The 104,730-nt window shown below is 43.7% G+C and overlaps 2 protein-coding genes across 3 annotated transcripts; one reads left to right on the top strand and one right to left on the bottom strand.

Annotated features, from left to right (window-relative positions):
* The first annotated feature begins 7,462 nt into the window (after positions 1 to 7,462).
* Positions 7,463 to 8,498, top strand: RNF225 (ring finger protein 225). Its single transcript, XM_075836716.1, has one exon. It carries the CDS (start codon positions 7,463 to 7,465, stop codon positions 8,081 to 8,083), a length of 621 nt encoding a protein of 206 aa, XP_075692831.1. The 3' UTR covers positions 8,084 to 8,498.
* Positions 8,499 to 21,292: 12,794 nt separating this feature from the next.
* GABBR1 (gamma-aminobutyric acid type B receptor subunit 1) lies at positions 21,293 to 102,451 on the bottom strand. Of its 2 annotated transcripts, none has more exons than XM_075836556.1 (24): positions 102,182 to 102,451; positions 98,887 to 98,988; positions 88,971 to 89,046; positions 84,782 to 84,985; positions 73,215 to 73,403; positions 69,630 to 69,650; positions 54,754 to 54,914; positions 53,662 to 53,796; positions 52,040 to 52,210; positions 50,902 to 51,003; positions 50,544 to 50,609; positions 50,076 to 50,267; positions 49,746 to 49,988; positions 48,293 to 48,356; positions 47,032 to 47,109; positions 46,190 to 46,340; positions 45,119 to 45,251; positions 44,564 to 44,680; positions 28,035 to 28,151; positions 27,131 to 27,224; positions 26,600 to 26,727; positions 25,561 to 25,689; positions 22,763 to 22,906; positions 21,293 to 21,980 (listed from the first exon to the last, which is right to left on the bottom strand). In XM_075836556.1, exons 2-24 carry the CDS (start codon positions 98,974 to 98,976, stop codon positions 21,753 to 21,755), a joined length of 3,033 nt encoding a protein of 1,010 aa, XP_075692671.1. In that variant the 5' UTR covers positions 98,977 to 98,988; positions 102,182 to 102,451; the 3' UTR covers positions 21,293 to 21,752. The 2 variants fall into 2 exon arrangements, with proteins under 2 accessions (XP_075692671.1, XP_075692670.1); XM_075836555.1 differs by having other exon boundaries at positions 102,208 to 102,451.
* Between the last annotated feature and the right edge of the window lie 2,279 nt (positions 102,452 to 104,730).

Below are 104,730 nucleotides of genomic sequence, written 5' to 3'. Positions count from 1 at the left end.
GAGCCAATACCAAAGAGAAGTTCCCGCTTTTTCGACTTGTCCCTGAAAAATACTACATGGCGACTGCAGATGAAACGTGCACAGAATTCTCTATCGTAAGCCGTGGTAAGGCCGTATTCTCCTCATAGAAGTCAATGAATGGGACCGTATAATGGATCCATATATCACGCCCACTTATATTTCTATATGGTCATGAGATAAGGCATCTTGTTGTTCCCTTGTTGAGGCATTTCCTATTCAGTGACTACAAAGTAATCTTCATTACGATCTATAAGTACCGACCCCATCGTCTTATCTACATACTAGAAAGCTGAAGATGTGGCACGTCCTAATGACGCTTTTCTTGTCTCTGGATCTTACGCCTTTGGGCAGCAAATGACTAGATGTATATACAGATGTCAGACAGACTACCGGTAATTCAGGAAGAGTCAGTCAGTCAGTCAGGGAACAAAGACCTCATTTAAAATCTTCAATTAAGAGACGACTCGGTTTGCATATATTTACATACCCGGGTGCTGAGATTGGCCAACACACCTCATGTCCTGCTTACAACATGTACAACCGGCTTCCTGCTAAATGTCGCTGTGCGGGCGGCCGGCGTTCTCGCGACTACTTCTCTGCTGTGTGTTTCATCCAGGGGAAAAAACAACCGTTCAGGCATCATGGCAGTGCCCCAGGGATCAGTCAGATGGTGGGTGCCCACAGATTCTTAGTCCGTTACAACACTTCTGAAAGGGGTATACCGATAATAGACATTTCTGATGTATCTCCTGGACCCCCACATATCGGAGAATAGGGGTCCCGCGTCCCTCGTTGTGGCTTTAAGCCCTGCAAAACTCAGTTGCAAAGGATAGGAGACACTTGACATTATAATGCAGGTTATTAACCCAAACCAAGTGTATCATGGCTCTAGTGGTTGGAAAGGGACTTTTATTGCATCGCGCCTGGCCAATGGGCCAGCGTAAGGAGCCAGCCGAGGAGCCGATGTGCCAGCGTAAGGAGCCAGCCGAGGAGCCGATGTGCCAGCGTAAGGAGCCAGCCGAGGAGCCGGTGTGCCAGCGTAAGGAGCCAGCCCAGGAGCCGATGTGCCAGCGTAAGGAGCCAGCCGAGGAGCCGATGTGCCAGCGTAAGGAGCCAGCCGAGGAGCCGATGTGCCAGCGTAAGGAGCCAGCCGGGGAGTCAGTGTGCCAGCGTGAGGAGCCAGCCAAAGAGCCAGTGTGCCAGCGTGAGGAGCCAGCCAAGGAGCCGGTGTGCCAGCATAAGGAGCCAGCAGGCGTGCTAGTGTAAGGAGTCAGCCGAGGAGTAGAAGTGCCGGTGTAAGGAGCCAGCCAAGGAGCCGATATGCCAGCATAAGGAGCCAGCCAAGGAGCCGATGTGCCAGCATAAGGACCCGATGTGCCAGCGTAAGGAGCCAGCCGAGGACCCGATGTGCCAGCGTAAGGAGCCAGCCGAGGAGCCGATGTGCCACTGTAAACAATGAAGAGGACTTGGAGCTTACATCTTCTTCATTGTGCTGATTAGCGGAGGTCCTGGGGGGGACCTAAGGATAAGCCATTAATATTTGTTCTGGAGACCCCCTTTAATTTCCCTAAGTTCTCTCCCTCCAATATTAACTTAAAATGGGGATGCCATCCTAACCAAGCCAAACCAAGAATCCCCACTAAGATCTCCATAAGGGCAAATCTTTGAAGTATTAGAATACGGTGCCGATGCCGCAGTGCACCTCCAGTTTTATACGGAGGCGCAGAGAGGTTTTTTTCTTATCTGAAATCCATGAGAAAATCTCATGCAATATTACGAAGGTATTCTCCCCTAGGAGTATCGCCATATGAAAATTAGTCACATTGTCCCATAAGTTTAGTACTTCTTTCCGCTTTGATGATGCGCCGACACAGGTACACGTGATCGAGACCCACGTATCTCCTCTGTGTCGACGCATCATCAAAGCCTGTGACCGCAAGGGGCTGCCAGCGCAATGATGTTGGGAACGTTAGCCAGCCCCCTTCCCCCACTGTGCTGTTTTGTTTCCCTGCGCATTCGCATTGTTCACACTGCGTCGGGAAAATGACAGCTGCAGAAGTGCACATGCGCAGAGTGGCGGGTGGGCGTGTCTTCAGAGCTCAAGGAAAACTGCAAGTCCCGCCCAAAACACGGAAGGTTCAGAGCAGCAACATCGTTACACCGGAGTGCGGAGAGATATGAAAAATTATAATTTCTTGCAAGCAGAGTGAATGTAGCAATTTGCATATTCCTGATTACACATATTTGTGTTGTTTTTTTGTTTTGTTTTATGGTCCCCAGATAATCGCTTTCCATTGTGCATTACAGTGATATATCTTTACAAATGCATAGTTGCCAACAGTCCCGAATTTACAGAGACAGTACCTGCAAATTACTGTCCCGGACGCGTCCTCAGAACGCAAATACAATTGAATATTATTCCTCTCCTGGAGGAGCCCCTGATGTCACTGCCCATATATGAACAGTGATGTCAGGGGCTACCTCTAGGAGCGGAATCCCCGGCCAGAGCATTGGCAGCGCTCTGGCTGTAGATTCCACTCCTAGAGGGAGCCCCAATGGAGCGATCTACAGGGAGTAGGGGTGTAGCGCTATCTACAGGGGTGTGTGTTTTGTGGCACTATTTACAGGAGGGGTGTGGCAGTAGACAGGGGGGGGTGTGTAATTATCTGCAGGGGGCACTGTGGCATTATCTACAAGGAGCAGTATGGCACTATCTAGAGGGAGCAGTGTGTGGCATTATCTACTGGGGCAGTGTGGAGCACCATCTACAAGGGGCACTGAGTGTGGCACTATCTACGCTGGTTTTTACACTACCAGTAGTGGTCAGCACATATCGCCTAGCCCTAGTGATAAAGTGAGACATCACCTGCCTGTATATAACCAGAGAGACATATCGGCCACCATAGTAGTTGTCATCCAAACTAGTGCAAAAATTTTTGTTCATTTATTTGTATGCAGAAATTCTGTGAAGAAAGCCACGCCCCATGAGCCACACCCACCATATAAGCCATGTCCCCCATAAGCCACACCCACCCAAGAAGCCACACCCTAAGTGTTCCTGGAAATATTTTCAAATGTTGCCAACTATGCAAATGTTATACTGTGTAGGATCAGAGTAAGGCTAGATGAAGACGGGCGTTGCACATCTCTGACGTGAAAAATTTCCCTTTTTCACATCCTTGGTGCATCCGTGCTCTGCGGGACGCGATATCACGCATCCACCATAGACATACAGTCTATGGAGGGATGCGTGGAAAAAAATAGGACATGTCCTATTTTCTCACGGACCCTTCACACGCTCCGTTTAAACAACAGTCGTGTGAACGGCCCCATGAATTATATAGGTCTGTGTGACGGCCGTTGTTTCAATGGACGTTTAACACGCTCGTCTGAATAAGGCCTTATACTGCGCCGGATCAGAGTTCTATTGTGCAGGATGAAAGTTAGGCCTGATTCACACGAGCTTATTTTACGTCCGTGTGATGGCCGTTAAAACAATGGCCGTCACACAGACCTATGTAATTCAATAGGGCCGTTCACGGGGCCGTTGTGTCAATGGACCGTGTGAAGGATCTGTTGAAAAATAGAACCGGTTCTATTATGTTCCGTTTTCACGGATCCCTCCATAGACTCAAGTCTATTAGGATCCATGAAAACGGAACCTGCACGGGGGCAACGCGGACGTGAAATACGTCACGTTTTTAACATCCGAGTTTCCCCACGCTCGTGTGAATTTAGTCTTATACGGTGCAGGATGACGGTGCATATACTGATCAGTCGCTCCTGCTGTGTAAACTGGAACATGAAATAGCGGTTTAACGTCACATTTTACTTTCTCTGGTGCTGGAAATATTTATTGTTTTGTCGCTTGGTGACGACCGTGCTAAAAATGGAAAGTTTGAGAGTTCATAGACTATAATAAAGGGGTTGGGATCCCAATGTCACCTCTGTATACAGCCCTGTGTGAGGGCCCATAGCAAAAATCTAAATGGCGCCCCCTTCACGATGAAAGGATAATGTCACCTCTGTATACAGCCCTGTGTGGGGACCCATAGCAAAAATCTAAATGGCGCCCCCTTCAGGATGATGTAACCCTTAGCCACTTAAAGTGTAGCTAAACGTTCGACAAACTTCTGACATGTCATAGTGACATGTCAGAAGTTTGGATTGATGGGGGTTCGAGCACGGAGACCCCCACCAATCGCTAAAACGAAGCGGCAGAATTGCTCGTGTGAGCGCTCAGCTGCTTCGTGTCTGTTTGGCTTTTTCCGGAAATAAATGTATTTGGTGTACGGACTCAATAGAAAGTCTATGAGCCCGCACTCCGATACATCGGCCTTCTGTAAAAAGCCGAACAGAAACGAAGCGGCCCAGCGCTCACACGAGCAATTCTGCCGCTTCGTTCTAGCGATTGGTGGGGGTCTCCGTGCTCGGACCCCCACAATCCAAACTTCTGACATGTCACTATGACATGTCAGAAGTTTGTCGAACGTTTAGCTACACTTTCATATCTTTTCTTTACAAACTTTATAATATACTTTGTATTTCAATTCCTCCCGATTTTCAAGATCACTGCTTACCGTGAGTGGCTGAAACACCCTCCTGAACTAATACTTCTCAGAGCTGACGATTTGCTACAGTTTCCAGTCTAATTAATTCTCTACTGTCACCTAAACATCTCAGCAGCACAAATCTGTCTCCTGTCCTGAGTTTGTTACAATGTATCAGTTCAGGTAAAATGTGTCAGCCTGGAGTACAGACGTTTAGCTCACAGAGGATTGTCTAGACTGGCTACAAGTGTAACAAACCCTCAGCTGTGAGAAGTGTTATGTCAGTACGGGTTTTCTTCATTTGAAAATGGTGAGGAATTGAAACACAAAGAAAGATGAGAAAGTTACACAACTTTTCATTCTAAAATATAAAACGTATGAATGAGATACCCCTTGTGCGTTCACCCTAATAGTTGTGGTACTACAATTACTAGCATGTCCTAGCAGAGTTGGTAGTTTACAGGTGGCATGGTGTCTTATAATACCATATACTAATATAATATTACACTAGCTTATGGACTGGCGTGGTAGGACGGGACTTGAATGAGTCGTAAATATGAAACCGTGCCTTTAAGACATCCTGGGACTTTTAGTTCCCCCCCACTGCTGACCCACAATTTTCCCTAGTTCTGCGATATAGAATATAAAATAAGTGTTATGACGCGCTGCGTTGTTTCCTCTTCCCTTATTTGCGAGGACCAGATTTGTAGACTCTGTCACCCCTCCGGGGGAGGTCTCATGCTGGGACACTTGCGTGCGTCACCGGGACAATTGCTATAGGTGACAAGTCCCTTATCAATGCACCTGCCGAGAGAGGGAGTGAACAAGGAAGAAGAGGGATCCTGCACTAGGTGAGACTTCCAGACAGACAGGTTGAGCGAGATTCCCCGAGCTGCACTGGGCCAGATTAGACAGCCTGACAAACTGTCCGTAAACTAACAGGCGATCACAAGACGGGGACGCTGTGCGAAACCAGGAGACGAGAGCAGCCAAAAGTACTCCGAAATATAATGTAACCTCCGTCTCCAGTCATACCCAAAGGTAAGAGATTTCTATACAACATTACAGCCCAGATAGGAGAAGCTGCTGGAAAGAGGGAAGGAAAGTGAAACTGGCAGATAAAAGAGAGTACAGCGGCCGGTACCAGCCGCACCGTGCAATGTACACGCTGGTAAGGAGGGCACATGTGTGGTAGACAGCTGGCACATCCAGGGCAGACAACCACCCCCTTCATATATGAATGGCTCAGACCTGCCGCCATCACACAGAGGGTTCAGTGATATAATTTTTAATTTATTTTTTTATTATTTTTATGTCTTTTTTAAATTATTATTTTATATGTGATTATAAGTATTACTTTATAACTTTTTTTTTTATATCACCGTATTCGATGCACCCACATTCTCAGCAGCGTTAGCAATGGACGCTAAAACGATTATAATTTGAAATATTATATAGATAAACAAATGCATAATACAAACATACACACATAGCAGAGCTGAGTTTGTCATTGGCACAGCTCATGGTGAGATTACAATGGGATCTCTGTGGTTTTACATAGGGAAATTTACTAAAATACCTCAACTGTACTGTCCTAAAGTTCAAAGTGACAATGTCAGCTCTGCTACATAAGCATGTATATCAAATCTATTTATATAGCAGCATACCCCATAACTTTTTACAATCAGGGAAGGCAGGAAGCGAGAATTTTACTTATTAGTCCTGTAAATGCCAACATTTCATCAGAGGCGCAGCTATAGGTGGCGCAGAGGGAACAGTCGCTGCCTGGAAGATGCCAACAGTATTATGAATAGTCCATGGTACCAGTGCAAGCCCCAGCAGATTGGAGTGTAAGCTCTTAAAACTAGAGACCTGGTGTTTGTCAGCTGGATCGGTCAGTGGTCATAGTCATTGCTCGTTTTTTGGGGTCTTTAGAGGTAAAAACTGTGCAGACCACTTTATTACCCATAATGCTGTTTTAGTGCAGATACGTTTTTAAAGGGCTTGTCCAGGATTACAAAAAAGGTTCTTTACTGTTCCAGAAACAGCACAAATATTGTCCACCGGCTGTGTCTGGTATTTAAGTGATTGGAGAGGAGCTGCAATACCAGACACAGCCTACAGACAAGAGTGGCGCTGTTTCTGGGGGGGGGGGGCAAAAGCAGAGCCTTTTATCCAAACCTAGATAAACCCTTTAAATTCAGACTCCTGGACCCCTTCAAATGTTGTTCATTGAATTAACGGGTAACTGTAATCTGGCTACCAAAGGAGGAGAGTCCACACTTCCACGGACCGCACCACTAGATATTACACGTCATCTTGAAATTTAGAGGTCTCCAACCTCCGGTTGCTGCAGAACTACAACTCCCAGCATGACTTGAAAGTCTGCAACTAAAGAGCCGCAGGTTGGAGGCCTTTGTTGTAATATGTTCAAATAATGAACTAAATCCTTCCCTTTTCCACTCAGTGGACCGAAGGTTGGCAGATCCCTTAGTGTACAGTTTAGTGTAAACAGGAATGTTTCCATTTACTGACGGCAAGCAAAGATCTTAAAAAGGCAAGAAATGGAAAATATATGTTAAAAAGTTTCAGAACTATTGACCCTTCATTTTTTTTTTATTGCATGACACTGGACAAAATCTTTAAATTAGGAACAGACATGAATTATTAGTTCTGACTTCACTGACCGCAAGCAGAGTTCTTGAAAATGGTGAGGAAATTAGGATCCTGCACAGTCAACTCCTTTAGATGTACATTTTACCTCTATGATATAGATAGTTCTTCCACTTCGAACATCTAGAATAATATGAATATTTGTATTTCTTGGTCAATTATGATTAGTAACGTCTGGACTTGATGTCTCTACAGATCTCTAATGACCACACTTTACCATGGAGGACGAACCCCCAACCGACCTTGAGGGTGATGGGGTCTCGGAGTGTGTGATCTGCTTCACGTCGTATGACACGCTCTTCCATCTTCCCAAGGTCCTCTCCTGTGGTCATGTCTTCTGCCTGGAATGTCTGTCTAGAATCACAGTGGGGTCAACAGAACCACAATCTCTTCCTTGCCCGGTATGTCGGGTGCCAACCCCAGTTCCTCCAAAGAAGGGACCTCCTGCTCTGTCTACCGACAAAGACTTACTGAGAAGTCTTAACAGATCACTAACTTGCCCAGCTCCGTCTTTGAGATTCAGCCGAAAAAAAGGCAGATTGTATGTACCACAAAACAACGCCCTCAACCTTAGCTCTGTCAGTCTCAGTGTTGACCTTGGGCGTCCACCACCGGAACCTCATTCTCCTCGAAGACTGTGTCTGCTCATGAGGTCAGGAGGCTGCGTCTTCTATGGCTCAATTATTTTAATTGTGGCCCTTACGGTGGCCCTGATCCTGGCCGGAGTCTATATTTTCTACCTAATTCCTTGGCGTTACAGTAGTTCTTCTGGATCAGGTGGCTACAATGAAACCTACACTCCAAATATCACCACTACCACCACAAGTGCGACACCTTGATCTATCTGTAGCCTCAAGTGAATACATTTCGTGATGATCAGAAATATGATTTCCCTCCATGGACGAACACAACGTGAGCTCAATCAATGGTCTCACAATTTGGATGGACGTCAAACTTTTTGGAGGGAGGATTATTGGGCATCTCCAAGAATCATGATTTTCTGAAGTCTTCTCCACGCCTCAGGTCTATTGATATATATGGCCAGAGATAATCTCTCCGTTCTCGCACTGTTGACTGTAATTCCAGAATCCTATAATTAGTAAGCGCTGATGTGCCACTTTTCAGACATTCCTGTGTTCGGTTGAACGATGTCTTACCTGGACGTTACTGTAACGAGGCACGGTGCCATGGATGAGCCGGAATCTGCCGAGAGCTGAGAAAGCCGCTCATTATTAACCTCCTGCTTTGTAATTATGAATCAATGCTCTAAATCTGTATATAAATTATAGACTTTGGATCCTCCATGTGGAGCGTGAAGAACGGTTTTCTTCATAGCGTTTGAAGACAGGTGGCTCTTGGCGACAGCTATTTGTGGTCATATAATGGGTGGATGACATGCTGCTTTGACCATCTTGATCTAGAATTGGGGCAGGCGGGAAAGAGAGAGAGGAAAGAAGCCCCCATTTTAGTGCTGGTTCATATCTCCACGCCTCTGATCATGGGTCACATAGGAACATCGCTTGCTATTCCCGTACTTGTGTTTTTGTTGAACCGGACAATATGACCCTTAGTCAGGTTCCTCCCTCTGGGGTCTGTGGAGGGGGTGAGTCCTGGACATATTGGCGTAACCTGCAGAGATTGATAAGAGAATGAATCTGAGCAGATCCTTTGAACCTATAGGGGGTGCCTCTTTGGTCCAAGGATTAGGGAACTGGGATTGGATCTTTTTCTAGGGTAACCTAGAGCAGGTGAGTTGTAGATTTTGGGCGATCACCTCCTCTGATCTCTATGATCCAGCTCCAGAACTTGCATTGCTGACCTCTATTTCTTATTAACAGGGGGGGGGGGGGTAAGTTTGCAATCCTCAGAAGACTCCATAATGTTACTAGCGCCAAATAGGCAGAACAGGCCAAGAGTGAGAAGATCCTATGGAGTGTAGAGGTGCTGTATATAGAAACCTTTCTGGGTATTATAGCAACAGCGATCCTACAACAAACCCTACAGAGAGAAGCGCATTTAGCGGGTAAGACATTTGCAATTTCAAAAGCAACTCACTACCTCATTGTGTAAGGTTCCGTAATTCTTTATCTCTGTTAGACTCTCGCCACATGGTAGAAATGGTATAAAATGACTGTGAAAGTACTTAGATGGCGGAGTCCGGGGCAAGTGGGTATTCTGGGGGAGAAACGGAAAGAGGAGAATTGTAGAGAACCCCAAAGGTCAGGTTGAGAGGGTCAGCTGGTTAGGTGTCAATGGCATATTTGGTACACATGCAAACTCATTACTGGTCCCAGCGAAGAACCAGACCAGCTCTTGGGGAAGTCGTAGTTACTCCCTACTATACTACAAGATGGTATTAAAGGGGTTGTCTAGAATGAGGAAGACATGGCTTCTTTCTCCCAGAAACACTTGTCCATGGGTAGTGCCTGGGATTGCATCTCAGCTCCAAGTGAATGGAGCGGAGCTGCAATACCAGACACAGCCTGTCAACTGGTGTGGCGCTGTTTTTGTAAGTAAGTAGGTATGTTTTTTTAATCCCTGCCAACCTCTTTTAATGCTAATACTAGCATTTATGCATCCTGTAAGCTCCTGTACTATGGCGCCCCTTCATGCACCCATACAGTGCCCACATATCACCATGGCCATATGAGAAGGTGCCGGTTCAATAATTTGAAAGCACCTGTCTTTCTCTAAACCAGGCCAATGAGGATGGCACCATGTGCCCCACACAGGGCAGTCCAGCCCTGTGAAAAACTTTGCAAATCAGTAATGGTTAGGGTCAGTATTTATAGTTGCTGGTACTATGGGCACGGAATATATGCTATAACTGATCATGCCACAAATATGCCAATGTCACTGTACCAACATATCCTGCTCCGTTGTTTTATATGTATAAAAGAAAAGTAGAAAAAAAAAAGAAAATAATAGAGGAAGACTATAAGAATAAAATAAATACAATTCATAATTAAATTCCCAATGTCGACCCCCTTTCCGACCCCTTTAACTACTACCCTTGGTGTGTGCCACGTTTATAGATACTGTGAATAAAGCCCTGGTACTTGGGCGAGGGGTGGGAATGGATCTACGTTTGGTCTTTGCCTCAAATTGTTGCTTTCAATAATAGATCTTGAGCTGTGATCAATCCGTGATGATATAACACGACCAGAACATCGACATCTTGTCATTGGGGTCACTCGCCCTGATCGGGACAACACCCGTATTTCCCCCGCATCTACTGAACTATCAAATACATGCTGGACTATGACATGGAATGTAAGCTCTGCAGGCGAGGCTTGTTGGTCTGTATCATAGAATGGAGATTCACGTATAGAAAATAATTCCATTGTAGAACCCAAGAAGAAATAAACTCGACTTCAGGGGATCGGTCAGTCACATGTCTCGGTCTAGGTTTTCATACTTAATAAACCGGGAGATTGTGCAATATCTCTGCTGTGTCCTCAATTTACTTTTGTGGGGTGGTAAATTTTAAAACTTTTTTTAAACAGAAAATGTTTAATAAAAGAAAGGCCACAAATGATGGAAGTAGTTGTTCTGGTTATTATTTACATATGCCATTACGGAGCTGCATTATCAATTCTGCAGGCTTCAGAGCTGAAATCTCCCAGCATTCTCTGCCTGTTTAATGTCTGCACAGATTTTTATCTGGTTATTTACATTCTTTTATGTTTCTGCTTTACACCAGGCACTGTACAGTAATCTAATGTAGGAAAAATTAACTGCCCCCCTGCATTATAGAAGTTCAGCTAAGCTGGAAGGTTGAAGACTGTTTCTAATGATGAATCTTGTGAATGCAGCTCTGGAGTGTAATACAGGCTGTAGCTCAGGATCAGTACAGGATATTTAATGTATGTACACAGTGACTCCACCAGCAGAACAGTGAGTGCAGCTCTGGAGTATAATACAGGATATAACTCAGGATCAGTACAGGATAAGTAATGTAATATATGTACACAGTGACTCCACCAGCAGAACAGTGAGTGCAGCTCTGGAGTATAATACGGGATGTAACTCAGGATCAGTACATGATAAGTAATGTAATGTATGTACACAGTGACTCCACCAGCAGAATAGTGAGTGCAGCTCTGGAGTATAATACAGGATATAACTAAGTATCAGTACAGGAGAAGTAATGTCATGTATGTACACAGTGACTCCACCAGCAGAATAGTGAGTGCAGCTCTGGAGTATAATACAGGATGTAACTCAGGATCAGTACAGGATAAGTAATGTAATGTATGTACACTGTGACTCCACCAGCAGAATAGTGAGTGCAGCTCTGGAGTATAATACAGGATGTAACTCAGGATCAGTACATGATAAGTAATGTAATGTATGTACACAGTGACTCCACCAGCAGAATAGTGAGTGCAGCTCTGGAGTATAATACAGGATATAACTAAGTATCAGTACAGGAGAAGTAATGTCATGTATGTACACCGGTATACTCCTGTATGTAGATTATTTCTATATATAAAGTGTAAAATTGTGTTTAAAGTTGGCCTTACCCTTGAAGTTTTTTCTACGTATGCCATTCTTCCCAAACCACAGAAAAAGCCAAATAGAAGATGATGGTGGAACTGCGCACACATTATCCTTTCTTCAGCCAATGATCGGCCTCCTACTCCCTGATAAGTGTCTGGAGGAACTCAAGTTTGTTTGCTATTTAGTATCCCATATCCCTCCTGGACACCAGCAATTTCTGCTGCTAATTCAATAGAGCGCAGGGTCATAGCTGGGAGGGGGTCTCGTTAGGGGTATGTGCACCAGGTGCTAGGTCTCAGGGGAGGAAACAAGCCACTGGCCCCACGGCAACCGTGTAAGGCTATGTTTACAAAAAATGTCTCAAAATACGGAGCTGTTTTCAAGGAAAAACAGCTCCTGATTTTCAGACGTTTTTTTAAGCAAACTCACGGTTTTCACGGCCCAAAAAACGGCCTTAAATAAGCCGTGTGAACATACCCTGAGGCTGGGTTCACACTACCTATTTTCAGGCTTAAACGAGGCATATTCTGCCTCGTTTTACGCCTGAAAAAACGGCTACAATACGTTGGCAAACATCTGCCCATTCATTTGAATGGGTTTGCCGACGTACTGTGCAGACGACCTGTAATTTACGCGTCGTCGTTTGACAGCTGTCAAACGACGACGCGTAAATTGACTGCCTCGGCAAAGAAGTGCAGGGCACTTTTTGCAACGTAATTTGAGCCATTCTTCATTGAACTCAATGAAGAGCAGATTAAGATTTACGAGCGTCACAGATGCCTCGCATAATACGAGGAGGAGCATTTACGTGTGAAACGAGGCAGATGTTTTCTCTTGAAAACAGTCTGTCTTTTCACACGTAAATGCCTGCTATCGTGTGCACATACCCTGAGGCCTCTTGCTCACGACCCTAAGGGTATGTGCACACGATAGCAGGCATTTACGTGTGAAAAGACAGACTGTTTTCAAGAGAAAACATCTGCATCGTTTCACACGTAAATGCTGCTCCTCGTATTATGCGAGGCATCTTTGACGTTTGTAATCTTGAGCTGCTCTTCATTGACTTCAATGAAGAACGGCTCAAATTACGTTGCAAAGAAGTGTCCTGCATATAATGTATATAAGTGTCCTGCATATAATGTATATAAGTGTCCTGCATATAATGTATATAAGTGTCCCGCATATAATGTATATAAGTGTCCTGCATATAATGTATATAAGTGTCCCGCATATAATGTATATAAGTGTCCGGCATATAATGTATAGAAGTGTCCCGCATATAATGTATATAAGTGTCCTGCATATAATGTATATAAGTGTCCGGCATATAATGTATAGAAGTGTCCCGCATATAATGTATAGAAGTGTCCCGCATATCATATAATGTATATAAGTGTCCTGCATATAATGTATATAAGTGTCCTGCATATAATGTATATAAGTGTCCTGCATATAATGTATATAAGTGTCCCGCATATAATGTATATAAGTGTCCCGCATATAATGTATATAAGTGTCCTGCATATAATGTATATAAGTGTCCGGCATATAATGTATAGAAGTGTCCCGCATATAATGTATAGAAGTGTCCCGCATATAATGTATATAAGTGTCCCGCATATAATGTATATAAGTGTCCTGCATATAATGTATATAAGTGTCCGGCTTATAACGTATAGAAGTGTCCCGCATATAATGTATAGAAGTGTCCTGCATATAATGTATATAAGTGTCCTGCACTTCTTTGCCGAGGCAGTCAATTTACGCGTCGTCGTTTGACAGCTGTCAAACGACGACGCGTAAATGACAGGTCGTCTGCACAGTACGTCAGCAAACCCATTCAAATGAATGGGCAGATGTTTGCCGGCATATTGTAGCCCTATTTTCAAACGTAAAACGAGGCATAATACGCCTGTGGCTGGGTTTACACGACCATGTTACGTCCGTAATGGACAGAACGTATTTCGGCCGCTAATCCCTGACCGAACTCAGTGCAGGGAGCCGGGCTCCTAGCATCATACTTATGTACGACGCTAGGAGTCCCTGCCTCGCTGAAGGACAACTGTTCCATACTGTAATCATGTTTTCAGTACAGGACAGTTGTCCGGCAGCGAGGCAGGGACTCCTAGCGTCGTACATAACTATGATGCTAGGAGCCCCGCTCCCTGCACTGTGTTCGGTCCGGGACTTGCGGCCGAGATACGTTCTGTCCATTACGGACGTAACATGGTCGTGTGAATCCAGCCTAATAGTTTTTACTGTCTGCAAATACGGATCTGACAGCTACGGATGCACATCTATAGCCGTCCACAATCGCGGAAGCATTCATAGACTACTATGGGTGAGCCTGTGCCGTAATAGGCCAAAAATAGGACTTATTTTTGCGGATTATATATTTTGCGGATCATTTTTACGGCCCAGCCACACATGCGTAACTATACGGAAAGGTGTCCGTGACCAATAGAAATGAATGGGTGCGCAATTTCATCCATAATTACAGATTCTGTAATTCCAGATGAAAATTAAGGTCGTGTGAATGGGGCCATGGGGTTATGTTTTATACGTTTTTGCCTCAGGTGAAGGGGGGCTGACCTACGTCTCTGCTGTGGTGGATCCCTAATGACCAACTGCAATGTGGACCATATTGTTGGCAGTCAATTTGATATCAATCTAATGTCTAGCGTGGGCTAACTTTACATTCTGGGGCCCGTCTGATTTCAGGGGACCCGCAACATCAAGAACCCCACTATTTGCTTGTCTTTTGCGGGTGCACATTCTGAATGGAGTTGCTGGGGACACACAGGCCATTACTTCTCTCCGGTCCAACAATCAGTCTTCTATCTGGGCCGAGTACGGAGCAGATAAGGAGCGTTTGTTATAATGACTCATTTTTTTTTTTGCCCAGAAGAGATTTACAACATACGAGTAATTTATTTAAAAATGATCCTTCCCTTTTCCCATCGAAAGGGGAACAATCAGCACCTGACAGCAACTAGGCGGCACGCTGCCAGAAGTTGGCCGCTTATCTCTGTTGAGGTGTCTGTCCAAATGACACATCTGCAGGACAAGAGAACGCTCCGATACACTGTGACGAGCTGTACCCCAGTGTTACCTGGAATTTTTAAGAAAGTTATTAGCCTCTTCAGTCAAACCATAATGTTTCCATTCACTGACTGCCAGCAGCAAGCCCATTCTGACCTAGTCCTCCTAACAATTCAGATGTATACAATCATATTAAGTCCTCTGTTAGCTCTGTTCACATCTGCATCTTCCTTTTATAACAGAAACCACGACACTGTGCCGAATCTGTCGTGCAATAGATACAACCGGTGCTCCCAACAGACCCTTATTGACCTTGTAACGGGGTCCATTGGGTTCCGTCTTTGTGTCGCCAACTTGATATGAAGAAGAGCAGTGCATGCAGCATTATTTTTCTATCATATCTGACAGAATTTGTTACGGAGCCTCCAATGCAAATGCCTTAGGTATCCCATCATTTCTATCTGCAATTACGGATCCGTAATTATTGCGGATAAAATACTGACCCATTAATTTCTCCCGGCCAAGGACAACTTCCCATATATTTACGGGTGCGTGTCCAGGCTGTTGAAATGAGCCGCAAAAAATAGGACATGTCCTATTTTTTGCATTTACGGACCGTGCGCCTATGGATTTTAATGTGAGCACGGTCCTCAAATGCGCAAATGCAGGTGACACTCCGCGGCCGGTCATGCAGTATTCACTGACCGTAAATACTGCACAGTCATGCATGAGGCCTTAGCTAAATAGTCTGAACTCGAGACTGATACATTTTAGCTGCACTGATACATTGTAACAAACTATCAAGAGAAGAGCGAAATCATTCACAGAGGATTGTCCACACTGGATACAATTGTATCAAACCCTCAGCTGTGAGAAGTATTAGGTCTGTACAGCAGAAGTGTAATTTAAAGCTCCTGGGCCCCAATGCAAAATCTGACACAGGACCCCCCAACTACAATGTGCTATGATAGAGTCATTGGGCCCTAAGTGCGACTACTACCTGTGAAACTCCTAATGCTATGCTCCCTACTGTACAGGTTTCAGACTTGGGATGAAAAAAAAAAATGCCTGCATTCACTGATGGCAAGCAGAAGTTTTGAAAGCGAGAAAGTGAAGATTCCAAACACAAAGTATAATAGAAAATTGCAGAACTTTTTATTAAATATTAATAACATAAAACCAGAGACCTCCCCCTTTGAGTTCACAAAGTAATAAAATCATGAAGACCGCAAAAAATTGCGCGTAATGTAACGCGTGTAATCCTTCACGTCGTGTTGAGTTTTCTCTCGCCTGCCCCGGTGATTGTACTTGGTGTCAGCAAATTTCTGGTTCTCCATGACTAATGTACAACCTATTCCTGCCTGACGGTGCAGATACCATAGATCCTTCCCCGAGATCCACAAATGACATCTGATCCGTTCACAACCATTGAATGTCATTACTCAAAATGTAATGACACAAATTAACTCCAATTACCAGAAGGCTTATCCTCTTCTAACCAGGAAAACAGCAGCAATCGAAGCTCTGAGCAGACGGGGCTCAACCATTAACAATCCGCACCCATTAGTCAGTGACTACTAGATAAAGTTCAGAGTATTAGCGCAGTGACCCGGCTGTATGTTTAATACATGAGCTACATATCATTTGTCTATAGGCAAGTGTAAACAAGCAGTGATGTCATACCTTAGAATAGTGATGACATCACCTGCTTTACATATAATCTTATAAACACTAATACAGTATACACCCCTATCCTGTATACACCTGCAGTGTACACCCCTATCCTGTATACACCTGCAGTGTACACCCCTATCCTGTATACACCTGCAGTGTACACACCTATCCTGTATACACCTGCAGTATACACACCTATCCTGTATACACCTGCAGTGTACACACCTATCCTGTATACACCTGCATGGTAAACACCTATCCTGTATACACCTGCAGTATACACACCTATCCTGTATACACCTGCAGTATACACACCTATCCTGTATACACCTGCAGTGTACACACCTATCCTGTATACACCTGCAGTATACACACCTATCCTGTATACACCTGCAGTGTACACCCCTATCCTGTATACACCTGCAGTGTACACACCTATCCTGTATACACCTGCAGTATACACACCTATCCTGTATACACCTGCAGTATACACACCTATCCTGTATACACCTGCAGTATACACACCTATCCTGTATATATACTAGTCCTCAATTAATTAGAATATCATCAAAAAGTTCATTTATTTTAGTAATTCAATTCAAAGAGTGGCTCTCATATATTCTATAGATTCATCACACACACAGTGATCTATTTCCAGCATTTTTTTCTTTTAATGTTGATGATTATGGTAACAGTTAATGAAAACCCAAATTTAGTCTCTCAGAAAATTAGAATATTATATAAGCCCAATTTCAAAAATGATTTTTAATACCGAAATGTTGTCCTACTGAAAAATCTGTCCAGTATCTGCCCTGAATATGTGGCCGGGGCTCCGACTCTGCATGAATTATTGCATCAATGCGGCGTGGCATGGAGGCGATCAGCCTGTGGCACTGCTGAGGTGTTATCAATGCGGCGTGGCATGGAGATCAGCCTGTGGCACTGCTTAGGTATTATCAATGCGGCGTGGCATGGAGGTGATCAGCCTGTGGCACTGCTGAGGTGATATCAATGCGGCGTGGCATGGAGGTGATCAGCCTGTGGCACTGCTGAGGTGTTATCAATGCGGCGTGGCATGGAGGTGATCAGCCTGTGGCACTGCTGAGGTGTTATCAATGCGGCGTGGCATGGAGGGGATCAGCCTGTGGCACTGCTGAGGTGTTATCAATGCGGCGTGGCATGGAGGCGATCAGCCTGTGTCACTGCTGAGGGGTTATCAATGCGGCATGGCATGGAGGCGATCAGCTTGTGGCACTGCTTACGTATTATCAATGCGGTGTGGCATGGAGGTGATCAGCCTGTGGCACTGCTGAGGTGTTATCAATGCGGCGTGGCATGGAGGTGATCAGCCTGTGGCACTGCTGAGGTGTTATCAATGCGGCGTGGCATGGAGGTGATCAGCCTGTGGCACTGCTGAGGTGTTATCAATGCGGCGTGGCATGGAGGTGATCAGCCTGTGGCACTGCTGAGGTGTTATCAATGAGGCGTGGCATGGAGGTGATCAGCCTGTGGCACTGCTGAGGTGTTATCAATGCGGCGTGGCATGGCGGCGATCAGCCTGTGGCACTGCTGAGGTGTTATCAATGCGGCGTGGCATGGAGGCGATCAGCCTGTGGCACTGCTGAGGTGTTATCAATGCGGCGTGGCATGGAGGCGATCAGCCTGTGGCACTGCTGAGGTGTTATCAATGCGGCGTTGCATGGAGGTGATCAGCCTGTGGCACTGCTGAGGTGTTATCAATGCGGCGTGGCATGGAGGTGATCAGCCTGTGGCACTGCTGAGGTGTTATCAATGCGGCGTGGCATGGCGGCGATCAGCCTGTGGCACTGCTGAGGTGTTATCAATGCGGCGTTGCATGGAGGTGATCAGCCTGTGGCACTGCTGAGGTGTTATCAATGCGGCGTGGCATGGAGGTGATCAGCCTGCGGCACTGCTGAGGTGTTAGCAATGTGGTGTGGCATGGAGGCGATCAGCCTGTGGCACTGCTGAGGTGTTATCAATGCGGCGTGGCATGGAGGTGATCAGCCTGTGGCACTGCTGAGGTGTTATCAATGTGGCGTGGCATGGAGGCGATCAGTCTGTGGCACTGCTGAGGTGTTATCAATGCGGCGTTGCATGGAGGTGATCAGCCTGTGGCACTGCTGAGGTGTTATCAATGCGGCGTGGCATGGAGGTGATCAGCCTGTGGCACTGCTGAGGTGTTATCAATGCGGCGTGGCATGGCGGCGATCAGCCTGTGGCACTGCTGAGGTGTTATCAATGCGGCGTTGCATGGAGGTGATCAGCCTGTGGCACTGCTGAGGTGTTATCAATGCGGCGTGGCATGGAGGTGATCAGCCTGCGGCACTGCTGAGGTGTTAGCAATGTGGTGTGGCATGGAGGCGATCAGCCTGTGGCATTGCTGAGGTGTTATCAATGTGGCGTGGCATGGAGGCGATCAGTCTGTGGCACTGCTGAGGTGTTATGGAAGCCCAGGTTGCTTTGATAGCGGCCTTCAGCTCGTCTGCATTGTTAGGTCTGGTGTCTCATCTTCCCCTTGACAATACCCTATAGATTGTCTTTGGGGTTTAGATCGGGTGAGTTTGCCGGCCAATCAGGCGCAGTGATACTGAGGTTATTACACCAGGTATTGGTACTTTTGGCAGTGTGGGCAGGTGCAAATTCCTGCTGGAAAATGAAATCATCATCTCCATAAAGCTGTCAGCAGAGGGAAGCATGAAGTGCTGGGAATGTCCTGGTCGACGCTGCGCTGACTCTGGACTTGATATAACACAGTGACCAACACCAGCAGATGACACGGCCCCCAAACCATCACTGACTGCGGACACTTCACACTGGAGCGCATGACACTTGGATTGAAGCCTCTCCACTCTCCCTCCAGACTCCAGGACCAAGATTTCCAAATGAAATGCAAAATTTACTTTCATATGAAAACAGGACTGTGGGCACTGAGCAGCAGACCCGTCCTTGTAAAGCCTTAGGAAACCTTTGCAGGTGTTTTGTGTTGATTCGCTGATTAGAGTGTCACACCAGGAGGCTAATCTCCAACTTTTAAATTTGGGGTTTTCCTTAAGGGTATGTGCACACGACAGCGCAAAATACGTCTGAAATTACGGAGCTGTTTTCAGGAGAAAACAGCTCCTGAATTTCAGAGGTTTGTACAAGTGCAGGTGTTCTTCGTGGTGTCTTTTACTGACGTAATTGGAGCTGGTTTTCATTGGAGTCAATGAAAAACGGCTCCAATTACGTCCCAAGAAGTGTCTGTACTTCTTTGTCGCGGGCGTCTTTTTACGCGCTGTCTTTTGACAGCGATGCATAAAATGACAGCTCGTCTGCACAGAACATCGTAAGACCCATTGCAAGCAATGGGCAGATGTTTGCCGACATATTGGAGGCATCATTTTGGGCGTAATTCAAGGCGTAAAACGCCTCCATTACGTCTGAAAAGAGGTCGTGTGCACATACCCTCAATGTTCCCATAATCATCAACATTAAAAGGAACAAATGCTGGAAATAGATCCCTCTGTGTGTAATGAATCTATAGAATATAAGAGTTTCACTTTTTTAATTGAATTACTGAAATAAATTAACTTTTTGATGATATTCTAATTCATTAAGAAGGACTAGTATACCTGCAGTATACACACCTGTACTATAAACACCTGCCGTGTACACACCTGTCCTGTGTATATACCTGCAGTATACACACCTGTCCTGTATACACCTGCAGTGTACACACCTGTCCTGTATATACCTGCAGTATACACACCTGTCCTGTATACACCTGCAGTATACACACACCTGTCCTGTATACACCTGCAGTATACACACCTGTCCTGTATATACCTGCAGTGTAAATACCTGTCCTGTATATACCTGCAGTGTACACACCTGTCCTGTATATACCTGCAGTGTACATACCTGTAGTGTACATACTTGTCCTGTATATACCTGCAGTATACACACCTGTCCTGTACACATCTGCAGTGTACACACGTCCTGTATATACCTACAGTATACACAACTGTCCTGTAAATAACTGCAGTGTACAAATCTGTCCTGCATATCCCTGCAATGTAAACACCTGCCCTGTATATACCTACAGCATACACATCTATTCTGTATATACCAGCAGTGTACACAACAGTACTGTACACTCCTGTCCTGTATATACTTGCAGTATACACACCTGTCTTGTATACACCTGCAGTGTACACACCTGTTCTGTATATACCTGCTGTATACACACCTGTCATGTATACACCTGCAGTATACAACTGTGCTTTATACACCTACAGTATACACACCTGTCCTGTATACAGCTGAAGTGTGCACATTTGTCCTGTATACACCTGCAGTATACACACTTGTCCTGTAAATACCTGTAGTGTATACACCTGTCCGATATATACTGTACTTGCAGTGTACACACCAGTCCTGTATACACCTGCAGTGTACACACTTGTCCTGTATACACCTGCAGTATACACACCTGTCCTGTATACACCTGCAGTATACACACCTGAAGTGTACACACCTGTCCTGTATATACCTGCAGTGTACACACCTGTCCTGTATACGCCTGCAGTGTACGCACCTGTCCTGTATACGCCTGCAGTGTACGCACCTGTCCTGTATACACCTGCAGTATACGCACCTGTCCTGTATATGCCTGCTGTATACACCTCTGTCCTCTATACACCTCTGTCCTGTATACACCTGCAGTATACACACACACCTGTGCTGTATACACCTCTGTCCTGTATACACCTGCAGTGTCTATTGTGCTGTGATGGACATTAATTAAAAAACAGTGGGGAAAAAAAATATATTTTCTCATTTATTTATTGCAATCGCCAATCACAGTTTAGAAAACAAGTTGTAAGTGCAGTGGGTGCAGGTGACTCCAGGTGACGCTAGATAATGGATGTTCCCTGAGGGGGAAGGACTGGGGCTCTTGTTTTAGGGGCTTCACAGGTGTGGCTTCCGGAGGACAGGAATCTGTGTATAGCACAAGGGCTCTAGTGGCCGTTATGAAGTATAAGGTGCCTAATACATGAGACATCCAGAGACATAGAAAGAGAGTGCTGAGAGAGACGCGAGAGGGAGGATAGAAAACCCAGAATGGAAACCTCATAGAGAGACATACAGAGACAGATAGGAATGAGACAGACAGGGAAGACATTCTAGAAGAGGTGTAAGAAAAGAGGCCACACCGTGCATTGACAGCTATGTAGATGAGAGAGCGCCTGCCTGTCCGGTGGCTGACCATATTATGGCATGACATCTCTACTTGTATAAGAGGTGGACACGACTTCCATCACAGCTGTTCCTGCCCAGTTTGTCACCCCCCTCGGCCACTAGGCATCTGGCAAGAGGGAGTCCAGGCTGGTAGAGCGAGGAGACTGCCCCAGAGGAATTAGGATAGTGATTGTCGGAGCAGTTTTCCCGTGGCGTCACAGATTGTTTCCTGCGAGAGCGCAACTGCTGACGTAACTCCATAACCCGTTCTTCTTTCTATATGAGAGGGAAAGAGCAACAGTGAGACAAACCTGAAAATGGCGGACAAACAAAGCTTTAATGATAACTCCACCCAAAATACATAATTATCATAAATTATTATACTGGAAGTTGTCACAGCCCCGCCCCTTCACTGACATGACTGAATAGTAATATTACACCATGACCTATATGTAAAAAGAATAGCATTTCTCTAACACGAATCCTAACCCTACCCGATCATATCGTTTTCATAAGAATAGAGCATTAGGAAAGCAGAAAAAGCAACTTTGTATTAAAATGTTTCACTATGGTTAAGATCTCTGCTTGCTGTCAGTGAACGGATAAAATCTTTGCATTAAAGGTTTTTTTTTAAATTATAATTTTGATGGCCTATCCTTAGATCGGTGCGGGTCCGACTCCTGGCACCCCTGTTGAACAGCTGACTGAAGGTGCCATGGAGCTCCAGCGGAGCACCGATCCCCTTCATTGTTTACAAGGCACAGTACACTACAAGTGAATGGGACTGAGCTGCAATACCAGGAGCAGCCACTACTACATGTACAGCCAACCTAGCCTAGCTCACGCAGCTGAGGGTTTGTTACAATATATCGCTCTAGAAAGTCCTGGCTCTTATTTACACTGAAACATTGCAGCAAACGCTAAGCTTGTGTGATAATACGAAGTTGACTGGTTTCCAGACACTGAATGTGAACAGGAAGCGGTTACTGACAGCAAGCAGAAATATTAAAAAGGTGAGGGATTAAAAAAAGATGACCATATAAAATCTAGAACTTCACCTCAGCAATGATCCTGCCCAGCTCCTGGTTCTCCCTGTCCAGTAGTCGGGATTTCTCCTCCTCATTATTATTGGTGGACGATCCTGTCTTCAGGGTGTCCTGCTGCTCCGACTGCCATTCCCCTCTAGTAATGAGACGTCTCATCTGTAGAGAACAAGGACATCAAGACTGAAGGAACATCTCAAGACGACCATCAAAAACATTGGGATGGGAACCAGTGACCATAGCGAACATCAACATGAGCTGGCCTGAGATTTTACGTCCCTCGCCCCTCAGTGTACTTAGGGGGGTGTTTGGACTTGTGGACTTGAATGAACATCTTAAGCCAGCACGGCCGCTATACACTGGTCAGAGCCTTCTGCCAGAATAGCTGATCGGTGAAGGGTCCCGATGTCGGACCCCCACCGATCATATACTTATGACCTATCCTGTGGCTAGGACATTAGTATGAAAAACAACCCCCAACCTGAAGAACCTCTTTAACGCTTATCTGGCCGTCATCTAGTCCTCGTGACTCCCTTATACACAAGCACTCTCAGCTTGGCCGAGCATGCATGTACGTTCAATGGGGAGAGGGGTTTATAAAAGCCGCTTTTCTCCTGCGGAAATTGGAGGGGGTGTCTGATGACAAGAATGTCGACTGTTTCCAATAACAATCAGCAGAATTGTGAATGCAGCTCTGGAGTAAAATACAAGATGTTACACAAGTTTAGTAAAAGTAATAATTTGAGGTGACATGTTTCGGATATCACCTCATCTCAAGCAGACATTATATTATGGAAATTCTTTATTTTCCAGCTATTCCTTGAGGTTCCCAGAATTTAGTCCTGGCCTTTTCAGTACATGTCAAGTCAACCACAAAAACCTCCGCACATCATCCAGTGACCAATTTCTGCTTCATATTTCAGCCGCTCCATGTGTTGTCCGTATTTATCTCTCTCCTTCACGGGATACTTGGGGATTTCTTAGATTTGTGGACATCAAGATTTATATGACGGCAATAAGCCAAGGGTTAAATGTGGCTGACCGGAGATCAAATGATACAGACAGGAACATGATGCGGACTCACTGCCTCTGTACAATTGATCTACAGCTTATACCAATTCTCCGGTGGTTTCCTGGCATCACGTTCCAAACCACTTGTCTGGCTGAGCGATAAGTGAGGTGTAACGATAGATCTGTACTGCGGGCACAAGACCTAATCATTACCATTGTTACTGCAGCACAGCGTTTATCTCCTTATACCAACATGAGAGTTAAGGAGCAAAAATAAGAAAAGTGTCTGTAAATATTAGTCCCTCATTATGTTGTGGGAAATGTTAATATTTCATTCATAGCGATTATTATAATCTCCTACATGATTGGTGACAGCAGCTTATATAAGCCCCTAAATAATTTGTTGCCTAAATCTTCTACATCTATACCTGTGTGTCAGTCTTTACTGTAGCTCTGGAATTCTATTCACGAATCAGAACGTTCAGGGGGAACAGAGCTGCAGTCATTCACAGCTAGAAGAGTATGTTATACTGTGCTGCTGCAGTACACTGAATTGTGGGAGGACAGATCAATTGCAGCCTGTATTATACTCCAGAGCTGCACTCACTATTCTGTTGGTCGTGTCACTGTGTTCATTACTTATCCTGCACTGATCCTGAGTTACATCCTGTATTATACTCCAGAGCTGCACTCACTATTCTGTTGGTGGAGTCACTGTGTACTTACATTACTTATCCTGTACTGATTCTGAGTTACATCCTGTATTATACTCCAGAACTGAGCTCACTATTCTGCTGGTGGAGTCACTGTGTACATACATTACATTACTTATCCTGTACTGATCCTGAGTTACATCCTGTATTATACTCCAGAGCTGCACTCACTATTCTGCTGGTGGAGTCACTGTGTACATACATTACATTACTTATCCTGTACTGATCCTGAGTTACATCCTGTATTATACTCCAGAGCTGCACTCACTATTCTGCTGGTAGAGTGACTGTGTGTACAAACATTACATTACTTATCCTGTACTGATCCTGAGTTACAGCCTGTATTATACTCCAGAGCTGTACTTACTATTCTGCTGGTGGAGTCACTGTGTACATACATTACATTACTTATCCTGTACTGATCCTGAGTTACAGCCTGTATTATACTCCAGAGCTGCACTCACTATTCTGCTGGTGGAGTCACTGTGTACATACATTACATTACTTATCCTGTACTGATCCTGAGTTATGTCCTGTATTATACTCCAGAGCTGTACTCAGTATTCTGCTGGTGGAGTCACAGTGTACATACATTACATTACTTATCCTGTACTGATCCTGAGTTACATCCGGTATTATACTCCAGAGCTGCACTCACTATTCTACTGGTGGAGTCACAGTGTACATACATTACATTACTTATCCTGTACTGATCCTGAGTTACATCCGGTATTATACTCCAGAGCTGCACTCAGTATTCTGCTGCTGGAGTGTACTTACATTACATTATTTATCCTGTACAGAGCTGCATTCACAATTTTGCAGGCTTCAGAGCTGAAAGCTCCTAGCTTTTCCTGCTTGCTCAATGTCTGCATAGAGCTTTCTTTGCTAATTTGCATTATAGGAGCTCAGCTACACAGTTAGGGAGTTATGTGTCTGACAACAAACTTGTTGACTGATTTGAATAAGGTTTAGAATACCAGAATTGTGAATGCAGCTCTAGAGTATAATACAGGATGTAACTAAAGAACGGCCATTTTTGGAGGAAACATGTTTATGATATCACCCACATCTTAACAGGTTCCTCACCTTAGGAACAAATAATACGACCAGCGTGATGTAGGCTGAGAAGACGATGGCCAGGGAAGAGAATGCAAAGGAGGCGTCTTGTTGACTGCTGAGGATCATGGTTACTGGTGCCGTGATCAGACACAAGACCTGCAGAATAAGATGGTAACCTGGTATAAGACTGGCTTCTATGAAGGCTTCAATTATGCCAAGCATGTTGCTCTACCATTCAGTTTACTATCAATAAATCTCCTAATAAGATGTGTTGGGTCACATCTGATCACACATGGCCCAGTATTGGTCCATGAAGGGTAAAATAAAAAGTTCTCATGAGGATTGGAAACACTCAATCTTCAAACATACGCCTTCCCTTCATTGTTCTGGAAGTCCAAGACCAAGCAGATATCTAACGTACCATGGTGTAGACGAGACATCTGCCAAACCTATGAAGCCACAGACCTCATCTTCAGAAGCTACCACCTAATATAATGCATTTGTAGATTTACACTCTAAACTAAAATGAGCAAAAATGACAATTCGACATGACAACAAGTTTCAACACAAGAGATTTGGGAACTAAATTAGACAACAAGTTGAGTAAAGTAGCGACTAATCTGAGAGGCTGGAAAATAAGCGGATTAAGAAACCGAAGAGCGATACACAAGGAAGTATTTTACAGTACAATGGGTGATATTTTTGCGATTTTCTCAGGTGCCATGACATAGACATTAAAGATTGTACGTCCTCTATTCTTGGATACGCACAGTAGACCGTCCACTACACAACAAGAAGCATAACATCCTCAAAAATCGATCTAGGTAAAAATTACCCACATTCTTCCCTCCTTACAAAGCATCTAATATTGAATTTTTGGGTGGATTGATTTCTTAACGATTTCTCGGTTATTTTACCGCCTTTTCTCTGCTATCCAATAACTTGAGAATAGATTCCGTTACGTTGCTTCAGTTCATCCATTTTTAATCCCATTCTCTCACATGACAATAAACAGAATTCCCCTTGATTCTTAAGATTTCCTCATCTTCTTGTTCACAATACTCACAGCAACGTTGTATATAGCCATCCCCACCGCACGATGGTCATTGATTTTCTCAGTAGAGACGCTCTTTGTCTCGTAAGCTAGAAAAATACCGAGCAAGAGGAGGAGACCCTTGGAGCCATACACAATACCTAAAACCAGGAGAAAAGAAATGAAGACGTGAAAGACGAGCAAAGGAGAACCCGAGACATCGAGGAGGAGAAGAGCAAAGAAGAACGGAGCAAGACTTCTGCTATTATGATTGGCTGAAGACCAAAGGCCTTCATTCATGAGATGTCTACAAGATGGCATGCGATGTCAAATCCTAGCTACCCTGCAGTCCATCATGGCCGATAGCATTAAAGTTGCGTCACATCTGATCCCAATGTGGCAGCATCATCTTCAATGGATGGTGGAGAACGCTTGCTTTGGTTGGCCTGCAGGTGACTGATGTTTTTATTTCTTTATTTTTTAATTAGTCTTTATAAGTATTTTTATTACATGTTGCCAGTGATAATCTATGTCAAACTTTCCGCTCAGGAAGTAGACACCCACCGAGCCATGTGTTCATCTTTACGGAGCTGCAGTGCTCCAGTTGAGGCAAGATGAGGACATCAAGGTCTCCACGGGGTTCTTCTTTAGTGAACTCCTAGTATGGGCCATAAGATAAGAAAAAATTACTAAAATGTTCACAAACTTCTTAAAACATGGGAATTTTGCTTTGAATTGCTCTACATCTATGGTTGGCCAGCTTCTGATAAGGAAAAGTAGAAGAGCATTGGAGCATTGGGCGGAGGGATTAAATATTTACATTTAACCTGAAAGGACAAGTGACAGAATTGGACGTGTTGCGGTGGTTTTTATCCAGAATGGAGAATTACTTGAAATGAAGCAAACTAGTGATCAGGTCAATGTATCCCAACCGGGCTTGTGGGGAACCCTGGGGGTTAGGTGTTCGCTGGAAAACAGCAACACCAAGAGCTGTAACCTATAAGATAGTTGTAATGTTTCCCTGGGTGTAGAATTTTTTCTCAAGGGTTCACCCGTGTATAGAAGATTGGTGAATACTAGTGCTCAGGCTGAGAACACACATCATTAGAGGAGTTCTCTCGTGGAGACAATCCCTTTCCGTAAGCCCTATTAGGGCATTGAACGTCCTTTTTAGATTGAAGCCGGCCTGGCAATCAGCTGATCGTGTTGGGTTGTGTTTTTGAATCCTTGATTGATCAGCTTTTTCCAGGTGCGCTGCTAAGGGCCTCACATTTTTCCTCCAGCACCCTCTGCAGGTGGAGTGTAGTATTGCATGGTGCCTATTCAATTGAGTCAATCTTTGTTAGCTGATCTCCACTCTGGCTAGCAGAGTGAGATCCCGAGCTGGCCTCTATGACAACCATGTTTCCGACCAGGGCGTATGGATAGGGTTTGTCCTATGAAGGCTGCTTTCCATAGTCAATAGTACCTCAATAGTACGCTGCAGGGGATCCACTATCTGCCAGATAACGAATGTTATTACATCCAGGCCCAAGAGTAGTCCAACTGTACTGTACAGCTTCCAGGGCTCCACGGTCTGTGACTGCTGTAAGTCAAAATGTAAACATTACAAGATATAATGTTATATGGAAAACATGAAATAAAATCTGCATGACATATACATGACATATACAGCAAGCACACACGTCACGTCAGGTCATATAATGTACCGCAATCCTGATTGTCCTATCATGTACTTTATTTTCGTAACCCAACACACACTGGATTTTCTGGGGAAATTAACTTCTAGCAGAGCCCTTGGTTATTATTTCAGAGGGTTCTAAGGCGGAGTTCACAGCAGCGTTGGGTTCCATTGATGGATTCCGTTAGACCTTTCCGTCAGAGGAACAGATGAACAGGAACCATAACTTCCGTTTTCATTACCATTGATTTCAATGGTACTGCTTCCGTTGCAGTTGGTTTCCGTTCTGTAAGGTTTCGGTTTTCATCGTAGAAACAATAGCATAGTCGACTAATCAATGGTAATGCAAATGGAAGCTCTGGTTTCCGTTTGGCTTTCCGTTCATCAGTTCCTCCGATGGAAAGGTTTGACGGAACCCATGAACGGAAGCCTGACGGTGACGCTGATGTGAACAGGCCCTTAGATATTATCTCAGAGCTCTGATTGATTATCTCAATGCCTTTAGATATTGTTTCCGGACTTTGGCTTATGTCAGAGCCATGAGTGATTATTTCATACTGCTGACTTATTATCTCAGAGAGCTCAAAAATTAACTCAGGCCTTCAGATATTGTCTCAGAACCCTTCAATGTTAAGTCAGAGCCCTGACCTTGTTGCAGAGTTTGACTGAGTTCACACGGGGCAGATACACTGCGTAATAGCACGCAGCGTATCCGCCCTGTGCGCTGCAGGGAATTCCGGGCGAAAAGGCGCACCAAACTGTGGTGCAGTTTTTCGCTCGGAATGTCCGCTGCGAAAAACTGCAGCACTGCTAGCAGGTCGGCCTCATCCCAGGACACCGCTGTAGCCTGTGATTGGCTGCAGCGGCGGTCACATGGGAAGAAGCGTCATCCCAGGAGGATGAAACACAGATTCCTAGGTAAGTATAAAATATTTTTTCTTTTCTGGGGCAGGATCGCAGCGAACCCGCCGCAAAAAACACAACTGCTATTTGTTGCTATTTTTTTGATATTTTCATAGGCAACTGATTTATTATCTCCGAGGTTATCATCTCAGTGTTCTGACGTAACATCTCAAGCTCTGAATTATTCTTTTAGAACCCAGAGAGTCTTATTTTATTTTCATTGGTCTCTGGGCTCCGTCATACACTTCCTAATGCCACGACTATCAACATGGTGGCATTAAAGCTGCGGCCTTTAATCGCATTGTAATGAGCGAACCACAGGACAAAATGTGTCGCCCCCTAGTGTCTGTTCCAGTAGTTTCCGGAATTGATCATGATTACACGCCAGTAAGATAAAGGGAACATGTCTGGTCTGTCGATGACCCTTGAAGCCGGGATCTCCGATGGCTTTTGTTCTTTTCTCAGTAATCACTAGAATCCATTAAGGGAATTACTATGAGGGCTAAGAGATTATTTTCCGTCATTTCATTTTTTTTATTGGAGTGGAATGGTTTTTATTCTAAAGTTCTCGGTTTTTTTTTAATGATTATTTCGCCCTTGATCAGACCTGAGATGGCATTACTGCCGATTACTTCTGGGGCACAGCAGCAGCCGGCGTATGAATACATATTAATGCAACGATCATCTTGCCGTCCTCTGTGCTGCTGACAGCGGCTGTGATATCCCACCGTTTCGCCTACGTGAGGTGTGCTGACAGAATCGGGTTAAGAACTCTACTGTGCGATCAAGCACGACAGTTTCGCTCTGCTACGTCTAGATCTCTGCAGACAGACCTGGCCTTGGGCTTCCTACTAGACATACAGAAGTGTCAAGGACCGGAGCATCGATTCCAGGTGCGCTGTCACATTCGGGCAGTCTGGTTACACCGCTAATGGGAAATCACAACACTGGCAGAGAAGGAAATCACTCTCCCATCTAAATTGTGGGGAATGGGATTTTTAAAAACCACGCAGTTAGTCACTTTCTGTCGCAATTTTGCCGCATTTCTTGCCATTGACTCCAGAAAACTGTGCTACGGTGCCTTATTTGGGCTGGTTCCTGACATATGACACCCTGGGGGTCGCCCCTGTACAATGACACAACATGCTTCATCTTTTTAGGATAGACAGAAGAACAGATGCTAGGTTGACAACTATTAATAGCTGTCAGTCTTCACTGTGATTTTGGCATTCTATTCATGAGCCAAGCGTAGGATGAATCATGGTAGAAACTGTATGCGAGGAATTGTGGGATTATTATCAATAAGCAACGCTCTAGGGAGGTCTCCTGGAATAGGGTTGCATAAAACCTCAAGAACATGACGCATCTTAAACTTATTTTGCACTTAACACTTTAATTGCAATTGTATTAGATATTAAAGAGTGATCTTTGGGTTTTTCAGTCTTCTATAAATAAAGCTTGATCCTTAGAAAGTTGTATAACGTTTCATTATATAATATATTTTGTGTTCAAAATCCTGACCATTTTCAATATCTCTTCTTGCTGTTAGTGAATGAGAACATTCTTTTTTTTTTTACATGCAGAATATGAAAACCTGTACTGATCATGTGCAAATGACACAGATGCAGGACTTGCTCAAAGCAAAGGCCCCATGCACACGACCGTAAAAACGCCCGTAATTACGGCCCGAAATTACGGGCCCATAGACTTCTATTGGCCACGGGTACCTTCCCGTTTGCTTACGGGAAGGTGCCCGGGCTGTTGAAAAATATAGAACATGTCCTATTTCAGGCCGTAATTACGGCACGGGCAGGCCCATAGAAGTCTATGGGGCTCCCGTAATTATGGGTGGCTACGTGTGTGCACCCGTAATTACGGGAGCGTTGCTAGGCGATGTCAGGGGATTCCCCTGTCTGATTGAAATTTTTGAATAAAGAGAAGCAGAGAAAACGGGTCCGTAAATACGGGTTAAATACGGGTTAAAAACGTGTGACAAAGGACCCGTATTTACGCCAGTATTTACAGGAGGGAAAAAATACTGTCGTGTGCATGGGGCCTAAGCAAACTGATTCACTGTAATAAACCCTACAACTCTGTGAGCAGGACATGATCACACCTAGCTTGCCAACCTCTTGGTGTAAATGCTAAAAGTTTCCATCCAGACATCTAGCAGAGATCTTGAAAATGGTGAACAATTAAAACGCAGTAGGAATAATTATCAACATTAGAATCCTTAATTGCTGGACATTTGTAAACTTAACCCCATTCTGCTCAATAATACCCAAATCTTGACAGAAACACTACTTTGATGTCAATTTGCACCCCCTCTTCCTTTGTGCTATGGTTCGATGGGCGGTCCCTCAAACAGGACTGTTAGGAAGTATAAGGCCCCATGCACACGACCGTATTTTTTATCCATCCGTAAATACGGTCTGTAAATACAGATCCGTAGTCATCTATAGTCATCTGTAAATCATTTGCATTTACGGGAGCGTAAATACGGTCCATATTGCATCCATAATGCATCCGTATTTACGGATCCACTAAAAAACAGGGTGGAATCTAGGGTAATGCCCTGGTGTTTCATAGCAACGCTTGCGTAATTACGGACCGCTACGAATGCACATATGTAATACGGTCATGTGCATGGGGTCTAACAGGGAGGCAGAGTGGAGCAGTTGCCCAGCCGCCATTGAAAACTTTCTTTGAAAAATCTGAATAAATCTGTGCAACTTTTCCATTTTATAGATGGAAGAAGAGCCCTCAAAATCATGTCCTCTGGTGGGCCCAAAGAACACCAGTTTGACACTGTCTAGCCTTGTTGCCCACAGCAACCAATCAGAGCGCAGCTTTCATTTTATAAACTGCTCTGGAAAAATTAAAGCTGCACTGTGATAGGTTGCTATGGGTAACAAGGCCAGTTTCTTTGTTTTAATAAATGAGGCCTACTAAAAACTACTAGCCCTACTGTAAAGTATATTAGAAATTTGTAAAGCTATTCATTATATACACATACCTAACAACTAACAATGTCACCCGGAAATAGGAGAGATCTCCCAGACTCCTGGGACAGCAGGCAAACCTCATGAGTGTCGCGTCTACTTAAAAATATATAGAAATATTTGCCTGCCGGCTACTTAAAAATATAGTCGCCTCTCCGTATTCCTGCAACCCCCGCTACTATCCGGCGCCGCTGCAGCAGTACGAAAATAACTACGTGAAGTATCACGTATCTGTACGTGTGGTTTGGGGTCTGTATTATGGGGGGGGTCTGGTATGAGGTGTATATTAAAGAGGTTTTGGGGTCTATATTTCTATGGGGTCTGGTCTGGGGTCTGTTTTTCTTTAGGGGGTCTGGTGTGGGGTCTGTATTTTCGGGCCTATTTTATTAAGGTGCTTGTCTGGGGTCTGTATTTGTTTAGGGGGTCTGGTCTAGAGTCTGTATTAGTAAAGGGGGTCTGATCTGGGGTCTGTATTCATTTTAGGGTGTGATGAAGGGCCTCATATGCACTATTTGGGATTCAATCATTTGGAGGTGTGTCCTAAGCAAATGGGCGGGGCACAAGGCTAAATTCTTTCGTGCGGTCGCAGAATGCCGCTTTGTACGTTTTCGGTACGTTCCTGGTCTTTCTCAAAACTTGCCAAGTATGTATTTTATTGGGGTTGATCTTTATTTAGAATAAACAGGAAAAACCCTTTAATGAAGCAAAGTCTTTCGAAACCCTAATACCCCGCTCTGAATACTGGACCCAGAAACTAATAAATATAAATCTGGAACCTATAGCCTGTAACGTATTTTCATTATAGTAAGAAGTTCTGCAGATACAATATCCCGACCTCAGGCCCCGGAGACACAAGTTATAGTTTATTAGAAGTATCGCTGCGGATTACGTACTGCTGATTGTATTCCTCAGAGATTTATCAAACGGCCCAAAACATTATCTTATAGGTGACAACTACAGTGTAATGAAAGTAGGTAAAATCTGAGATTTATGACCCTATAACAGCGTGGCCCGGCACAGGATGAAATGCAACAAACTGTCACCAAACTGGGAGCCGCTTCCTGAAATACATTAATAATAGGCGAAGACAAAGTGGCCGTCGCAGGGGAAATGAGGACATTAGTGAGATAAGCCATTATAAATCACCGGTATCCTAATAACCTAGAATCTTGCGCTCCAGCCTGAAGACATGGTGGCGGCGATAAGGATTTGAAGATTAAGCAGGTTATATACACTGCTCCAGGGCGTCGTATAGAACATGTAATATTACCATCATATGGAGGTATAGTTGTCCATTTACCCGTCTCGCTATTGTATGGTATTATCTTTATTACTAAATTTACACTCGAAACTGCCTCGGCCTATGGACTAGTAGACCCTAAATTAGCATTGATACTTGCGATAAGCAAATAGATTCTACACAAATTGAATTCGGTCTGAATTTTACAAAAGTTTTGGATTCGGCGAAATCCGAAACTTTTAGGGTTTGCGGCTCACAAATCGCAAATCTTGCACCTGCGCATTAAAAAACCATGTGCCACCTGCTGGACTTCACCAAGCTACTCCTTTATCACTGTTTATCTTTATGGTTATAATGTAAGTCATGGCCACTCATCGGTCGCTGCTACCGAGTGCCAATGCATGCAGCTCATAGCCGGGCGGTACAGGTGTCGGCAGTCCCGCTCTACTCCCTCTCCGCCCACCGAACCATTCATTACTCTGACATTATGAATTATTATCTCCCGATACAGCACGCTCTCCCCCACCACAACATTTTATATCTCTACCTTCAGCACAGAGCTGGATCACGCGCAGTAAGTGTTTGCAGCCAGGTTGAAGTACACCTTTCCATTGCACATTCGCAAGATTTCGATGAGCACATCCTGGAGGCGGCGGTGTCAATCAACTCAAAGGCTAGATTCACACGAGCGTGGGGAAACTCGGACGTGAATAACCGTGAGGTTATCACGGATCCCCATAAACTTAAGCTTATGGAGGTATCCGTGAAAACGGAAGATAATAGGACAGGTTCTGTTTTTCAACGGACCCTTCACACGGTACGTTGAAACAACGGCCGTGTGAACGGCCCCATTGAAAAAACAATAAAGACAAGAGTTTTCAGGGCAATCTGGGCACTTGTGATTTGCAACAAATTTCATCGGACTGAATCAAGTCGGACGGCTGATTAGATCAAACTGGACCGGAAACAAGTTTCGGGAAATTCGCTCATCTCTATTGATGACCCTAATACGCCTATATTGCCATTAATCAGGCCTGATTGTAGGGAAGGATGAAAGGACACATACCCTGGGGCCTCCACCACCTTTGAGGACCTAAAAATTTCGGCCACCCTCAAAACCGTATTGAGAAAAACGCTTGCCCGGCGGATAGAAGAGAGTCTTTGGTTACCTGCCTCAGTATTGACCCTGTGAGTCGCAGATTGCTTATGACCCAGCATTTTCTAGCTATGCTCCTGGTACGCTATTTATATTGGTAGTGTATATACTGCATACCTCTAAGACCCCCACCACTCGGGAAAACAGAGATCCTGTGATAGTCTATTGACATCCTATTCAGCCAAAATAGGGGTATGTGCACATGTAGTTATTTCAGGCGTGTTTTGGGCGTTTACGCCTCGAAAAACGCCTGAAAAAGTGGAAGCAGAATGCCTACAAACATCTGCCCATTGATTTCCATGGAAAATACGGCGTTCTGTTCCGACGGGCGTTTTTTTACGCCTCGTTTTCCAAAAACGGCACGTAAAAAGACGCCCACGAGAAAGAAGTGCATGTCACTTCTTGGGACATTTTTGGAGCCGTTTTTCATTGACTCTATAGAAAAACAGCTCCAAAAATGGCCGCAAAAAAAACGCCACAATAATTGCAAGTGGCTTAAAAAACGTCTGAAAATCAGCAGCGCTTTTCCCTTGAAAACAGCTCCGTATTTTCAGAAGTTTTTGATTTTGTGTGTGCACATACCCTAAAGGATTAACTGCATCGAATGTGTCTGTAACTTCCATAGACCTCAGTGGACAGGGTCATGCACATGTGAAACACCTATTCTATATGTGGCTGAAATACAGTTTAGGTGGGCTCCGGGGCCCAGAGGCTGGAGGCCCCTAACAAGTTTTTGGCTCAGGGTCTGCACCGACATTAATCCAGCATTGGCTATTACTCAACACCCTTCCTAAAATACCATAGCTGCCAGCCTTATACAGAATGTTACACGTTCTGGGCAGATATCGACCTGAACCCGCAGCATAAGATTGTGGTACCCAGAACACACGGCACCATCTCCTTACTGTTTATATCCTGATTCCAGACCTCTACCTTCCCTACTACAAGCAAGTGCTGACTGGCAGAGAGCCCAGTAACATAGCAAACTGCATTCAACATCAACAAAAATAAGTGCTGCAATATATCTGCTATCAAAACTTCAGAGGTTCAATTAAAGAGGACATCAGGTTTACATATTAACTTCAGTCAGAAATTAATGTTTTCCTAATCATTCAAGTCCATATTCTTGTATATAGGAGCAGTATTATAGTAGTTATATTCTTGTATATAGGAGCCGTATTACAGTAGTTATATTCTTGTATATAGGGGGCAGTATTATAGTAGTTATATTCTTGTATATAGGAGCAGAATTATAGTAGTGATATTCTTGTATATAGGGGGCAGTATTATAGTAGTTATATTCTTGTATATAGGAGCAGTATTATAGTAGTTATATTCTTGTATATAGGAGCCGTATTACAGTAGTTATATTCTTGTATATAGGGGGCAGTATTATAGTAGTTATATTCTTGTATATAGGGGCAGTATTATAGTAGTTATATTCTTGTATATAGGGTTAGTATTATAGTAGTTATATTCTTGTATATAAGAGCAGTATTATAGTAGTTATATTCTTGTATATAGGAGCAGTATTATAGTAGTTATATTCTTGTATATAGGAGCAGTATTATAGTAGTTATATTCTTGTATATAGGGGCAGTAATACAGTAGTTATATTCTTGTATATAGGAGCCGTATTATAGTAGTTATATTCTTGTATATAGGGGCAGTATTATAGTAGTTATATTCTTGTATATAGGGGCAGTATTATAGTAGTTATATTCTTGTATATAGGGTCAGTATTATAGTAGTTATATTCTTGTATATAGGAGCAGTATTATAGTAGTTATATTCTTGTATATAGGAGCAGTATTATAGTAGTTATATTCTTGTATATAGGGGCAGTATTATAGTAGTTATATTCTTGTATATAGGGTCAGTATTATAGTAGTTATATTCTTGTATATAGGAGCAGTATTATAGTAGTTATATTCTTGTATATAGGGGGCAGTATTATAGTAGTTATAGTCTTGTATATAGGAGCAGTATTATAGTAGTTATATTCTTGTATATAGGGGGCAGTATTATAGTAGTTATATTCTTGTATATAGGGGGCAGTATTATAGTAGTTATATTCTTGTACATAGGGAGCAGTATTATAGTAGTTATATTCTTGTATATAGGAGGCAGTATTATAGCAGTTATATTCTTGTACATAGGAGGCAGTATTATAGTAGTTATATTCTTGTATATAGGGGCAGTATTATAGTAGTTATATTCTTGTATATAGGGGGCAGTATTATAGTAGTTATATTCTTGTATATAGGGGGCAGTATTATAGTAGTTATATTCTTGTATATAGGGGCAGTATTATAGTAGTTATATTCTTGTATATAGGGTCAGTATTATAGTAGTTATATTCTTGTATATAGGGTCAGTATTATAGTAGTTATATTCTTGTATATAGGAGCAGTACTATAGTAGTTATATTCTTGTATATAGGAGCAGTATTATAGTAGTTATATTCTTGTATATAGGGGCAGTATTATAGTAGTTATATTCTTGTATATAGGGTCAGTATTATAGTAGTTATATTCTTGTATATAGGAGCAGTATTATAGTAGTTATATTCTTGTATATAGGGGGCAGTATTATAGTAGTTATATTCTTGTATATAGGGGCAGTATTATAGTAGTTATATTCTTGTATATAGGAGCAGTATTATAGTAGTTATATTCTTGTATATAGGAGGCAGTATTATAGTAGTTATATTCTTGTATATAGGGGGCAGTATTATAGTAGTTATATTCTTGTATATAGGGGGCAGTATTATAGTAGTTATATTCTTGTACATAGGGAGCAGTATTATAGTAGTTATAGTCTTGTATATAGGAGCAGTATTATAGTAGTTATATTCTTGTATATAGGGGGCAGTATTATAGTAGTTATATTCTTGTATATAGGGGGCAGTATTATAGTAGTTATATTCTTGTACATAGGGAGCAGTATTATAGTAGTTATATTCTTGTATATAGGAGGCAGTATTATAGCAGTTATATTCTTGTACATAGGAGGCAGTATTATAGTAGTTATATTCTTGTATATAGGGGCAGTATTATAGTAGTTATATTCTTGTATATAGGGGGCAGTATTATAGTAGTTATATACTTGTATATAGGAGCAGTATTATAGTAGTTATATTCTTGTATATAGGGGTAGTATTATAGTAGTTATATTCTTGTATATAGGAGCAGTATTATAGTAGTTATATTCTTGTATATAGGAGGCAGTATTATAGTAGTTATATTCTTGTACATAGGGGGCAGTATTATTGTAGTTATATTCTTGTATATAGGGGCAGTATTATAGTAGTTATATTCTTGTATATAGGGGGCAGTATTATAGTAGTTATATTCTTGTATATAGGGGGCAGTATTATAGTAGTTATATTCTTGTATATAGGAGCAGTATTATAGTAGTTATATTCTTGTACATAGAGGGCAGTATTAGGGTATGTTCACACGGCAGCGTCCGTAACGGCTGAAATTACGGGGCTGTTTTCAGGAGAAAACAGCACCGTAATTTCAGCCGTAATGGCATGTTGAGGCGCTATTTCGCTGCGTCCATTACGGACGTAAATGGAGCTGTTTTTCTATGGAGTCAATGGAAAACGGCTCCATTTACGTCTGAAGAATTGACAGGCACTTCTTTGACGCGGGTAAAAAAATTTACCGTGTGCACAGAACATCGTAAGACCCATTCTAATGAATGGGCAGATGTTTGCCAACGCTATCGAGGCGCATTTTCGGACGTAAATCGAGGCGTAAAACGCCCGAATTACGTCCGTAAATAAGCCGTGTGAACATACCCTTATAGTGGTTATATTCTTTTCCATGGGCGGGGTTGCAGTTTTATAGTAATACTAGTGAAAAAAAATATTTCGCTTAGTTTCTCAGGGAAATTGGCTGAATTTTGAGAAATGTGCCTAGAGCAGATGTCATTTCCCGTCTCCTCTCCCACTTCATTGGCTCCTAATACAAATTTCATTACTTAGCAGGGGGCAGCACTGATCACAGGTGAAACACGATGGGAGTGACATTCAGATATAATAAATGAAGGAATATTTACTGCACTATGAAGTGTTAATATTACTTGAGATTGAAATTGCTCTTTAATAATGATTTAAAGGGGCAGACACACATTCTACATACTAATTAAGATGCTGATTATCCGTAATTGGTTTTCTGGGTTTTTCCAACTGTGCCAAAATATATCAATTGTAAAGATTGTGGCAGATGCCGCAGCACAAAAGGACTGAATAGAAACCAACAGCTCAGCAACAGTTTCATAGATGGGTAATAATAGCCCAGGAACCTAGCGCAGCCACCCCCCCCCCCCCCAATCCCCTCCAAGGCGGAGGCATCAGATCGTTACTGCTGCTAAATGTATCACGGGGGGAATGGAAGAAATTGGACAGAGATAAGATGAGATGGAGAGACATGAGGCCCCTGACTGTACAGTATGACCAGAGGGGACAGACACAAGATCAGATGACGCCAGTGCACCAGACGCCGAGTGCTGCAACCAGCTGTTATTTGTCAAACTCCATTTCTGAGAATTGTTCTTCTATATTAAGTCTGATCACCGTCATTTCCTCCGCAATCGCTCCTCATGATGAGGTGTGATGCTAATGATTCTCAATCTATATACCCCGACGTGTGATCATGGGGATGAGGGTGGGGAGGGGGGGGGGAGATACAGATGCACGTGTCAAGCTCCTGCATTGCGTTGCTGTCTGTTACCATGGAAACACGATGCAAAAGGAAAATATAGATCGCTGCCAACCAGCAACCCCCCCCCCAACCTTCTCAATTTGCCTCAGTAGTCTGATTCCTCATGTCATCCTCATCTCGCCATGCCTGTCAGTACCACCTAGATCCAAGAAACGAGATATATTCTCTAACACTTGGGGAAGGGAGGGTGGTATTTAAAGGGCAAACAAGCCCCCGTCTTCAGTGCCATTATTCCAATTATCTACAAGAAAACAAAGGTGTTCTCATTCAGCTTCCTCTCTGGATATGGACGTTACTGGGAGAAAATGAATTTGTTCACGTCCATATGGTTCCTCTGGAATTTCTTGGGCTCGCTCTCTAAAATGTCATCATCTCGTTAGTTTTCGGTATACGTATGATAACCTTTCAACGTAAAGACCCCCAAAGTGCCAATTAGGGGACTAAAAATAGCTTCCCCCTCCGTGCGCCGGGTCACATGACATACTTCCGTGCAGCTTGACTCCTTAGAAACATAAGAAGCGCCGTTTCTTAGGGGTGAGGTTGGATAGACTCGCATGTATGACACTTCTGAGGGGAAATTTAGTGAGCGTAATTGCTCCCGCTAGTTTTGCTTTAACAAGTATCTGAAGGAAGCGTCTCTTCTGGACAGGTTCCTTTATGGTTTTATGAACAAAGACAAAAGATGGATCTGTGTTTTTTACGAATCCGTATTATGGCACCCATAGAAATCTACACGCCCATGCGGTGCCTCCAATTTCATGCGGAGGTCTTTTTTCTTTCTCGATGGATTCTCATGGACAGGTGTCTGGCCGCGGCTTATTCCCATCTCCCTCTTAATCCCCTCTTCACTCTCCCGATCGTGCGTGTCTATGGGGGAGTCTGAAATAATTGCCACCCGAACAAGCATTCGGCCAACAGTTATTAATTGTGTATGGCGACCCCAACATACACATGATTAGCAGGGAATGAGAGTACAGGAAATTATTGCTTATACTTGTATGTAGGTGGGTGACTGGTTGACCAAAGACATCTCCTCATAGCCTTCAAAATGGCTGACTATGGTTGTAGTTTGTCAACCATGATTAGCACTTCCAGGTTTTCTTCCAGGTAATGCAATGCCTGTACATAGATGTTCATGTAGCCCTATGTCTGGCTATTGTTGGAGTCCACCTGTTTAGCTAAATAACACCAACAAATCACCATTGGAAATAAAATCAGATGGTGATAGTAAATAACATTGCATGGATAAGCAGGGGCGTAGCTATAGCGGGTGCAGAGGTAGTTGTCACAGCCGAGCACTGGTGCCTGAGTGGCCCAAAGGTCCCTTTGAAGAAGACACCAGCATCATAAATGGGGGAGGTAGATGGGGGGGTGTTACAGGTTTTGCATTGGGGCCCAGGAGCTGCAAGTTGCGCCTCTGTAAATAAGCGACCCGTTGCAGCAAGTCACAGCATTCCTTGTAAGACGGTATTAGTTTCCTCTCTTGGGCCAGGTTCCCACAGGTCGGAAACGCTGCATAAAAACTGAGCAGTGTATCCGACCTGGAACGCGCTGCACCGTCTGTCCGAAAAACCGATGCATTTTTTTTAACGAAATCTGCTGCGTGGGCATGAGATTTACTAAATCTCATCCACTTTGCTGCTACTGTAAATGCTGTGGCATTTCCGAACACAATTCCGATGCGGAAATTCCGCACCGTCTACGTTTTGTGGGAACCCGGCCTAAGGCCTTACTCTGGATCCACACCAATGCACTCCTTAGAAGGCTGAACCCATTGACCTCTGTCTTCCTCAATCTCATAGTCCAGCTGTATTGTTATTTCTCCTCCTACTGCCCAGGTGACCAAAGGCGTTCATAGTCCAATCTATAACCCAACCCAAACACCCCCCCCCCCTCCCATCATAACACAATTTTCATTTCATCCTCTCTGTGAAGGATATGCTGACATGGTGCGCTCTACTAATTCTCCACAGGAGATGCCTCGCTGCAGACAAAACTGCTTCCCCATCGCTGCTCTCCGCATGTAATAAGAGGGGGCGGCTGCTTCATCAACTAATATTATTATTATTATTACTAAATGCCTTTATATAGGGTTGACGTTCCTGTAAATTTATAAGCTCTGGCTCACTGGAGCTTACAATTGAATTCTCCCACATCACGCTCTGGAGGGCCAATTTATATGAAGCCAATTATCTTTCTGGTATTTTTTGCCATGTGGGAGGAAACCCCCTGGGACATCCCATACCAACACAAGGAGCACACACAATGCAATGTGCAAATCCTGGATCCAGTGATAGAAAGGGGCATTCTATGCAAATGCTGTTACCTATAGCAATGGATTAGAAAGTCAATAGCGGTGTATAATGATGGTAATGACATGGGTCGTTCTGAGCAATCTCAGGCTTCGTTCCATGTTGTCTAAATAAAACTCACGCAGTCTTCCTACCAATCAAAAAAAGAAGCTGCTGTCCTTCATACAGCCGGTCCACTCTTCCTTCCTATTCTGGTCAATGAGATACATAAATGACCACTGAAGAGCAGACGGGCAAAGCACTGAACAGCAGGAAATGAGGTACCAAACCAGTGAACACCAAGATAAGGCCTTCTGAGCCAATGGACACTAGAAATGGGGACACCAATCCATTGGACAACAAGGGGAACAGAACACTGGACTCCAGGATCCAGATCACCGAGACAATGGATACCAGGGAATAGGGCACCAAACCACTGACCATAAGGAAAATGGGTGCCAGATCCCCAGTCCCTGGTATAAATCCATTTACTAGTTGTCGGAGGTCTGCACCATTGGATTCTGTGCATGCAAACTAATGGACACCAGAAAATGAGGCACCAGTGAATGGGAAACTAGATCGCTAGACATTAAACCACTGGGCACCATGGACTAAGGAACTAGACTAATGGACACCGGGGTCTAGGCCACCTAAACATTCTACACAAGGGAATGAGGCACCAAACAACGGCTGGGATCATTAGATACTAAACCTTTGGACTGTGGAACAAGATAAATGGACACAACTATCAAGGCCACCAAACGACTGGACACATGGGAACAAGTCAACAAACTAATGGATACCAGAAAATGGGGCACCAGTAATTGGAATACTAGATCACTAGACATAGAACCACTGGGGACCATTGACTGAGGAACTAAACAACTGGACACCAGAGTCGGCGCCACCAAACCACTGGACACAAGTGAATGAGGCATCAAACTACTGGATACCACGGACTGATTGGGGTTCTCCTGTGGATCTTGGCCACTCAAGATAAAGAACTGGTAATCATAACTTCACAACATTAGAAATCCACTGGACCCAAACCATGAGCATCGTGAAGAGGGGGCATATGTCTTGTTTTTAACACTAAAATATCTTCTCTCGTTAAGATCTCTAATTATACAAGCAACTTCATCCATTTTCTCACATCATTCATGTGGTCATGGCCCCCCACGGACTGGTAATATTATTATAATATATTGTAAGCAATGCATTATCTCATTAATAAGTAAACATATGCTGCAGCTTATTCCAGACCTGATCAAACAAGCTGAAACTTTGCCAAAAACAATATTTTTTTTAACAGAAACATGAAGTTCTTCTCTAGAGAATATTGAGATTTCTACGAGGCAATTGTATCAATAATTGTCATCTTCCCTTGTCCTCAACCGCAAACAAACCATTAACCTACAATAAATGCGACACGTAAACTCGTCCGAAAGTTGTGGGAACCATGAACATTTACAAAATAGCCCCCTCCTTATAATGGCCTCTAGGAATCCCCCCAAACACATGAAACACTGTCCTACGTAATATCCACCCATACCCAAGATAGACCACTCCTGGCCCAATGGTCTTCATATTGAGGTGGACACCGTCATCTCCAACTACTGGTGCCACCTACATTAAAAAAAATGGAATCATGGTCCTAAGATCAATCACAATTCCCATTGTTAGTAATATTTTTCCTTCCCACCTCTCTGCAAATTCTGTACTCCAGGCCCAGACAATTTAAGATCTCAAACCCAAATGTTCAGCACCATATTTTACAGGGGCAGCCACCATGGTCCTATGCAGGAACGGACACATACAGCCGATGGCCCCTGTGCAAAAACAGTATATGGGCCCCTTGCTCTGCAATAACTCATTATATTGCACCCCCGTCAATCCTCCAGTTATTTGTGAGCCATAAAATTCATGACCTCAGACCCCTCTATGCAATCTTATAGACAGTAGGAAGCTGCTTTTAAGGGGCAGTAGGCCCTTTTACCCAATGGGCCCCTGTGCAGTTTCATAGGTTGCACATATGGTATGTCCGCCCATGTTCCTATGTGGCCTGTGAAGCAGAGGCCCAATTGACATTGGCCCCATGACATTTATAAATGGACTGGATCAACCCACTCCCACAGGCACAGGGAGATCCTGGCCTGAGGGCCACTTAGCCCTTCTTTACGACATGGGTGGAGGAACCAAACTCTGGATTGAGCACATACAAACACTAAGAGATGGCCGATATTTCATCAATGGCTATGGGTTTTTTGGTTTTCTTTTGAGGTTTCCTTTCATTTTGCCTCAGCCGGAGGTGTTCATTTATCCACACCATGCCCAACCGAGGCCTAAGATATAAACAGGGAATAAGACTATATATACGAAATATTCCTGAAAAACCAGATCTACGCCAACATAGAGCCAGGATAATTCTCCATACAGGCTGTACATACCCGACATAATAAGATAATAACATCCCCACAGTCACACTTCTTTCTGCCAGCCGTTAAATGACATCAATTTTCCATGTATTTAACATAATTACCCGCAAGCCCATCATTAAGAACCTTCATGCAATTAAAATTAGCCAAGGTGTCAACCTTCACGTGTATCATTAGTTATTAGTAGTATTAGACTGGGCTCATACGTCCAGGTAGTGGGAGCGTCACCATCACATGTTAAAAAAAAACTAAAAATTCATGCTTATAAATTGTTGCAATCAGCTGTGAATTTTAAAAAAAAAAAACTTCATAAGAATCTGGTCATATTAACGAGAGACTGATGGAAGACATTGATGTGATTTCTTACTGTTTATACATTTATATTTATATGTAATGAAATGTAACCAATGAAACAGCGCCACCTAGAACCACAATTGCTATAAAATTCTAAAGATTTTTTTTTCCATCTATACAACAAGAGAACCTAATAAAGAATCAGTCTGCCTCAGTCCCCGGCTGATGATCACATAATAATAGATCTTTTTTTTTTCCTTACCTTCCTTCTCTCCTTTTTGTCGTCCTTCTTAGTGAATGCCGTATGGATCCACCAGATCTTGGTGAACATGCTGCCATAAGCCAGGCTGAATCCAAGACCTAGGAGCCAGAGGCGAGCCTGCGTGGCACAGAAGAAGATAGGGAGGGTCAAAGGGGTGACCAAACATAAGAGGAAAGGACACATCATCTATATTAGTGGTCGGCAACCTACAGATTATACCAAACTACAACTCCCAACATACTCGGACCACCATTAAATGGAATTCCTTGGGTTGTCCTCTATTGTGAAAGTTCTCCATCCTAGGACAGGAGGCACAATACTCATTATCCCCCCAATCTCCTTCCAGTCCCTTGTAGGGGAGACGGGTGGCATGACCCTCTAGTTGTTTCCCTCCCCCGGGAGCCCTGTGTAATTTGACAAAGCCCATTGCAAATGGATATAATTGGGGCCCCCTCCACATGGACCCCCTCCACAGCTGCATGATTTGGCTCCGCAGCACATCCACCCTGACCTGTTTCTCTCTCTCCTCATGTAAGATTCATTGTATTCTCTTACCTGGCACACCAGAGGGAAGTGCCACGTCTTAATGTGATGTCCATCGAGACCAAGGGGGAAGACAGCGGCAAGAGCCAGAATGCACCCTGCGGCCGTCACGTCATTCAGATGGGGCTGGGAGTTTTGGATGTACCTACAGGGAAGAGACAGACGCCACATGAGATTCCACAGACCTGTCAATCAAATACTTAGAATAACATTTCCCCCTAAAGTAAAACAAAAAAAAGAATCAGCAGTGATATATAAAAGATGTAGCAGAGCCGAACTTGTTATTTAACTGTTTAGTGCTGTATCATTTGTGAATAGCAGTAACTCATTGAGAATTTTAGTTGCAGTCCTATGTAAACACAATCACAGCTCTGCTACATCTTTAAAAGTTCTATTTAGCCATAGTTATAAGTCCAATGTGGGATACTACCCAGGTTTCCCATGATCCTAAATGACAAATCTGGCTAGAAAAGCAGTGCATAGTAAATAAGATCTGCCATTCAGGAGCCTGGGAAAGCTGGGGGGGGGGGACTCCTCATGGGAGCTGCAATGACTACAGAATACATTTTTAAACAACTTTAGCTTACAAGGCATTGTCTAGACTGGATACAATTGTGGCAAACCCTCAGCTGTAAGACGTATTAGAACACTGGGAGCGTTCTTCCTCTAGTTCTAAACAAGAATGTTCCCATTCACTGACAGCAAGCATGGATCTTAAAAACAGTGAGGAATTGAAACAAAAAGTATAGTAGAAAGTTGCAGAACTTTCAATTTTAAAAGTGATAATTTATATTTAAAAAAAAGAAAAGAAGCCCTTTAAGAGGTGTCGGGGTGTGCAGAGGGGTTAGGGCATATAAATATGTGCCCCGTTACCAGCTTGAAACAGAAGAAGATGGAGGAAGAAGTCTACAACAGGAGCATGGACCTGGCGGCACCACCCGTACCTCCTAAACCTGCAGTGCGGCCCCCTCTGGGGTACAAGTACTACAGGTGGGGGAACTATGGTTTACACTCTATTTTCTAGGCAAAGTTTAAGCAGGATTGTCGGGGATTCGCCCATTCTATGCCTTCCGGAAGACTCACCTCACGTGACTATTGTAGATGTTGAAGGACAGACAGACAAATCCCAAGAGTATACCAAGCCCAGCGAGAACGGAGACAGAAATGAAGAGTTTCTGAGAGACATATCGGAAAGTGATGATCACCTTGGTGTGATCGGCAGGAGGAGAACCACCTAAGGAGGCAGGAAGGAGACAGTGAGAGAGAAGGGGGCGAGGGGGTGAAAAGGGGGCGAGGGGGTGAGAAGGGGACGAGGAGGTGAGAAGGTGGCGAGCGGGTGAGAAGGGGGCGAGGAGGTGAGAAGGGGGCGAGGAGGTGAGAAGGGGGCGAATAGGATTTGAGAAGGGGGAGAGGAGGTGAGAAGGGGGCGAGGAGGTGAGAAGGGGGGAGGAGGTGATAAGGGGGAGAGAAGGTGAGAAGGGGGGAGGAGAGAAGGGGGAGAGGAGGTGAGAAGAGGGCGAGGAGGTGAGAAGGGGGCGAGGAGGTGAGAAGGGGGCGAGGAGGTGAGAAGGGGGAGAGGAGGTGAGAAGGGGGAGAGGAGGTGAGAAGGGGGAGAGGAGGTGAGAAGGGGAGAGGAGGTGAGAAGAGGGCGAGGAGGTGAGAAGGGGGCGAGGAGGTGAGAAGGGGGCGAGGAGGTGAGAAGGGGGCGAGGAGGTGAGAAAGGGGCGAGGAGGTGAGAAGGGGCGAGGAGGTGAGAAGGGGGCGAGGAGGTGAGAAAGGGGCGAGGAGGTAAATAGAGACAAAAATAAGCCCAAGTGATAATATACGTGTGATAAAAAATCAAGGCGAGGAGCTCTGCAGGGAGGCGCAGAAGGAAAAGGAATAAATAGACTGGAAGGTGTAAGACGAGGCGTCACCACCCTCACCTATCCACTTGTCATTATTATACCACGAGAGGTTGTCCTTGGTGCTGTCATAATAACCAATCTTCTTATAGAGACCACCTATGGAACAAGAAAGACCCCCGTAATATACGCATGTGATAGGGAAGCTTCTCTAGGGTGCCTGTAATGAATGGTCCATCCAGCACCACCACCTATGACCCAGCATAGGTTCCTCCACATTGATGGCAGAAGCCCCGCGATCGCTTAGAAAGTAATGACTCACAGGCGTCCATTATAAAATATGCCACCAAGTGTTCGAGCCCAAAAAGTCTACAGCAGACCCTTTAAGGGGGTATTCCGATTTTATCAAATGAAACGTTAATATCTAATGTGCTTACTGTATTAATTCTCCTTGGTTGTCAACATCTCAGCTTGCTGTAATTGAATGGGATCCTCTAGTTGTTAACTTCCAGAGGTTGTTAAAGTAACAGTACAGCTATCAGAGCTCTGTTTCTCTTTAACCTGTGTGACCATCATATGGCCAGGATAGATTTCCATCCCCTGGAAGTAAATATGATTTTCATTCAATGACTGCAAACACAGATCTTGACAACGGTTACAAGGATACTGGAAAATCTCCTTGCAATGAATATGAGCCGTTATGAAGGATGGAGCTCGCTGATGAAGACATCTGAAGATGAAGTAGGTGGCTCTTGAACGCTTATGGTACGGAGACGTCTGCCAGTCTATGGTCACCTTTAAGCTGCCCACGAACATTAGAGGTTTCCTGGTAATGTCCAGTGATTACAGTAGGACCCTCCAACAATCTAATATCAAGGACCAGAACCTTGTACAATATTAGGGGTAAAAGGACTTTCAAACAAATTGAACTTTTTCATCCTAGTTCCCCGAGATAAGCGGCGCCCGGCATATCTAGTAGCTGCTTATCTCCTCAGTCTTTTCTTCTTTTTTTTTTTTGTGAACATGTTACTTAAGTCATACATGCAGTTTATATGATGACATCTGGTCATTTTAATTGTAGGCCAAGAATTTGTAATCATTTTATGCCTATGGCCAGCTAGAGTTTTAGACATATTTCAAAAAGGAATTTTGTTCATAAAATCTGATGAGCAGGAACAAGGTGCGTTCCATCACAAGCGCCTACACAATGATTCACAGTATACCTCAACCTTTGTCCTGTGCATCAGATTTAATAAACATCCCATATTGAGCGGCCATATTCCCCTACTGGGACCTCCAATAACGTTACGGTGGATTATGATATATGATATCTTGTACATACCTTGTAGCTGTTCTATGAGCGTCCAGGCCATACGAGACCCACTGGCGTCAAAGACCACGTGACCCTGGAAATTGATGGAAAGAGAAGGTTGTAAAGATGACGGGGATGAGACAACTTAGGTGCTACCAATGATATATGTCTGATTTATATGATCTGCATTATACTGGCCTCAAAGCTCCACAATCACTTGTGTGCACAGAGATCAGCAGCTCCACAAATGATTAATTCCCCGGCACAAACAGACGGTCGGTAAATGCATGTTTTAAAAACAGATCAATAACCCGGAACATGCAGCTTTTCTGACTTATTGATCGACTGTCATGGAATTTCTGTGAAGAAAAAAAACCCTTTCTGTGCACTGGCCAGGCATTCCCCTACAGTAATCGATCACTTCTATGCGGGTTTATATAAGTGAAAGTGACTCGGGAGCACATTGTGCGGTTGGGCAAATGAGCAGTGGTCAACGATGCTGTTTTTGCTTGGTCTACACACAAGTGAATGTAATGTAGGGGCAAACTGAGTGTTTAGGCAAATGGGTAGTGCCCAGGGGTCTGGTACATGAGGTTGCCCTAACGGATCATGGGGCCCAATACTTAGCCAATCGGTTGGTGGAGCATTTCACATTAGGTAACGTCATCTCACCCACATGGATGATGTCAACAGTGCCGGGTAAGGAGCTCGGGGCACTCTCAATCCACCCCTGGGTCTCCAGTAAAATATAGATGTCTAAAGAAACAGAGCACAGGTCTTTACGCGACCATTCTTTGTTTAGGTCCCCTCCATAGACGAGGGATAATATGTACGTGGACCACAATGGATGTGTCCCAAAGACCAGCACTTGGGAACCCATCTTAACAAGAGCGTATAACCAAAGTTCAGCATGCGCTGATCCACGTGTCAATTCTTTGCGGAAAGTTTTTGTAAGATCCTTACTAATAAAACGGAGGGTCCCAAAAAGACTGCCTAAATAACAAAGACTTGGTGGAGAAGTCAGTACAGCCTCATAGAAGTCAATGGAGCCGTGAATTCCTGTAGAGAATACGGCCACGTTGACTTCCCCATAAAAGTCAATGGAGCCTGAAAAAATAGATGCTGTGCTCCCTACAGAAATGGGAAACCAATATGGGCATCATGTACGCCACGCTATGGCATTTTTGAAATAGTGATTCCCCTATTATGAATCACAGCGGAGCAGATCGCGTTACATGATTCGGCAGATCAAAAGCAGATCTTCAATTATTTACTCATTACAATAGATCCAGGAAAAAAAAACTTTAAAACAAAAAAACGCATTTTAAAACTTCCAAGAACTGAGACATTATTCCTCTGCTTTATGAGAAACCGGCAGCCAAAAATGTGATGGGACCACAGAGATAAGCGAGGAGGATGAAAGCCGATCGTGGGATAACGACACCTCAAAATAAATCCAAAATGATGAATGGAGGAAACTCACTGAAACACCGTCAAAGGAGGATGAATTCATGGCCTTGTAGATCTCCCGGCTGATGTTATCATTGTTGTAGTTGAAGTCTTCTAGACGCAGTCCCTTCTTAGATAACTCATAAGCCGTCTTGTTGAGGGCAAGGGCAAGTGCCCAGATAGCATCATAGGCAAGGGGGGCCTCCTGTAGACCTCCTACCCCTTCTGGGTCCTTGCCAAGACGCTTTTGAAGCTTGTCCATGAACTCTTGAGACGTCTACAAGAAAAAGGAGATAACATTTGTGTCAATAAGGTATAAAGACTAGTTAAGGGGCAACAAAGACTATACAGAGGTCATAGTTACCATATTGGAGATACCACGTGTATTTTCTGGGTTCAACATGACTATTTCTGTGGTTACATGGCCTTCAACAGCCCGAGTCATCTCCTCCACGGTGCAGTTTATAGATGGGTCTGGAGTCTTGAACCAGTTATCGGCATACCAACCAATCAAAAACCAGACGTACTTCTTACCAAAGAGACGTTCTTTGTAGACCTGATGGAAGAAATATTTTTGAGAATTTAACAGGGACTCCAGAGCTATAGTGAAGACTGACACACAGGCAGAATAACTGTGCATAACAATGTCGGTTACAAGTTTTTAATTTTAGGAGCAAATTTTCTTAAACGATGCATATAAGGGATGGAAGAACTTGAGAGACGAGAAGGTGGCAACATGTAATCGTTTCAAGATGAAGAAAAAAAGAACAATCAATTCTGAGAATAATCAAGGCCAGCACCTCACAGGATATAAAGAAATGTCTAATTTTACCTCACAAAAGACCTTCCGTGCCTCGGTTTCATAGAATAATCCTACAATTATTCTAGCATCTTGCCTCTGAAAAGAGAGAAGAACAAAAGGAGAGAATCCAAAAATACATTATTGGAAAAAACAAGAGCATAGAGAAAGCGGAGGTAACGAAGGAAAGCGAGAAGAGACTGTCGTAGGGAATAGGGCTGAGTACAGTCATTTAATGATCTTTATTGATCATGTAGGGAGTCAATCACTGGGCTGCAGTCCTACCATTGACTAAAGGTGAGTCTCACGGGAAGAACAACATGCTCAATCAAATCTAATTCCTACCAGCAGGAAACTCCCAAGTGACATACAAGACGACACTAGTCCATACCTTGAGATTTTTTACTGGAACAGTCGGGTCAGAGAAGAAGCTCTGGCGGAACGTGATTTCAATCCCGGCTTCCTTCACTCGTTCCTCCAGGTCATCCAGAGTCTAGATAGAAAGGAATTAATCAGCGAAGCCTTCGGAAAGGTGGAACACATACTATAATTATAGAGACCTGTGGGACTATACTCAACCAGCCCTGGATTATTAGGATGATAATGAGATGTAGGATATTGTAAGACGGTGATTGTTGTACCATATATCCTAGTTTAAAAGCCTTGGAGATATACCAATATTTCATTCAAGTCTTAAAATACTGAGGACCTTTAATGGCCAAACGATCCAGGTTTAAGTATTTTTTCATTTCCTTGTTCATAGAACGTCATAGTCATGGTCATGGTTTGGTCTTTTAGGGGATCTAGTGAAGCTTTATCGTCTACAACTGCCGTTGAGTCCTATGTGATATACGTTGACCATGAGGTCCATGCTTTCCAAGTGATCAATGACTCCAAGGAAGACCATATGTCAAACAATTTAGTATCATGAGTCATGAAGACTATATTTCTTAATTTCTTGGGATAATCGGGGTTGTATGTGTATAGTAAAGTCTTTTGTATATTGGATTCATTCTGATGCTTTATATACAATGTTATAAAAGGCAGGGGATATAGAGAGTAGGGGGTGGGGGACACAGCAAAAATTAAAAATAAAGACTACCAACTTTGACCAAAACCTAGAGAAGTCCCAGATCTTGTTCCCCCATTTACGTTCCATCTCCTTTAAGAACAAAGGTTTATTAGACCCTCGGGACAGTTGCTAATGTTATGGTGCTAGTGCAGAGCAGGAACCCTGAGTAGGTTGATACCAGCTATAGAGGTTGAAGGAGCTTGTCGCTTCGGGTGGGGGATTTGGGTACATGTAATTGGGGTAGTACTGTATAGCAACTACCTACTTAAAATGGACAAAAAAGGTTTCTAACCAGATGGTACAGCATGTCAATTCTAAAATATGACTGTCATCAGCTAATGTTTTCCAAAATTATGGAAATATAGATTATTTTTTAAAGGAGTTTCTTCCGGAGGAATTTCTAGGGTACATATTTATTCAATTAGATTATGTGATCATTTTAGTTATCTTTACTCACAGAAGTAAAGACCTCAGTGGTCTGCTGAATGGTCGCAATCTTAGTCCATCCCCACTTTTTGAAAAGTTGGACCCTGGTAGGATTGTGCAAGGTTGCCGATGGATGCGTGCGGAAGAAGGTTGGGAATCTTTGACGGTTTGAGAGCGCCGGTGAACTGGACCCATAAGAAAGCTGAAGGGTGGAAGATGGTGGACATAAGAGAGAGGGCAACGAAAAAGAAACCTTAATAACACTTTGATGAAGAAAGCAAGAAAGACAAGCAAGAATGGTAGATGAAAGCCACCGAGCAATCAAGGAAAGGGGGAGCAGAAGTGTTGCGGATACAGGGCCAAAAGTAAACATCACAGGGAAATGGTTTGTAAATAAATAAATAATAAGGAAGGGAGTAAAGAAGGAAGAAAGGATCGGAGAGGAAGGGCTGATGGAAGGCAGGAAAGAAGAATGGAAGGAAGGAAAGAAAGAAGGGAGAGGGAGGGTGAATGGAAGGAAAGAAAGAGAGAGAGAGAGAGAAAAAAAATAGAAAGAAAGAAAGAAAGAGGTAGGGCTTAAGGAAGGAAGGCAACAAAGAAGAAGAGAAGGAAGGAAAGTAAGGAGAGGGAGGAAGGAATGAAGAGAGAGGGAGGAAGGAATGAAGAGAGAGGGAGGAAGGAATGAAGAGAGAGGAAGAGCGTAAGGAAGGAAGGCAAGAAAGAAGAAAGAAAGGAAGGCAAGAAAGAAGAAAGGAAGGAAGGAAGGAAGAAAGCAGGAAAGGAAGGCCGAGGGAGTGCTGAAGGAAAGAAAGAAAGAAAGAAAGAAAGAAAGAAAGAAAGAAAGAAAGAAAGAAAGAAAGAAAGAAAGAAAGAAAGAAAGAAAAAGGAGGGAGAGGGAAGGAAAGAGAAAGCGAAGGAAGGATAGAAAGAAGAAGGAAGAAGGGAATGGAGAGAAAGAAATGAAAGAAGAGAGACGGAAGGGAGAAAATAAGAGTGGGGGAAGAAGGGAGGAAAAAGGAACTGAGAAAGGAAGCAAGGAAGGAAGGAAGGAAGAGAGAGAGTAAAAAAGGGAGGGAGGATGGGAGAATGAAGGGAAGGAAAGAAGGAAGGAAGAAAAGAAAGAAAGAATGTAGAAAGGAAGAGAGAGAAAGGAAGGAAGGAAGGAAGGAAGGAAGGAAGGAAGGAAGGAAGCTGGGTGGAAAACAACAAAAGCAAAGTAGAAGACAAGAGAAGAATAGCAGGAAGATGGAGGCAGTGGCTGGAGCCAAGATGACAAGGAATAAATGAGGTTGACTAGAAGGCAGGAGAAGAGGATACAAGGGGAACTAGGGGAAGAAGAACAAGAACTAAAAGAAGAATGAAAAAACGGAAGGAAACATAAGGGAATGGTGGACTGGGTTAAAGGACAAGGAAGAAGACAGAGGAGGAAAAAGAGAGACAGGCGATAAGGGGAATAGAGGAGCCAAAGTGATTATAGGAAGAAGTAAGAAAACCAGAAGTAGGAAGTCACTAAAGATAGAAAGAAACACAGGTGAAAGAAAGACTTACAGAAGAAGACGGACTGAACGGCGAAGAACGAGACTTACAAAAATAAGCGAGACGAGGAGAAAAACAAAGTAAGACAGACGGTAGTGGCCAGAGACGGCTCCTCACCACAATGAGATGCCACATGCGGGCTGCTTCCGCCACCAGAGTGGATACACTGCTGCACCCTGGCATCAGCATAATCTTTATGGGGTCATTATATAGCAACTCATACAGGTGGCGCGTTGCCTGGCCAGGGTCACACTGGAGAGGGCAGAGAAGAAAAAGGTGATAGAATAAGACATGAGGAGAAAGTCATGAGCACCGACTGACACTAGGAGAATGCTATAAAGTGCAGGTAGATGATGAGGGTCCTCCCCCCCCCCCCCCCCCCCACATTCTCACTTGCAGCTTTCTATCTCCTGTTTTTGTCTCTCTCCCCATCTGTCTCTTTCTCTCCCTCCTCTCTGCCCATTCCTCTCTCTCTCTCACACACTCTCTCGGTCTATCTCTCTTCTCCGGAATATTTTACACTTTCCTCCGTTGCCGTGGTAACAGTGAGAGAGCTGAGTGGAATAATGAGAGCGCAGGGGGTAATCCTGCGAGAGAGCCTGGCTGCACCCCCTGCGCTCCCCCCCCCCCACTCCTCCTAGATAGTCTCAGTAAAGGTCACAAAGACTGTGCCAAGCCCCCCTGTGGAGGTCTCACTTTTCCCTCTCCTGTCATGGCTGTCTCTCACTTTTCCCTGCTGTCTCTAATCCTGTCACTTGCTGTTTCTACCTCCTCCTCACTTTCTTTTCCTTCTGCACTTTTGTTCTTCGCCCCTCTCACTTTTATTTGAGCCTCCTTCATTCTTTCCCCTTTAACAGTCCCCCTCACTTGTTCTTTTTTTTTTTGTCCCTCGGTCACCGACTAATGAAGCCGTTTCACATTATTAGCGCCACTTGCACTCTCATTTCTCCAGTATCATCTATTAAACTCGTCTCCGTCACTCGCTACCTGTCAGTGTCACCAGATCCTGCCTGTGCAGGTGTTATATACAGGTGAATCAGAAGACAGGTAACCACCTAGCACCAACAATCCTCATCCTCTTGGAATAATGCTACATTATAGCTTCACCCACAACCTAGGTGCCACCACCACCGCTACCACCACCACCGCAACCACCACCACCGCCGCCACCACAACCACCACCGCCACTACCCCTTTACCATCACTCACCTGGCTGTCATGGTGAATAAGTCTAAGTTCATATTCCGGCAATATGTCCCGTCTGTTGTTGACGTCTTCAAGGGCCATCTGTGCGGCCGGGTGACAGGCCTGTCCCCCAGGCCATCCCCCACTCATGGGGAAGAGAGCGCCCACGTGCAAGGCTTTCTTACCTGAGACCGCATCACACAGCAAGAGAGTCAGCACACAGAGAGACAGAGACATGACCAGTGGGGGAGACATAATCATTGGGGTAGTGGGGAAAACAGGGGTAACAGGAGGCCTGAGAGACTGGGTATAGGGGGAGACATCGCACACGCAGATACAGGGGAAAGAAGTGCGAGAGGGTTAATAGGTGTGAGAGTGCAAGTGATGGGGGCAGGAGAGTGCAAGCCAAACACACCAAAAAACAGATGGCAAAGACTGCAAAGCACAAAGATCAACAGGAAGCAGCGAGAACAGGTGGAAAGATGAGACTGACAGGCACAAGAGAGTGCAATTAGACTGTCAGGATAGAGCGATGGAGAGCGAGGAATGATTGGGATCAGTGAATGGAAAAGAATAGGAATCCAGAGACAGACAGCCAGTGACTAAATTAGACAGGCAGAATCAGTGCAGCGAGACAGCCCACGGATGTGGCAGGAGAGCACCGCAGCATCTGCACGATTCCTGATTTAATTCTGCAGTCTAGAGAACGACAGAGAGATGGAGAGAGGGAGCAGGAGGAGGAGACACAATGATGTCACCCACGCCGAAGGGAGCGAGGGATTACAAAGAGAATGGGAAATGAGAGAGGGAGAGAGGAGGGGGCTGTGAGAGTGGCAGAGGGAGAGGGGAGGGGGCTGTGAGAGGGGCAGAGGGTGAGGAATAGATACAGGACAGAGGTGACAAGCAGGGAGGGGAGCACATGGCAGGTGACGGGGAAGAGGGGAGCATGATACTATGAAACACAAATAGCAAAACATAGATACAGATGTAGCAGAGCTGATTTTGTCAACAAACTCCTTGTGGCTGCATTGTTTGTGTATCTTAATATCTCTTTAAGTTAAGGTAACATGGTACATTTATCTGCAGCTGTATGCAATACTGAAGATAAAACATTGTGATTTCATGACGTGTTATGCCAAATGACAAACTCAGCTCTGCTACACCTGTGTTCAGCTACAGTTTTATTTTTAGACAAAAGACCAAAAGAAACCATGGGAGTTGGCAAACTAAAAATGTAGGAGCTGATGGCAAAGCATGGATTATGTGGAACAGCATGGGTTAACAACAATGGAGCCCTCAGAGCCAAGACTGAGCACCAAGACACAAAGGTAACATGAAGGTAAACCTATAAAAGATATACAAGTTCTATAACAATTTATCCCTAGAAACATCCTTCCTACTATGGACATCAAGGTGAACAGACAAGTAGGTCCTGGAGTAGATCCAGAAGAATGTTCCACCAGTGACTAGACTAAAATGTGTCTTATTGTAGACACTTAGGACAACCAAGATCATTGATATTAAGATAACAGAAGAGGACAACCAACAGCAACATGGATGGAGACAACCATAGAAACCTCCAACATATACAACAGAACTCCAACCTAAAAGAAGGGAGAATGTCCTGATGAGGGTTATCCACAGTCCTCATCTTCAGATCCAATATATTGAGAGACAACACTACCTCCAAGACATTGTAGCACCTGCAATATTTGGTCCACTGTTCACACACAATGTACTATAAAAAAAAACTCGGGACACATGATATTGTCCGTAAACTGTGAACACCATAAAATATTATTGAAGGAACTGGAGTGTGTTGTCTATCAATATAAAAAAAAAAATCTGGAATGGACCACGGAGAAGCCGGAAGATCCAAATATAGGAATGGACATTCTGGAGAAACAATATTGTTGTGGTCACTGAAAGTTGAAACTGACATGGTGCCACTGTTAAGAAGAGGGGAGGTATAGAAGATAAAGACGAGATTGATGAAGAAGAGGAAGAGTAAGCAGGAGAAGAGATAAAAGGAGAGGATGAGCGAAGAAAACGGAGAAGAGGAAGAAGGAGACTAAGAGAAGGATGGAAGGGATAAAGAGGAAGAAGGAGATGATGGTGAAGAAGAGGGAGAAAAGGATGAAGAAGGACAAGGTGGAAGAAGATGTTGAAGAAGAGGAAGAAGGACAAAAAGAGGAAGACGACAAGGGGAAGATGCAGGAGAAAAGGAGGAAGAGAAGACTATTGTAAATAAGTGGAAGGAGAAGTAGAGGAAGAAGAAGAAGAGGTGGATGGAGGAGGAGAAGAGGAAGAAGATAGAAGAGATAAAGAGGAAGAAGGAGAAGAGGTAGATGGAGGAGCAGAAGAGGAAAAAGATAGAAGAGATAAAGAGGAAGAAGGAGAAGAGGTAGATGGAGGAGCAGAAGAGGAAGAAGATAGAAGAGATAAAGAGGAAGAAGGAGATGATGGTGAAGAAGGAGAAAAGGATGAAGGAGAACAAGATGTAAGATGGAGGGAAAAAAGAAGATGGTGAAGAAGAAGGAGAAAAAGAAGAAGACAAGAGGAAGATGCAGGAGAACAAGAAGAATATTGTAAATAAATGGAACGAGAAGAGGAAGATGGAGGAGAAAAAGAGGAAGGTGTGGAGAACAAGAGGATGGAAAAGATGATGAAGAAGCAAAGGAATATGGGAGAGAAGAGGAAGGAGTAGAAGCTGAAGAAGGAAGAGAAGAAGAATTAGAAGAAGAGGAGGATTATAGATTGGACTTGATGGACCTGTGTCTTTTTTTTCAACTTATAAACTATGTAGAGGAATAAAAGAGTAAGAATTCTAGAAATACTAATCATATATTTATTTCATCCTCATCCTGAAAGTTCTGAAAATCCTTTTTCCTTTAAATACCAAATCTCATTTCAGATCCTATTTTTGTATACAACACGTCAGGGAAATATGCCAAAATATCAGAAAAATAATTTAGAAGACTCTTAGTAAAATATGGAAACTATAACCAAGGGGAGGATGGAGAATATGAGACTGCAGAGATATTGGATATAGAAGATTCTATGTCGGGGGTGGGGAAGGATCTGGAGTGGTGGGTAACCACAAGAAGAGGCAAGAAAAACTGGAAAGGAGACGTCAGAAGATCAAGAGCAGAAGATACAGTAGATTAAAGAAGCAACGGGGACCTGGAAGTGTAACTGCTCCCCACACATGTGTTCCCCCTCCCAATCTTTCTCCTTCATTCAATTTGTATTTAGGTCAAAGGGATTTTTGCAGAATCTTCCACAATCTCTGTACAAGGAGAGAAGTAAAAAGTGTTACTGAGACAAGACTGACGGAGAAAGGAAAGACGACCAGAGCGTCTACTAGACAGACAAGTCCTAGAAATCCCTGCTGGGACCTGTACTTATACAAAAGATAGGACCTGCCCAGCGTTGTCCACGTCTGTTATCATCCAAAGGCAATGTCCACAAGAGCAGACAAGGGTGAACTTCTACTACACACGGCTGATGTCCTGGAAGCCTCCAAGTCCTGGCCATTGCTACATATATTATATAATGATGTCACTTTAAATACGGGAGTTCTAGAGTTCCACCTATTACTACCGATAATGGGACAAAAAGAGCAATTCCAATCACATATTAAATATCTAATAAGCTAATATTCCAATAGTCCATAGGTGGCAGTATTATAGTAGTTATATTCTTGTATATAGGGGGCAGTATTATACTAGTTATATTCTTGAATATAGGGGGCAGTATTATAGTAGTTATATTCTTGTATATAGGAGCAGTATTATAGTAGTTATATTCTTGTATATAGGAGCAGTATTATAGTAGTTATATTCTTGTATATAGAGGGAAGTATTATAGTAGTTATATTCTTGTATATAGGAGCAGTATTATAGTAGTTATATTCTTGTATATAGGAGCAGTATTATAGTAGTTATATTCTTGTATATAGAGGGAAGTATTATAGTAGTTATATTCTTGTATATAGGGGGCAGTATTATAGTAGTTATATTCTTGTATATAGAGGGCAGTATTATAGTAGTTATATTCTTGTATATAGGGGTAGTATTATAGTAGTTATATTCTTGTATATAGGAGCAGTATTATAGTAGTTATATTCTTGTATATAGGGTGCAGTATTATAGTAGTTATATTCTTGTACATAGGAGCAGTATTATAGTAGTTATATTCTTGTATATAGGGGTCAGTATTATAGTAGTTATATTCTTGTATATAGAGGGCAGTATTATTGTAGTTATATTCTTGTATATAGGGGGCAGTATTATAGTAGTTATATTCTTGTATATAGGGGGCAGTATTATATTAGTTATATTCTTGTATATAGGAGCAGTATTATAGTAGTTATATTCTTGTATATAGGGGCAGTATTTTAGTAGTTATATTCTTGTATATAGGGGGTAGTATTATAGTAGTTATATTCTTGTATATAGGAGGCAGTAAATATGAAATAGTTATATTCTTGTATATAGGGGGCAGTATTATAGTAGTTATATTCTTATAGATAGGGAGCAGTATTATAGTAGTTATATTCTTGTATATAGGGGGCAGTATTATAGTAGTTATATTCTTGTATATAGGGGGCAGTATTATAGTAGTTATATTCTTGTATATAGGGTGTAGTATTATAGTAGTTATATTCTTCTATATAGGAGGCAGTATTATAGTAGTTATATTCCTGTATATAGGGGGCAGTATTATAGTAGTTATATTCTTGTATATAGAAGCAGTATTATAGTGGTTATATTCTTGTATATAGGAGCAGTATTATAGTAGTTATATTCTTGTATATAGGAGTAGTATTATAGTAGTTATATTCTTGTATATAGGAGTAGTATTAGGGTATGTGCACACACACTAATTACGTCCGTAATTGACGGACGTATTTCGGCCGCAAGTCCCGGACCGAACACAGTGCAGGGAGCCGGGCTCCTAGCATCATACTTATGTACGGTGCTAGGAGTCCCTGCCCTGCTGCAGGACAACTGTCCCGTAGTATAATCATGTTTTCAGTATGAGACAGTTGTCTTGCAGCGAGGCAGGGACTCCTAGCATCGTACATAACTATGATGCTAGGAGCCCGGCTCCCTGCACTGTGTTCGGTCCGGGACTTGCGGCCGAAATATGTCCGTCAATTCCGGACGTAATTAGTGTGTGTGCACATACCCTTATAGTAGTTATATTCTTGTATATAGGGGGCAGTATTATAGTAGTTATATTCTTGTATATAGGAGTAGTATTATAGTAGTTATATTCTTGTATATAGGGGCAGTGTTTTAGTAGTTATATTCTTGTATATAGGGGGTAGTATTATAGTAGTTATATTCTTGTATATAGGAGGCAGTATTATAGTAGTTATATTCTTGTATATAGGAGGCAGTATTATAGTAGTTATATTCTTGTATATAGGGGGCAGTATTATAGTAGTTATATTCTTATAGATAGGGAGCAGTATTATAGTAGTTATATTCTTGTATATAGGGGGCAGTATTATAGTAGTTATATTCTTGTATATAGGGGCAGTATTATAGTAGTTATATTCTTGTATATAGGAGCAGTATTATAGTAATTATATTCTTGTATATAGGAGCAGTATTATAGTAGTTATATTCTTGTATATAGGAGGCAGTATTATAGTAGTTATATTCTTGTATGTAGGAGCAGTATTATAGTAGTTATATTCTTGTATGTAGGAGTAGTATTATAGTAGTTATATTCTTGTATATAGGAGCAGTATTATAGTAGTTATATTCTTGTATATAGGAGGCAGTATTATAGTAGTTATATTCTTGTATGTAGGAGCAGTATTATAGTAGTTATATTCTTGTATGTAGGAGCAGTATTATAGTAATTATATTCTTGTATATAGGGGGTAGTATTATAGTAGTTATATTTGTGTATATAGGGGCAGTATTATAGTAGTTATATTCTTGTATATGGGGGCAGTATTATAGTAGTTATATTCTTGTATATAGGGGCAGTATTATAGTAGTTATATTCTTGTATATAGGAGCAGTATTATAGTAGTTATATTATTGTATATAGGAGCAGTATTATAGTAGTTATATTGTATATAGGGGGCAGTATTATAGTAGTTATATTCTTGTACATATTAAAGATATTCAACTTTAGTTAATTCCCTTCCCCCACTTATTTTGTCAGTACATGAAATCTGTGCTTCATCTTAATGAAAATGGTATTTAGCAAAACAATCATTTTTAATATCAGCATTGACTGGAATTGCCCTTTAAACTATTTATAGAGGGACTGGAGTATTATCTGAGAATTAGAGGTGCCTTGCCTTGTTGCCTTGATGTAAAGTGCAGCTCAGCAGGGCAGCAGTTGTATTGTCTGGCATTTTCCCATGTGTCACAAAGCAGCAGGGGTTAATTACTAATTAATTACAGAGACATTTGCTGCGGGTTCTTGAGAACTGCTTTATAGCAGAAAGGTGCAGACCACAAGTGACCAGGTTTGCCATTAAGGGGGTAATAACCAGGAGAAATATTGGGCCTGTAAAATTGCTTATAGTTCTAAAAAATGACACTTTTCTAAACATCGGCTGAGTGACACGGAGTTCTCCGAGCGCTTGGCACATATTTAACCTGCAGCCAATAAAACACTATTGAGAACTAAAAAGCTTTTACTGACCTGAAAATGCACTGGCATAAAAGTTCCCCCCTGCCAGCTCCTCGAAATGGGCCATATCACGTATAAAACAAGCAGGCCATCTATGATATAGGAGGCGGCAGGGACTTCTCTGGAGCTGGACCCGGAGAGTGGGGCAGGAATTGATAAAGATACTGAAGCTGGAAATAGTCTGAACATCCAATGTCTATCGGGCAGGGGGCACTGAACAGGCGGTGCCCAATGACCTGGGGGTTGAAAAGGCCCAGGTTGGGACATGCCATCTTCTCAAACTGTAAGTGAAATTAAGTATTTTTTCAGTATCAGTCCACCTATATTATGGGGACTGTAGGGCATTCTCGGACGTGAGTTTTTTTTTTGTTGATTTGCCCTAAATAGTTGGGGGCCGCTCACCACTCTCATCTATATAAATATTAAAGGGGTAGTTCATGTTGGAGACCCCCCTCTTCAGAGCCGCTTCCTCAACAGGAGACTAATTATAGAAGGTCCTGCTGCTGGGACCCCCACCAATCAACCGCGATCACCGGAGTGGGTGACACATATGACGGGAACTTAAAACGGAGGCTTCTAGGCAAAAAGTGTATGTTGTGTTCGCCGAGACATACATTGAATGGCCACTTTATTGGAGACACCTTCCCTTCCAGGATTGGAGATTCACTGTATGGAAATTAGACTCGTGGCCTCGGAGCCCAACATAAAATCAAGTGTGCAAGTTTTCCGTGGATCCGTTTTAGTGGGAATCCACATTAGAATGGAAAAATCGAGAGATCTTCAAACGAAGAATGGTCAATGGTGTTAGGCTACCGGGGCCATTATTTAAAAAACTGCCAACCTTGTGGAGATTTTTCGTGTAACGTGGTCGAGAGTAAACAGAGAATGTGTGATCGAGAAAAAACATCCAGCGAAGGGGGATCCTGCGAGCGTTAACAACTCATGGACGAAGCTGGTGGAGGTGGAGTAATGGTGGTGGGGATGTTTTCTTGGCACACACTGGGTCTTTTGATACCCGTAGATGGAGTAGTAGGGCTTATCTAAAAAATGTGGTCAAGTTAATCTCTTCGTGGCCACTGTTTACCCAATGGCAGAGGGCACTTTACTGTGAGGAGCGATCCTATCCGCATGGAGCAATATTCCTAAATTGCTGCGATTCTGAAGTACAAAGGAGGTCCGACACGCTATTAGATGGTGGTCACTAATAAAGTGGCCATTCAGTGTATCTTGTCAATCTTCTCCAAGTATGAAGCTCAGCATGGGCATAACTAGAGAAGGTAGGTGCCAAGGTTGTGGTCACACCCGGGCCCTGGAGCTTTAGGAGGCCTCATCTGAGGAGACCAGTACCATAATGAGGTGTATAAGTTGGTGGGCACTCCTACAGATTTTGGATTGGGGCCCAGGAGCTTCAAATTAGGACTCTTTCTATTTTTTCCAAAAAATTGGAACGAATGGCAAACTTTTCCAATGGAAATATTTCCCCTGCCCCCACATTTTTGATCCATTCATGTTTTGGGTTAAAAAAAGATCAAAGGGCCAAAAAAGAGGGAGTCCCATTCCTAATACTAGATTCAGGTATCTCCTAGGAAAACTGGGCCCATCCCGAGTGGTTGAGCTGCTATCTTTTTGTTGGGGGAGGGGTGTTAATGCCTTCCAGCACCCCCATTTGTCAGGGTGTAACAGCAGAAGGGGTATACTGAATATTATCGCTTCTGGGGTGCAGCCTTGATGAGGAGTACGTAGCGGTGAAGCAATGGTGCCTCGTATAAGGACCACATACACGAGGCAACCAAATGTGTTTTCCCAGCTCTATGATTCAGAGCAGAAATGAATCTTGGAAGTGCGATAAGCAGCTCGATTTCATTGGTTCCCCCGCCTGTCATCTGATACTGCAGCAAAAAGCTTTAAAGTCCTGGACTTACTGCATTATATTCAAGTGTAAGAACAAATGTAATGACATTAAAGCAGAAGTTCTTAACCCCGTCCTCCCAGGGACCCAACCGGCCCGGCTTCCCGTATTGCAGGTAATGTCAAACCAATGGATGGGAGTCTTTAAAGTCCCTCAGATCAAACAGAAATTCTCGCTGCACCATAAGTTCCCTGCACTGCAGTTTGGGCTTTCTAAAATTCTCCAAAATATTTTGCTAGGTTTTTGCTATTTTACGGCCATAACACTAAGACAAAGAGCTAAATGTAAACTCCTAGTCTGGGCAATATATTATACACCTATATATTCTGAGCATCGCCGGGGGAAGTGATCACCAATCCGGCTGTACAAGATTGCTCAGAAGGGTTGTCACTTTTCTAGTTTCCATAGGACCCCCCACAGGTCCTGTGATTAGCTGTGATGACCAAAACAAAGGGGTTGCGGTCCTCGGGGTTATGCCCACCCATAACCCCCTCTCGATTAAATCGGTAGTGGAAAATCTTCAAACTAGAGCTCAGGTTTTCCGCAGGGATGATGATAGGAGGTAGAGAACTGACAACTGCTAAAGCAGACTAGAAAAAGGGTAAGATTGGAGTTTTGCCAAAAAAGTATCATAATCCCAACTTTTTGGATGCTATTTTTGAATATATAGGATCTCAATAAAGGGAATTATTTCTATTTAACAAATTATAACTTATAATGGGGGGAAAACAGAAAAAGGTATAATCAATGGGAGTAAAAAAAAAATTGGACCCAATAAATAATTTTGTTGATTTCTTAACCCCCATTTTGAGTAGGGGAGGGACATCAGAAAGGTTGCGGACTACCAAGGATATGTGCGCTAAAGTTAGCCGACCAATTCCCTCTGGGTCCTCCTTAAAACCACAGAGTAAAAAAATAAATAGACCCTAGAGACTCATTATTGTGTCAAAGTTTCGGCCCACCGGAGGACCCTCTGGTCTGTCCGACCCTGCTCTTTGTTGCTACAGAGGACTGATCATATTTGATCTGCAGCCAGGCACACAAAAATAATGGAAACTCCAATTTTTACTTGAGTATCCCTTTAAGAAATGACAGCACTAGTAAAATTCTTACTGCACTGACATATTGTGCAGATTTTGCAGCGTGAAAAGAAAAATGAAGGGAATTGCTTTAATGAAATGCTCCATTGGGTCCGTTATAGAACGGATGTTAGCGGGGGAGGGGGAGCAGACGGAATAACGCCACAGTACCCCTCGTGACCTTAGCTGCATTTTACTCCAGGAGCGGGTTACCGATGGGAATAAAATCCTCCAATTAAATCAAAGTCGAGCGAGGATGTGTCTACAAGTGTTTACATGGCCCGTGATCGCTGTGTTACAGGAAGGCTGACTACCGGGGAGCGCCACGTGACGGATCATAAATCACATATATATAGATGCGGCAGGCAGCACAGGCAGGATGGAAGACGTATAAGCGCTTTACTTAATTAGCTCAGTGCATTTCAGATGAGTCAAGGAGACAGTGAACCCACTAATGGACATTAGTAGGAAGTAAACGGTAAGGAGGTGGCAGCATTGTTATTTAGGCAACTGTATTACTAACCGTTGTGTAGCGGCCGGGTCCCGTCCCTGATCCATGGAAAGATAGGACATGTCCTATCTTTCCACGGATCGGAGAGTCGGCTCCATTTTCACGGACCCGATTCACCCGCTAAAGTGAATGGGTCAGTGAAAATTATCATGTGAAACTGGCTTAAGGCCCACGTATGGCGCTGTTATTTGGACACCATACTGTATGGCACGTGCCCTATACTGCACCAGATGAGGGGGCGCCAACAGTAGGCAACACACAGGGCATCATCCAACATAAGACTGGATATGAATGAAGACCTCGACAAAAAAAATAAAAAATTCTGTAAGTAAAGCAAAGCTAATGACCCAACGTTCCCACTTCTGATTTGCGGTTATATGGCCCATCTTAATTTTTGGGTGGAAATCCTCTTTAAATGACGCTAATGTGTGTGCCATGATGACGTCTTGTGGTTGAGCCTTTCTGAGCTTGATTACTCTAACTGTGAAGAATCCTTTTTAATATTGATGATGGAGCCGTGTTATCTCCACACGTAAATTATATCTCCTGTACAGTTCTTGGAATTAATAATTCACGTGCCAGTAATTTGTATTGACCTTGTATATATTTATATATATTAATAAGATCGCGTCAGTTTTTCAGAGCCAGAGAAGCCCAGGAACCTCCCAGGCTATTTATTGATCTAGTCGCTTTTTAACTCTCCAGTTTTTCTATAACTATTTTACAGTGTGGAGCCCAAACCTGCCCATACATTCAAGAAGAGGCCTTACAAGAGATTTATAAAGGGGTATTACATATGAGTCGAAGATTTTTACCACTTTTTTTATGCACCCAAAAATGTTATTTGCTTTTGCAGCCGCTGCTTGACATTGAGCTTCGTTTACTGAGAACCCGAATAGCCAAAGTCCTTTTTCTTGCTGTTATGCCTGTTTTTTCTTCATTTTCTGTATAAACAGTCATCCTATTACTGCTGTTCATTGCTTTACATTCATCACTTATAATCATCTAATACTAACAAGCTCTCATTTTTCACATTTTACAAATGAAACTTTTTTCATATTTTTGCATAGGACACAAAATCACCACCTGTCTGTCTTGCATTCCTACCGGAAATCTCAAGATTTGGGGGGACCGCAGTCTTGTTGATAACAGTAATGTGTCTGGTGACAGGATCAGATTACAACATGGCCACATCGTTGGCGACATTGGCTTGGGCCACACAAAACAATATTTGTAGAAAAAAGTTTCTAGATGTTTCAAGACAAAAGTTATTGGTTGTGACTTTGTCGTAGTAACAGTGTAAAATATTCTTTTTTTTATCTTCCTTAAAGGACGTTTTGTGGATATACATCTTCTCTTTGCCAATAGGATGACCACCATGGTATAAATAAAGGGTTATCCCCATCTCAGACATTCATGGTATATTAACTGGTCAGTGAGCTACGCTGTTTCCCTACCTCCCATAGAATTAAACAGCTCAGCGAGCTCGGCTGTTTCCATGCTCACGGCCAACTTGCCACTGGGTCTCCAGCTGAATGCACTGGCCAAGGACTCCCTCACTAGGCTACTGGCTCAGGGGATCCCCAATTTTGAGATAGGATTCGGATCCCAGAGCTGCGAAATGCCATAATTATCTGAGATAAGAATATCCCTTTTCATTCACATGAACATCCAAGATCTATGGTCACAACAAAGTTATCTGTTCAGCCCTAAATCCCCAACTTCGTTAAGTAACACGTTGGATTGTGAACTATAAGGTTTGACATTATAGTTTTACCCAGGACATAAGTAGAGATGAACAACATGCTTAAAGGGAAACTCCACCTTCATTTAATACATGCCATAGTTCAAATCTACATAAAAAGTTCAGTCACTGTGTACATACATTACATTACTTATCCTGTACTGATCCTGAGTTATATCCTGTATTATACCCCAGAGCTACACTCACTATTCTGCTGCTGGAGTCACTGTGTACATACATTACATTACTTATCCTGTACTGATCCTGAGTTATATCCTGTATTATACTCCAGAGCTGCACTCACTATTCTGCTGGTGGAGTCACTGTGTACATACATTACATTACTTATCCTGTACTGATCCTGAGTTACTACCTGTATTATACTCCAGAGCTGCACTCACTATTCTGCTGGTGGAGTCACTGTGTACATACATGACATTACTTATCCTGTACTGATCCTAAGTTTCATCCGGTATTCTACTCCAGAGCTGCACTCACTATTCTGCTGGTGGAGTCACTGTGTACATACATGACATTACTTATCCTGTACTGATCCTGAGTTATATCCTGTATTATACTCCAGAGCTGCACTCACTATTCAGCTGGTGGAGTCTCTGTGTACATACATTACATTACTTATCTTGTACTGATCCTGAGTTGCATCCTGTATTATACTCCAGAGCTGCACTCACTATTCTGCTGGTGGAGTCACTGTGTACATACATTACATTACTTATCCTGTACTGATCCTGAGTTACATCCTGTATTATACTCCGGAGCTGCACTCACTATTCTGCTGGTGGAGTCACTGTGTACATACATTACATTACTTATCTTGTACTGATCCTGAGTTACATCCTGTATTATACTCCAGAGCTGCACTCACTATTCTGCTGGTGGAGTCACTGTGTACATACATTACATTACTTATCCTGTACTGATCCTGGGTTACATCCTGTATTATACTCCAGAGCTGCACTCACTATTCTGCTGGTGGAGTCACTGTGTACATACATTACATTACTTATCCTGTACTGATCCCGAGTTACATCCTGTATTACACTCCAGAGCTGCACTCACTATTCTGCTGGTGGAGTCACTGTGTACATACATGACATTACTTATCCTGTACTGATCCTAAATTTCATCCGGTATTCTACTCCAGAGCTGCACTCATTATTCAGCTGGTGGAGTCTCTGTGTACATACATTACATTACTTATCTTGTACTGATCCTGAGTTGCATCCTGTATTATACTCCAGAGCTGCACTCACTATTCTGCTGGTGGAGTCACTGTGTACATACATTACATTACTTATCCTGTACTGATCCTGAGTTACATCCTGTATTATACTCCGGAGCTGCACTCACTATTCTGCTGGTGGAGTCACTGTGTACATACATTACATTACTTATCTTGTACTGATCCTGAGTTACATCCTGTATTATACTCCAGAGCTGCACTCACTATTCTGCTGGTGGAGTCACTGTGTACATACATTACATTACTTATCCTGTACTGATCCTGAGTTACATCCTGTATTATACTCCAGAGCTGCACTCACTATTCTGCTGGTGGAGTCACTGTGTACATACATTACATTACTTATCCTGTACTGATCCTGAGTTACATCCTGTATTATACAAGACAGCTGCACTCACTATTCTGCTGGTGTACAAGGAAGCTTCTCTTGTACTGAGCCTTAGTTACAGCCTGTATTTTGCCTCCTGGGATAGGCCGTGTGGTTATAGCCTATATATATTGCTGCTGAATTATACACTTTGCTGAGACTTATAGTTCTACAAGTGTTTACCTGCTCATCAGGACCAGGAAAATCAAGGAACTTTTTTTTACTTTGCAGCTTTTCTGTGCAGCACCCCCCTGACCCCAGCACATGAGGCTGCACAGGTAACGGACAGCGATAGCGCAGTACACAGGGGCAGAAACTAGAATAGATTATATCATATATAACAGTGAACTTCCTATAATGCCATATCCAGTAGTCCAGAAATTCTGATAATCCAGCGCAGATCAACAAAATATTCTGGACTCTCAGGAACTCGACAGACGGCTGAGCAGAACATACAAGACGATAGCAGCAGATTCACGCTATGTTTCTTGTGGCCCCCGACTCTTCTCAGAGTTCTCTACCCTACAAGGTTTATAGAATTTTCTATCATAATCTGATAATCCACAATGTTTTATAATCCAGCACCTGCCAGGTCCTATTAATGCCGTATTAAAGGAATTTTACTATATATGCCTCCATTTACCAGATGTATTGTGTAGACTAACGAAAACTCCTGAGCAGCCTCGCCCTCCTGCACGTCACCCTAAGGCATTATTTACACGAGCGTGTTAAACGTCCGTAGCGGCCGTCCCACGGACCTTTGTAATTCAATGTGGCCGTTCACACAGCCGTTTTTTCAACGGACCATGTGAAGGGACCGTGGGAAAATAGGACATGTCCTATTTTTTCACGCTTCCCTCCATAGACTCTCATCTATCGCGTCCTGCAGCACAGACCACGGATGCACCTAGGACGTGAAAAACATCCGTTTTTCACGTCCTAGGTGCGCAACGCTCGTGTAAATAATGCCTAAGGCCGGGCCATTTAATGCATGGTCCCAGGGTGTCACGTAAATTGAGTCACATGATACTTTATTTTTTAACACTAGGTTTACCTACAGGCCTATTGACCGGATACGAAGTTATCCAAAATGACAAACTCAGCTCTGCTACATCTGTCACAACACATTTCTCCCGTCTCCAAATACAGTGTTACAAATGAGACGTATACATCATGTGACAAGACTCCGCCTACTCCTAGATTCAAACAGGTAACTATATTAAAAATAAATAAAAGGAAAGGTGAACTATCAGGAGACTGAATGGAAAAACGATAGAAGGATATGACGGAGCGGAGGAAGACACGGGGAAGAAGGATCCACAAGACGGACTGACATACAGGGACGGAGATATAGACTTACGTGACGTGTCCGTGCGTCTGACTGCAGCGTTAGCCAAAGAGACAAGAGACAGCGGATTAGAAACTTATCAACGAGAAAGAAGAAGAGCGGAGAAGAAAAGTAACATTAGTAAGAGCAGCGGTCTACCATACTAACCCCTGACCTGAACCAGGGGGCTCCCACCACTAGGGGGCCATAGTGGGGCAGCTGCCACTAACAACCAATCAGATTGCTGCTCTAATTTCCTAACCCATATTATAAGGATGAGAGCTGGAAGCTGATTGGTTGTATGCGCTTTGCGTGCACTAGATCCTATGATTTGCAGATACAGTCACTTTCAGGCGCCGGCAAATAGACTCTATATAAGTGGGCATAGTACTGGAAGCGCTGGACCTAGGTATAAGTGTGGAGTTTTTTAAAGGGGTTCTATAAAAATAGTTAAAAGTACTGACACAGTGTAGTGCTTCAATTTGAACCCTCTAAACTCTGATTTTAGTGACCACAGCTGCAGGAAGACAGTGATTATTTACATGTGCTCCATGTAGGATTGATTAGTCATGCCTGATCTATTTGATCTCCTAGAGCAGACATGACCAATCGATCCTGCAGGGATCACAGCTGCGCAAACAATAGGAGCAGCATCCAGAGACTGAATCTTTATACAAAACTGATTATTACATTGGAGCACTACATAGACTCAGGTATTTTACCCCATTTATATAAACACTGAAGCCCTATAGCAGTGGCCTCTAATCTGTGGCTCCCCAGCTGTTGCAAAACTACTACTTCCAGGATGCTGGGAGTTGTCGTTTCGCAATAGCTCGAAAGCCACAGGTTGGGAAAACTTGTTTCTGGATGAGTCCTAAGACCACTTTTCATTACTGGACAGTATAAGATATGTAAATATATATTATATGTGACATTTGCATTTGTTTTTAGCAGCCAATGTGGCGTAATTACGCCAAAAAAAGACACACACGTGATCACGGCGGTTGGAAGTCGCTTTTATTTCTGCAGCAATAGAATAAGATGAATATAGAGAATTAAATATTATCACATTGAGAAACAAAACTTGTACAATGGAGACCTCTGGTGGTGACTGTAGAGAAGTGCAGGAGATAATCGGCATAAACCGCTCACAGCGCCACGCGGAGGATATACTGTAGGCAGCCGGTTCAATTCCAAACTCCCTCCACCTGAAGTAAATGTAATAGCTGTGGCGAACAGGGGGTTAAGATGTTCTGGGATCTGTAGTTCTTACAAGCGCCACACACGCTGGATTTTATTGCTGAAATTAAACCAACGCTCCAGCCTTAAAAGCAGCCGGAGGATTTCAGACCTCACGGTCACCTAATTGACGGATGAAATCCAAAATCGTGTCATGTAGCCACATAGAGAGATCAGAGCTGATTTATTATCCTCACAAATACACAAGATTAAAAAGCTCATCAATAAAATCAGCGGCACGCCGAATAATCGATAGACTCCACGTTTTGCCCATTTCAGCTGCTGAAAACGCTGGTAAAAGCCGAAACCGAAACCCGGTGTATTCAGAAAGTATTGTGAATACACCGGGAGCTCGGCTGTTCCCAGACTTCCCGGCCTCCTCTGTGCGGAGTCTCCGCCTGGATGTAGCGGCCGGCAGCACCTTCACCATGCAGGGTGGGGTCAGGGGTTCCAGAGGTGGCACCCGCATCGATTAGACATGTATGGCATCCCCACCCCCATGCATGCCCACCACCTTTTTGTTTGGCCCTTATTCCAGTCACGTAACCAGGGTCAGCCTTCAATTCGATGCCGGCCTGTGCCTAATTTTCTGTTAACTATATTTATAAACGGTCTGCGGAAAACATAGTGCCCCTCATAACAGTGACAGCCATAGACCCCCCCCCCCCACAACAGTGACAGCCATATACCACCCCCATAACAGTGACAGCCATATACCACCCCCATAACAGTGACAGCCATAGTGCCCCCATAACAGTGACAGCCATAGTGCCCCCCATAACAGTGACAGCCATAGTGCCCCCCATAACAGTGACAGCCATAGTGCCCCCCATAACAGTGACAGCCATAGTGCCCCCCATAACAGTGACAGCCATAGTGCCCCCCATTACAGTGACAGCCATAGACCACCCCCATATTAGTGACAGCCATAGTGCCCCCCCACAACATTGACAGCCATATACCACCCCCATAACAGTGACAGCCATAGTGCCCCCCATAACAGTGACAGCCATAGTGCCCCCATAACAGTGACAGCCATAGTGCCCCCCATAACAGTGACAGCCATAGTGCCCTCACAGAAGCTGGAGAGCCACATGCTGCCCTGGGGACTGACCCTGCAGGAACATATTTCACCACTAGAGGGCAGAAGGCTGCAATTGTTAAAGAAGTTCAACCAAAAACGGGGACGAGAATTAACATCAATCAACAAGATTATAAGGGGCGAGGAGGAGGAAAACATCAACATTAGCGCAGATCCATCTATACCCAGTGCCATGACCAGGGCTGATATAATCATAATGCAAATGGTGCAGCTGCCCCCGTCTGTGTTTTCGGTCCTGGGCACCCGTCAGCGTTGTCGGTCCTGGGCCCCCGTCAGCGTTGTCGGTCATGGGCCCCCGTCAGCGTTGTCGGTCATGGGCCCCCGTCAGCGTTGTCGGTCATGGGCCCCCGTCAGCGTTGTCGGTCATGGGCCCCCGTCAGCGTTGTCGGTCATGGGCCCCCGTCAGCGTTGTCGGTCATGGGCCCCCGTCAGCGTTGTCGGTCATGGGCCCCCGTCAGCGTTGTCGGTCATGGGCCCCCGTCAGCGTTGTCGGTCATGGGCCCCCGTCAGCGTTGTCGGTCATGGGCCCCCGTCAGCGTTGTCGGTCATGGGCCCCCGTCAGCCTTCTCGGTCATGGGCTCTGGGTTACCAGAGATCACATTTTCTCTTCACCTTCTACTTACTAATAGAACTTCAGACAAGACGTGTGAAGGAGCTGCTGAAGTGTGTGTGTGTGTGTGTGTGTGTCTATTTGGCCAAAAGTATTCGAGCCATCACACCTGTATGAGCCTCTATGACATCCCGTTCTAAATCCATAGATATTAATATGACTTTGGCCCCTTTTGTGGCTACAACAGCTTCCACTCTTCTAGAATCACTCCGGACAAAACAGATCCACTGTCTTACACCATGTGGTAGGTGTGAGGGGGCGGAGCATGACAGAGATTCTCTCTTTAGTGATCTTTGATTGTCTGTGACATGCTCCGCCCCTCAGGCCCTGCACTAGGCATAACACAATTAATCACTTTTGTGAAATGTTCCTTTAAAAAAAAATAGTTCTAGTTTTAGGTAAATAATAACAAAATCAAAATGGATCAGGGCAGATTGCATCTGGATGAAAATACAATTCCATTTACTGACAGCAAGCAGAGATCAAAATGTGAGTAATTGAGAAACACAGTATATTAGAAAGTACTATAACTTTTCATTATGCGATGAATCGACTTTGGACTAGAAATCCTCTCTAATGTTTATATTTGTCAGATAGAAGGGGAAAAGTGAGGTGACACCCCATATCTTCTCCTATTCTCCCCCATTATTCCTCTTCCTTGTCTCACCTTGACAGGCAGGTTTGGGGTGGTCCCACTTCCCCAACTTTGTGCACATACTATGGCTGGATCCCACCAGTAAGAAGCCTGGGTCACATCTGAATCGGACGCTTGTCCCCTCTATCGGGACACGGCCCGCCATGTTATGTTCTACATCTCCGTTCTCCAGCTTCAAGTGCATACGGGGACAGGTGGGGACTGTGGAAAGAAGAAGGATCTATGAGAACAACATAAAGGAACAGCAAAGTAGAGTAATCCCACCACTACACCACGACTGCGCCATCCATGACACCAGGTGAGAACTCCTCCCCTGCTGGAGCCCCCCGACAGGGGCAGAATTTTGGCCCATGTACAGTGCATCCCTGCACTTTCCCCACCTGCAATTTTGGGTGGAGGGGATGGGTACCACTTCACTGGTCTAAAACTAGCATCTCGTTTTCCCACCTGCTGTGAAATTGATTATATTATTATTATTTTTTTTTTTATTTTTTTTTTAAACAGAGGATAAATTACAGAATGTCAGGTTTATTTTCCCATAAGAAAAAAATAAATGAGTGAGGAGGAGGAGGAGGAGTGAAGTCACAAAGTAAGTGGGAGGAGTTATCTGGGGAGCTCTGGTGACATCACAGAACGAGGGATCGATGTTACCTGGAGGGGGCTGCTGATGTTAGAGTGAGGGGGCAGTGTTTTCTGAGTAGGGCTGATGATGTCACAGAATAAGGGGGCAGTGTTATCTAGGAGGGCTAAAGATGTCACAGACTGAGGAGGCAGTGTTACGTGTAGGATGGCTGGTGATGTCACAGAGTGAGGGGTAAACATTATTTAGGGAAAACTTAGGGGGTCAGTGTTGCAGGGCTGGTGATGTCACAGATTGAGAGGGCAGGATTTGGTTTTTTTAGGGATGGCCAGTGATGTCACAACTTAGGGGGCAGTGGAATCTTAGTAAGGACTGGTGATATCACAGAGTGAAAAGACAGAATTATCTAGGAAGGACTGGTGATGTCATAGAGTGAAAAGACAGCATTATCTAGGAAGGACTGGTGATGTCATAGAGGGAAGCGGCAGCATTATCTAGGAAGGACTGGTGATGTCATAGAGGGAAGCGGCAGCATTATCTAGGAAGGACTGGTGATGTCATAGAGGGAAGCTGTAAAGGATCTGCCAGGCACTACGTCTGGGTATACTCCCAGGATTAATCAGTCGACACCTGAGGCCAGACCTCTGAGACTGACACCTGCTCCCACCAATCAGGGTGGCAGGCTCAGGAGTGGGAGAGCCTATCGCGGCCTGGTCAGTCAGAGTTAGCTCAGCCCCCTGTCCATTTATACCTGCCGTTTTCTCTTCCTCCTTGCTTGTTATTCTTCTTGGATTCCTGGCCCCACTGCTGCCTTGCTCCAGCCTGCTTCTGCCTTGCTTCAGTTCCGTTTATCCTGCGTTGCTCTGCCCCTGGCTTGCTTCTGCTCCGTGCTCCCGTTTGTATACTCCACTACTTCCTGATCCTGACTGGCTCATTCACCGCTCCGTTTCCTCGCGGCGTTCCGTGGGCTACTGTATTCCCTTGCGTGTTCCCTGTTTGTACTCCCTTGCACTTAGACAGCGTAGGGACCGCCGCCAAGTTGTACCCCATCGCCTAGGGCGGGTCGTTGCAAATAGGCAGGGACAGGGCGGTGGGTAGATTAGGGCTCACTTGTTCCCTTCACCTCCTTCCTGCCATTACAGAAGCGGCAGCATTATCTAGGAAGGACTGGTGATGCCATAGAGGGAAGCGGCAGCATTATCTAGGAAGGACTGGTGATGTCATAGAGTGAAAAGACAGTATTATCTAAGGAGCGCTGGTGATGCCACAGAGGGAGGGGGCAGTATTACCTGGGGAGAGCAGTTGATGTCACAATGTGAGATTGCAGTGCTATTTGGGGAAGGCTTCAGAACTGACTCCGGTATAATTCAAATATCATTATTGAATAAAAAAAGTCCATGCATTTCAGCACATAAACCTTGAAGTGTAACTTCAAGCAAAAACTCTAAATTTTATTTTTGCCTGGGGGGCATTTCCCTCAATGTCCAGCAGAGGGGGCATTTCCCTCATTATTCAGCCCGAGCTTCTCATTAGGGTATGTGCACACGTAGTGACCAAAAACGTCTGAAAATACAGAGCTGTTTTCAAGGGAAAACAGCACCTGATTTTCAGACGTTTTTTGAGCAACTCGCATTTTTCGCGCCGTTTTCGCTGCGTTTTTTACGTCCGTTTTTGGAGCTGTTTTTATTGGAGTCTATGAGAAAACAGTAGATTCACTGAAAAATTGATAATGAATGTCGTTCCAATATTGTTAAATATAGTTCACCGCCTGAAAGAACGATTAAAATGTAAAGTTTATTAATAGTATTTATAAAATTGTGGCTCAACCAGCCACTGATACCAGACCAGGCATAAGCAAGCGATTAGCGACAAGAGAAAATGGTTCAGAGTGAATGATGTATCTCACACCTAAATAGCACTTCCCCTGCTAATAGTATAAATTCCGCTAAATCCTTGCCAAAAATCACTATCTATACAGATCCTACGCGTTTCCTCATCACACTTAAGGTGATGTTTCCTCAGGGATTCATAGATATAAATTGTAGTTAAATTCTAAAGTGTTTCAATGGTTGCAATGTTACAGCACTGGATAGCACTGTTCATGTGCTGATTATTAGCCTCCAGGCGCATGCACGGCTCTAATACACTGTCCGTACACGCGCCGAAAAGACCCATGGTTTAAAAGGCTGAGAGCCCACCCTCAAAAGGTCGTCCCCGGGGGAAGCCACCAATCCGCGTCCTACACGACAGCCTGTGACGTGCCGGAGGCGGCTCCCCCGGACCTAGCAACCAGTGAGGGTTCCTGAACGCCGAACGCGTCCATAGTAACTAGGGGACGCTAGACGCGGCTCCTGAACTGTCAGTCGACAGCAATACACATACGAATACAGTTAATGTAATACACGGCAGTGTAAAAGAACCAGGCCGTGTAAGTACATTGGGAGAGGTGAGTCCTCATGAGAGCCGTCTTAGTAGGAGACAACGCTCTCGAACGTGACACAGTTAGTGTCCTATTATCCCAGACGTCAGCCAGGGATCACAGATACATCCAGACAGCGTATATAGCATCGCCGAAAAGGTATGCTAGGTACAAGTTATGGGGGATCCACAATGTTAATCATCCCGTCCCAGTTTACCTTAGAAGATCGCACGCACAGGCACAACTCGCGCCCACTGACCAGTGGTACACAGGAAGAATCAACTGGTAGCATACTCAAGTGGTATCAAAATCAGAAGTAGGAGTATACTGGGTCAGAAGAGCCGGGAGAGCTAGAACATGTGAGAAACGTGGAAAAACGCGTTCAAAAACGCATGGTGTGCATGGAGGACAAGGGCCGATTGATCCACAAATACCCAGGAGTGGCATATATTGTAAATATGGAAGACTCCCTAGATGACCCAGCAAGCCATAGGGTCACATTATGTGATTAAAGGAAACAAGAATAAGAGATTTGTTCGTTAATGCCATGAGGGTTAATTGTCTGCATTCTAAAAATCCATTCTGCCTCTTTTTGTAATATCTTCTTATCCAGGTCCCCACCTCTCAGGAGGGGTCTCACATGTTCTATTCCCTGGAAGACAAGGGCAGTAGCATCCCCATCATGGCAGGACCACACGTGTCTTGATACCGGGGTGTCCACTTTCCTTCTGACATCCCCAATGTGGTCCCGAATCCTTCTCCTAAATTCCCTTTTGGTCTTACCCACATATTGTAGGCCACACTTACAGGTAATCAAGTAAACAATGCCCTTTGTTTTGCAGTTTATGAATGACCTGTTGTCAAAGGTTTTACCAGTTTGGGTGCTCGTGAAGTTCTTACTACATAATATGGACACACAGGCTTTGCATGTTCCACATCTGTATGTCCCTTTGGTACTGTTAACCAGCCAGGTACTACACGGTGTCATCGGTTGTAAATGGCTATGGACCAGTCGGTCCCTGAGATTACGTCCCCTTCTATAGGTAATGAGCGGGGCATCCCCAACAATGGCCCCCACATCTGGATCTGCCTTAAGAATGCCCCAGAAGCGTTTGAGCACTTCCCTGACCTCTCTGTTGGCCGAGTCAAAAGTACCAATGACCCTGATTTGTTCTTCATTTGTTTCCCTCGGTTTTGGGTTAAGCAGGTCCTCTCTATTGCACCCAAGTGCATTCTGATATGCCCCTCTCAACACATCCCTAGGGTATCCCCTATGTCTAAATCTGTTCTCTAGATCACGTGCGGATATCCTAAAATCGGTAATAGTAGAGCAATTCCTCCGTGCCCTGAGGTATTGGCCCTTTGGTATCCCTCTCTTTAGGTTAGAAGGGTGCCAGCTTTCCCACCGTAGTAGGCTATTGGTCGCCGTCTCCTTGCGATACATATTGGTCTCCAGAATCCCCATGTCCGTCTTAGAGATCGTAATGTCCAGAAAGGTGATCCTAGTGTCTTGAATCTCAGATGTAAAGAAAAGACCTAATTCATTGGCATTCAAGATCTCCACAAATTCTTTACATCTGAGATTCAAGACACTAGGATCACCTTTCTGGACATTACGATCTCTAAGACGGACATGGGGATTCTGGAGACCAATATGTAAGGCAGATCCAGATGTGGGGGCCATTGTTGGGGATGCCCCGCTCATTACCTATAGAAGGGGACGTAATCTCAGGGACCGACTGGTCCATAGCCATTTACAACCGATGACACCGTGTAGTACCTGGCTGGTTAACAGTACCAAAGGGACATACAGATGTGGAACATGCAAAGCCTGTGTGTCCATATTATGTAGTAAGAACTTCACGAGCACCCAAACTGGTAAAACCTTTGACAACAGGTCATTCATAAACTGCAAAACAAAGGGCATTGTTTACTTGATTACCTGTAAGTGTGGCCTACAATATGTGGGTAAGACCAAAAGGGAATTTAGGAGAAGGATTCGGGACCACATTGGGGATGTCAGAAGGAAAGTGGACACCCCGGTATCAAGACACGTGTGGTCCTGCCATGATGGGGATGCTACTGCCCTTGTCTTCCAGGGAATAGAACATGTGAGACCCCTCCTGAGAGGTGGGGACCTGGATAAGAAGATATTACAAAAAGAGGCAGAATGGATTTTTAGAATGCAGACAATTAACCCTCATGGCATTAACGAACAAATCTCTTATTCTTGTTTCCTTTAATCACATAATGTGACCCTATGGCTTGCTGGGTCATCTAGGGAGTCTTCCATATTTACAATATATGCCACTCCTGGGTATTTGTGGATCAATCGGCCCTTGTCCTCCATGCACACCATGCGTTTTTGAACGCGTTTTTCCGCGTTTCTCACATGTTCTAGCTCTCCCGGCTCTTCTGACCCAGTATACTCCTACTTCTGATTTTGATACCACTTGAGTATGCTACCAGTTGATTCTTCCTGTGTACCACTGGTCAGTGGGCGCGAGTTGTGCCTGTGCGTGCGATCTTCTAAGGTAAACTGGGACGGGATGATTAACATTGTGGATCCCCCATAACTTGTACCTAGCATACCTTTTCGGCGATGCTATATACGCTGTCTGGATGTATCTGTGATCCCTGGCTGACGTCTGGGATAATAGGACACTAACTGTGTCACGTTCGAGAGCGTTGTCTCCTACTAAGACGGCTCTCATGAGGACTCACCTCTCCCAATGTACTTACACGGCCTGGTTCTTTTACACTGCCGTGTATTACATTAACTGTATTCGTATGTGTATTGCTGTCGACTGACAGTTCAGGAGCCGCGTCTAGCGTCCCCTAGTTACTATGGACGCGTTCGGCGTTCAGGAACCCTCACTGGTTGCTAGGTCCGGGGGAGCCGCCTCCGGCACGTCACAGGCTGTCGTGTAGGACGCGGATTGGTGGCTTCCCCCGGGGACGACCTTTTGAGGGTGGGCTCTCAGCCTTTTAAACCATGGGTCTTTTCGGCGCGTGTACGGACAGTGTATTAGAGCCGTGCATGCGCCTGGAGGCTAATAATCAGCACATGAACAGTGCTATCCAGTGCTGTAACATTGCAACCATTGAAACACTTTAGAATTTAACTACAATTTATATCTATGAATCCCTGAGGAAACATCACCTTAAGTGTGATGAGGAAACGCGTAGGATCTGTATAGATAGTGATTTTTGGCAAGGATTTAGCGGAATTTATACTATTAGCAGGGGAAGTGCTATTTAGGTGTGAGATACATCATTCACTCTGAACCATTTTCTCTTGTCGCTAATCGCTTGCTTATGCCTGGTCTGGTATCAGTGGCTGGTTGAGCCACAATTTTATAAATACTATTAATAAACTTTACATTTTAATCGTTCTTTCAGGCGGTGAACTCTATGAGAAAACAGCTCCAAAAACGTCCAAAGAAGTGTCCTGCATATAATGTATATAAGTGTCCTGCACTTCTTTTGACGAGGCTGTATTTTTACGCGTCGTCGTTTGACAGCTGTCAAACGACGATGCGTAAATAACAGGTCGTCTGCACAGTACGTCGGCAAACCCATTCAAATGAATGGGCAGATGTTTGCCGACGTATTGGAGCCGTATTTTCAGACGTAAAACGAGGCATAATACGCCTCGTATACGTCTGAAATTTGGCCGTGTGAACATACCCTAACAGCGCAGTTTTGTGGTCATGCTCTACAGGCAACAGAGATGAAGAAACCCTGATATTGCCTTAACACAAAAACTAAAGTAAGTTACACTTGAGGAGGTGGGAGAGTCAGAACAAGAGCGGAATTTTGAGGTTTTACCTGGAGTTACATTTTAAGTACAGTCCTGGCCAAAAGTTCTGAGACTGACAAATTTGGGTTTTCACGCAGTTCAACTGCTTCAGGGTTTTTCGATCTTTTAGGCCTTATTCACACAGACATGTCCGTTTTGCGCGCGCAAAAAATGCTGCGTTTTGCGTGCACAAAAGGTCCTCAGCATATGGAGCGCGGCTGTGTGATTTTCCCGCAGCCGGCATCATGATGACACTCTGGTTTTATGTTTACAAACAGAAAAGCAGGTGGTGCTTTTCTGTTTTCATTCATTTATTTTACTACTGTAGCGCGAATCACACGCGGCACCAGGAAGAGCTTCCGTGTGCCGAGCACGATTTGCATGCACCGACTGACTTCAATAGGTGAGTGCAGCGCGAAGCACGGACAAATATAGGACATGTCGTGAGTTTCATGCAGCGCACATACACTGCGTTAAATTCACTGACAGTCTGAACTGCCTCATTCACTAACATAGGTCCGTGCGACCTATAACACGTTTGTGTGAATAAGGCCTAAGTCGGATGTTTCTCTGGTTACTGAAGTACAATTTTAAGCATTTCATAAGTTTTTAAACTTTTATTGACAAATACATCAAGTTTATGCACAGACTCAATATTTACAGCGTTGATCCTTCTTTTTCAAGACTTCGGCAATTCGCTCTGCCGTGCTGGATGTCAGCTCCTGGGCCAAATCCTGACTGATGACCAATTGCTACATAATCAGTGCTTGGCGTCTATCACAATTTCTGTGGTTTTGTTTGTCCAGCCGCTTTTTGTGGAGTGACCACAGGGTCTCCATGGGATTGAGATCTGGGGAGTTTCCTGGACATGGACCGAAAATTTTGCAGTTTTGTCACTTCATTATCACTTTTGCCTTGTGACATGGTCCATCATGCTGGATAAAGCATTATCATCACCACGTTGCTCCTGGATGGTTGGGAGAAGTTGCTCCTGGATGGTTGGAAGACGTTGCTCCTGGATGGTTGGAAGACGTTGCTCCTGGATGGTTGGGAGAAGTTGCTCCTGGATGGTTGGGAGAAGTTGCTCCTGGATGGTTGGGAGAAGTTGCTCCTGGATGGTTGGGAGAAGTTGCTCCTGGATGGTTGGGAGACGTTGCTCCTGGATGGTTGGGAGAAGTTGCTCCTGGATGGTTGGGAGAAGTTGCTCCTGGATGGTTGGGAGAAGTTGCTCCTGGATGGTTGGGAGAAGTTGCTCCTGGATGGTTGGGAGAAGTTGCTCCTGGATGGTTGGGAGAAGTTGCTCCTGGATGGTTGGGAGAAGTTGCTCCTGGATGGTTGGGAGAAGTTGCTCCTGGATGGTTGGAAGACGTTGCTCCTGGATGGTTGGGAGAAGTTGCTCCTGGATGGTTGGGAGAAGTTGCTCCTGGATGGTTGGGAGAAGTTGCTCCTGGATGGTTGGGAGAAGTTGCTCCTGGATGGTTGGGAGAAGTTGTTCCAGGATGGTTGGGAGAAGTTGCTCCTGGATGGTTGGAAGACGTTGCTCCTGGATGGTTGGGAGAAGTTGCTCCTGGATGGTTGGGAGAAGTTGCTCCTGGATGGTTGGGAGAAGTTGCTCCTGGATGGTTGGGAGAAGTTGCTCCTGGATGGTTGGGAGAAGTTGCTCCTGGATGGTTGGAAGACGTTGCTCCTGGATGGCTGGGAGAAGTTGCTCCTGGATGGTTGGGAGAAGTTGCTCCTGGATGGTTGGGAGAAGTTGCTTCTGGATGGTTGGAAGACGTTGCTCCTGGATGGCTGGGAGAAGTTGCTCCTAGATGGTTGGGAGAAGTTGCTCCTGGATGGTTGGGAGAAGTTGCTCCTGGATGGTTGGAAGACGTTGCTCCTGGATGGCTGGGAGAAGTTGCTCCTGGATGGTTGGGAGAAGTTGCTCCTGGATGGTTGGGAGAAGTTGCTCCTGGATGGTTGGGAGAAGTTGCTCCTGGATGGTTGGGAGAAGTTGCTCCTGGATGGTTGGGAGACGTTGCTCCTGGATGGTTGGGAGAAGTTGCTCCTGGATGGTTGGGAGAAGTTGCTCCTGGATGGTTGGGAGAAGTTGCTCCTGGATGGTTGGGAGAAGTTGCTCCTGGATGGTTGGGAGAAGTTGCTCCTGGATGGTTGGGAGAAGTTGCTCCTGGATGGTTGGGAGAAGTTGCTCCTGGATGGTTGGAAGACGTTGCTCCTGGATGGTTGGGAGAAGTTGCTCCTGGATGGTTGGGAGAAGTTGCTCCTGGATGGTTGGGAGAAGTTGCTCCTGGATGGTTGGGAGAAGTTGCTCCTGGATGGTTGGGAGAAGTTGTTCCAGGATGGTTGGGAGAAGTTGCTCCTGGATGGTTGGAAGACGTTGCTCCTGGATGGTTGGGAGAAGTTGCTCCTGGATGGTTGGGAGAAGTTGCTCCTGGATGGTTGGGAGAAGTTGCTCCTGGATGGTTGGGAGAAGTTGCTCCTGGATGGTTGGGAGAAGTTGCTCCTGGATGGTTGGAAGACGTTGCTCCTGGATGGCTGGGAGAAGTTGCTCCTGGATGGTTGGGAGAAGTTGCTCCTGGATGGTTGGGAGAAGTTGCTTCTGGATGGTTGGAAGACGTTGCTCCTGGATGGCTGGGAGAAGTTGCTCCTAGATGGTTGGGAGAAGTTGCTCCTGGATGGTTGGGAGAAGTTGCTCCTGGATGGTTGGAAGACGTTGCTCCTGGATGGCTGGGAGAAGTTGCTCCTGGATGGTTGGGAGAAGTTGCTTCTGGATGGTTGGGAGAAGTTGCTCCTGGGTGGTTGGGAGAAGTTGCTCTTGGATGGTTGGGAGAAGTTGCTCCTGGATTGTTGGGAGAAGTTGCTCTTGGAGGATGTTTAGATCCCATTCTTTATTCATGGTAATGTTCTTAGGCAAAACTGTGAGTGAGCCCACTCCCATGGATGAAAAGCAACCCCACACATGAATGGGCCCAGGATGCTTTATTGTTGGCATGACGCAGGACTCATGGTAGCGATCGCCTTTTCTTCTTCGGACAATCATTCTTCCAGATGTCCCAAACAGTCAGAAGGGGCTTCATCAGAGAAAATAACTTTACCCCAGTCCTCTGCAGTCCCATCCCTGTATTTCCTGTAGAATGTCTGTCTGTCCTTGATGTTTTTCTTCAAGAGAAGTTGCTTCTTTGCTGCCCTTCTTGTCGCACTGACACCTGACTGCTGCCATTCCTGAGCGCCTCTGCACTCGTGTAGAACCGATCCCGTAACTGAATCCTCTTTAGGAGACAATCCTGGCGCTTGCTGGACTTTCTTGGGTGCCCTGAAGCTTTCTTCTTCACAGCAATTAAACCTCTCTTTTTGGAGTTCTTGATGAACCGATAAATAGTTGATGATGGGGCAACCTTACAAGCAGCAATGTCTTGCCTGTAAAGCCCTTTTGATGCAAAGCAATAATCACTCCACATGTTTCCTTGGAGGTAACCATGGTTAACAGAAGAAGACAATGATTTCAAGCACCATCCCCCTTTTAAAGTAACCAGCCTGCTCTTATAATTCATTCAGCATGTCAGAGTGATATCAGCCGCCTTTGTCCTTGTTTTCGCCTGAGCTAACGAGAAGATCACTGAAATGTCAGCAGCTCATTTTGTGGCAGGACTGAAATGAAGTGAAATTGTGGTTTTTGTAATTAAAGAGGCTCTGTCACCAGATTTTGCAACCCCTATCTGCTATTGCAGCAGATCGGCGCTGCAATGTAGATTACAGTAACGTTTTTATTTTTAAAAAACGAGCATTTTTGGCCAAGTTATGACCATTTTCGTATTTATGCAAATGAGGCTTGCAAAAGTACAACTGGGCGTGTTGAAAAGTAAAAGTACAACTGGGCGTGTATTATGTGTGTACATCGGGGCGTGTTTACTACTTTTAGTAGCTGGGCGTTCTGATGAGAAGTATCATCCACTTCTCTTCAGAACGCCCAGCTTCTGGCAGTGCAGACACAGCCGTGTTCTCGAGAGATCACGCTGTGACGTCACTCACAGGTCCTGCATCGTGTCGGCACCAGAGGCTACAGTTGATTCTGCAGCAGCATCAGCATTTGCAGGTAAGTAGCTACATCGACTTACCTGCAAACGCTGATGCTGCTGCAGAATCAACTGTAGCCTCTGGTGCCGATGTGTCCTCGCTCGTCTGACACGATGCAGGACCTGTGAGTGACGTCACAGCGTGATCTCTCGAGAACACGGCTGTGTCTGCACTGCCAGAAGCTGGGCGTTCTGAAGAGAAGTGGATGATACTTCTATACACAACGCCCAGCTAGTAAAAGTAGTAAACACGCCCCGATGTACGCACATAATACACGCCCAGTTGTACTTTTACTTTTCAACACGCCCAGTTGTACTTTTGCAAGCCTCATTTGCATAAATACGAAAATGGTCATAACTTGGCCAAAAATGCTCGTTTTTTAAAAATAAAAACGTTACTCTTATCTCCATTGCAGCGCCGATCTGCTGCAATAGCAGATAGGGGCTGCAAAATCTGGTGACAGAGCCTCTTTAAGTTCATTTTCCTGGCAAGGACTGACTTTACAATTAATGGCAATTCATCTGATTTGTCTAAATAACAATCTAGAGTTAATGCAAATAACCGCTATAAAAACAGAAGCAGCAAAATGTCAAAACCCAAATTTGTGTCAGTTCAACTTTTGGTCCGGACTGTACAATAGACAATGGCTACACCGGGGGCACAGCAGGTAGGTAACAGGTAAGTGAGCTGTGACTAATACTTACGACAGCGGCTGGGTTTGTCCATATCCGTCCATGTTCCGTCCCTCTGGCACTTGCGCACTTTTGGCCCAGAAATCTCTCGCTCTCCACGGCAAACAAATTCAATCTCATAATCCACTGGGAGATATTCTACTGCTTTTACCTGAGTGAGGGTCAGGCCCCGGTAACGTATTCCCCCGTCTCGAGGGGGGTGTATGATACGGCAGCCTACAATGACAAATAGGAAAGAGCAAGATGTTACCTATAAAAGTTAAATACAATGAGACTCTAATATCCTGGTCCTCTATATTTCAACATATCTATCACACCCTGGTCCTTCTCTACATCCTGACGTCTACATCATACCCTGTGAGGTTCCCGCGGTTACTGATCACAGGCATTCCCTTCTCGTACCGGCAGCAGGACTGTTTATCTCCGCCAGCGTCTTACTTGTGCGCTCTGCTCTCTGCCTCCCCCCCCAGACTGTGCCAGTAGGGTGCGTGCGCTGCTGCTGCATGTTCTTAAAGGGCCAGCGCACCAGGAAAGTGTCCCCAGCCTACCCCTGGACACCCTGGACTATTTAACGAACCCTGCCCACTAGCCCAGTGCCTTAGCAATGTTGTCGCTAACCCAGTGCTAGTCTGCGAAGGTCCCGTAATCTCTTCCTGAAACCTGTGTCAAGTCTAGTGTCTGCAACGTCTTCAGTATCCGTGTCCAGTGTCTGAGACCAGTTCTGCTTCCGATAATCCAGCACAAACCAGGTCTAGCTATCTCGCACCAGCCTGCCACCCAGGTACCATCAACAAGTGACTGTTTTTTATTTGTTTGGCCAGCTGCTATTCCTTTACAGCGGAATGGCCCTGTAGGTCCACAACACCCTGGTGGGCATTACACCCTGGTCCTTCTCTACATTCTGACATCCTATATCATACCCTGGTCCTTCTCTATATTCAGACATATCAATCACAACCTGGTCCTTCTCTACATCCTGATATCTCTATCACACACTGGTCCTTCTCTTTATCTTGGCATCTTTATCATATCCTGGTCCTTCTCTATATCCTGACATCTGTATAAGATCCTGGTCCCCTCCTATATCTTGACAATTTTATACCCTGGCTCTTTTCTATATATCTTGGCATGTTTATTACGTACCGGTTCTCTCTATATGCGGGCATCTCTATAAAATTCTGGTCCTTCTTGACATCTCAATCACACCCTGGTTTTTCTCTATATTCTGACAACTCTGTCACACCCAGGTCCTTCTCTACATCTTGATATCTCTATTATACCGTCGTTCTTTTCTATAGATATATACACAGTGTAGTCCCATTATTATGACCACCAGCTAATATCCAGAGTAACCGCCATGTGCAGCATGGACAGCAGTAGACGGGTAGGCAGTGACTCAATAAGGTGCTGGTCGGTGGTCTCCGGTATCTAGAGCCGTGCTGACTGCAGAGCATCTCACATTTGCTGGAGGGTGCGTGGGGGAGGATCCATAGAGCGGACAAGACGATTGAGGTCACACAGATGCTCAATTGGGTTCAAGTCTGGAGAATTAGGGGCCGGGGAAGTACTTTGAAGTCTTGGTCTTGCTCTTCCAACCACTGTCGGACATTTCTAGCCGTGTGACGTGTCTTGCTGGAAGATTCCATCAAGACAAACGGCATGTATGGGGCGACGTGATCTGCAACGATGGATTCATACCAAAATCGCTTCACAGCCCTCCACATGGATGAGTGGCCCAGAGAATGCCATGAAAAACTTCCCCAGATCATAACCCTGCCGCCACCAGCCAATGGCTGCAGGGTGTTTGTTCTCTGATGTTTCTCTCCTGACACGCCAACGTCCATCCGTTCCATGAAGCAGAAAACGTGACTCGTCGGAGAAGACAACCCTTTGCCAATCATCGGTGGTCCAATTCCGATACTGCCGCGCAAATTGAAGCCTTTTTTTCCCGCTGCACCTCTGTTACATAGGTGCAGTGACCATCTGTCGGCTTCGGAGCCCCATACGCAGTCGGGTTCACTGAACTGTTGTTTTAGACCCGAGTCTGGTCGCCCCCTGGTTCATATTCACGGTGAGCTGCTCCACTGTAGCGCGTCGTTCTGCCCTCGCGCACCTTCCTAGCCGACGTTCACCTCTCACACCAATGGCACGTGGTGCTCCGCAGTTTCCACGTCGGATATTCCCAATGGTGCCATTTGTCCACTCATGATTCACTTTCACCACAGCAGCGCGAGAACAGTCCAGAAACTGCTCTGTGTGAGAAATACTGATACCCTGGGCCCGAAAGCCGATAATCAGCCCTTATTACAACTCTGATCGCCCCTTTTCACATGACAATAACGAGTGATATGTGATCAGACAGCCGACCGCACACCTTATATACCCACCAAGCCCCCCACACATCACTTCCTTTATGGGCTACGCGCTGCTGACGTCGAAAGAAAGAGGTGGTCATAATGATGTGACTCGACTGTGTATATATCCTGACATCTCTATCACACCCTGGTCCTTCTCTATATCCTGACATCTCTATTAAAGGAACAGTGTCATCACAAATTATTTTTTTATATGTTAAAGATGTTAGTGCTTTATTAAAAACGTTTATATTCATTTGTGTGTTTGTGTTTTACTTTTTCTTATTTTTACACTTTTTCTTCCCTATGGGGGCTGCCATTTTTTGTTCCATTTCTGTCTGTGTCGATTAACGACACATACAGACATGGAACACGGCAGCCACAGTCCCATAGGGACTGTGAACGGCTCCCGTCCCATTGACTTCCGTGTACGGCGTCTGTGTGGGAACTGCGCATGCGCCGCTCCCACACAGTCCAATTCGAAATTGGCGCCGTCCGGCGCCATTTTCCTGTGGACCGGAAGTCGCGGCCGGACAGTAATATTACTACTTCCGGTCGCGGCTTCCGGATTTGTGCACTTGGACCAGCGGCAGCAAACGGAGCGGACGGGCCGGAGGGAGCCGCGGCGGCAGGAGCAGGTAAGAGCTTTCAATGTATGTTCGTGTTTGTGTGTTTACTACTGTATGTAAACCTACTACGCTGTGTGTTAGCTCAAAAAATGGCGACACACAGTGTAGGAGGTTACACCGTTCAAACCCCTCGTTTATCCCGGCACTAGCCAGGATAAAGGAGGGGGGGAAGCTGAGAGCTCACTAGAGCGAGGGCTTTTAACCCAATGTTGCAATGCTGCAATTTTGGGAACTAGCTCCATCTAGTGACCAAAAATGGGTAGTATTATAAATTAGAAATAATTTATAATATTTCCTGACTCGCGAAAAAAAAAAAAAAAATTTGAACAATGTTTAATCACCCACACACTAAATGTTTAATTTTTTAAAAAAAAACATGTTTTTCTGGCAACACATTCCCTTTAAGCCCTGGTCCTTCTCTATATCCTGACATCTCTATCACACCCTGGTCCTTCTCTATATCCTGACATCTCTATTAAACCCCGGTCCTTCTCTATATCCTGACATCTCTATCACACCCTGGTCCTTCTCTGTATCCTGACATCTTTATTAAACCCCGGTCCTTCTCTATATCCTGACATCTCTATCACACCCTGGTCCTTCTCTATATCCTGACATCTCTATTAAACCCTGGTCCTTCTCTGTATCCTGACATCTTTATTAAACCCCGGTCCTTCTCTATATCCTGACATCTCTATCACACCCTGGTCCTTCTCTATATCCTGACATCTCTATCACACCCTGGTCCTTCTCTATATCCTGACATCTCTATTAAACCCTGGTCCTTCTCTGTATCCTGACATCTTTATTAAACCCCGGTCCTTCTCTATATCCTGACATCTCTATCACACCCTGGTCCTTCTCTATATCCTGACATCTCTATCACACCCTGGTCCTTCTCTATATCCTGACATCTCTATCACACCCTGGTCCTTCTCTATATCCTGACATCTCTATAAAACCCTGTTCCTTCTCCATATCCTGACATCTCTATTAAACCCTGGTCCTTCTCTGTATCCTGACATCTCTATTAAACCCCGGTCCTTCTCTATATCCTGACATCTCTATCATACCTGGTTCTTCTTTCCTTTATCTCACATCTCCGATGATAATAAACCCTGATTCCTCTTCCCTGACTCTTCATACCTATTTCTCATATTGATGACGTGTCCCCCCCCCCCCCCCTCTTTCGCGTTGTCTTGTGTCCTCCGACCTCACCTGTTATGCTGTTGTTCATGGATCCATAGACAGGAGACAGCCAGAGAGCAAGGAAAAGAGAGAAACTGCAAAACATCTGGAACCAAAGAGACCATATCAGAAAGTTAGAAAATTGTGGGACGGAGGAAGAGACAACGGGAGGAGTGAGAGCGCAGAAATTGACATGTGAAAACTTTTTATTGTCACAAGAGACCGGAAGGAGGCGGACATACGAAGATAATTTCTATGAAATTCTGGATGTGATGTAAGAGGACTCGTTCATTCACTAGTTTAGGGTTAGCTGATGACTTTTGCTTCAGTTTGTGGGCAGATTCCAGGGCCAGATGAAAGGTGGTGGAGACCCTGGGCATATCCTCCATGGGGCCCGCTCAGTTTTGGAAGGAGATAAATGATAAGCGGTGCTGCTCTGATGTACTCCTCACATATTACATATACCCTGATGTACTCCTCACATATTACATATACCCTGATGTATTCCTCACATATTACATATACCCTGATGTACTCCTCACATATTACACATACCCTGATGTACTCCTCACATATTACATATACCCTGATGTACTCCGCACATATGACATATACCCTGATGTACTCCTCACATATTACATATACCCTGATGTACTCCTCACATATTACATATACCCTGATGTACTCCTCACAGCTTACATATATCCTGATGTACTCCTGACAGATTACATATACCCTGATGTACTCCTCACATATTACATATACCCTGATGTACTCCTCACATATTACATATACCCTGATGTACTCCTCACATATTAAATATACCCTGATATACTCCGCACAGATTACATATACCCTGATGTACTCCTCACATATTACATATACCCTGATGTACTCCTCACATATTACATATCTGATGTACTCCTCACATATACATATATCCTGATGTACTCCTCACATATTACATATACCCTGATGTACTCCTCACATATTACATATACCCTGATGTACTCCTCACATATTACATATACCCTGATGTACTTCTCACATATTACATATACCCTGATGTACTCCTCACATATTACATATACCCTATTGTACTCCTCACATATTACATATACCCTGATGTACTCCTCACAGATTACATATATCCTGATGTACTCCTCACATATTACATATACCCTGATGTACTCCTCACATATTACATATATCCTGATGTACTCCTCACATATTACATATATCCTGATGTACTCCTCACATATTACATATATCCTGATGTACTCCTCACATATTACATATATCCTGATGTACTCCTCACATATTACATATATCCTGATGTACTCGCACATATTACATATACCCTGATGTACTCCACACATATTACATATACCCTGATGTACTCCGCACATATTACATATACCCTGATGTACTCCTCACATATTACATATACCCTGATGTACTCCTCACATATTACATATATCCTGATGTACTCCGCACATATTACATATACCCTGATGTACTCCACACATATTACATATACCCTGATGTACTCCGCACATATTACATATACCCTGATGTACTCCTCACATATTACATATATCCTGATGTACTCCGCACAGATTACATATACCCTGATGTACTCCTCACATAATTACATATACCCTGATGTACTCCTCACATATTAAATATACCCTGATATACTCCGCACAGATTACATATACCCTGATGTACTCCTCACATATACATATACCCTGATGTACTCCTCACATATTACATATAGCCTGATGTACTCCTCACATATTACATATACCCTATTGTACTCCTCACATATTACATATACCCTGATGTACTCCTCACATATTACATATACCCTGATGTACTCCTCACATATTACATATACCCTGATGTACTCCTCACATATTACATATAGCCTGATGTACTCCTCACATATTACATATACCCTATTGTACTCCTCACATATTACATATACCCTGATGTACTCCTCACAGATTACATATATCCTGATGTACTCCTCACATATTACATATACCCTGATGTACTCCGCACAGATTACATATACCCTGATGTACTCCTCACATATTACATATATCCTGATGTACTCCTCACATATTACATATATCCTGATGTACTCCTCACATATTACATATATCCTGATGTACTCCTCACATATTACATATACCCTGATGTACTCCTCACTATTACATATATCCTGATGTACTCCTCACATATTACATATATCCTGATGTACTCCGCACAGATTACATATACCCTGATGTACTCCTCACATATTACATATACCCTGATGTACTCCTCACATATTACATATACCCTGATGTACTCCTCACATATTACATATATCCCTGATGTACTCCGCACATATTACATATACCCTGATGTACTCCACACATATTACATATACCCTGATGTACTCCGCACATATTACATATACCCTGATGTACTCCTCACATATTACATATACCCTGATGTACTCCTCACATATTACATATATCCTGATGTACTCCGCACATATTACATATACCCTGATGTACTCCACACATATTACATATACCCTGATGTACTCCGCACATATTACATATACCCTGATGTACTCCTCACATATTACATATATCCTGATGTACTCCGCACAGATTACATATACCCTGATGTACTCCTCACATATTACATATACCCTGATGTACTCCTCACATATTAAATATACCCTGATATACTCCGCACAGATTACATATACCCTGATGTACTCCTCACATATTACATATACCCTGATGTACTCCTCACATATTACATATAGCCTGATGTACTCCTCACATATTACATATACCCTATTGTACTCCTCACATATTACATATACCCTGATGTACTCCTCACATATTACATATACCCTGATGTACTCCTCACATATTACATATACCCTGATGTACTCCTCACATATTACATATACCCTGATGTACTCCGCACATATTACATATACCCTGATGTACTCCTCACATATTACATATACCCTGATGTACTCCTCACATATTACATATATCCTGATGTACTCCTCACATATTACATATATCCTAATGTACTGCACACATATTACATATACCCTGATGTACTGCACACATATTACATATACCCTGATGTACTCCTCACATATTACATATACCCTGATGTACTCCTCACATATTACATATACCCTGATGTACTCCTCACATGTTACATATACCCTGATGTACTCCTCACATATTACATATACCCTGATGTACTCCTCACATATTACATATACCCTGATGTACTCCTCACAATATTACATATACCCTGATGTACTCCGCACAGATTACATATACCCTGATGTACTCCTCACATGTTACATATACCCTGATGTACTCCTCACATATTACATATATCCTGATGTACTCCTCACATATTACATATATCCTGATGTACTCCTCACATATTACATATATCCTGATGTACTCCTCACATATTACATATATCCTGATGTACTCCTCACATATTACATATACCCTGATGTACTCCTCACATGTTACATATACCCTGATGTACTCCTCACATATTACATATACCCTGATGTACTCCTCACATATTACATATACCCTGATGTACTCCTCACATGTTACATATACCCTGATGTACTCCTCACAGTTACATATACCCTGATGTACTCCTCACATATTACATATACCCTGATGTACTCCTCACATATTACATATATCCTGATGTACTCCTCACATATTACATATACCCTGATATACTCCTCACAGCTTACATATACCCTGATGTACTCCTCACATATTACATATACCCTGATGTACTCCTCACATATTACATATATCCTGATGTACTCCTCACATATTACATATACCCTGATGTACTCCTCACAGCTTACATATACCCTGATGTACTCCTCACATATTACATATATCCTGATGTACTCCGCACAGCTTACATATACCCTGATGTACTCCTCACATATTATATATACCCTGATGTACTCCTCACATATTATATATACCCTGATGTACTCCTCACATATTACATATACCCTGATGTACTCCTCACATATTACATATACCCTGATGTACTCCTCACAGATTACATATACCCTGATGTACTCCTCACATATTACATATACCCTGATGTACTCCTCACAGATTACATATACCCTGATGTACTCCTCACAGATTACATATACCCTGATGTACTCCTCACATATTACATATACCCTGATGTACTCCTCACAGATTACATATACCCTGATGTACTCCTCACATATTACACATACCCTGATGTACTCCGCACATATTACATATACCCTGATGTACTCCTCACATATTACATATATCCTGATGTACTCCGCACAGATTACATATACCCTGATGTACTCCTCACATATTACATATACCCTGATGTACTCCTCACACATTACATATACCCTGATGTACTCCTCACATATTACATATATCCTGATGTACTCCTCACATATTACATATACCCTGATGTACTCCGCACAGATTACATATATCCTGATGTACTCCTCACATATTACATATACCCTGATATACTCCGCACAGATTACATATATCCTGATGTACTCCTCACATATTACATATACCCTGATGTACTCCTCACATATTACATATACCCTGATGTACTCCTCACAGATTACATATACCCTGATGTACTCCGCACATATTACATATACCCTGATGTACTCCTCACATATTACATATATCCTGATGTACTCCTCACATATTACATATACCCTGATGTACTCCGCACATATTACATATACCCTGATGTACTCCGCACATATTACATATACCCTGATGTACTCCTCACATATTACATATACCCTGATGTACTCCTCACAGATTACATGTACCTGATGTACTCCGCACATATTACATATACCCTGATGTACTCCTCACAGATTACATATACCCTGATGTACTCCTCACAGATTACATATACCCTGATGTACTCCTCACATATTACATATACCCTGATGTACTCCTGACAGATTACATATACCCTGATGTACTCCGCACATATTACATATATCCTGATGTACTCCTCACATATTACATATACCCTGATGTACTCCTCACAGATTACATGTACCTGATGTACTCCGCACATATTACATATACCCTGATGTACTCCTCACATATTACATATACCCTGATGTACTCCTCACAGATTACATGTACCCTGATGTACTCCTCACATATTACATATATCCTGATGTACACCACACATATTACATATACCCTGATGTACTCGTCACATATTACATATACCCTGATGTACTCCTCACAGATTACATATACCCTGATGTACTCCGCACATATTACATATACCCTGATGTACTCCTCACAGATTACATATACCCTGATGTACTCCTCACAGATTACATATACCCTGATGTACTCCGCACAGATTACATATACCCTGATGTACTCCGCACAGATTACATATACCCTGATGTACTCCGCACAGATTACATATATCCTGATGTACTCCTCACATATTACATATACCCTGATGTACTCCTCACATATTACATATATCCTGATGTACTCCTCACATATTACATATACCCTGATGTACTCCTCACAGATTACATATACCCTGATGTACTCCTCACATATTACATATACCCTGATGTACTCCTCACAGATTACATATACCCTGATGTACTCCTCACATATTACATATACCCTGATATACTCCTCACATATTACATATACCCTGATGTACTCCTCACATATTACATATACCCTGATGTACTCCTCACATATTACATATACCCTGATGTACTCCGCACATATTACATATACCCTGATGTACTCCTCACATATTACATATACCCTGATGTACTCCTCACATATTACATATACCCTGATGTACTCCTCACATATTACATATACCCTGATGTACTCCGCACAGCTTACATATACCCTGATGTACTCCTCACATATTACATATATCCTGATGTACTCCTCACATATTACATATACCCTGATGTACTCCTCACATATTACATATACCCTGATGTACTCCTCACATATTATATATACCCTGATGTACTCCTCACATATTACATATACCCTGATGTACTCCTCACATATTACATATACCCTGATGTACTCCTCACATATTACATATATCCTGATGTACTCCTCACATATTACATATACCCTGATGTACTCCTCACATATTACATATACCCTGATGTACTCCGCACAGCTTACATATACCCTGATGTACTCCTCACATATTACATATATCCTGATGTACTCCTCACATATTACATATACCCTGATGTACTCCTCACATATTACATATACCCTGATGTACTCCTCACAGATTACATATACCCTGATGTACTCCTCACATATTACATATATCCTGATGTACTCCTCACATATTACATATACCCTGATGTACTCCTCACATATTACATATACCCTGATGTACTCCTCACATATTACATATACCCTGATGTACTCCTCACAGCTTACATATACCCTGATGTACTCCTCACATCTTACATATATCCTGATGTACTCCGCACAGCTTACATATACCCTGATGTACTCCTCACATATTATATATACCCTGATGTACTCCTCACATATTACATATACCCTGATGTACTCCTCACATATTACATATACCCTGATGTACTCCTCACATATTACATATACCCTGATGTACTCCTCACAGATTACATATACCCTGATGTACTCCTCACATATTACATATACCCTGATGTACTCCACACATATTACATATACCCTGATGTACTCCGCACATATTACATATACCCTGATGTACTCCGCACATATTACATATACCCTGATGTACTCCGCACATATTACATATACCCTGATGTACTCCTCACATATTATATATATCCTGATGTACTCCTCACATATTACATATATCCTGATGTACTCCTCACATATTACATATACCCTGATGTACTCCGCACATATTACATATACCCTGATGTACTCCTCACATATTATATATACCCTGATGTACTCCTCACATATTACATATACCCTGATGTACTCCTCACATATTACATATACCCTGATGTACTCCTCACATATTACATATACCCTGATGTACTCCTCACATATTACATATACCCTGATGTACTCCTCACATATTATATATATCCTGATGTACTCCGCACATATTACATATACCCTGATGTACTCCTCACAGATTACATATATCCTGATATACTCCTCACAGCTTACATATACCCTGATGTACTCCGCACAGATTACATATATCCTGATGTACTCCTCACATATTACATATACCCTGATGTACTCCGCACATATTACATATACCCTGATGTACTCCTCACATATTACATATACCCTGATGTACTCCTCACATATTACATATACCCTGATGTACTCCGCACATATTACATATACCCTGATGTACTCCTCACATATTACATATATCCTGATATACTCCTCACAGCTTACATATACCCTGATGTACTCTGCACAGCTTACATATACCCTGATGTACTCCGCACAGCTTACATATACCTTGATATACTCCGCACAGTTTATATATACCCTGATGAACTCTGCCCAGCTTACATATACCTTGATATACTCCGCCCAGTTTATATATACCCTGATGTACTCGGCACAGATTATATATGCCCCCACAATATAAACTGAAATACCAGTAAAACCCCAAACAAAACTATTACCTAGCAAAATCTGCAGTCCAAAAGCCAAATGGCGATCCTTCTACGCCTGGCAATGTGCCCAAACAGCAGTTTATGACCACATATGGGGTATTACTGTGCTCTGGAGAACCCGCTTAACAATTTATAGGGTGTGTGTCTCCAGTGGTACAAGCTGGGCCCAACGCATTGGGCACTGAAATAGCATATATGTGGAAAAATTGCAATTTTCAATCTGCAACATCCACTGTGCACTAATTTCTGCAAAACACTTGCGGTGTCAAAATGCTCACAATACCTCTAGAATAATTCCTTGAGGGATGTAGTTTCCAAAATGGGGTAATTTTTTGGGCGTTTCTGCTGTACTGGTACCTCAGCGCAATGCAACAAGGTGTCAGAAAACTAATCTTGTAAAAATCATTCCAAACCCAAATGGTGCTCCTTCCCTTTAGAGCCCTGCAATGTGTCCAAATAGCAGTTTACGTCACATATGGGGTAATGTCTTACTCTGGATAAATTGCGTGACAAATTTTGGAGTGTCTTTACTCCTGTAGTCCTTGTAAAAATGAAAATGTTGAGCTAAAACAACATATTATTGGAAAAAATGTAGATTTAAATTTTCATGGCCCAAATCTAATAAAATCTATAAAACACCTGTTGGGTAAAAATGCTCATTACACCCCTAATTTAATTCCTTGAGGGGAAACGTCTCAAATGGATTCAAAATGCTCACTATACCCCTAAATTCCTCAAAGGGTGTAGTTTACAAAATGGAGTCACCTTTCAGGGGTTTTTACTGTACTGGTAGTTCAGGGGCCCAGGAATCAATCCAGCAAAATCTGCGCTCCAAAAGCCAAATGGCGCGCCTTCCCTTCTCTGCCCTGCCGTGTGCCCATTTATGACCACATATGGGGTATTTCCCTAATCTGAAGAAATTGCTTTACAAATGTTGGGGTCCTTTTTCTCTTTTACATGTTAAGAGAATTAAATATTTTCAGCTAAAGCTACTTCTTATTGGAAAAAATTTACATTTTTAATTTTCACTGCCCAATTATAATAAAATATATGAAACACCTGTGGGGTCAAAATGCTCACTACACCCCTAGATGAATTCCTTGAGGGTGTAGTTTCCAAAATGGGGCACTTTTTGAGGGTGTTTCCTTTCTTTTGGTACCGTAAGACCTCTTCAAACCGGACATGGTGCCTAAAATATAATCTAGTAAAAAGAAGGCCCCAAAATCATCTAGGTGCTCCTTTGCACTAGGGCCACAGGTGGGATATTTCTTAAAACTGCAGAATCTGGGAAATAAATATTGAGTTGTGTTTTTCTGTTAACATTTGATGTGTTACAGGTTTTTTTAAATTAAATTTGAATTTCTGCAAAAAAAATGAAATTTGTAAATTTCTCCTACACTTTGCTTCAATTCCTGTGAAATGCCTAAAGGGTTAAGACACTTTGTAAATGCTGTTTTGAATACTTTGAGGAGTGCAGTTTTTTTTAAATGGGGGGATTTATAGGGGGTTTCTAATATATAAGGCCCTCAAAGTCACTTCAGATCTGAACTGTTCCCTTAAAAAAAAAAAAAAGCTTTCGAAATTTTCTTGAAAATGGGAAAAACTGTGTTTTATGTAAGCAACGAATTTATCAACTACATTTTACCCCTGACATAAAGTACAATATGTCAAAAGAAAACAATCTCAGAATCGCTTGGATAGGTGAAAACATTCCAAAGTTATTACCACATAAAGTGACACATGTCCGATTTGAAAAATGGGGCTCTGTCATTTAGTCCAAAAGTGGTTGCAGCGTGAAGGGGTTAATGACCGGGCCTGAAAAGGCCTTAAAGTCTATGTAAACCTTTGATGGACTCTCTGACACGCAGGATCCCCTTGTTATCCGTCACATCATAACTGTGGATATGTGATAAAAAATATTTATTATGGGAAAACCCCTTTATGATTTGTGGTGCTCACAACCCTCAGGCCATATGTGGCGCCCCCTTCAGCAGGGATGACTGATGCACCCTATGTGAACGTACAGGTCGCGCACTCCTATGGCCGGCCCTGGATTTAACCCTGCTGCAGGCCAATCATATTCCACGTAAATGAACATCATGACTCCTGACCGCCTCATGTAATATTCCTGGGGGGGGTCTGAGGCAGTAAACTCACCCTTGTCTTTTTCGTTCTGTAAGAAGTGTTCTTCATCGCAGCCTCCGTCACATGTGCAGGAGGATCTTCTCTATACATGATGATCGTCATCGAACTTTGTGGCTGGGAAGAGATCGAATGACCAGAATAATGAGTGCTGAATATTTCTAATGTTTGTGTGGAGTATAACAACATTACGTCAAGTGGTTGGGTCATGTTGGGAGTTGTAGTGTTGTATGCATATAGTTAAATTGATTTGTATTATGGTCATGCCCAGTGTTCGGATCATGTTGGGGGTTGTAGTGTTCTTTGTATAGAGTATAAAAGAATTGGATAAAGTCCTGTCATGTTGAGGGTTGTAGTATTCATTATATTGCATATAATAGAATTGTATTCTGGTCATGTCCAGTGGTCAAGTCTTGTTGGGGGTTGTAGTGTGTGTATTACGCTATAAAGTCTATGGTGGCAGAAATTAAACGTTGGAAGAGGAAAATTATAATGTCTGGAATGACATAATTTCCTGCCTGATATACGACACATCGCAGGAAGCTTTTCTCACTTTGCCCCTGTGACAGAATAGACTTTATTTAGCTAAATGGAAATAATAAGACACAAGGGCAAATGACTCGCGTTGCATCAATTCTGAGAAATCCAATATATCGGGACATTTCAGGGACATTGCGGCTTTTCTCCAAGACGGTGTAAATAACGGCCAGGATGAGGTATAATACGGAATATTATATTATTATGTGTCTAAACTTGCTGCAGAGCACTGAACTAAGGGAACAAGTCCCGCAGGGAAGGAGAGCTCATTCCTATATAATACATGTGCGGACTGGACATAGAGGTGTATGGAAGCAGTCGTCCCCCGCAGACAATTCACACGTCATCGAAGCCCAGCACCCGGACCACCACATTATTACCGCTACTGTACGTGTGCAGGGATGCATGGCTGCCTGGACTAGACGTGCCAACATCCCAGTATGGAGAGCCCTGCCACATAGCAAAGCTGCACCCGCATGAAGATAATGTGATAGGCGTGGGTATGACAGTAGCAGGCATGAGAACCAGCCACCAATGAGGGCCAATGTCATTGGACAACTCTCTTAGGCCCCATGCACAAGGCCGTGCCCGTAATCACGATCCACGATTACGGGGAGAGCCGGCTGCTGGTAGCCGCGGACAGCAATCAGCATTTTCGGCCCGCGCTCCCATACAAAGTATAAGAGCACGGTCCGTAGAAAGCAAAAGAACGGACAAGTCCTATCTTTTACGGAGGCTTTCTATGGCCCGGACACCTTCCCGCAAATATACAGGAAAGTGTCCGTGGTCAAGTGAAGTGAATTGGTCCGTAATTGGGGACTGTAATTACGGTCTGCAATTACGGACAAATTCTACGGTCGTGTGCATGGGGCCCTAGATTGATTGATGAGTTCATTTATAGCAGACCATACACAACGATCTCTCCCGACTCCCCCATAAACATGCAGGAGAGAGGAATAAGCCGCTAACCACATGCCCGATCCTTCTTCCCCCGACATCTGTTTCTGGGGGACTGTCAGGATCGCCGGTGAGTTTGGCCAACTTTATTTTTATGTGTTTGGCCAGTTTTAGCCATAGGATCTCAAGGTCACCAACAGAAGCGACTCCAATACATTATCCCATTACTTACCCCAGACCAACAGGTGGTGACAACACTGGGAACGTTTTACTGGTTTTGAAGGAAGAACTGGTGTGTGGAGTGGGATTAGACCGTCACAAACCTGTTGGCTTTCCGACTGTTGGAGGATTTCGGTAAGAAGTTCTACCTGTATTTATCTTCAGAGGCTCTTCCATTACCCGAGGCTGCGGAGCTGAAGACCCTTTGTTGTTTACAGGGGGCTTCAAAAGGTGGCCATACCCATTAGACTAATATCAGGCGGGACCAGCTGACCACCGAGTGTGTATTAGATGTCCGGCCGACGTCCAGATTTCAACATGGCCGATCCTTTGCTCTCAGGTGAGATAAGCTGCCACCGTAGTTGTCTGGCAGCTGCTTATTCCTCAGTCATGTAGTTTACCTAATGGAGTCACCTCATATACCTCAGGTGTATGGGGGGTCGGGACTGAATGAGCTTCTGCCAACCGCTATTGAAGGTGTTTGGTCGCCTAAAAGTCAGTGCCGATGTAAAGAAGCACTTGGGAATCGAGTGTCATGGCCCCTCACGGACCTCCGCTGTCCTCCACCACCCTTCACCATATAGAGGTTTATAAAATGGCGTGTAAAATCTATGTGTAGGTACACCGTGCATTCAATCAGGTGTGTAATGTTCGCAGAGCGTACGCAGCACCCTGGTATTCAGGTTTACAGTCCTTTCCTTATATATGTTGTCCATTATTAGATCTATTACAGGACTTCACACGCCTAACACTTCATGTCATGTAAATGTCCCCATATGTCTATAGTCGGGGAGATCTCTTCCCGTTGGCTGACCCCTGTACATCCCCAGTATATAGTGTCAATCTTTCCCATTTCTATTAAATCTAAAAAAATCCTACATGTCAAAAAAAACTTTCTATCTGATATTGATCGTCCACAACAATGGGACCGAATTTATGGCCCGGTATGTTGGGTCAGGACTTGACGGCATGGGCCAGCGGTCTTGTCATGATGGGTTTGGCCTTCTGAATGTGTGTGCTGGTGGTAAAGGTATATATATATTGTGTAGGAAGGGGGTGGCTCTCCAGGTGTTACAAAACTACAACTCCCAGCATTCCCTGACAGCCACAGTATTTTGCGGCCAAGTTGATAATAAATTGGGCACAATTATCGCGGGTAGTATACATTGTCTACAAATTATATAGTGTGTTTACCGGGGATGTAGGATATGTCCTCTAAGTAAACTAAACTCTATATATACAGCTGAGTGTCAATCTTCTATATATAATGTATACCGCCTCCATATATAGGATGTAGTATACTGTCCATGTAATGTATACCGCGTGTAGTATATGTGTGCCTGTATGTATACAATGCCTACATCACATATACAGGGGATGTAGAAATACTCTGTATGTAATATATACCGTGTACATGTAGGTGATGAGGTATATGCTCTGTAGGTGATGTATACAGTGTCGCTACAGGTGAAGTAGTAGAAGTTCTGTATATAAGGTATAATATATCTTCTATTACATTTCATGCACTGTATCTAACGTATATACAGGGGATAGTATAGTAGTATATCCTCTGTGTAATGTATTCAGTGTGTATACCGGAGATTTATTATATATACGGAGTACCGTATAGTGTGTGTATATATCTCTATCAGTGCACCTGTCAGGGTGTGGATGCTCCTCTACCTTGGAGGATGCCGTCTCTTTCTCCGGCCTGAGGAAGTTGCTGTCTCTGCCGTCTCTCGTCCACCGTCACCGTCTCTTTATGTGCGTGGGTCGGAGCTGGGCCTCATGGTAGGTGACGGTCACCTGCAGTCTATGTCAGGCCTCCTCCATGCGATGGCTCAGCAGACAGGCTGTCTCAAGCTCCCTGGCAGTCTCATCCTTCTCCTCCCTCCTCCTCCCCCCTCTCTTTCTCTAGAGCTGTCTGTCTCTCTCCTCCCTTCTCTCCTCCCTCTCCCTCCCCCTCCTCCTGTCTCTTTACATCAGCCTCCCCCTGAGAGACAGAGAGAGAGAGAGCTACAATGAGAGACAGACGGGGGGGACAGCAAGAGACAGGCCGGTGTCCTGGGAACAGAGGTCATGGGGGGGCGCTGTGCAAACAAGAGCGAAATAAGTTATATAACAATATTCACGTGACAACCTTCAGAATAAATAAAGAACGGAGATGTATATTCAGAAAAAGAATATACGGAGAGGAGGAGATGGAGAATGAGGATATAGAGAGAGGAGGAGATGGAGAATGAGGATATACAGAGAGGAGGAGATGGAGAATGAGGATATACAGAGAGGAGGAGATGGAGAATGAGGATATACGGAGAGGAGGAGATGGAGGGTGAGGAAATACAGAGAGGAGGAGATGGAGGGTGAGGAAATACAGAGAGGAGGAGATGGAGAATGAGGATATATGGAGAGGAGGAGATGGAGAATGAGGATATACAGAGAGGAGGAGATGGAGAATGAGGATATACAGAGAGGAGATGGAGAATGAGGATATACAGAGAGGAGATGGAGAATGAGGATATACGGAGAGGAGCAGATGGAGAATGAGGATATACGGAGAGGAGGAGATGGAGAATGAGGATATAGAGAGAGGAGGAGATGGAGGATGAGGATATAGAGAGAGGAGGAGATGGAGGGTGAGGATATAGAGAGAGGAGGAGATGGAGGATGAGGATATAGAGAGAGGAGGAGATGGAGGGTGAGGATATAGAGAGAGGAGGAGATGGAGGGTGAGGATATAGAGAGAGGAGGAGATGGAGGATGAGGATATAGAGAGAGGAGGAGATGGAGGATGAGGATATACGGAGAGGAGCAGATGGAGAATGAGGATATACGGAGAGGAGGAGATGGAGAATTAGGATATACAGAGAGGAGGAGATGGAGAATGAGGATATATGGAGAGGAGGAGATGGAGAATGAGGATATATGGAGAGGAGGAGATGGAGAATTAGGATATACAGAGAGGAGGAGATGGAGAATGAGGATATATGGAGAGGAGGAGATGGAGAATGAGGATATATGGAGAGGAGGAGATGGAGAATGAGGATATATGGAGAGGAGGAGATGGAGAATTAGGATATACAGAGAGGAGGAGATGGAGAATGAGGATATACGGAGAGGAGGAGATGGAGAATGAGGATATACAGAGAGGAGGAGATGGAGAATGAGGATATACAGAGAGGAGATGGAGAATGAGGATATACAGAGAGGAGGAGATGGAGAATGAGGATATACAGAGAGGAGGAGATGGAGAATGAGGATATACGGAGAGGAGGAGATGGAGAATGAGGATATACGGAGAGGAGCAGATGGAGAATGAGGATATACGGAGAGGAGGAGATGGAGAATGAGGATATACGGAGAGGAGGAGATGGAGAATGAGGATATACGGAGAGGAGGAGATGGAGGATGAGGATATACGGAGAGGAGGAGATGGAGAATGAGGATATACAGAGAGGAGGAGATGGAGGGTGAGGATATACGGAGAGGAGGAGATGGAGAATGAGGATATACGGAGAGGAGGAGATGGAGAATGAGGATATACGGAGAGGAGGAGATGGAGAATGAGGATATAGAGAGAGGAGGAGATGGAGAATGAGTATATACGGAGAGGAGGAGATGGAGAATGAGGATATACAGAGAGGAGGAGATGGAGAATGAGGATATAGAGAGAGGAGGAGATGGAGAATGAGGATATAGAGAGAGGAGGAGATGGAGAATGAGGATATAGAGAGAGGAGGAGATGGAGAATGAGGATATACGGAGAGGAGGAGATGGAGAATGAGGATATACAGAGAGGAGGAGATGGAGAATGAGGATATACAGAGAGGAGGAGATGTAGAATGAGGATATACGGAGAGGAGGAGATGGAGAATGAGGATATAGAGAGAGGAGGAGATGGAGAATGAGGATATACGGAGAGGAGGAGATGGAGAATGAGGATATACAGAGAGGAGGAGATGGAGAATGAGGATATACGGAGAGGAGGAGATGGAGAATGAGGATATACAGAGAGGAGGAGATGGAGAATGAGGATATACAGAGAGGAGGAGATGGAGAATGAGGATATACGGAGAGGAGGAGATGGAGAATGAGGATATACAGAGAGGAGGAGATGGAGAATGAGGATATAGAGAGAGGAGGAGATGGAGAATGAGGATATACGGAGAGGAGGAGATGGAGAATGAGGATATACAGAGAGGAGGA

Source organism: Rhinoderma darwinii, chromosome 8, assembly GCF_050947455.1.
Source record: "Rhinoderma darwinii isolate aRhiDar2 chromosome 8, aRhiDar2.hap1, whole genome shotgun sequence".
NCBI lineage: Eukaryota > Metazoa > Chordata > Amphibia > Anura > Rhinodermatidae > Rhinoderma > Rhinoderma darwinii.
This window is presented reverse-complemented; position numbering and strand designations above follow the sequence as displayed.

Bases quoted from the DNA above. Each gene is read 5' to 3' on its own strand.
- RNF225 (XM_075836716.1), top strand. From the start codon at position 7,463: ATGGAGGACGAACCCCCAACCGACCTTGAGGGTGATGGGGTCTCGGAG.
- GABBR1 (XM_075836556.1), bottom strand. From the start codon at position 98,976: ATGACGATCATCATGTATAGAGAAGATCCTCCTGCACATGTGACGGAG. The intron at 51,004-52,039 runs GTGAGTAAAGAT...CTTTCTATCTAG, and splicing joins CCACTGAGGTCTTTACTTCT to ACTCTGGATGACCTGGAGGA. The intron at 48,357-49,745 runs GTGAGTTTCCTC...ATCAATTTCCAG, and splicing joins CCTCCTTTGACGGTGTTTCA to GGTCACGTGGTCTTTGACGC.